The 144,179-nt window shown below is 45.3% G+C and overlaps 1 protein-coding gene across 1 annotated transcript; it reads left to right on the top strand.

Annotated features, from left to right (window-relative positions):
* The first annotated feature begins 65,430 nt into the window (after window positions 1-65,430).
* Window positions 65,431-66,366, top strand: LOC146796905 (olfactory receptor 5V1-like). The gene has a single exon (XM_085631436.1). It carries the CDS (start codon window positions 65,431-65,433, stop codon window positions 66,364-66,366), a length of 936 nt encoding a protein of 311 aa, XP_085487562.1.
* The last annotated feature ends 77,813 nt before the right edge of the window (window positions 66,367-144,179 follow it).

Here is a 144,179-nt window from a genome sequence, read left to right as displayed (position 1 = left end):
CAGTGTGCGCAGCAGTGTGCGCAGCAGTGTGTGGCGTGCGGTAGTGTGCGGCGTGCAGCAGTGTGCGGCGTGTAGCAGTGTATGGCATGCAGCAGTGTGTGGCGTGCAGCAGTGTGAGGCATGCAGCAGTGTGTGGCGTGGTTTGTAAACAACAAGAAAAGCGGACATCAAAGGAAGGGTGGGAGAGAACGAGCATATGGGGTGTGAGTTATAATGAAAGTTAATTGTTGTAAGAGGGGATGCAGGAAGTGAGGCCGAGTGCGCGCTAGCGAAAGCAGTCTGCTGCTTTCAAGTCCGATGTCAGATGCCAGCTTCGCGCTTGAATGCCTCACATGCACTGGCCATAAACTGCATTCCTAAGGTCTTGTGCCCCTTACTAAATCTCTCTGAATGCGTGAGGCGGCGCACGTGCAGGAAGTAGTTGGTGGCAAATGGAATGCGTGTGGTTGAGCACGTAACCGCCACCCGATCCGCCTGGGAAGCCTTTGGGAGCATTTTCTGAAGCCCCTACATAAGTCTCGCTGGGCGATCGCTTACGCGATAGCCAGGCGAGACCTAAAAATGGATGAATCACATAGACAAGATGGACGTCGAGTAGGAGCCTCCCGGAGAGCTCCCGGTTTGGGGATTACCTCATCAGTAGTTATCCTCGTTAAAACCTCGCCATCAGCCCTCCACCCTCCTGCCCTAGGACCCGACTGCTCACCCTCACTGAAGCATACTTCTGAAGCATAATTCTGACCTCCGACTTTCCCGTTGGATCAACTGCCGCTGCTGCCCCGGACGGTGCATGCACTATTCAGATCTGGTGCTGCTCGGCTGGTCTCCTGCTCCGTTGCCGGCCTGCTGCTGGAAGGTCGACATCCCCTGGACCAACGATGAGCCCTAGGTTCCGGCGCCATTTGTTGGATCCTCGGATCCTCTGCCTGCCTGCCTGGCTGCATCCGGATGATCGACGTCTCCTGGTGCCAACGGGGAGTCCTGGATCCGGTGCCATTTGCAGCCTCAACTCTGCCCGTGACCAGCGTCATTGGCCGACGAGTCCGTGCCTACCGCTGATGATCTGCATCGCCTGGGACCTGCCTGGAGTCCGGCTGCCAGCGTTGGACGGTGAGTCCTCCCCCCCGCTCGCCCTGCCCGGTCACGTACTTTGGGGACCGTGGCCTGGCCGGCTCTGAGCGGGGTCCCCTGGACCGACTGTTGGCTGCCCGAATCTGCTGGGTCCCCTATCGTGACAACAGTCTGGGGCCTGAGACACTGACTGCTGGGTCCGGCTCGGCTTGGCCCGCTACAGCCTGACCCCGTGCCCTCCTTCCTCTGCAATCTCCAGCCTGCCGGTGGGGCAGCCCGAAGCCCTACGGTGCCAGCTGTGTTGTTCTTGCCTCCGAGGCGATCCCCATCCGACCTGGTTCACGTCGCCCTGGGGTGGTTGCAGCACTGGCCTAGTCTGGCCACTCTAATCTGCCACATCAGCCCGCTTTGAGTGTGGCCGTGCCCTGGCGGCTTCTTCTCTCCCCCGCAACCTAGGCCCGACTGTTCCACTCCGGATCTGTATTGCTGAGAGCCCACAACATTGTTCTCAGGGACACTCCGCGTCCTCGGCTGGTGGCAGGGCGGCCCTGAGCCACAGCCGGCTGCGAGGACGGCCCTGGGGGAGGCACTGACTGTTCTTTCCAGTGCGGCCCGGTCCCTGCACATTCACCCCCGCAGCCCAGATCTCCTCTCTGCAGCGTCAGATTGCAGCAGAGGCGGCCGCTAACGTGTGGACTGATCGGCCACAGATGATTAAGGCCAGTGTGACTCTGCACTGTAGCTTCTCTTCCGCAATCAGGATCCTGACCACTCTTCTCCGCTTATTGAATCCGGCCACGATAGCAGCCTCCGTTACCAGAAGCGTGCAGTACTGTGTGTGGAGTGCGCACACACACAGTACATCAAAGAAGAACATTCGCGCCGCTGCTTTTAAAAAGCGAGCGGCGCGAAAACCGGGTGTTTCTTCCATGTAGAGCCCGGCTGCGGTGCATACTGTGTGCTTTTGTTTAAGTATGTATGTTAATTGCAGCGCCGTCACGAGCTGCAATTAACATGAATACTTTAACAAAAGCACACAATCTGCCCATCACCCTGCAGCTGCGCTCTTTTATGAAAAGAAATTCAGCAAGTCTACAAACACGGTGTGAAAAGCACACGTCGTGTTTGTAGACTTGCTCAATTTCTCTTCTTAACAGAGCTGGGCTATGGGGTGATTGTCTGACTTTGTTAAAGTTTTCAGGTTAATTGCAGCTCCAGACGGGGCGCTGTGATTAACCTGAAATCTTTAACAAAGGCCCGCAATCACCCCGCAGCCCAGCTCTGTTACGAAAAGAAATGCAGCAACTCTACAAACACGGCGTGAAAAGCACACGTCGTGTTGGTAGACGTGCTGAATTTCTCTTAATCGAGCGCAGCTGTGGGGTGATTAACACTTTTCTGTGCATCGCATAGTGTGCCACCCTACTTGTATTTTCTTGTTTCTGTCATTGCATCCAGCTATATGATACAATAAGTAACATCTTGGCTGAGGGTGCACTGAAAGTAATGAAGTTGTCTAAAAAAGCAAAGTATATGTGATTAATATTTAATGAATCATTGGTACCATATGTGTATTCTGCATGCTTTAAATTTTAAATATTCACACATATTTTACAAGGAATATATACATTTATTTGGTTAAAAATGTGTTTATTGTGATTTAGTATTTCATGTTGCATGTTAACACATAATATCGGCATAGTATATTGACATGCGGTTGCAGATAGATAAAAAATGACTGTACAGGATAGAATGTGATAATGCTCGTCAGCCTGCCCAGCAGCACAGTACGAAGCACAGAGATACCCCTTTGGGGGTGATTCAGGCGCTATATAAAAAACATAAATAAATCACACCCAGGGCTTTAAGTGGGATGAAAAAACTAGGGGGTCTCGCAAAGGGGTATGGCGGTGTAATTAAGGCCCTGGCTTAAGACATAAGCTAAAAATCTGTACTTAGCATAGTGTACCGCCCGACTTGTATTTCGCTGTTTCTGTCATTGCATCCAGATATATGATACAACAAGTAACATCATACCTACAAGTCAAGACTATTGGCTTTGTCAATGGTTGTTAGTTACATAAGATAAATAAGCAGCAACTATGGCTTGTATGTAATATTGAAAAGGCTTCAACTTAAAGCCCTGGTGACACCACGACAATGCTGCTGCTCCTTAGTTTCAAAAAGAGAAGGGAAATTGACTCTCTTTAAAGGATTTTCCAATCCCCTACAAGTAGGGTGACTAGAGCGTGCGACCCAAAAACCGGGACATTTAGCAAAAATAGAGGAAGGACCACAAATTTACATCAATAAAGTGGCAAATAATGACAGTCCTTATCCTCATAGACACACAGAACAGGCACTAAGAAAATAAATAAAATGTAATTTTAAAACCAGCATCATGCCTCTTAATTAAACTGCTTACTTATAACAGCTGCTTACTAGCCCTGCTTTGGAACACCTAAAAAACATGCCTCTCACTGTTTTTAGTTCACCCTCTCAAAAAACTGGGACATGAGCCACTTTTCCTGAAATCGTCCGGGATAACTGTTGAAAAACCAGGACAGTCCAGACAAGTCCAGGACTCCTGGTCACCCTACCTACAAGGCTCACCAGGCATGATGTCATGCCCTACACCGTGTTTGTAGACTTGCTGTATTTCTCTTCTTAATAGAGCTGGGCTGCGGGGTGATTGTGTGACTTTTTAAACTTTTCTGTGCTTGGCATAGTGTGCCCCCCAACTTGTATTTTCCTGTTTCTGTCATTGCATCCAGATATATGATACAACAAGTAACATCATACCTACAATAAGTCGGACTATTGGATTTGTCAGTTGCATGAGATAAATAAGCAGCAACTATGGCTTTCATATAATATTGAAAAAGCTTCCACTTAAAGCCCTGGTTACACCACAACAATGTTGCTGCCCCTGAGTTTCAAAAAGAGAAGGGAAGCAAGTGTTAGTGAAGAGAATACTCCCGGCAAATGGATCTGTCATTAACACACTTGCAGCTGCCATCTGCTCAGACCTGCATCATGGCTAGATTAAAAATCTTGGCAAGGTCTAACCAGCCTTCCACCCTTCTTAGTTTGTTCAGGTGAGCACGGTTACATAGAGCAAGCGTTTAGAAATGACAAGATGGCGAAAAAGGCTCTTTATAGAACCCCCCAATGTCGATATGCAGAGACGCTACTTCTGAAGCATTGTCATACCACACTCACTGTCTTCTCTGATATATCTCTTGTCCTTTTTTCTTCCTCTCCCCAGCTGCTCTCGCCGTCTCCTTCTCTTCTTTTTCTTCTTCCTCATATCAGTCCCGCTCCACGTTTACCCACTTTCCCCTTCTCCCCATCCCATTCTTGTCTCCTTTTCCCTTTCACTGCCTGTTCTTTTCTTTCTCTCTTACCGGTTTGCCATTCTCCTTTCTCCCTCCCATTTCTCCAAAGCCTCTGGCTGCCTTTCTCTTTCTGTCCCTCTCTTATCAGCGTGTTGGCACAGTATGTTGCAACAGCGTCCAAGAAGAAGTCATTGTTATCGTCAGTAAAGGATTCAGCCATCCAATTTAATAAAGTAAATGAACATACATGTCCGTCGATAGCCGGAGCCTCTAACAACTTGCTTGTTCTTCAAGACAACTTTGTGGCAGGAACTCATGGGCCTCTGCAAATATATCCCAATTCCCTAGGACTCCATGCGCAGACGCGCAGGCCATAATCCCGACACTAGAACAGTCCAACTCATGAGCCACTAAGGGACTCATTAGTCGATCATAATCCGGGGCAGGAGACAACATGTTGGAGCGGCACAAATCCAGGGCCCATTCAAATGAACAATCAGGCAATGGAAAACAGGTTGCACGCAAGTAAAGTATGAGAACCGGAAGGACAATCCATAGGCTACACTTAAAGTGGCCAGAGGTAGCGTTCCATAGTATTCAAGCATCTGGTTGCGAAGCTGGAGTAGCCGCAGCAGGCCGTTCTGCAACACAGATTGTGCAGCCATTGCAGAGCAAACAAATCAACAACAGCTCACTGGCAGCCAAGACGTGAATCAGAGCGCCGAAATGAAGTGGGAGATCAGTATTCAAAAGCGCATGCACCTCGGTGCGGGTGTTAGCTACGTGAAGGACAAATGTTTCACGAGAGGAAGTTAGGGCGACTTCTTTTTGGGACAATAGAGCCCTTATTCTGCTCATCTTGTTGAACTCTGCTTTCAGGGTTGGTATGGAAGGCCAGATGGTATGTCAAGTCTCCCATGCGGGGGCGGGAAAAGCACATTTTGACAACAAACTACTTGTTGGGAGACAGTTACAATGTACGGAATCCCTGCTAGCATTCCGCAACACGCTTCATTATTTAAAAGCAAATAACTACTGTTAGCTAGTAATGTAAAAGTAGGTGTAATAGCTGGCACAGGATTTCCCTTTAAAATTCAAGCTAAATTCAGAGCCTGAATGTTACACACACTGTGCAATTGTATATTTTTACAAACTAATGAGTGATCAGGTGTAGAAGTGCACTCCTCTCCATTTAAATAAACCTCTTTACCCTCTCTCATGCACCTGTATGTGAATGGGAGTGGTCAAACTTCATGGAGAAAAGCGCTACCCAATGGTTCATATCGGCCTAAGGCATAGTGTTTCATACATGAACTTAACTTGAACAAAGGAAAAGGTAATGTGGTTAACCCATAAATAAGCCATACAGCCGAGTTTGATTCGGCCACAGAATTTGGTAAAGGTTCCAACTTTTCAATATGCAATAGTGAATATGTAGCATCCTTCATGGACATGAACTGTTGTTTATCAGTCAAATTAAATGGTAAATATAAAGATGAGGTATTCATGTAGTCCCAGGGAACTTTCCCAGACGTCAATGTTTGTAAAGTCCATGCAAACTGCGTTATAGAACGCAATTGATTTTAACCATGGTATAAAACAGACACAGATGAAACAATATTATCTAATGTGTAAATTCTAGAAGAAAGGGTGTTAATGCTATTATCGATGACTGCTAGCACTTTTTCCAAATTAGCTTGATCAATAGCCCTCAATCTAGAAGCAGCTTCAATTTGAGATAATTTCCAAAGTTCGTTGTAAATAGCATATACCCATCTTTTGGACCTGCCTCCTACAGGACCTTTAACAAAATCATTCAAATCAACATTGTCAGTCAATTGGGACAAATTAAGTTTAACTGATGCTAAGGTGGAATGTTTATGCCAGTTTTGACATAATTTGCCAACTGAATAGGTAGTAACAGAATGGGAGGTTTCAAAACGGGGGTCCACCCTAACCTGTGTATAGCCTGGGGCCAGACCCAGAAAACGATTTTGGCATGAATCCAAACTTTTTTGCCATGATAACCATCTTTGGGGATCTAAGTTTTAAATATTGAAGGAGGTATTAGTAATTAGTGACTGCAATTCATCAAGGGACATACTGTGTGATTGTCCCAGGTAGGATAATCACCCAGATCAGGAATGGTAGCGGCATTCACTTTTTTTTAGAAGTAGCCAATCCAAGGCGAGTGGTTTGAATAATAGTAGAATTCAAAAACGATATGTGGTTTGGGATGAGGCATGCACGATGTAAAGCCTCGGTGCCCTGCACCTGTCAGTCTCAAGAACCCCAAACAGATTTAAGATCAATGGTATCCTTCCACAGCTCATAGCCCCCTATAGCTAATTCATCAATAAAGGACTTTGAATACAGTAATTTAGTGTGCGTAAGTCTAACTTTGGAAGTTGATTTAGCAGATATTTTCAAATAAAAGGCTTCAGGATTGGATTGACTAAAATCTGTAAAATATGTAAATTTTTTCAATTGAGTTTTCGAACTACCTTCAATGGGAGCTGGGCAATGTTCCCATTGTGTATAATTAACAACATTCCTAAATGTAGTGCTGGTAACAAAACAACTCTACATAATTCGCTGAGTCTAAGTACAAATCTTCAGCATCAAATGCAGCATAATATTTCAAATCAGAAAAAAGAGCCTCAACGGCTTGGACATCCCAATCATCAGAGTGTATGTTTTGTTTCACAACATCCCCCATAGAGACACGAAGTACATTGGGGCCATTAATCACCTCTGTAGGGCCATGAGTTTGACATTTTACAGTATCCCATACAATCCCATCTAACACAGGACAGGCAGTAATAGTGACAAAAGTCTGGTCCCTCTTCATGATGTGTGATGAGGAGTGGGGTGACAAAGTTCCATAAATTAATATGATTGCAGATCTTTTGGTAAGATAATGTCCATTCACTAGACGAAAAAAGACAACCACAAATCCAATCGACATGAACAAAAAGATAGACATGAGCACCAGCCAAATGTAAGTCCAAGGGGGAATTAAAAAATGTCTTTTAATCCAAACAGCAAAAATAGAAATTTTCAATGGGGCACTCAATGTTGTAGAGTTAGTTTCAAATGAAAAACGTGACTGGGCCACAGCACATGTCTGCACACCGGGCAACAACACATCTGTGGGATAGGTATACTCAGTATCTTCATGGGGACTACCAGCTGGTGTAGTCAATAAAGGATTAGTAACTGTATGCATCTTGATGGCAATGTCAGGCCTGTTCATATTTGACAGAATTTCTCAGCATTGCTGGACAAGAGACTGCTGGAGTCATACTAAGAAGAATCGGCCACTCGTTGTCGTTTGACATTGTCAATAGAGATGTACCTGTTATCCTTGCGACCAGGAAGTGGAGGTAAAATGACTGTTCTTGTACCCTGCACGCCAAGCACTGGAACAGGTGCACAATAAGAGGGGCCGAACTCCTTCTTGTTCTCCACTTTCTCACAGACCAGGTCACCGACTCGAGGTAGCCAGCCAACTACCGGAATCTGAAGTGCAGCATCAGTTGTGGAGGGCAAGTGTTCCTTTGCAAGACTATCTCGAACCTCTTGCAGGTTCTGTAACACAGCAGAATGATCATCTACGTCAAAGGGTGCGGCCGCTGCCATGTCTAGACCATCAAGGTCCGGGAGAAACATTTTTATGCCAAAGAGCATTTCGTATGGGGTCCACCCACCCAGAGACCTTCTAGGGAGATTATTGAGTGCATGTTGTACGTTATACCAGTGGGCCAACCAGTTTCTGCCAGTACCTAAAACCCTAGCTGTCAAGGATTGCTTTAAGTCACGGTTCATTTGTTCCACAACAGAATTGCCCTCATGCCGGTATGGAGACGAAAATTTGACTTGGACCCCCAAAGACCTCATGGCTTCTTTGTACGCCTTGGAGGCGAACGCTGGACTCTGGTCCGAATGGAGAGTACCACCTGCAAAAATTCCCACAAAGACATGCAAATCCCTGATGACAGTTCGAGCATCAGCACTCCTTTGTGGCCAAACCCATAGAAAGCGTGTGCACAAATCCACTGCAACTAAGATGAACTTATACGCAGTATCAGAGGAGAAAGGACCACAATGATCTAAATAAACACACTCAAGGGGTTTATTAGATATGTACAACTGTGTTTGAGGTGGACACGCAGCAGTCGAAGGCTTAATCTGCTGGCAAATGTCACAAGTAAGGACATAATCGCGAGTCTGTTTATACAATCTGCGCCACTAGTAACGTTGTTGCAAGATAGTGACAGTCGCTGAGATGCCGGCATGAGCCGAGGCCATACCTTCATGAGCGGCTGTTATCAAGGACAGCCTGCGATCCGCGTTGGGAATCAATCTGTCACTAACGTCGTTAATTCTCACATTGGGAACTTTATCAGGACTTAAATGATAAGAGTATTTAGAAGGGAAACCTCTAGGGTAATTATCCCCCTTCTTGGTCGCAGCACTAGCTGCCAAGATTTCATCATCAATCTTACTTTTGGATCTTGTAACTGCTGCTACTAGATTTGACGCCACTGCTGTTTTCGCTGCTTCCTCGGTTAAACTGTTACCAACAGCGTGTACTCCTACACGCTGGTGACCAAGAGTATGAATTACATTCACGAGAGGCAGACGTTCATTAAGTTCTGCGACTCGAACCCAAAGCATTTTATGTTTGATTGTGCCACCTTTGGGATCTCGATATTCATTCTGAGTCCAAAAGAATAAATTGTCGTTGAAAGACTGTACACAGTAGTAAGAGTCACTTACAATAAGAGTAGTCTCAGGGGATCAGCAAACTCTAGTGCAAGCACTAGAGCACGTAGCTCTGCCAACTGGGCAGTACAGTCCCCTAATGTCTGCGTGCGCACGACATCGGACTTGAATTCGCCATTCACTACGGAACCCACCACTATTGCGCAGGCCGCTTAATAAGCATGCTTCGATTCCGTCACCAGTTGCGCCAAACCGTCAGTGTAAATGATACAATTGTAATCCTCTAGCAGGCGCATGGACAGAGGAGCAGGATGAACAAATTCATACTGTAGGTACTCCTGAGCTTGCAATGAGGAATCAAAGATAAACGTGACATCCGGAGACATCAAGGATGTGGCCCATTGTATCCAACGTGGATGCAAAGCTTTAGAATTCGGTACACTGGCTCTCATTACTGCCTCAAGGGCAGGATACGGTGTGACAACCAACATGCGTTTCCCCTGCGACAGCGATCTCTCTTTTAGAATCGCCATCTGCACAGCAGTCAATACTTTCTCGACAGTAGAAAAGCGCATTTCAGCCGAAGTGTGACTTGTAAGCAATAGGGACTGTGTCTCCCTCATTAAATGTCAAGTACGTGATACCCACTGCGTCAGGAACAATTCTTATTATCACGTGTCAATAAGTATTTAGATGCAAGAAGAGAAGCCTGCAAAGATTGCAGAATAGCTGAATGTTCTGGAAGCCAGCAAGATTTGTAAAAGTAGGTTGTACCAAGGCGTATAGCGGCTTGATACGCTGGGCATAATCGGGAATGTAAGGACGCCCGAAATTCAAAAAACCCAGCAAAGAATGTAGTTTTTTCAGAGTTGTCGGAGCATGCAAACATGCACATTTCTCCAGGAAGTGAGGTGCTAAACCTCGTCCTTCGTTGTTGAGCTCATAGCCCAAAAACAACACTGTGTACTCTGTAAATTTGTAACCGAAGTCTGCAAACATGCCAATGATGCGGTCAACGCGACACAGATGCGGCCATAATTCGTCGTCTGTGAGATAAATATAATCAACATATGATTATGCATCAGGGTCAATGCTCTCCAACAGAGAGAGGACACGTGCGGCAAAGACGCCTGGGCTGTTTTTATAGCCCATGGCCAATCTTTTAAACTGTTTTTGTTTGCCGCCAGAAGCAAAGGCTGTCCATTGACTACTAATAGAGGACAGGTTATGACTATAAAAGACATTTGAAATGAACGTGTCAGTTGCTGTCGCCTTCAGATACGGACGCATTGCTTGCTGCACTATTGCAACCTGCGCCATGCTGTCTAGCAGTGTTAGCGCCCATGTCATGTTCTGAAGCTGTGTTCTCACTATCTGTGGCATACCTTACGGTTAATTAAACATTTTTCTTTTTCTGAAACGGAGGGCGTTGACGTGGAAAGTTGTCCTGCTTGCCTAACCATCCACTAGGCGGGGCTGCTCACGTCCTTGCGGGGCACCCAAACTCTGCCGCGTTCTCCTCCACCGGCTTGTGAGAACGATGTTTCCTGTGAAGAACGAGGAGAACGTTGATCAGGAACCTGAAATCTATCAGGAGACCTAATTCTCGCACAATCGCGCAACTCATATGTGCGTTCAGTAGACACTGGTATTGGTGATGCTGGATGTGACCCTTGTTTCTGTTGCCGCTTCCCATTTTTTTTTATTTTTCCAATTTTGTTTAGGAAAAACAGGACGGCCGTCCTTGGCAGACTTAACCGTCTGAGTTTGCGGTTGTGCTGCTATCTTAGCAAACGCCTTAACACCTAAACTATTGCGGCCAATGGTCTTATAAGCCTCCGCAATAATCTTCGATAACTGCCGTGGTTTATCGGCGTCGGCAACTACGTCAAACACGCCAATAAGCCTCTTTCCCAACTCGACCGCTGCCTCCGGACCGTGCTCATCCTGAACACGCTTAATCACGGAGGGCAGTACAGTCATAGACGGTGTGACGAAGCACTTCGTGTAGACTGCTGCAAATACTTTACCCCCGTTCTCACAATCTGTCACCTCAGGTACAAAGTCTTTCTGCAAACTAATCTGTGAGAATCCTGTGTTCCTACACAGGAGTGGTATTAGGAAATACTGCTTCCAGCTGGTCAAGTTTCTCAGCAAGCCAATAAGGCATATCTTCCTTATTCTGGGGGCGCTTGCCAATTACCGAATTAACCATTACAGAACTAATAGAAATCCAGGCCGGTCCAACTGGTTGCGTCGCAACCCCAGGTGTCCTCACCTGGAGGTTGCGTGAGATGTACTGCACTAAAGCCTTGTGTACCACTATCAAGGCGGTATGTAGCTGACGTATGTCATCCACTGGGGCTTGCAAATAACGTGGATGTGGTGTGAACCCAGACAAGACTGGCCAAGTGGCCCCAGGAATAGACAAGGGACCTAACCGAACCGGAGTTACGGCGTGGGGGAGGGTACCATTAAACCAAATACGATGCTGCCATGCCAAATTCGGAATTTCCTGTGTCCTATATGGTGTGTAATTCGCAGGTACTGCAGTGGGAGTGTAAGAATGAAATGTTTCATCATCCACATTCACTGCAGGAAACGAAACCCAAGAGTAGAAAAGCTCATAAGGGGAACGCTGCATCGGCACTCACCACAAAGATTACTGATATACCATCATCGGGCACCCCAAACTGCGTCAGATGACGCCGGAGCGTAGCGCGACTATGTGGTGCTATAGTAATACCGCCCATAAGGACACAGAGAAGAAAACAATCTATATAAAAACGCAGCACAAGAAGGGGCATTAATTCAAAATGAAACCTTTTTAATTGTCAAGCTTGAATGAACCTAAAATTAATCCATATAGGTAGGTTAATCCATCACTTCTGTCAACCGGAAACAGGAGTGAGGGAGTTGTGGACAAATATAAGCACTACTACTAAAGCGTCTCCAATACAAGACCAAACATTAGGTGCGCCATGTTGCGGGAATTCTGCTCATGCACAGAAATATGCATAGGAAACCAGGACCTCACTGAATTGTGGTGTACCAAAAAACTCACCGCAGTACCCAGAGCCCCTATCCGACAAACATCAGTGTCTCATTTGTTCTCCGTTCTACAGCAAAGCTACCAATGATTAGACAACCCAGAACAAGCGACTTAGGGTGTTCATTTTTATTCTCATATCAGTCCACAACGTGAGTAATCAGAGACATGGAACTTTAACTGCTTGCTATATTTTCAGCTGTGTGCTTGTTGTGTCTAGAACGTGGGCCGATCAACCAGAATTAACAGCATACATTGTTATTTGACCTTGACGGCTTCTGCACACAGTGTTCAGACTAAGGTCGCAGTGTAAGTCTAGGAATGTGAAAAACAGACCGTTCTCATGTGAAGAAAAGCAAGCAAGCACTTTTACTTACAATAACAGTTACCTGTAGTGTTGTGTGCAAAGCGGAAAAGTGGCAAGATGGCGTTTAAACTTCTAAAACGCTTATGCTAACATAGCAATGTGTGCAAGCAGAACCCTGTCTTCACTACAATGCCTGGTGTCCCCTTTGCTCTAACCTTGGGGTGCTCTCTGTTGCCTCACTCTAGGGATGGCCTCCCTCCCCTGCAGCCAACGTGGCAGTACCTCCGGTGGCACATCTTCTATCCCTCTACTACCACCAACGAGAGCCATCTGGAGTGTGGCCATCCTCCCCAGCCACAACCTATTCACACGCCTTCTGTCTGACCACATGGTCTTATACTCGCTCCCTGTACTCCGGATGCCCTGCTTTTCTGCAGACCTCTTGTTTGGGCCCCAGAGCATTAACTTTCACTGATAGAGCCCTGCATATCTGCTGACCTCCTTGTTTGTACCCCGGAGTAGTGATCCTCACTGCTAGAGCCACTCCCACAACCTCCCTTAGCACTTCCCTGGTCCTAACGATCCCCTCGCTTTCCAGTATAGCAGGGCCTTACCTGAATTCAACAGGGCACAACTCCTAAACTGTTGTTTATCCTCCTAATCTCTCCAAGACTGCAGCTAAAATCTTCAAACACTCCATTCTGAAAAGACACCCTGAGACCCTGATCTCTGACCTGCGCAATAGCGCTGACAAGGGCACAATCATTAATGACCTCATCTTCTACTCCAGAAAACATCCTTATGGCGTGCAACCATTTCGAACCTCCTTAACGTACACAAATCCAGGAACATTCCGTATGGCACCAAGCTCACGATCGCGTCCTCCTTAAATTTGCGAGCTGACCTCACCATCACATTATACATAAACAGCATTGTCCTGATCCAGGCACCAAACGAAGACCTCAACAAATTAGTGGACCTGTTCACCTCCCTCAAAATACACGTGCATGACCCTTATCCCTCCCCGCTCCCCCTGCACCACCTTTCGTCACCCGATACCCTCCTTCGCTCCGATCAACGCAGCCCAAAGGGTAAGGGTAGAAGCCACCCATTAAGCCCCACCAAAGACCCAACCTCTCCCCTCACCCCCTCCCACCCCTTCCTATGGTAAAGACTAAACCAACCCAACCCTTGCCGTTCCCCACTCTAAACGGCTGTCTAGGCAGTGTCACCCATACTTCTGATAGGGAATATCCTTCCACTCCCACACAACCTCCGCCATCCCTCAAGGAGATCATGCCGCCGCCCCCCTCCTCCAACCAGAGCTCCTCCCCTACATCCATAGTGACACCTACACTAGACACCTGCGGGGCAGCGAACACCCGCCCCAATGATCCCTTGACCAGTCAGCCAAGAACACCTAGCCACTCACAAACCCCTCCTCTCAGGATCTATGACATTGGTCGGTCTAGCCCCACTACCATGCTACCCAATCATGCCAACAGAACCAATCCCAAACCATTGACCTCCTTCCCGCAAGCACTTCCCTTAATTATGGATATTGAAACTCTGCATCTCAGAGCAGCCAACCTAACTCAGAGCATCCACAACTCCATTCTGGAACTGAAAAACATCCTTCATCTCACCGAACTCCCCTTCTTGAACTTCAAGCTCCCACAGAACACAACCCCCCCTTTCACTGAGCCCCTCCGTCACCCGTTACCGTTATCCCTGAGACACCTTCGCCCTCGCAAGCAGCCCAGCTACCTCTTGGAGGAGGAAATTCTAGCCCTTCTCCTTACCTACAAGTCTGCTCCTGAAACCCCAAGTCCACTGGACCTGATTGACGAACATGTTATCTATACGGTTGCAATCAACTCCAGTAGATCAATTACTCTCCGCAGCATAGAAGTTATTAACAACAACCTAGTGCATGTACTCATTTCCGCCCTAACTCACGACATATACCCTGACCCCCCTCTTTCCGGCCTCTTAATTAACTGCCGCTCAGCAGTAAAGCATGCCTCTGATGTCGACGATCTCATCTTGAGCCAAACATCTGACATAGCAATCCTGACCGAATCTTAGCTCAAAGAATCCTCATCGCCTTGCCTAGATCTATTAGTCCCTCCTAATTATAATATCTCAAGGCTGGACAGGCAATCAAAAAAAGGGGGAGGCATTGCTTGCATCTACCGTTATAACCTCCTCGTAACTGAACTGCATGCAGATCCCACAGACTCCTGCGAATACCTTGCTCTCCCCATATGCAACAACGCCACTCGATTGTGCAGACTGCACATCTTCTACCACCCCCAGGTATGAATGACACCTTCACTGACCACCTCATGGAAATCATCACAGCCAAGGTTTCCTCCAATTCTAAAGACATATTCCTAGGTGACTTCAAACTGCACTGGAACGACCTCAAGGATCCTCAGGTCAATGCCATCAAATAATTCCTGTCCGACCAAGCCCTTGCCCAAGCCTGCACACTCCCAACACACACCAAAGGTGCCACCTTAGATTGCATCATTGCTAAGGAACCAGCGGTCAAGCTTAACTCTATAGACCCAATCGACTGGTCTGATCACCACGCTATTACCTTCCATTTACCTGGCACCCACAAGACAAGGCCACAGCAACCTTTGAATCCAAACCGTTGGGTTAGAGACACAAAGATCCTAGATTTCGTGAAACTGGCTGCACGATGCGAGATTGACCTTATCCCCCCCATGTATCACAACGGTCAACAACCTCACAGAACACTATACCTCGACTTTGTTGAACATTCTTGATGATCTTTCCCCGCTAAAGCTAAAAAGAACCCAAATCAAAGACAGAAACCCCTGGTTCAATGGATCCCTCAACAATGAAAGGAGAACCCTCCTGCAGACAGAAAGAAACTGGAGACAGCACCCCTCAGCCTCCCACTTAAAACTTCTCCGTCAGACCAGAAATGCCTATAATAGGGACGTCATCAATTCAAAAAAAGAATTCTTCAGATCAGAACTGGAGAACGCCAAGAACAGACCTAGCAAGCTCTACGAAATGGTGAAACACCAATCTAATAAACTGGCTAAAACCTCCAAAGAAACCCCTAAATCTCTAATACCTTCTGAGGAATTCTCCTCCTTCTTCTCTGACAAATTTACTGCCCTAGGGAACAAACTTAGATACACTACCTACTCCCAACCCCCTAAGCACCTGCCTCATCTCTCTGCGCTGCCCCCCCCCCCGATATCACCCAAAAACCAAGCACACCGGTCCAACTTCAAAGTTTATGACGACCATTCCATCTCAGAAATTCTATCATCCTTAAACCCTAACAACCACTTTAATGATCCACTCCCCTCCAACTGTTTGGCCGCTGCCTCCCAATCTATTATTCCTATTTGGACTGCAATAATCAACACCTCCCTTCTTCAGGGGTTGATACCTGACGCTCTAAAAGCCGGTCAAGTCATCCCCATCTTGAAAAAACCTACGCTGAATCCTGCCTCTCTAGACAACTTTAGACCTGTATCCAATGTCCCACTCCTAGCTAAAGTTCTGGAAAAATGTGTGCGACTACAAATGAGCCAACACATCACCAACTTCAACCTACTAGACGATTTTCAATCCGGGTTTAGGCCTGGGCACAGCACTGAAACCACCATTCTCCACATCGTGGATGATGCCCTCCAAGCCCTTGACTAAGGCAAAACCTGTCTCCTAATCCTTTTAGATCTATCCTCGGCTTTTGATACGGACAACCACGAAAAACTCCTCGAATGCCTCAAATTCAGGATGGGATTGGATGGCTCCGTGCTTGAATGGTTTAGGTCCTTCCTTCAGAACCGCTCCCATAGATTCTTAATCAACGGGGACCTGTCCACTCCCTCGTCGATTATGGTCGGAGTCCCCTAAGGATCAACCCTGTCCCCCACCCTCTTCAATCTTTATCTCGAACCGCTAGCAGAAGTACTACGCACCGCCAATATCTCCTACCATATGTATGCCGATGACACCCAGATCTACATCAAAATTTCTTCTCCTGACGAGATTTTTTCCCTGAATGAGGCCTTGAAGTTGACAGTCCAATGTCTCACCTCTAACCAGCTCAAACTAAACGCACCAAAAATTTAATTTCTTCAAATCTCCCCACCCAAAACCAACCCTGATATTCGGGAATGGACTAAGTCGATCACAGCCTTAAACTGCCCACCGACCATAGTGGACTCTGCCAAATCCCTTGGAAGAACCCTAGACTGCAGCTTGAATATGCGTGACCACATCAACTCGATGGCCAAAACCACCAGGTTTCACCTGAGCTATCTAAGAAAACCATGGGGCATATTATCAAGCACGGCATAAAAATTATCGCCGCTTTAACCGCAGAAAACTGCCGCGAAAGCGGCGTTAATGGGTTTGATAATATGCCGCAGAGAATTCCAATAGAAGCCCATGTTGACACCAGAACATGGGCTTCTATGGGAATTCTCACAGGCATATTATCAAGCCCATCATCGCCGCTTTAGCTGCAGTTTTACGCCGCTAAAGCGGCGATAATTTTAACGCCGTGTCTTGATAATATGCCCCTAAAACCTTTCCTTGACACTCCAGAGCTAACAATGGCAGTCCAGGCACTAGTTATCTCCAGACTTGAATATAGATGCTCTACCCTCTCTGGTCTACCCAAGATCTCCCTGGCCCCCTTAAAAGCCTGCCTCAACGCTGCCGCCAGACTCCTAACAGGTTCAAAATAATTTGACCACATCTGAAAGCTCTGAACTGGCTCCCTCTTGAGGCCAGAATCCAACTTAAACTGGCATGTACCACTCAGAAGGCTCTATACACTAAATCCCCTGCATTTCTTGCCCAGAAACTCCCGGTCCGCCAGAGACCTCTCACTCCAGCCTCTGCGCTTTCGAAAGGAAAAAACTTACAATTGTGCATTCTCTGGGGCCGCACCAAGAATATGGAACTCACTCCCGCCCGCATTAGAAGAATTCCGTCTCTGGCATGCTTTAAAACGGAAGCCAAAACCTTCTTAATGGACAAATTCCTCTCCTAATTCTTGCATTGCACTCACCTCAGCGACCTTGTATCTATTCTGTAACTACCACACCTTGGACTGACAGGATGCTATCCACCGGCACCTCTGGGCACCCAACCCTTTGACTCTTGGACCTTCATTCTTGTAAAATGTATGAACTTGGTTTTATCCCAAATGTTTCACCCCCTTACCTAAGTCTTTTGTATACAACCTGTTAACCCTGTAAAGTACTCAAATACAGTAACGGGTTAAGTCTGCGCTCTATAAAACACAAATAAATAAATAAAATTAAAAAATACTAAAAACAAATAACACATTTCAAATAAATATTCCAAACCCATTTTTAGGCTCACGTTCTGTTATAGTATGACTTTATTTAGACACAAAAAACTACCCTTGTGACTAACATTGTAGTGCAATAATGTAAACTTGTTCTAAAAGAGCGCAACCAAACAGTGGCTCTACTAAGCTCATAGAAGACAGTTACAAATCAAAGTGATTAATAATGAGCACACTGGTGCTGCATTTGTACAACACTTGTTTAGTGATGAAAAAAACTGTCAACGCATTTTGAACCCATCTATGTCTCTTTTCGGGTTCTCCTCAGGGCTCAGAACACAAATGAGCTCAATTCTTCAAAAACGTTAAGTTTTGATCCAAATTCAATTTTGGGGTCAATGAGTTTGGATCAAAAAAATTAATTTGGATAAATGTAATATAGATGCACCAACATCCCTGCATCTGGGACATCTTGCAGATTTGGAATGATGGATTTTTTGGTGCAGTATTTGGTGGGAGGTATGTTCAGTATAGAAAAATAAAGTGAATCAGTTTGAAGTGGCCATTACCCGAGACCTTTTGCACCAGCTCAAAAGCCATTGCCCAATTCTTATCTGTAAACTGTTCATCTGCAGCACGGGTTAAGTCTAATCCGATTTCAGGGTTTTCTAAAATAAAGTGTTGACCCACTCTGAATGATTCCTTTTGTTTTTTATTGAAAATCCACAGTATCAAACATTATATGCATAATCAATAAGTCATAGTTACAAAGCCAAAATTAAATACATACAGATAAGTTAATTCCATACCATACATTTCACACAAAGAATCAAAGAGTCAAATGATCACAGATAGGACCCCATATGTGCATACCCAATGCACGCTTCCGTGAGCCTTTAAGCAAGTACAAGCTGAATTCTAAATTAAAGATGTTATAAAACCGAGCGCGCCACATTTCAAAAGAAGGTGCCTCTGGTTGAAGCCAAGTAGATGCTATACATAACCTCGCTATCCCCATAGCTACAAAAATAAGATACCTATATTTAAACATCAGTGTCCCTTGACGCAGATCATCCCCAGTAACTAGTAGCATGGTTGATGCAGAAATATTTATAACCACACCCGTAACCTGTGACAGAAACCTCTCAATATGCTGTATATATAAGTCTAATTTAGTGCAAGAAAAACAAATATGCAAAATATCAGCATCATCAATGCCACAACGAAAGCATTTCCCATCATATAGGCACCCCCATTTTTTCATCTTTGTGGGGGTATAATAAAGATTAAATATTGTTTTTTAGTGCTGGGTTTTCAAATTTGCCGCCATAAAAATGTTACCTGCTAGATCAATCGAGTCCTCTACACACACATCTTGTAACCCCAAGACGCTCCCCCATTTAAGATTATGTTTCTCAAGATCATCAGTTTTGGCAGCTTGTAATATGTTATAAAGAACCCCAATGCGTCCCTGAGTCCTAATAGCTTCAACTATCTTATATGGCTTTAAAATAGTGGCATGTTTGTTTAGAAAATCACGTATCTGAAGATATTTAAAAAAATGACATTTAGGAAGCTTATATTTAAACGACAGATCAGAAAAAGAAGTAAGTTGCCCTTCTACATCCATGAGATGTCCCAATTGTGTAATTCCAGAGAGTCTCAGTTTCCCTTCCACACTGTCTTGAAAAATTGATGGAAGAATTCCTGCAGCTGACAGGGGTGTATAAAATGAAAGTCTGTTAATCTGGAGATTCCTCCAGCCTTTATATACAGCCCCCAAGATCTTAAAGCGAGTTCTCTTATAGAAACTACCATCGACCCTTAAGAAGAGAATTTTTTTTGCCTGAGATCCAAGCACCATCTGATAGATTGCTGGAGCTTCAGCAAGATTAGCCACTGCCTCCCCCGTTAACAAAAGTCGAATATTGGCTAAAATACAGGCATAATAATATAGTGCAAAATCAGGAACAGACCACCCCCCTCTGTCTTGGGGTAAAGTCATATATCGTGCTGCCCTGCGTGGTTTCCCTGGGGCCCACAAAAATCTGGAACAAAGAGATTGTATTTGTTGTAATTGCATGTGCGAGATTTCCAGAGGTACTGATCTAAAAAAGTATAACACTTTCGGCAAAACATTCATTTTAAGCACATTAGCTCTCCCCACAAGAGATAGATGAAGACATTGCCACCTGTCAAGAGCTTGTTTAATGCTTCCCATCAAAGTCCCCCAGATAATTTCAACCAGTTCTCTTAAACATGCCCTTATCTTGATACCTAGATATGTAACCTCCTTAACGACTCTTGCATCATTGTTAATATTCTGATTAGTGCAAAGAACCTGGGTTTTAGATGTGTTGAGCTTATAACCGGCCATACAGCCAAATTTATACGCAAGGTGTTCAATTTCGGATAGCGCCATCGTTGGGTTCGATGTTCTAATTGCAATGTCATCCACATATGCACAGACTCGATACTGATCCTGCCCCACTATAAAGGGACTTATCCTAGTGCTCCGCTCAAGCATGCCTAAAAAAGGATTGATATAAAGTGCAAATAAGAGCGGAGAACATGGAGAGCCCTGACGAGTACCTCTCGTGATCTGGACTACCTTAGATGTTAAGCCCATAGAACAAATCCATGCCACGTGGGAGTGGTACAGGATGTGTAAAGCCTGGATATAACCCTGAGGAAAACCCATCGCAGATAACACTTTCCACAGAAAGTTCCATGAGACCCGGTCAAACGCCTTCTCAGCGTCAATAAGCACTATTCCAACGTCTCTGGCCTCAACTTGGGCAATGTCCAATAAGGTGATAACTCTCGCTATATGATTCATCGTCCCCCTGCCAGGGATAAACCTATGTTGTCTAAGGGAAACTAAGGGGGGTATAACCTTGGCCAGTCTATTCGCTAGGATTTTCACATAGATCTTCCCGTCACAATTTGTCAATGAAATTGGACGGTACGACCCCGGGATATCAGAAGGCTTGTCCTTCTTTTTAAATACAATAATAGTAGCCTCGCTCCAAGATTTAGGTGACACACTGCCAGAAAATAGGTTTTGAGGTCTTGAAAGAAAATCTGATTCAGTTCTGATGGAAGCTTATCTGGCCCTACAGCTTTGCCCCGAGTCATAGAGTTAATGGTCTGCTCTAATTCATCCATTGTAATAGGACTATCTAATGCTCTAACCTCCTCCTGCGCTAACCGCTGGTATTGGACGTCCAAAGATTCAAAACCCAAGCAGTCGATTTCTCCATCCTTTTCAGTGTAGAGTTTTTGATAAAAACTATGAAAAATGTCTAAGATCTCCTGGGGATCATGTGTAAGTCTGCCCAAAGCATCCTTCATACCGTCTACTCTTTGTGATGCTTCTTTGGAGCGTAACCTTTGAGCTAAGCAGCGCCCTGTGCCCTGCCCATATTCATAGCGCTCTTTCTTAAAGAGCTGATATTTTATGGAAATCTGATTGTTCCATGTCAGATTAATGTTGGCTTTACATCTGGCCACTTCAGTTTGTACCTCAATAAGATTAGTTCCGGACTGAATCCCGTGTATTAGGTTTCCCTCTGCTAGTTTCAATCTATCATATAGCTCCTGAATCATACGTTTGGCCTCTTTCTGTTTGTACAGTTTGAAACTCTACACCTCCCCTCTAAAGCAAGCTTTAAAAGCATCCCAAACGTTCCCACAATTTGTAGAATAACAGTTTACTGAAAAAAAATCTCTGATCCATGTACTCGTATGCTCGATAAAACCTTTGTCCAAAAGAAGTTTCTATCAAACGTAAATACCATCAGTGCCACGGACTCCGAATGATTCCTATGCCTTCTGAAATGTAATAGACTTAATTACTGGCTATAAGTCCCCTATGACTTGGCAGTTCTAGTCCTTCCAGTGCCCAACCAATATGTCCCTAGAGATACAGCTGTCCCAAATGTTTAGACCCTTCGCAGAGGGTTGGCATTTCAGGACCCTGACAACTGCCCGGTCCCAGAATTTGGCAGTCTGTCACACTGTGTGTGGGAGAGTGGCTGCCAGTCTGTTTCCCCTCATGAGCAGTACCAACAAAGATGTCTCTCAAAAAGACTCCTTTAGTAGCCCCTTCTCCCTAGCATTACTCTTCACAAACTACTTTGCAGCATGTGGAATATGAGCCACATAAAAATAAAGCTCCATGTTGGGTAGACATAGGCACCCCTTCTTCTTGGTCCAGTTTCAGTACATCTAGGGAGACCCCATGACATTTGTCTGCCCAGACTAGGGACACCAACAGGCTGTTTAGTAGTTGTCAAAACAGTTCAAGCCTCAAGGGACACAGAGCATTCTGCATATGAGAAAAACAGCTTTGCAGGAAGACAATTTTGCACAATTGCTACCCTGCCCATGATTTATCGAGGCAGCATATTCCAGAACCATATAGCAAATTTCGGCCAGCCCAGAACTCTTCATATATTATAACCAAATTGTTCTCTTCCGCCAATGCGACTTAAATGCCTAAATATCGGAACCGGACAGTTTCTCACTGCAGCCCCAAATCAGGTAGCCAGCCAACCCTTGCTGGCCTTAGCAGCAGGGAAAGAATAGCCTTTAATTTATTGACTCGGAAGCCCACCACCTCGACAAACTGGTCATGGGGATGCATCAGTTAAGGGACTGATATCAGAGGTGAGAGAAGATAGAATAGGGCATCATCTGCGTAAAATGAGATCTGATGGACTGTGTCTTTGATCCTAATTCCAGTCACCTAGGACCACCTAAAGTTACACGGCCAAGGGCTTCAGGGCCAATGCAAACATCAGGGGTGAAAGTGGGCATCCATGTCGCGTGCCGGGTCTCACACTCAAGCAGTGTGAGACAGTCCCACCCACCTTAACTCTGGCCCATGAGTCGTTTTAGAGCAAGCAAATTCAGCCAAAGAAAACTGGCTCTAACTACATTGCTTGAAGATTAAGAACCTCAAACATGTAGCTCCAGCTGATGGTATCAAAAGCCTTCTCAAAGTCAGATGCCACAAGGGAGAGTTCCTCATCGCTGTCTTCCATAGCAGGTAGTACATGGGTTATTCTGAGAATATTCATGGCTGAACTGTGCCCAGAAATAAATCACGACTGCTCATCATGCACCAGCCCTTCCATCGAATATCTCAACCGGTTGGCAAGGACCTTACATAAGATATTGGCATCAGAATTTATCATGGTAAGCAGTCTATATCCTGCATGATCCCTGGAGTCACTGTCCAGATATGGCATTACACAAATTATGCCTTCTCACACAGCAGCTCATAACCCAGTCAATCTGCAACCCAATCTCCAACATTGTTGGCAGTGGTTGGATAGGACTTGTGTTTGTGCTGTGCCATATAGTAACTTGGCGTTCACTACCGTTCCACATCCAAGACCAATTTGAATAGGGCATTGGAGGAGAAAACGTTGTTGGTTCATGAGAGGATCCTGAAAGTGATGGACGTCAAGGTTAGACAGGCAGATTCCTGCAGTGATGGTGGCAGCATACATGCAGTACTCGAAGGAGAGAAAAGGATGTGCATACCCAAGTATTTGGTGCCCAGTTGTTAGAAATGGGGGTCTCTAGTTGGCAGGTTGTTACCCTGTCCAAGTAGGTACCCTTCTTCCTAGTCAGGATAAGGGGGATACACTTCTAAAATAACCCCTGCTCACGCCCATGGTAGCTTGGCACGAGCAGTCAGGCATATCTCAGAGGCATTTGCACATAATCAACAGTAATACAGTGAAAACACTACAAAAGGACACCACACCAGTTTTAGTAACAAATCCAATATTTTCTCTGTGTAAAACAAGAACAAAAACAATAAAAGTCCACTATGCAGTTCTTAGAATTATCAATAAGCAAACTTAGGCTTAAAATACAGTTCCTTGACATCGATAGCTCCGTTCGGGGCTATCACGGCATCGTGAACAACAAATCCAAACAGTTCTGGCTGACTGTGGCATCAGGGCAAGCTACGGTTTGGGAAGACGCGCAAAACATTCATTTTAGAAATGCAGAGCATCAGCAACCTCTCTTTGAGCTCTGAAGAGCTGGTGTCAGTTTCGGAGGACAGTGCCGGAGTCGATGGGCACTTGAAGTCACACGAGTTACAGGTCAAACTCCTCCTGGTTGAAGTTGGGAGTGCTGGCAGGTGTCAGGCTGAGGTGCGAAGTGCAGCGGTGTGGCGTGCAGTGCCTTCGGTACATAGTGCAGGCAGCGGCTCAGTGACGGTCGTCCAGTGGCGTCAGTGAGACCAGGGCTGTGGTGCAAAGTGATGCGGTGCTCATCGAGGTGCTGGCAGGTCACTGTGCAAGTAGCGGCGTTGTCGTTGCTGAAGCACTGTTCTCGGCTGACGTACTGGAGTCGATGGAGCTGGCGTAGGTAGGCCAAGGCCGCGGTGCGGAATGAGGGCGGTGTGTCGTGTAACTTACTAGCGGTGCCCTCGGACCACAGTGCAAGCAGCGATGTCGATGTCGGTGTGGAGCGATGGGGACAACATGGCAGCAGCATGAAGTGAGGCGGTGTGAAGTGCGGTGCCCTCAGGTCACAGTGGAAGCAGCGGCTCGGTGGCAGCGTCGGGTGCCGTTGTTGGTGAGACCAGGGTTGCGGTGAGAAGTGCGGTGGTGCCCTCTGCAGTGCCTTCAGGACACTGAGCTGGCAGCAGGAACGTTGACAATGTCCTGTCGCTTTTTCTTCTGTTGCAGCACAAAACAAACAAGGGCACATGCATCAAACTTAGGAATTGCGATTCCTAAATTACGATATTTAAGAAATCGCAATTTAGGAATCGCAATTCCTTATGCATGTAGGAATCGTAAAAAAATTTGCAATTCCTACACATTCCTAATTTGCGACTTGCAAATTGTGAATCGCAAATAAGGAATGGCATCCCATTCATTCCTATGGGCCTAGAGGCCCATAAAAATCAATGGGAATTGCATGCACAATTTGCAAGTACCAAATAAGTACTCCCAAATTGCGCATACAATTTTAAGGGTGGAAGAGTGCCAAAAGGACACCCTAATGCTCCCCTGAAAGTGCAATTAAAAAACATGTTGCACACACACATGCCCCAAGGGCATGTGTGTGTGCAACATAGAACTTTTCAAAGTTTTCGCAAATTACCATCACCTTTAAGTTGATGGCAATTTGCGTTTCTTAAAAGTGAAATAGCTATAAAAAAAATTGTTGCATTACACTTAGGGAATCGCAATTTGTGGTTCCCTAAATGCAATCGCAATTTAAGTTTTGCAATTACTTAAATAGCGATTTTTGCATTCGGGATGATGCATCCCAAATGCAAAAATTGCAGTCGCAGAGGGGCAGATTCTGCGAATTTGCCCCTTTGCGACCGCAAAAAACAATGATGCATGTGCCCCACAGTTCCCAGTACTGATAGCAGATGAACTTAAAGTCTTTACTGTTCCAGAGACTTCTTGAACAGTGGGCAAGCTCTACCTCAAGCCCTTGGAGAAACTCCAACAAAGAAGTTGCAGAAACTTCAGTCCAGTCCTTTCTCTGCCTAAGACGGAAGCAGCCACTGAAAGCCAACACAGGAAAGCACACAGCACAGTGGTAGTTCCTCTTCACAACTTCTACAGCTCTTCTTCGTGGCAGCTTCCTTTATCCAAAAGAGTTCTAAAATTCTGGGGCCTGGATCCCAATATTTATACCACAGTTCCTTTGTTCTCTTGTGGCAGAGAGTCTCTGTGCTTAGTCCAACCAGTTCTATCCTCTCTGGCCCAGCTTCAATATGGACGTATAAATTCATTTGTCTAAAGAAACTATTGGAAGCCCATATTAGATACCTTTGGACCCTTTATATGTTCCATGTACTAAGAGCACTTTCTGTGAATGTAATTCTCTGGTCTTTTAAAATCTTGGATTGGTAAAGATGCAATTTTAGCCTAGTTCATGTATACATTTTGCATTATTACAATGTATATTCGATTTATCTTTCCATATTTCACATTTTTTTCAGATATTTTGAACTGTATATCCATCAGGTTGAATGTGGATTGTCCTTTCTTTAATCGCACCAAATGTGAAAGTTTAAAAAACGTTTGTGTTCAATCATTACCTAACATTTGAACTGTTTTAGCCATGTCATCAATACTTTAGTTTTGTCACTTGAACAAATTGCAGCAGCTCATGGGCTTGCCTTAAACTGAACAAATCCAACTTTGTCCTCACCAGACAGAGCCATCTTTTTGATAGACCCAATCTCATGAAGAATATTTTACCTAACTTCATCAAATGCTTCACTTAGTTTAGGAACTTGCTCTCATTGCAAGATGCTTGTCATTAACAAATTGGACACCTTTAACAAACTGAGAGAGGTGTATCAGGTGGAAACAGGCCCCCTTGAGAAACTATGATACCCACTTAACACAATTTAAGAAGCTATATTGAATCCACTTAACCCGCGACAAGACTAGGGTGCATGCTCCGTAGTCCTGATCTGTCGTGCCTAAGATGTCAAACTGAGGAAGACTTCCTTCACATGATCTGGACATGCAGGATGATCTGTCTCTTCTGAGAGGCCTTGGTGAATACACTGCAGGAACATCTAAGCCACACATTAGAACTACATTCAAACATAGCCTCACAAAATATCATAGAGGATGAATGGCTCACACAAGTGAAAATTCCTTTGTGTGGTTAGGGTTGGTTCTATATAATATAACTATTGCATAGAATTGGAGAGGGCCAACTTCCCCAAATGTAGAGGAGTGGTAAGCAAGCTTGGACACATTCCATCTTAAAACGCCCAACAAATTAGGCTCACCAAGAAACACCAGATCTCCTCCACCTGCATCCTCACTCATTGCATGCTCCAAAAGATCTTCCGATGGCTCCCAGTCACCACCAGATGCATCATCACTCAAGTCCTCGTCACCTTCACTTGGACTATGGCAACGCACTCTAAGTGGGAATCACCACACACCTCGTGAAGAGACTGCAGATCATACTGAACTCAGCATCCAGACTCATCCTCAGCCTCTCCAAATGCCCCCCCACCCCTCATCTAAACAAACTCTACTGGATTCCCATTCACAAGGGATGCCAATTCAAGAAGCTAACCATCATGTACAAAGCCTGCACAATCAAGGACCAGCATACATCAAGAACCGCCGGATTCCATCAACCCTCAAGATACCTGCGTGCTGCCTCCTTCTCTCTCGCTCACACACCCCGCGTCTGCAGAAGCAACAGTGGAGGACGCTCCTTTTACTATCCTGCCGCAAAGTCCTGGAATAGCCTCCCCGTACACCTCCAGACCTCACCTTGTCTTCAGGAATTTAGAGGGAAATGCAAGACCTCATTGTTCAACTGATTCTGCTTGAGCAGCTTGGCTCTCAGTGCCTGGATTCCCTTGTGGGTGATTAGCAGCCCTCCTAAATCCTGTTTGAATGATTGATTGAGAGTAGACCCTCAGAAACAATGAAAACCCAGCGGAAAAGGGTTTCATTGTTGTGGTGACAAATGGGAAGTGAATTAAAAACTGATCAATGAACAGTTGCAGCTATGGCAAAAGAAATATTTGATGTTTTTGAAAGGAAATTTAGAGAAGACGCATGTAGAAAAAATAAATAAAACTATGTGGTAGTGGGATACACCAACTGGCGCCTACTATTGTCATATGTTGATAATATTATTTTTCTTATACAATGTAAGAAATAAAATAATACAAATATATTTTTTTAATTCTTGTACTGATCCATTATAATCATGGAAGAGCTGCTTAGATGTGCTGGTACTAATTTGGTGGTGAAATAATGGGTCTCAGAAGTAAATTTCACCTCAGCAATTTATCTGCTGCCTGACACCTTGAAGTCTCAGGTCACACGGCACATATTTACCAATTCCAGTACTGACCAAATCCTTGTTCTTTCTGCGAGATAAAGGCAACTTTGATCAAACCCAACGGGTTTGTGTCTGCTCAGGCAAAATGTTGAAGCTATCTGTTGTGGCTTCACCATGTGATGGGCCACAAATTGGGACTACTGCATAAAGTGGCTAAGAGAGACTTCTTTTTTGCTGGGTGGTTGCAATTGTGTAGCATACCACCAGCCCATCCAAGGATGAAGTGACACACTAGGAACCCTTAGAGACAAAGAGAGCCCAGCACAGAGAGGTGGTTAAAACACTTTCTGTGTCATTGCCACTCAGGCCAGAGGCTTGGGGCTCTGTAACAAGCACCTGGCTGCACTGTGGCCGCTCTTACTAACAGGAGAGATTGAGGTGGCGCCAGTACAGCAAATCTCCCTGCACTGCTCTTGCTCTTACAGCACCCTAGTCCCACGGTATGTATCTGCCCTTCTGCTAGCTCTCCTACCAGGTTCTACTATGCATGAACCAAGATTAGTGGTTACAGCGCAGGATAAATGTGAGCATGAGATGGCATGGGTATGTCTATATGCCCACAGCTGTGTGCCCACTGCGCCTCTGCACTTCTGTGGCTACAGCTACCACCAAAATAAATCCACTTTTGAATGATATATATTTTTTTAATTGTCTTTGTAAATGCACCATGTTTCACACATTTCCCAAACATTCTGATAGATGTCCTCTAGCACTGCTATAAAATGACTGACTTATACGAATTTAATTCAACAGGCATACCAACACTTATTACGTCAGCGGATACCTGACCATGTTATGTTCTTGTACTCCTATCCTCTGTCCCTTCCTCTCTAGCTTCTCCTGTTCTTTTATTCTCCCTTTCTATCTTTCTGTTTGTTGGTATGGGCATTCTTCATTCTTGGACACTTACTTTACCAGGCTCAAGTATGCATAGCGATAATTTCATAACTAATACTGCATTCAGAAATGCAGTAAAGATGCCCTACCCATTCAGCGACCGTGCCCTAGTTGGTCATCATCCTACATGAACAACCCTCAACTTGGGACCACAAGGACTTATTGGCTTTGCAAAGCGGAACTCTATGTACAAAGGACTCTGCACTCATTCACAATTATATATACTAAACACTCCCAAACTTTGTTATTCAGATTGATCATGTGCAATTCAGGGTATGATGTCACAACATCCACTAAATGGTGTAATATTTATAATATTGCCATAAAAATCAATAGAAACTATTGGAATATAATATTGGGTTCTCTTTTGAACAATGTTTCTGGCTCAACTTTCTTTTAAAATACACCATTTCCCATATAGTTCATACATTCCTATAGTTAGATCCCTCAATGTCTACTTTAGTTGTTTTTACATTCCATCCAGTACTCACCAAGGGTACCAGCCTGGGTTGCTTTAAAGGCCCCGCCTTTGCCACAATTTCCCAGAATTCCAATGGGGAGAAGTCCCCTTTAGTTTTCCTCTCTCTCACGTCCCATAATATGCTCCCCCATTTTGACCAATGTTCCTGGCCTATTACACTTTAGAATTCATGTTTTCATACTAATTTTCCTAAATGTATGTTACAATAATGCTAATAATTTAAAACATATACCAACGTTGCACTGTGCCTGTGTAAGTCAGTGCTAGTGCACTCTACAAACCTGCATAACACAATGTGAAGTGGTAGAATTGTTTTTGTGACCCTTGCAAGATACACTGCTGGTGTGCTCAGGTGAAAAATGACGGTACACCGTGCAGAGACTGAAAAAGTATTAGTGGTTACAGGTCAGTATTTAGTCGCGCAAGCACGCTTAAGTACAGGCGCATTGTGAGCCTAGAGTGGGGGGCATCTGCAGAGTGTGGGACCCAAGACTGAATTGCTAGGGGTGATTTACATTTACATCTTATCTCAGCTTCTGCCTGATTAACAGCTGCCTCCTGGGTCCATGGGTCAAACCACTTAGAGAAGAACAGGAATTGGGAATAAATAAATATGGAAACAGTGAGAGAGCAGTGACACACCCAGGTGTGGAGATAAGAAAAGAAGGAAGCTAGTAACAGGCATCCTGCGCCTTGATTGCATCTCAGGGAATACAGCAGCATATGCTCTCCCTTGGGGAAAACTCCCCTCCTGGGGGCACTGCAGAGACTTATCACTCATTATATATCCTGCTCAGTTCAGAGGATTCACAGTTGTGCTGCCACAGCTACACCAGGGTTCACCTTTATCGTGCAGGCAACCAAAAACCCCAAGCTTAAAAGCACTATGTCCAAGCCCATCAACATGAAATGATGGCGAGTCTCTGCTCCAACGACCACCACGGCACACTCAGATCTGGTGAGTCCACCCTCTCCACCGCGCGCCCCATGTTGGTGACCAGAAAAATAATAGCAGCACTCAAAACAAAAAAGAGATTTATAGGATGTAACTGCTGCCAACCTTTAATTTGGTATGCGCCCTGAATATCCAAGCCAGAATATCAAGGTGTGCAAATATAGCGGGAAAATGATCGAGAATTTCGAAAAGTAAGTATGGATTTTCTATGCCTAACACCGATCAAAAGTACCATGGCGATATACAGATATAGATATAGGTATAAATAGCTTTGCCTTGATTTTCAGATATTCAGTGTGGGAGAAGATACTACATAGGATGTTCTTCCTAGTGGTGTTTTTTAAATATTTTGTGTCTACCGCTGCTAAAGTGTGCCTCTTAAACCTGTACAGGTAGTACAAATGAAAGTTATCGGGAGATCTTACTGGTGGATGTTGTTATTTACAAATGTAATTGTCCTTCTTAGACATTTTTAAAAAGTTACAAACAAAGAAGCCCATATTAATCGAAGACCCTGCTACGCTGAAGAAGAATTTTGCGTTTGAAAAAGTTTATTTTTGGAAAAGTGACATCTAACCAACAGTAGGTAGTGAGTTGAACAAAATTACAAATCTCCTAGAAAAAGAGAGTATACAAGTCTTCAAAGCCGCAGGTTTCACAATGAGTGCCGAAAGGAATCTCATAAAATATTCCGATATTTCGGTGTCTAGAATTGTAGCCAGAAGAAAAAGAACTGTTTAGGTGCCCGCCATAAAAGGTTACACCGGATGCAGTCTCAGGTTCAAGCATTGCATAGGTAATAGTACCATCATGGCAAAAGGTCCCCCCCCTTAGCATGAATGCCCACACCACACAAGTTTAGACTTGGGAAAAACTGCTGCAGGTTTTATTACATACAACGTTATGTAATCTGGTGGGTTAGTTTACGGGCGATCCAAGGGCAGGCAGCATTCTCGCCACCTCCCCGCCTGATGAGCTTAGGAGCACCGTGGCGAACCACCTTTGTACTGCACCTTCTGGTGATCCCCTTCCCGGATCACCTGACCATTAGTCCCTTATACTCACGCCCCTTTCAGGGCAGAGCGTAGCTAGGCAAGCCTCCGGTTGCTCAGACCCACAACCGCCCGAAGGACTAACGGGGTGCAGACACAGATTCCATGAACCTCCCATGAGGCTCCTGGGGTTAGGCTCTGGCACCCCTATGTGCCGCGCAGAGGTACCCTTCTGTACCCATTTGCTTCCAGATTGCCCTGTAACTCCGCCTGCAACGAAAAAGTACAACATTACAAAGTTCTTGCAATGCCTCCTTCCGCCAACACGCCGGGTAAGCGGTAGGGTGGGAGACAGCGTGTCCAGCTCTCTAGCATCCATGGCGTGTCCGGTGCAGCAAGAGGCAGAAAATATGGTGAGGGGGACTTATGTACCCCTCACCCTGCCTGGCGCACCAGACATGAAGCGGCACGCCCGCGACCCTGGAGGGGACTCCTCCCCAGGCCAACCCCCACCCGGAGAGGGGGAGAAGAGAGGGGGGGAAAGCCCAATGTCACTAGAGGGCCGCCCTCCTGAGTGGCCCCCTGCGGTGGCCTCGGGCAGCCGCAGAATGCCAGTACCTAACAAAAAAGTAAATTGGAATTGAACATACTACGCCAGGAGAGACTGCACAAGTTTCATTCACTGTACACATCTTTGTTCCTGTGCAGTCAGTCACCCATCAACGCTCGTGTGCCAGTAAGTCATGGAAAGTAAAATAACGTCAGAATTGCTCCTGTCACATCACGTCACGATAATCCAATGTATACCAGATTATTCCTATATGTCATTGCGCTTTAAATGTGTCAGTGTTCTGCCAAATATGTCCCACTGTTACTCGAACATTTCAGTGTGCGACATACTGGGATGCTGATTGCGTCAGCCGGAAAGGCTCGCGCCTGATACACACGGGAGCTGAGTCCCGTGACGCACCCTGACTTATTGAATACAATTCTTAAATTACTTTTCAGATTGTTAGGCAGGGAGAGTCACAGTGCCGGTGTGTGTGGGTGTGTGTAGATAGATAGATAGATAGATAGATAGATAGATAGATAGATAGATAGATAGATAGATAGATAGATAGATAGATAGATAGATAGATAGATAGATAGATAGATAGATAGATAGATAGATAGATGTGGAGTTAATTATGGTATATTTCTACCTATAAACTTTTACTTTCACTAAGTTTGGTTACATTTTGGTAGTCCATGTTTCAGTCTTCAATGGTCTATTCTTTTGGAAAACTTACATTCCTCGCAGACAAGTCTGATGACAAAGGAGACAGAAGAACTGTTGTTCTTGTTTCTCTATAGATGGCAGCAGGACATTTGCAGACAAATGTTAAAATTATATCAAAATTCACAAAACTGTCCAAATTTCAGGAGTGAATTAATCATGTAAATGTAGAAGTAGATGTTTTTTACAATAAATGCTGTAGCATTTTCAAACCTTCGAATGACAGTCACATTGTGAGCAAGACTAGTGGGTATTTCAGAATTGAGCATTATGGGAATTGTCGGTCAGTCTGCAGTTTGTAAATATTCAGGCCAGTCTGGCCATTAATGAACATGTGTTGGACATTAGCATTATCAATAAAATTATATAGGCATTTTTCCTTCTGAAGTTATAAAATGTTCCTTCAAGGATCAGAGCTCTGAGTGACCCCTCTCACGTGACAAGATCTGTTCCACACAGTAAGGCACCCAAGCAACCAAAGCTGGACACATAAAGGAAACACTGGAGAAGTCTCCATAGACAACCAAACTATTCTGACCTTCGATGGGCACCACACACATGATGCAAGGGTTGACTGATCAGCCATATTCTTTAACTGTGTGCTCACACAAACCCTCTAAACAAGGGCACGCACAGCAGCAGTATCACATTTGCCTAACACGACCAGACTATGGGGCATATTTACTTGAAAATGTCGAAGCACAGATCTCCAATTTCAAAACGCAGTGATGCACTGTATTTTCTACAATATGGTGCACCACTCTGTTTTCCCTAGTGCCGGTGCTAAATTTCGCTGCCTGGCGCCAACACAGGCAACCTTGCACCTTAGTGCTAGGGTGCCTGCAGTGCCCCTTCTTGTACAAAAATAATCCATAATGGCTATTTGTTACATCTATGTGTACCGCAGCACACTGACAAGTAGCAACGCGTCATTATTTAATGAGTGTTTATGTGCAGGAAGGGACACCTTAAACAATCATTAATGGCACACATAGAATGAGCAAAAACGAGGAGAACTAAAAGTATTTCTCCATGTGCGCCATTATAACGCCTGCTCTAGTATGGCTTTACTTTTTGGCACTGATTTACACCTACTTGTAAATCTGTGGCAGTATCAAAAAGCAACACCCATTGCACGCCCCTTTGCCACAGAGGACTGCAGCAGAAAGAGGCATATTTACAAGCTGGCGTTAAGCCATGCTAAGTGGCTTAGTGCCACCCTGTAAATATGAAAAATGGCGCTATGTCACCGGAGCGTCAAAAAAAGTGATGGTCCAGTGGTGATAGGGGCTTGTAAATATGGCCCAATATGTCTTGGCCTCATGCACCATGCCCAACTCTTCTACATAAGTGTTAGATGACACCCTAAACATACTGCTAACATGGGGTACTAATCATTTTAGAATTACAAACATGTAGAGGGCGATCAGATGGTTGTGTACAACAGAATTGTCAGCCCTTAGAGCCAAATATCAATAATATATTGATGTGGCGCTCTGATAGTGACGGGGTCTGGCTCACGGTTGTCCACCATACAGCTAAGGTTTCCAGGAATGAATGCATCAGATTATTACAATTTAACTAGATGCATCGTACATACCTCACGTTTGCCAGACTACACTTGTTATTTGCTTATGTGCCTCACAGTTACTCTTGATGCGGTGTGGATGAGGCAGCTTTTTACCACATGAACTGGGGTGTAATGCTATCCAGACCTTCTAGAGTGGTGTCTGAGATCTGGTCATGAAGCTGACAGGTATATAGCGCATTTTAACACCCAAGATGTCATATTCCTATTATACCCCTGTTGCTGGACTTGCCTGCCCAGTGGTGCAAATCTCCACCAACAGTGTGGACAACTCTGGTTGGAAAGGAATAGATTACCAACATACACAGGATGCAAATCATAAATGCTTGGCACATATTATCACTCTAAACACATAGATACAGCCTGCCCAACCTACAGGATGCAACACAATACTCACAGATTGTAAGATGTGGGCAGCCACACAAGAAGAACAGGAACCTCACTGATGAGAGACAGACCATGTGGCCTGCTGTGTTTATACACTCTCATTGGAGCGTAGAAGGTTCCATATGGCAGGAGCAGAAAGATGCCTATTAGAAGTGGAGGGATGCCCTATGGGAATCTAGAAAAAAGTGTCCGGATGTGAGGAGGTGGATGAAGGAGAACTCCTCTAGGGTAAAAGGCCTAAATATAATGCCCAAATGCTCTTCCTGGACACAGACCTAGATCCTGTCTCTATCTCATTCTTTTCAAGAAATGGGAGATGATATGGTGTAATGGCCAGAGCTGCCAACTTTGGAGCTGGTGAACCAGGTTCGAGACTCGCCATTGGCTCAACATCTTCTGATTGTGGCAAAATCACTTAATCTCCCCTTGTCTTCAAAAAAACATTGTGTCCTTGTTTAATGTGACTGGTGCTCATGTAAAGCGCTCCAATACCTTTAGAGGGAATTTGCATTATATGAAACTGCAACAAAAAACAAAATTACCTCACCCCAATTATGCAATTGTTTAATCAGCTGAAGATTTGTACTTGGATTGATGAGACGTGACCACAGAGTTACTTTATTGCTGTCAAAGTTGCGCAGTCATTTGTTGATCTTTGGCATAACCACACTATGATTGGTTGTTGTTTGTTAATTGGTTTTGTCTTTTTTAAAAATTTTATTATTTTGAGTGCAAAGAATGGGTGCTGTGTTGAAAAATCCTAAAAACCCTACCATACCTGCTATGGAAGGACAAGAGATACCTACAGAGGGTTTGTCTGTGTACATGTTGTTAACTAATGTTAAGCTTTTTACGTGTTCCTGGATTCACAATTGTCATCGATATACCTCTATTGACAAGACCTTCCAATTTCCTTTAGAGGGTTCCATTTACATTAGAAAGATAGATTTCCTAAAGCAGACATTGAATGATAGGAAGCCACAATCTACACAGTATCAGGTATTGAATAAAGGAGATCGAAAGGCCATGGAGAAGGAGAGGAGGAAAATAAAAAAGCAGGTAAAGAGTTCACTTTGACAATGGTTAGAAAGCAAGTGAGACAATCAGGAGAGATGCTGGGGAGAGGATATGGTAGAAGGAGTGAGGGTTTTCCCTACAATAGTTAAAGAAATTAATGACAAAAAGATTTTTGATGAGAAAGACAGAGAGAAGCTGAGCCAAGTTCAAGTTTATGATAAGGTGGATACATGTTTCAAAACCTTTTGACTTCTAGCTCCTCTCCGTGAATGGAAGATATATAGAGACAGATGCAGCTTCTCAAAGTACATGGGTGTGGCAGAACAGGGTATAAGTGCACAGGCAAAGGGATGGACAACACTTACCATGGTGGGTGTTTCAGCTTGTGTCTCACTTGAGAATACATTGATAACTTTGTCAAGTACTAGCAGAGATACTAGGTCTATCTCTTCAATTTCTGATGAAATGTTTGCTACTCTCCTATTAAGCCCCTTAAAGAGACAGATATTAATATTGGGCTTTTGAATATTGAATTTGAAGACATTTTACAAGGGGCAGTGGATCTAAATAGATGTCCTATAATTCTGATGCAATGAGAGGGGAACAGCCATTACATTGCGGCTGTTACCCGCATGCCATTACAACACATGCCATTACAAAGCATGCATTGTAACAACGCAAACTCTTTCCTACATATTTTTTTACAACGCATGGGCTTTTACCACGCATGCCTTTATAACGAATTTTGTATGTATGATAAAAGCACATATGTTGTAAACAAATATAGGCGATCTACATCGTTGTGAAGAAAACAGAAGCTCTTCCTTTCCCTCACAAAGAAGTGCACCGCCCCCAGACCCAACGTGCAGCAGGAACCAGGAGGAGAAAAAGGAACCATGAGGAGAGAGGGGTGAGGGGGATTGGGTCTGGGGTGGTGTTTACTATTTTAGGGTAAAAGGGGGTCGGGTCATTCAGGGAAGTGTGTTAGAGTTTAGGATAGGGTTGGAGGGTCATGTAGGTTAGTGTTGTATGGTAGGGAGAGGACTGGGGGAAGGGGGGAGGGTCGTGCACGGTTAGTGTTTTAGGGTTTAGGGTAGGGTTCAGGGTCGTGCAAGGTAGTGTTTTAGGGTAGGGAGAGGACTGGGGGTTGGGGGAGGGTCATGCAGGGGTAGTGTTTTAGGGTTTAGGGTAGGGTGCGGGCATAATGCAGGGTAGTCTTTTAGGGTAGGGAGGGTACTGGGGGTCAGGGCGAGGGTCATGCAGGGGTAGTGTTTTAGGGTTTAGGTTAGGGTCAGGGGGTCATGCAGGGTAGTGTTTTAGGGTATGGAGAGGACTGGGGGTTGGGGGAGAGTCATGCCAAGGTAGTGTTTTAGGTTTTGGGTTAGGTTCGGGGAGTTGTGCAAGGTAGTGTTTTAGGGTAGGGAGAGGACTCGGGGTCGGGGGTGGGTGGTGCAGGGGTAGTGTTTTAGGGTAGGGAGAGGACTGGGGGTCTGATGGAGGGTTGTGCAGGGGTATTATTTTAGGGTTTAGGGTAGGGTCAGGTGGATCATGCAGGGTAGTGTTTTAGGGTAGGGAGAGGACTGGTGCGGAGGGTCGTGCAGGGGTAGTGTTTGAGAGTAGGTTCAGGGAGTGTAACTTACTGTAGACACATTTACCAAGTCTATGCCTTCACCACGCATGTCTTTGTGTTGTAATGGCATGCATGGTAAAGGCATATTCGTGGTAAAAGTTTGCGTTGTGATGGTAGGTCATTGTAAATGTATTTGTATAATAATACCAGCGTTGTAATGGCACACGTGGTATTAGTACACGTTGTAACGTGTCCTATTCGCAATGAGGTACTTGATCCGAGAAATATCAAGGTGTTAGATTGACGAAGTAGTTGAAGAATGCAAGGTTGACAGTAACAGAATGAGTAATGTACAGAGAAATGATTAAATGGATGGACTAAAGAGGAAATAAAATAATTGTGTTGAAAACGTTAAAGACTAGAAAGATTTGGTGTCATATTATCAAGAACGGCGTTAAAATTATCGCCGCTTTAGCGGCAGGAAACTGCCGCTAAAGTGGCGATAATGGGCTTGATAATATGCCCTTGAGAACTCCAATAGAAGCCCATGTTCTGGTGTGAACATGGGCTTCTATTGGGATTCTCAAGGGCATATTATCAAGCCCATTATCGCCGATTTAGCTGCAATTTCCTGCTGCTAAAGCGGCGACAATTTTAACGCCGTTCTTGATAATATGCCCCTTGAAGAAGTACTGAAACAAGAGGAAAAAAAAATTTCTACTAAAAAAAGATACAGAGACAGGAAAGAGAGCAAAGGGAGCTATTATTGAATCAGAACCAGAGTCAGTGTCAGAATTTTCTCTGAGAGAAGTACATGGAGGGAATTACGTGCATGTACCTAGGACTAGAGGTGATGTAATGTACTTACGACAACTTTTCTTAAATTATGAGGGGTACCTGACAAATGTTACAAGGAAGTTCATAGATTAGTTACAGTTTTGAAAATGCTTTGGACTGATTTCAATACATTATGTGAGTTTACTGTTCCTAGTGAACTATGGACTGAATTTAAGGCTGATGTTGTGTGGCCATCCGAGTAGCCAGTCAGAGTTGCACCTAATACTGCTCTATCAGATATTGTTGCTAACAAGTATAGAGCAATGATAGAATATTTGAAAAAGAAGGTGCTGGAGATGGAAGTGAAGTGGGCAAGGATCCTGATAGCTACAAAGTCACCAAAAGAGTTGTTGCATGCCTACTATTAGAGGCTTATGCGGATTTAGAGCAAGCACAGTGAATTTGAACATCCCACGAAAGATGTTAGTGGTGTCATATCGGTTTTTGTTGTAGGTTTGCGCCCTGAACTTAGTTTGCATTTTATGTAGAGAATGATTTGTTGGCAGACTAAGGGTATCACTGACATCTTGAAGTATACCACGTGTTATAGTGATTGGGTTGCAACATGTGAAAATGGGAAATGAGATGGTGCAGATGAAAGGTTGTGGAAGAGGGTTTGTGAATAATTGTGGAATGAATGCAATTAAAAATGAGCTGGAGAGCATTTCTATGGTAAAATGAGTTACTGGAAGCACAACAGTATGGAGAGCTAGATCGAATCCTGAATGATTTTGTTATCCAGATGCAGATAAATGCAAAACAGATGCAGACACAGTCGATGACCCTATCCGAATCAGCTCCTATACCGAATGTGCTAAATCATGTGCATTTCTGTATGAATATTCCTGCATCTCCAGTGATGCAGCAAACCATGAGAAATGAAATGTCTTACAGTTCAGGGTACAGAATAACCTAAATAATGATTTTCCTCAGTTTTCCTCAGTGACTAATTCCAGTGATGGTGCCTGAGGGGGGGAGGAGGAATGCATGTTTGATGCAGCCCTGGAGTTAGATCAGAGTGGTCCATATGTAGATGATGAGGTAAATGGCACTTCCATATCATTTCTAATTGATACTGACGTTAGCCCCTCTACAGTTCATTCTGTGGTGGTTCTAAACCTACTCCTCGCTGAAAGAGAAGTACAAGTTGCAGGCATTAATAAAAAACAGATTGTTAACCAGGTTACAGCAGATGTTCCAATTAAAACAGAATCAATGGAAAACAATCATTAGTTCATATTATGTGATTCAAGTCCTGTTAATCCGTGGGGCAGAGACTTGCTTTGCAAGATGAACTGCATGATTTATTACAAATCAGAGGGTGTTGCAATTTAAACCATAGTTGGAGAGTCAGTGTTTAAAATCAAATCATAGGATTTTCGAAGTCAGTTGTTTCCAGATCTTACAAAACATGACCTGGCTCAGGACTTAAGACATAGGGGCCGATTACAATGCAGCACATAAAGGCTCCGACCTGAGGTCGGAGCCTTGAGGGCCGCATCATAATGGGCTGTTCGGTTTTGTTTCCGCCCACTTCATTATGATGGAGGCAGTCGGAAAGGAAACTGGCAGGTCAATCCAGCTGCTTCCGACGAGCTCAGAGAGCCCGTCTGCTAGTCGGGAGCCGGCTAGTAATCTCAAGGGTGGGCCTTTCCACCCTTGAGATTACAATGCACGTTTCCGACATGGTTTCCATGCCAGCCTGTCCGACATGAAACCATGTTAGAAATTTTTTTACAGCACAAATAACATAAATAAATATCAATTAAATATATAACATTAAATAAAAAATAATCATTAATGTATTATAATTAAGTTACTTCCCATCCTATAACCCTAAATACTCACAGCCTGCTACGGCACAAAAAATTGCACAAAACCTTTACATCATATAAATTTAAAATATATACTAAAATACACAACTATAAATTGAAAAACGATATTTTAAACAACTATATTTTTGCAAAGGATATTAATGACTTCAATATTTTAAAAATCGATATTACTTACCTTAAAGTCTAGGGGCCCGATTACGAGTTTTGCGGTGTCACACCAGTTCTCTGCCAACACATCACCACCAAACGCATGCAAGGACTGCCTCACTTATCACAAGTTGAACTTGTGTAAGGTGGTCAGTCCTTTGCCTTTCCCATGGCTGTGCCTAGAAAATAGGCACAGCAATGGGAACTGCAAAAAAAGTTCCGTCACTGCATGGACGGTGACGTCCATGCCGTGCTGGAACCTAGGGGGAATACAGACAGGGGGTGCACATGTTGTTCCCCCCTGAATGTATCCCCATGGCTGGAGGCATGGGGACCCTGTAGGGCCCCCTTTGTTCCTGCACCACCAGCCTTTTCATGGTGAGGCTACCGCCATGAAATGGCTGGCGGTGGCAGAACTCGTAATATGCTAAGCGGGACTGCACCAGTCCCGCTCAAAATATTGTATTGTGGCACAGCTCCCCCACCTCCAGGGAATGGAGATTCCCAGGTGCAGCCAGTGGTCCTCCACCACTTCGACTACATGTAGTCGTAATACGGCAGACGGACAACCGGCACCGTGAGTGCGGCAGTCTTACGGCTGCCGCAATTGTAATCAGGTCCTATATTCATGACAACGCTATACTTGCTGATGATATTTTCATATCACGATATTTTCAACATGGTATTTTGGTATGGCAATATTTTTACTTCAATATTTTGTCTGAACACCATACATAATATGTAAGTGTGGGCGGTAAAGTCTGCTCCGCTGGCAGAGTTGATGGAGTTTTTGTCACTCCGCACTCTGCTTGGATGGCAGAGTTTGCCAAAAACTCCACCTACTCTGCGTAGGGGAGTTTACCAGCAGGCACCCACCACCACTTGTCACCTATACGTTCCTTTTTTGGGGGGCTGGTTTTGGTAGCTCTTGATTTGGGCTCCTTTTCACAAGGAGTTGAGCTTGATTCCCTGGTTTGGTCCAACGTTTTCCACCAGTGGGCGAACTCCAGCAAGATGCTGACTCAGTCTTTGCAGAGTGACTGAGTGCTCTATGAGGCCCCACAGTCAACGGACACTGCAGCCCCAGCCCCTCCATGTGCAGTGATGGCTGCAAAGAGCAGGAGTGGCTGCCGCGTGAAGAGCATGAGAAGCGAGAGCGCCGGGCTGCCTGCAGCTCAACAGTAGAAGATGAGGGGTGAGGGGGCCTGCCGTGGAGCACTGTGCTCCCCTTCTTGTGGTTACTACCCTGATTTTGTCAGTGTCTTCTTTACTTCTGCCACCATGCTATCTACTGCATTTAAACCGCTGCCTGTTTTTCTAACCACAGCACAAGTACCATCTGCCTCAGAGTTGTGGTTCTATGTGTGCAGTACATCTGGTTATTGCCCTGGCTGCTTCTGCCTGTCTCTTCCCCACCCCTGCTCTACCTGCCACTTGCTACTGCACTTAGCTATCTGCAACATGCTACAGCACAGGTGCAGCCTTTGACAGACTTCTGTACTTGCGCCAAGGTCTGTGCCCCTGTCTGCTGGATGCAGGACACTCGGTCCCGATTTGCAATTTTGCATATGTATGCTGTTGCAACAGTCTGTATGCTCTGGTGCTCTCTGCAGTGTTGCAGGTGTTGCACCCGATGTTCGAGCATCCCAAAGATATTTAGAACTGTAGGTACACACTTAATGGGTCCAAGGTATGCATGCAGGCTTCTTGGCACGTTTATGTTGCTGCTCAAAAAGCCAGGAGTGGGCGAGTGGAGTAACTCTGCCCCGCTTGCGGAACTCTGTGGAATTCCACAGTTTTTATGGAACTCCATGTAATTCTGCGCAGAACAACTGCACTTGCTCCACCCACCCTTAATATTATGTCAGAAAAATAATCAAGTAAAGAGGACTGTAGGCTTATGATTCACACTGGCAAATCAGAGGGCCAATTTGCAATGATCCAAGCAGACTTCATTGGGATGCCAGTTACAATGGCCTTCAATACATTCTTGTGATTGTCTGTCTGCTTCTTAACCCCTTCCATGCTGCGCAGATTCCGCCGCTGTGCTGACGGAATCTTGCGCGGGCGTGGTCATGACGGAACGGTTCCGTCATGAGCACAGCTCAACCGTGGCTCATGACGGAACCGTTCCGTCATGAGCACCGAAGGGGTTAAATATATTATGGCCTATCCTTCGTAGAGATATGACAGCTGCCACATTTTTTTGTTGAGAGAATTGATATCACGATTTGGCTTGCCAATCTCAATTGAGACAGATCATGGAAATCATTTTAAAAATTATGTTCTAAAATTGATTTGTACAGTTCTCCAGATTGTTCAAAGGTCTCATTGTAGTTACGGTCCCCAATCATCTAACATAGTGGAGAAGATGAATGGGAAAATCAAAAACTAGCTGGATAAAGTTTGTACATCCACCCATCTTAAATGGCCAGATGCTCTTCTGATGAGCATAGAAGTACCCTAGACAAAAGACTGGTCTCTTGCCTCATTAAAGGCCCAGTCAGTCGTTATCACTTGTGTCCATGGGGAGAAGGACAAAATGTTCCACAGCCCAAGTGCAGGTGCCATGTGGTTGAGAGCCAGATAGCATACAATTGGGGGTTATCCCTAATCTGGTGGAAGACATGATCATAGGGACCGGCCACCCTTGGTTTCAAAACATTTTAGTAGCGAAAAATAGGGAGACAAAAGAAACAAGTTAGGAGATAGAAGGGCTATGCTAAAACACTAGAAACCCAGACCCGAAAAACAGCAACATAAAAAAATATTGAGAAGTATTTGTTACGGTAATGATTCTTCTGCATCTTCTTCCACAGACAACCAGTGGCGACCCCAATGTAGCTTCAGGGCAACACATGGAAAGGACCCCAGAGGAACAGGACCAGGTATGCCCCTATTTTTGTGTCAGTAAAGGTTTGTTATATCACATTGTGAATGCATTTAATTGAACCCTTACCATTCCTGCAACAGGCGCTGTGGCTTGCCCATAGTCAGTTGAAAGGGGACTCGATTCGGAAGAGAAAAATGGAAGAGTATTTCCTGAGGAAAATGTAGTGGCCTGGGGTATATGGAGATAGCAGGTGTTTTTCTGCTTCTTATAGCAATTGTGAACTGGTAAACTCTCCTGAGAAATGGAAAGTCGCACTGCGATCACTTTCTATTATTGATATCCTATTTACTAGGGTTGGAAATGATAGAGTAGGACCATTACTACCAACTTCAAAAGGGCATAGGTGCATCTTGGTTCTTGTAGACTAAGCAACTAGGTATTCTGAGGTGGTAATGCTAACCAGTATGAACACTTCAGTAGTAGCACAAGCAATTGTTGAGTGTTTTTGCTAGGTTGGGTTTCCTAGGGAAGTGCTGAATGGCCAGGGGTCCCGTTCTGGATTATCCTGGATAAAGAACTCTTGGACCCCTCTCAAAGCGGGTTCAGGGGGAATCACAGTGGCCACTGACTCCATTCGCAGGCAAGTTGACAAGGGTGGTGCGGCTATCTTGGTGCTGCTAGACCTGTCCCCAGCCTTTGACATCATATCTCTGTTGGTGCAAAGGCTGCGTCAGACTCGGCTGAAGGACATGGGACTCAATTTGCTTGAGTCCATCCGGTTGGACAGGACCCTCACAGTCAGCTGTGAGGAATTCAGAGCTCCTCCCTTCCAGCTACCCTGTGGGGTCCCTGAAGGGTCTTCCTTAAGCCCAACCCCATTTAATTTATATGTGACCCTCTTGGCGAAGCTGGTGTGCTCTTTTGGCTTTCTGGAACCATCTTATGTGGATGACACTCAGATCATCATTCACATCTCTGATGAATGGGAAGAGATGGCTGACAGGTTCAGGGCTTGCATGATGGAGATCAGCAGGTGGATGAGGGATAACTGTCTCAAAATGAATGGTGAGAAAACCGAGATCTTGGTCTTTGGAAGAGATAGTTGCATTTGGAATGACCACTGGTGGCCAGAAATGTGTAGTAACATAGCTACCCCCGCGGCCGTGGCCAAATATCTTAGTGTGACTTTTGATAACTCCTCTGACACCCAGTTGAATAGAACTGTGAGCTCCTGCTTCTGGATCATCAAGCTCTTAAAGACAATTCTACAGCTTCTCCCTAAAGAGCTTAGGGTGTCAGTGGTCATTGTGCTTACAAACTCTCGTTTAGACTACTGCAATGCCCTATATTTAAATGTTTACCAGTTCTCCCTAAATAAGCTTCAAACCATTCAAAATGTGGGTGCTCACCTGGTCCTGAGAGTGCTTAAACATTGTTCAGTCAGGGAGGGATTGAGGTCCCTACACTTGCTACCACTTCAGAAATGGGTGTTTTTTAAAGCCCTCTGCTTGGTCTATAAGGCTGTCCACTTTCAGGGGCAATATTACCTCATGAAGGCCTTTAATTGGTATGCCCCTATGAGGTCCCTGAGATCTATGAGTCGATGGAAGGTGGTTTTTCCTAGGTGCAGGAAAGCAAGGTTGGGAGAACGGGCTGCTACAGTGGCAGCCGCCAGGCTGCAATATTCCCTCCCTGTGTAGAAGCCTAGATTGAATCATAGACAGAAACCATCAAATGATGCAAAGACATAAAGGTTTATTTACCGTGACACGGGGACAGCTGTCTGTCAACCATACTCCAACTAAGTGTCCAAAAAGAGAAGTTAATCACAATTTATTTATACTTAAAACAAAAACCTTGCAGGCATAGAGTGACGCATATATTATGCAAAAAAGAAGGAGAGAACTCTGGGTAGTTCCCAAGTTTAGGTGGAAGGCATTTCCTGTACAGAGCTCCCTCAACACCAGCGACACTCTAAATTTGCTCACCTCAAATGTCTGCTTTTCTATCAAAGTTTTTGAGCATAGGATTAGCACAGTGCTATCCATGCTGAGATAGAAAGGGACAAAGCCTTTTGCCATTTCTACAGCAAAGTCTTTAAGCATAGGATTAGCATAGTGCTATCCATGCAGAGCTGTAAAATGACAAAAGCCATTTACCACTCCAGGCACAGTATTACAGATTTGGATTGGTAAAATACCATCCAAGCCAACCTGAAATGAATAAAAGCAACCCCTGACACAGGTTTCACTGTCATTACAGCTCTTCAGAGAGGTTTAGCTTTGTCCAGAGACAAGGGAGCACCAAGTATAAGTCAAAACAATAACCTTGAAGGCATAGAGTGACACGTAAATTTTGCAAAAAAAGGAGAGAACTCTGGGTAGTTCCCAAGTTTAGGTGGAAGGCAGCTCCTGTATAGTGCACCCTCAACAACAGCGACACTCTAAATTTGCTCACCTCAAATGTCTGCTTTTCTATCAAAGTTTTTAAGCATAGTATTAGCACAGTGCTATCCATGCAGAGATAGAAAGGGACAACTTCTGTTGCAATTTCTACAGCAAAGTATTTAATCATAGGATTAGCACAGCGCTATCAATGCTGAGCTGTAAAATGAAAAAAAACATGTACCACTCCAGGCACAGTATTACAGTATTAAACTTATACACGTACACAACACAATCAGAAAAGATTACTAGTGCATGATAAGCAAATATACAATGAGGGGTTCCACATGCCTTTATTTGTGACAGTTGGGTATTTCCAAGATTGAGAATTACAGTAAGTTCCCTCCATCAATAGTATATTATTGCTGATTTAGCATGCTAAAATAAATCACAAGTGCTGTCTCTTGAGCAAGCCTTGCATCATGTTGCGTTCTAAGCTTGTCGATTGCAACAAGAAAATAGTTAATCAAAGGTCATGCATTTCATTGTACAGGCCTTGGTCAACAAGACAAAATGGATTCCAGGCATGATATTAAAACACAAGTTCACATCCCTCTCTGTGATACCCAATTACACCTTATACAAGTTGCTTCATTGGAAAAGATTTCATTCTCACCCCTGCCTTGTGACTTTCACTCCTCATGCACTGGTTCTTTATTTCCCTGAGTCTTTTGGGACGCAAAGAGGAAGGTGCGCTACTGCAGCAGCTAGTGAGGAGTATGTTTATGCATGTAGGACACACCTGTATGAACACACACAAGGCCACCAATGCTACCACCCCCAGTTGCTAAGTCATGCTCCCACGGCTCCCCATATGCTAGCCATATGTATTCCCTTTGCCTCCTTCACAACCTTTCGGATGTGTACAATGGCCTTGCTGATATCATTGCTATTGTCTGGGATATAGGAACAGCAGGTATGGTGTACTATGTGGCATACCTCGCCCTCTTAGGCTAAAAGAATGTCTAGTACAATGCAATTTTGAATCTCTACTGCCCTCATAGCAGTAAGTTCTTCCGGTATGTTTCCCAGGGCTGCTGCTATGGAGTCTGCCAATTTCTCAATCTGTTCCGCCCGCTGGTCTACCCTATAGGTGGAGTAGACCATCAACACAGGTGGTGCTATGAAGCTCATACCTGTTATTATGTCATCTATCCAAGTGGGTATCATTTACTTGGGGACCCTTGGGCTTGTCTGGTGGCCTATCAGTCACATATTAGTGACAAGTGAAATTTGTGGTAATACCAATGAAGGGCAGCACCTGCCATACCAACCAGCAGGCAGCTGGATGTATGCTGATCTTCCACATACAAAGAACAACCCCTTGAGTCCCACTAACTTCTAGGTTGGCATAATGTTGACACTTGCTGTTACCGACATATATGCTTGGTTTTTCTACTTTTGGATCTCCCATGCAACCCATCGGTCCCTCCATACTAATTAACCTTGTTATGATGCATGGTGTCTCCCCCTGAGCCGCCCCAACTGAGCCGTCATTCTTGGCGTACCTTATGCACCAGGGTGAGGTCACTATGTTGTGGATCTTTAATTGTGGTACCCCTAGGACCTCTGCCTTCTTGTCTCTTGGGGAATTCCAAGCTTCTGGTTTTCTTCCTTGGAGCCCTCAGGGTGGCCATGCGCTATATAAATACAATTTCATTCATTCATTCATTCTTCCTTTGCCCATCCCTTGTTGCTTGTTTTTTTTCTAAATTGGTCCAGCAGCAGCTGCTCTCCCTGTTTTGACTGCATGTGTGTGCACGGTAATCTTCCACATGGCCCTGCAGGAGGCGTTGTGATGCCTTTATATGGATGCCCTACCCATGCAGGCTTTGGAGACATGCTATGCTGTGTGAGTAATATCTCCCTCACCACGTTGCACCCTACATACGTTTCTACTGGAATGGCTAAATAGCTCATTGTCTCTTGTGCATATATTAGCAGACGTGTGCAGACATATCATCCTTATACAAACTGATTCCACATACATTTTCAACATTTGTACACATTTATTTTCATTATATGCTTCTTTATATTCGTTCCATATTGTCCTCTCCTCATTTCACATCCCCTTTAGCTTTCCTATTTCGTTTAACATTGATGAATCTGATAGAGGTACTTGGTACAGCATTTCAGTTTTGTTCATGAGTGTCTCTGGTCCATCTAGGAAGGGAATGTTGTGATAATGATGCCAGGAATGTGGGTGCATACTGCAACCAGCACCCAAGGCAACTTTGCCTCTGTCTTTTGCATTCTGTGCAGCATTGTTCCAGGCATTGGTACGTGTGGTATATAGAAAGGAGCAACAGTGCTAACTGGTGGTATCTTTTTTCCTTGTGGCTCGAGAGGCTACCAGCACTTCTACCACTAAGATACTGTGAACAATGGGGCCCACTTGCACTTCTTGGCTTCTGTATATGTGTAGCATGAGCAGTCCCTCAGTGTCGAGTGTGATATTCCAGTTGTCAGGTCAGGTTGACCCCAACAATGAACAGGACCCGCTTGCACCCTCTGTTTCCCGGTGGTGTGCAACACAAACAGCCCTTCACAAAGAAGACACACAGTGGTACCTTTCCATTAGGCACATTCAGTAGAACAAAATTTGTAATGGTGTCCATCTGGTGCTACCACTGGCAGTGAGGTTGGGGCAGGAGGATCCTGCTTTTGTTCCAATGCTTTCATGGCGTGAGAGCAGTGGGTCCAAGAGGTCAGCCCCTTGGACTTGACGGCCTTTGCAGTGATGAGGAGAATTTGGTAGGGCCCCTTTCATCGGGGCTGGAAGCAGTGTTGTCTGGTGTGAGCCTTCACCCAGACCCAGTCGCCTGTTAGGGCCTGTGAGCTGGTGGTTGTCTGCTTTAGGAAGAGCCTGCAGCACCTGGCGACAAAGATAATGAAATATCTCTGTTAGTCTTTTAGAGTACTGCTAGAGTAAATCATCTGATACTGACAGAGGAACAACAGACATGCGGCCTGGAATGTGCATTGGACAGCCAAAGAGAGTGCCATGTGAGCTCAGTTTTGTGACTGTTAGGAGTGCTCCTTATAGACAACAAAGTTCAAGGTAGTGCATCAAACCAAGACAGTTCAGTGGATGCACAGATCTTCCCTAGTTTGTTCTTCAACAGACCATTTTTTCTCTCTACAGCCCCTGTTGCTGGTGGGTGATATGCGCAATGCAATTTTCGTGTGGCCCCCAGCCCTCTGTATATTCCCCCTATCACATGGGTGATGAACACTGGTCCGTTGTCAGAACTCAAATGCACAGGGACCCCAAAATGTGGGATATGTCCCTTCAAGAGGCAGTTAGCAACCGTTTGTGCATCAGAGTTCTTTGCTGGGTAGGCCTCAATACATTTGCTAAACATGCACACATTGACCAACACATACTTATAATTCTAGACTGTAGGCATATCGATGAAATCCACCTGCATACTTTTGAATGGTCTGTGTTGAGGCGGAAAAGGGCCAGGAGCAGTCTGTGTACCCTGTGTTTCCTGTATTGAATTGTTCACAAACAGTACATTATCTACACAAACGTTCAGCATGCTGGTGGAAATTGGTGCTGTACCAACACTTAGAAAAAAATTGAATCATTCCATTATGCCCCAATGTGAAGAGCCATGAAAGAGACAGGCCATAGAGGAGAGCGTCATCATTGGCAAACATATCTTACCATTAGGATCTGTCCACACTCTCTCTTCTGTCTGCACACATCCTCCCTTCTTCCACTCTTCCTGCTCCTCCACCCCAGCCTGCCCTTGAATATACTTAGGATCAAAATACATAGAATCATCATTTATGTGTCACCTGTGGAGTGGAGGTGATCTGACCAAATGCATGTTCACATCCTGTCAACGTTATTCTCTAAGCCTCCCCGTCTATGAATGCATTTCCCCTTGAAACATAGTCTTTGGAAGAGGTGTGAGCTGCACATTTTATGACTGCTACTTTCGTTGGTAAGAGCAAGGCCTGCAGAAGGTGCGTGGTCAGTGGTGCATGCTGTATTTTTTGACCTGCTAAGATGCAAAATCGTCTCATTGCCCACAGCTGCCCAAAATCATGTGCCACCCCAAATGCATACTGGTTGTCTGTATATATATGCACTTGTGGGACACCCCCGCGCCGCACGGCCACCAGCTGCTGCGTGTGCCCCTTGCCTGCCCTGCTGCCTCGTTGAGCCTCGTTTACCGGCTGCCGCCGCTGCGAGTGCTGTTGCCGCTTTTTTCCTGGTTTTGTCAAGCATTTGTGCTTGTCTTGCCGATCTGTGTTTTTCTCTGTTTTGCCCGTTTTTTGTCATTTATTTTTGCCTGTTTGTATTTTAAAGTGTGCGCTCTCCTTCCTTGTTGCCCGCCTACCGCGCCACCCCCCGCCCTCCCTTCCCGCCACCGCCGCTTGTCCCCGCCCCTTTTTCTTCTGTATCCCTCCCCGCTCCCGCCTCCCAGCTGCCCCGCCCACCCGCGCACTTGGCCTTAAATGGCGACCGTGCGACGCAGGTGAGTGTGACCCACTTGTGGGACACCCCCGCGCCGCACGGCCACCAGCTGCTGCGTGTGCCCCTTGCCTGCCCTGCTGCCTCGTTGAGCCTCGTTTACCGGCTGCCGCCGCTGCGAGTGCTGTTGCCGCTTTTTTCCTGGTTTTGTCAAGCATTTGTGCTTGTCTTGCCGATCTGTGTTTTCTCTGTTTTGCCCGTTTTTTGTCATTTATTTTTGCCTGTTTGTATTTTAAAGTGTGCGCTCTCCTTCCTTGTTGCCCGCCTACCGCGCCACCCCCCGCCCTCCCTTCCCGCCACCGCCGCTTGTCCCCGCCCCTTTTTCTTCTGTATCCCTCCCCGCTCCCGCCTCCCAGCTGCCCCGCCCACCCGCGCACTTGGCCTTAAATGGCGACCGTGCGACGCAGGTGAGTGTGACCCACTTGTGGGACACCCCCGCGCCGCACGGCCACCAGCTGCTGCGTGTGCCCCTTGCCTGCCCTGCTGCCTCGTTGAGCCTCGTTTACCGGCTGCCGCCGCTGCGAGTGCTGTTGCCGCTTTTTTCCTGGTTTTGTCAAGCATTTGTGCTTGTCTTGCCGATCTGTGTTTTTCTCTGTTTTGCCCGTTTTTTGTCATTTATTTTTGCCTGTTTGTATTTTAAAGTGTGCGCTCTCCTTCCTTGTTGCCCGCCTACCGCGCCACCCCCCGCCCTCCCTTCCCGCCACCGCCGCTTGTCCCCGCCCCTTTTTCTTCTGTATCCCTCCCCGCTCCCGCCTCCCAGCTGCCCCGCCCACCCGCGCACTTCGCCTTAAATGGCGACCGTGCGAACGCGCAGCGGTCACGCGCAGCGGGCGCGCCGTTTGTGCGCCGAAGGCGCGCCAAAGGTAAGCCCGTCTGCGCCCGTCCGCGACCGGATCGCGACCAGCGCCAGGACCCCTGGCCCCCGAAGAGCCCGACCGACCCGCCTGACGTACTCCGCCGCCACCCTCATCGCACTCAACACCGGCCGACTCCCAGAATGCCATCAAGCCACACCACGACACACCCACGGACCTTTCAGCTGCCACGCCTGCAAGTTCTCCTGCATCCGGACTAGCCCCGCACCAGCACCCGCCAAGCCGAACACCAGCAGCACCCACCTCAAGTGCATCCTGCTCAACACCCGCTCCGTCCACAGACACGCCATCGAACTCTGGAACCTCCTAGACGCCACAGCCCCTGACGTTGCCTTCCTCACGGAGACCTGGATGAACGCCTCTTCAGCTCCCGACATCGCCATCGCCATCCCAGAGAGCTACATGATCATCCGGAGGGACCGCAACGCCAACCAGATGGGAGGAGGCATCGCCATCATCCACAGGAACACCATCCGTCTCACGACCAGCACCGACAACACCCTGACCAGCGCCGAACACCTGCACTTCCAGATCCACACCAACCCGAACACCACCCTCAGAGGCACCCTGATCTACCGACCCCCTGGACCACGCACGCAATTCAGCGAGGACATCGCCGACTTCGTCAGCCCGCATGCCCTCCCCTCCGCCGACTACATCCTCCTGGGGGACCTGAACTTCCACCTGGAGAACAACAACGACCACAACACCAGCACCCTGCTCGACAACCTCGCCAACCTGGGACTCAAGCAACTGGTGTCCACCCCCACCCACCTCGCCGGACACACACTCGACGCCGTCTTCTCATCCAGCACAGACATCAACTTCAGCCACGCCACAGAGCTTCAATGGACGGACCACAGCTGCGTCCACTTCACCTTCAAGAGAACGACGACCCACCAACACCAGCAACACACCGCCCGCAGAAGCTGGAACAAGATCACAGCAGACCAGCTCGCCACCTCCCTGAGCCAACACCCTCCTGCCAGCTCAGCGAACCCCAGCCAGGCCGCCGACAACCTCACGAAGTGGATCACCACCTGCGCGGACGAGCTCGCCCCGCTGAGGACCCCGCCCAGCAGACCCGCCAGCAAGAAGGCCCCATGGTTCACCGACGAACTCAAGAGCTCCAAGAAGAACTGCCGAGCCCTCGAGAAAGCCTGGAAAAAGGACCCGACACCGGACAACAGGACCTCCTACAAACTGGCCACCCGGAAACACCACCAGCTGATCCGCGCCGCCAAGAGAACAGCATTCAAGGACCGGCTGGACAACAACGCACACAACAGCAAGGAACTCTTCAACATCGTGAAAGAGCTTTCCAACCCCAGAGCAGGAAACAACGACATCACCCCATCACAAGACCTCTGCAACTCCCTCGCCTCATACTTCCACAACAAGATCACGGACATACACAGCAGTTTCAACAACCAACCAACGCACACCACGACCGACCTGCCACCCCCCCCCACCACCACCCTCCACGCCTGGACCCCGATCAGCACAGAAGACACCATCCGCACGATGAACTCCATCCACTCCGGATCACCAACCGACCCCTGCCCTCACCACGTCTTCAACAAGGCCGACGCTGTCATCGCACCCCACCTGCGAGACATCATCAACACATCCTTCGACACCGCCATCTTCCCCGAAAGCTGGAAACACGCCGAACTCAGCGCTCTACTCAAAAAACCAACAGCGGACCCCACCGACCTCAAGAATTACCGCCCCATCTCGCTTCTACCGTTTCCAGCCAAAGTCATCGAGAAGACCGTCAACAAGCAGATGGCCGCCTTCCTCGAGACGAACGGATCCCTCGACCCCTCACAGTCCGGCTTCCGAGCCAAACACAGCACCGAGACCGCCCTCATCGCCGCCACCGATGACATCCGAGCCCTGATGGACAAGGGAGAAACAGCGGCCCTCATCCTCCTAGACCTCTCCGCGGCATTCGACACGGTCTGCCACCGCACCCTAACACGGCGCCTCAGCAACATCGGTATCCAGGACAAGGCGCTGGAATGGATCATCTCCTTCCTCGACGGAAGAACACAGCGAGTCCGCCTACCACCGTACAAGTCAGAGGCCTCCGAAGTCATCTGCGGCGTCCCCCAAGGATCATCACTGAGCCCCACCCTCTTCAACGCCTACATGAGCCCCCTCGCGGCCATCGTACGCAAACACCACCTCAGCATCATCTCCTACGCCGACGACACCCAGCTGATCCTCTCCCTGACCAACAACCCCGCCGCCGCCAGAGCCAACCTGCACGAAGGGATGAAAGAGGTAGCCGAGTGGATGACGACCAGCCGCCTGAAACTGAACTCGGACAAGACGGAGGTCCTCATCCTGGGCTCTTCACCCTCCGCCTGGGACGACTCCTGGTGGCCTCCCGCCCTGGGCACCGCGCCCAAACCGACAGACCATGCACGAAACCTGGGCTTCATCCTGGACTCCTCCCTCTCCATGACCAGGCAAGTCAACAGCGTCTCCTCGGCGTGCTTCAACATCCTACGCATGCTACGAAAGATCTTTTGGTGGATCCCCTCAGAGACCAGGAAGACCGTCACCCAGGCCCTCGTCACCAGCCGACTGGACTACGGCAACGCCCTCTACGCCGGGACCACCGCCAAGCTCCAGAAGAGACTCCAGCGGATCCAAAACGCCTCAGCCAGACTCACCCTCGACATCCCACGATCCAGCCACATCTCCGGTCATCTGAGAGACCTTCACTGGCTCCCCATCAACAAGAGAATCACCTTCCGCCTCCTCACCCACGCACACAAAGCCCTACACGACCAAGGCCCGAGCTACCTCAACAGCCGAGTCAACTTCTACGCTCCCAAACGCCACCTCCGATCAGCCAACCACGCCCTCGCCGCCGTCCCCCGCATCCGAAGAGCGACTACAGGAGGAAGGTCCTTCTCCTACCTGGCCGCCAAGACCTGGAACTCCCTCCCGTCCGACCTGCGCCTGACCCAAGACCACCTCTCCTTCAGGAAGAAGCTGAAGACCTGGCTGTTCGAGCAGTAGCGGCACCCCACCTCCCCAGCGCCTTGAGACCCAACGGGTACGTAGCGCGCTTTATAAGTGTCACTGATTGATTGATTTTTCCTTCAGCTAGTATGTATGCCCTTTTTAGCGCCACAAGCTCTGCAGCTTTGGTGCTCTTAGTTGCTGGCAGTCTTGCCCCCTTCAGCAAATTTGCAGCTGTGACTTCTGCATCGGAAGCCTGCATTGTTTCTTTGCCATCTTTGCTACATGATCCATCAACAAACAGGTCCCCTTCACCATCTGGGAATGGTGTGTTCCTAAGATCACCTTGGTGTGCCTCTCAATTGCAAGCACACAATCATAAAAAGCGTCATCACTTGAGGGATCATCATTATCACATTCATTGGGTAGCAGACAGGTGAGATTCAGGGTGGTTTACCTTTTTGTAATAATGTATGGTGCTAGCAGTGTCAATTCATACTTTGTGAAATGCGCATTGGTCAGGTGCTGTGTCTTGTTAGTTGTTAACAATGTTTCCACTGTGTGTGGAACATGTAGGACCAAAAGGTGTGCCAGCACTACAGTTTCAGATTGTTCTACCACCAGAGCTGCTGATGCTACTGCCCACAAGCACGATATGAGGGCTGTGGGGATAGGGTGTAAAGTGTTAGAGTATAAAGCTACTTGTCGGTATAAGGATCTATGTTTTTTTGCCAGCACCTCCAGTGAGCACACTCCCTTCTCATGACAAAACAGGTGACATTCCTTTTTGTAATCTGGGAGGCCCAGTGTGGGAGCCACACTCAGCTCGTGTTTCAGTGAAATTAAGGCTCTTTCACAGTCCAGGGACCATGTCATTTGGTCGGGCACTTCCTTGTGCTTGAGAGCCTGAAGTGGGCACACAATTAAGGAAAAGGTATCCATTGCCTGCAATAGCCGCCACCCCAAAGAAGGCCTGCACTTCTTTCTGTGTGTGTGGGCGTAGAAAATATGTGGTGGTGGAAACCCTGTCAGGTAGTAATTTTCGGGTCCGCGTGGACAATTCATTGCCAAAGTACTGTACTGTTGGTAAGCAGAACTGCAGTTTCTTTGAGGAATCCTTGTAGCCCTTCCATGCTAGATGGCACATGAGGGCCACAGTGTCCTCCTTGCAGGCTGCCTGTGAGGGTGAGGCCAACAGTAGGTCATCAATGTACTGGATTAAGGTGGATCCCCCTGGCAGTTCTATGGAATCTAAATCAGTTTTTAGCACATTAGAAAAAAATAGATGGTGAGTCAGTATACCCTTGTGCCAACCTTTCCCAGGTGTACCTTTTCCTCTGGAATGAGAATGCAAAAAGATAGTGGCTATTGGGATGAAGTAGGATGGTGAAGAAGGCAGAGCTAAGATCCAATACCGTGAACTGGGTAGCTGATTCTGGACAGGATGGTGAACCACAGGAAATGATGGGATCACTATTTTGTTCAACTAGTAGAGATCTTGGGTAATTCTGTACACAGGGGCACCATCCTGTTCTTTGGAGGCCTTCTTTACAGGCAGTATCATGGGAGTTGCAGGGACTCTATCATATTTCTGTTATTATGCCCTGATTTGCTGCTGGAGGTCTTTTATCACTCGAGCTATACCTTCTTCTTCCTCCTTCTTAGATATCTTGCATTGGGGTACCCATGGTAGTTGCACCCCTGGTATTATCCTTATCTGTACTGGCGGATAATCCAACACCCTCCCCTCCCCAAATCATTAGCTCTCCATGCTCAAACACCACTTGGGACAGAGTCCCATAGCTTCGGTGGTACCACTGGTTCTGCGCCTTCAACTTCAGTCAATTCTTCATCATTTCCTGAAAATCTCCCAATGGTGAACAGTAGATGGTGCACTGTAAATAGCACAGCCAGTCTCTGTCCATCAAATTTTCAGGGCAACATCTGCTAAGGACGCATTGGTGCTGAACAGTGATGGGGTGCACCAATAGTTTCAAAGGTTGCGTCAAATACTCATCTACTGGTTGTCCTGTCATACCGACTGCCTTTATTTGTGCACCCAAGAGTGGTGCCTCTGGCATTTCAGATGCCCTCAGCATTGAGCGTGTAGCTGCGGTGTTGAACAGGGAGGGAACCTTCTTGTAGTATAGTCCCCTCCACATATCGACCCTCCTGGTCCACTGTGATTGTTGGAGATATTAGGCAGTTCTGCAATCTTGGGCACCCCTAGTATGTCTTTTGTGGTTGTGGAGGATATGAAAGGTAGCCACCGGCCAGGTCATCGTCTGGATACCACTGATCCCTGTTTACCCTTGGAGGTGGTGGTGGTGCGTTTATCAGGCCATAACGTGGTTGTGTTGTTTCTGGTCCTCCCTGCCATTTGTGGTCTGTGTCAAATGTATTCTGAGTGTAGGGTGGTGGTGGTGCATTTCGCCAATATGCATGCTGCCTCTGGGGCCTTAGGCCCTGAGACCTGGTGTTCAACAGGGGACAATCAGCTTTCCAATGCCCAGGATCATTGCAGTGCAAGGAATGGAATGCTCTATCATTTCTTCCCAGACCCAGACCCTTGTTGCTTCCATTCCTCTAACCCTGTTCTGTTCCCCTCTAGAAAACTTTTCCTGTGTCACCATCAACTTTACTTTTTCTTTTTTATAGCCTGATTACAATTTTTGTTGTCCTACATCGGTGGTGCCAACGCACCGTCTGCTGTAAGACCGTCAAAGCCATGGTGTGGCTGCCTGCCAGATTACAAGTTCAATCCTGGTCTGGTGGGTGGTGCTGCAGCAGTCTGACAGCCATGGTCTGTTAGGCTCATAGAAGAGAATATCATAGAGACTGCCGCTGTCAGAGTGTTGATTACACCTTCCTGCATGGTGTACCATACATGACACACCATTCAGGAACTCGGGGTACAAAATCCAGGGGGGCATTACGTGTGCCCCCGCATGTGCCCCCAGGTGTGCCAAGGGGCCCAATTAGGGCCCCCTTTGTTGCCTCTCCACCAACCTTCTTATGGCATGCTAACTGCCATGAAAAGGGTGGTGGAGAGGCATCAACTTTTAAGAGAGGAGAGTGCATTAGCGTTACAGATTATGTTCTTGTTGATGTAAGATTATGGTCTCTTCTGACCGACATGAAAGTGGTAACAAGATCTGATAGTGACCATAACTCCATGGAAGCAACATTTATGGGAAAATCTTTGAGGCAAGAAAATAATATTTGCACAACTATAGCACCACCCCCTCATGTAACCAATAATTGCTGCTTTGTCACTTGGCCAAACGTTATGTCTAAATTCCTATTTTAAACATACAAAACTGGCTGTTTGGAGAGTTGCAAAAGGTTTTTTATAAAGATGTATTTCATGCGAAATTCAACTCTCCTAAGGAGACAAAGTGGTTTGATGAAGTATGTAAATCAACTAAGATCTCGCTGAGACTGGCTATCTTAGATGGTGATCAGACCAAAATTAGCAAAGCAAGACACACTTATAAGTCACTTTTGAACAAGGCAAAAATGATTCTACCCCTTATGCCGCAGGACTGTAATGACCTAGGGAGTAGTAGCAGCCTAGACATCTGTGCAAAACCAGATAATACAACTTCTACTGTAGTTATTGCTCCTGTTGTTTTTAGCCTTGATGATACTAATTTAGCCATTGATACCCTAAAGTCTGCTAAGTCTCCAGGCCTTGATTAAATTCCCGGAGATCTATATAACATACTGCTATTGTGCTGGTAAACCTGCAAGAGGTGGTAAAATAGGAATTTACACTCTCACTCTTCTCTTGCCTAGTGGGTATTATTTTGGACCAATCCACCCTGTCTACTGGCACTTTATCCTAAAAGAGTTATACAACAGCCTTATATTTCTACTGTACCTCATCAACTGGCAGCCCCCCTTCTCCCCTCGGTGGCTCACACACTGGCCATTTAGTTGCCTTTTTACAGTCTTCCTATAAATATTTTGGAACTATGGCATTAAATAAAAATATCCAGCTCTTTCCACAATAACCCCCCATCACTGCCACTCTGTTCAAATCTGTGCACTATTTGCAAGGCTCTTCATGCAGCTTTAGGAAATCCTTTGTAAATGACATGAGATCTGACCTAGATCAGAAGACATGAATATATGTGGGGGCGCCTAGGTCACCCCCATTCTTGGATTGTGCTGAGGGAACCTCCTGTATGGGCAATATTAAGGCAGGTTTGGTAATTACTGGAAATGTGGAAACATTCCCCTGTGAGCTTACCACCTCTGTTGTTGTTGAGGAGCTCATCAATTGTTTCCACTGATGCAGTTTGTCAATTGCATACTGCAGAGTATCTACAATCTTGGTGTCCTCCCAGGCTGGTAGATCTGAGTCCTGGAAGCTAAACATAGAAATGTTCCAGTTGTATGGCTGTGGTAGGGGAGTGAGTGTTACCATATCCTCCGTGCTCCTGCCCTCATTGTGATGGGCATAAGCTTGGAGGGCCTGAGGGCCCCTTTTTATTAACTTATCCCACACCAGACACAACATAGGTTCATGTCATTGCCTGATATACAGTGATAGAAATTGGGTTATTTCTAACTTTCTCTCAATTAGTTCATCTAAAAGTGCTGGACATTTTGTTTTGCCACTATTTAAAAATCTTCTCTGTGTGACTGGGGAGGGTGGTGCGGTAACAGCTGTAGCTCGCTCTATAATTTGTGATAATGGGCTGCCCTTCCTGCCCTGTGTTTGTGTGCCGTATGCCTCTTCTATGTTTGGTATGTCGCGTGCTGTCTGTCCAGTATTAGTGTGAGCCATTTGGCACAGTTTAGCATATATTCTGTGCTTTCATCCTCATATACTTTGTGCCACTTGGCAATAATCAATGGTGGCTGTGTTATGTTCCTTGCTTCATATAGCTGCAGGAGTCTAGCATGCCTTGCATTCAATGTTTCTACAGCCTTACCAATTTCCTTCCATATTATTGCCAGTGAATGGCTGTCTGAGATGTAATCAAGATGTATTATGCTTCTACTAGTTTCAGAGCCCAGTGCAGCTCTGAGCTTTTTCTGCATCAGTTAGCTCAGTCTGTTCTACTACTGACGAGGAGTGTGAGGCCATCCTTTGTTGGCCTCTCATCCTACCCATTATTATGCCCTCCAGCACAGGGTCTACTTCCTCTACCTTGTCCTGTGGCTGTGCACTTACCACAGGAATAGATGGAAAGAACCCAACAACATCTAGTTGGTGCTCCCTCAAATTCTCAATAATCTTCCAGTCCTGCACACTCTGCAAAAATCCTTTTTTCAATGCCAACAATTCATTGTGCACTTTGTCCTACACGTCACTAGTTGCTCTCAACTCATGCAACGTCATGTCCCACAACCAGAAGGACTCCCCATTCTAATGGCCTAATTATCTTCCCTCTCAAAATCAGTATGTGTCGCAAATATGACTGTACAGCCATATCATACGTGCCTGCCAATGGGAACTGCAATCTGTTAGTGCGTGTCATTTTTCAAGATGAATGCCTGCACTAAGGCCTTGGTGGGTGGCCACTTGGAAGGCAGGGGAGTCTTTAGGTGGGGCAGGGTGACTGCTATTGAGGGCATTGCAGCGTCGGCCCAACGAGGAGCTGCTCTATGATGAAGCATGACATCTTCGGGGTCTGTGAGTGCCCTTGCTCCTTATTGGATATCTGCCCTTTCTGATCCTTCTCGCACCTGGGTTCCCCCATCTTCCCTCCTCTCCTCGACCTTCTTTTTTCTTTTGTCCCTCCTTTTCACTTTAGGAACTGCATACCACTTTGTGATCCACTTGTCCTTGAGCATGTCTGCTGGACCTGTCTCTTGAAAGCCCCTGTTCCTCTATTTTTGTTCATGACTGCTATTGAGGTCACCTTTGCTCAGAGCGTTACCCATTATGGGGAGTGGAAGCAGCTAACCCTATGGTGTCTACAAACAGGTCAGTTATACTGAGCATAATAAAACCAAGGAATTCGGCAAGCTATTTTACAATGCATACCCCAGGTAACAGAAGGGTAATGAACATCACACTCAGAAGTATGTCAAACATTCAATCAGCCAGCAACCTGCTTTGCTAATTAAAGCACGTTGTGCAGTGCAGCATTCAAAGAACATTTAATTTGCTACCACCTCACCATAAGCGTTCACAAGTAAGAGATAAGAAAATAACTTGTAGATGCTGGATAACGGTGTGACCGGCGTCCTTTCAGCTGAAGATATAAGAGGACAGTACAGTGAGAATGACAATAAGTACAGTATTTACACCCCCTTGTGATCCTCCCCCACAGGGAAGTTTGAGGCTGAATGCAACTGAAACTGACTGAATCCACAGGCAGCATCATACAGAATGTGCAGATAATGTGAACCCTGGGTGCACTCACAGATGCATACACATAAAGTGCAAATAGGCGCAGAGACTTTCCCTAAGCAGTACCGGTGTTTTACTCTTACCCATACTTAGGGTTCTATTCCAAGGAAAGGAAGAATGGTAGGATGAGGAGCAGAATGGAGATGTCAGTCAGAATAAGGAGCAGAAAACAAGTTGCGGGTAACGTGCAATATAACAAAAATACGAAGAAGTTTCCTAACCAGGCAGGCAACATATGCAAATAACACATCATTGATTACAGAAATAGCAAATGAAACCACAACAGTACGTACAATGTCATTGTAATAATAGAAGCATAATGTTGTCAGTTCGACAAGAATGCTATTCTCAGGTATGAAAGCCTCCTCCAAAGTGTTGCATATTCTGCTCTCAGAAAGCACTATTCTTCCAAAATCAAAAATGGAGAAACTTTCTCCTGGAGGTTAACATCTGGCTAAGCCATACCACTGGTGTGACTAAATTTCCCTTAGACTCCCATTGCAGACCCCAGCTAAACTAATTACAGGGGCTCCTGTTTGGCGGGGAGTGCAGGATGTGGGGGGGGGGGGGCTGTGCTGCCGTAAACTGTCATTCCCTCTTTGAAGACCAATTTGGCTACTCCACCCCCCTTTTGGCTTTGCAGTAATCCTTTGTCTCTAGTCAGGCCACTTTACACCGTACTAAGGCTGCTAGGATTAGCCTGGCAAAGGCGGACCAAGCAGGGCTGCTGGAAGGCTGGATTTTGGCTTACAGAAAATAAAGTTCTATGATTTCTTTTATGTGATAGTTATAATAAATCTAACATTGGCAAGTTGTTGGATTTATCTTATCATTTTGATAGTCTCTAGCTCCTTTGTTTCAGTAGTTACACTTTAATAAAGTATTCCCATGTTAGTCTATGGAGCCATTGTACTACAATGGGAAAAAACAAAATTGGCGGTTTTTCCCTCACCTGGGCATATACAACATATTTTATAATGTCCCTTCTAATAGTTACAAGGCAGGGCACCCTTCCCCTGGGGCACTTAGAGGAGGCTTTAGGGGTGAGACTTTGGAAGTACCTTTAATTGCAAAGTCCAATTTTTCACATAATTTAAGTTTAAAAGCATCCTGTAAGGTAGCGGTGGCTTTTAAAATAACATCAGATACCACAGTAGTGTGCCCTTAAGTACATTACATCTACTGGGCTTCTAGACCTACATGCCCTACATACTAGGGATTTACAGGTAGGTCATAAGTACCAATTGAAATTACACCTAATTACTCTGTGCTTTTAATCAGAGCACAAGCCCTGGGTCAGGTTTTCCCACAGTCGGCCTAAAACAAACTCTGTCCCTGTCCAGCACGACCGCATAGTTGCAATTGGCGCTTAAAGATTTTTGGTTCTAAAATGCAATTCTTTTTATTTAATTTTTAAATATTCCTATCTCCGGTTCCCTACATTTAAAGATAAAATTATTTTCAATTTTTATGAATTAGTGTTGTGTTTGTATTGTGCTGTTTCTTTAACGTATTGACTGTTTTGGTGATGGTGGTGGTTTCAGAAACCTGGGTCGAACGTAAACACAAGGAGGCTGTTTTGTTTATACATTCATGAGAAAAGTCCTTTCCTAGGTGACTCAGTTTCTTCCAATCTTCCTTTCAAGTCTCTCCATGCCGGTGGCTGTCCCCGGAGTATCAGAAGAAGCAACAAGAAGAAAAACAAGGTATGTGAGTGATGAGTACTTATTTGCTTTATTCTTCTTTTTTCCCCACACCAGAAGTAATGACACCAGGTGTATCTGTTCTTTGCTCAAATTATTGTGCCCATCTCTGTCTGTCCTGGTAAGGTATACCCTTTTCACTCCTCTATGTGGTCTCCCTTCTTGTGGAATCAAAAAGGGAAAAGAATGGAAAAGGGAAAATAAATATTGTGCCCACAGGAAAGAAGTATTAAGGGAATATGTGGATGGAAAGAGAAGGTGAAAAAACCTGTCCTTTAACTTTCCTCCTTTTTTGGGGGGCAAGTCTCCTGACTTATTATTGTAGGTAGCTTGTAGGCAAACCATGCAGGTTGCTGATTTTCTTGATGTGCCCGGTAGTTTGAAAACCCTTTGCCATCATCAGACACCACATGTAAGTTTCCCGTGGGATTGCCCCTTCTCCCTCCCTCTCAGTTCCCTTTTGTCACTCAGCCAGATGGACTGCAACGCTCCCGGGTGCTCTCCTGGGCTAGCCACCACTTCTCGGTTCCCGCCTCCACATCCTCTTGCTTGTCTTCAGGCTGGGAGTCATCATCTGCCTTGTCGGAGACTTTGGTGGTCTCTGGCAATCTTGGGTCTACTTCCCACATCTCTAACAGCATTCTCATTCCCGAAACTTCTGCCTTAGATCCTCCTTCTACACTACTTCCCGCAGCGCTGACCATCTTCTCCTTGTTGTCGGCATCCTTCTCCTTGCTGCCTTCTGGCCTTTTATCTTCCTTCTTCCATCCCTCTGGGGCTCTAATTGGATAGAGTTTCCCTTTGTACCCGTCTGTTTAAAGAGACAAGGTTTTCTTAAATTAGTGTTCCGTACATAAATAGTATGATTGCCTCCTTTTCCTTTCACTGGTTGCCGAGAATTCCTGGCAAGAAGACATCCTGACCCCTCACATCGATATTAATTGGTTTACAAATACCTGTCTTCTAAGTTATGCCTGTCTTCTCATTTGCTAAGCTACCAAGGGTTGAACAAATATTAGTTTATTGAGACTTGACTGGACCTAATATTGATTGTTATACCATTACTAGCTGAAGGGGAATGCCCCCACCTACTAATAATCCACTTTCCTACAAACACAAAGATTTTGCACTTTTACAAGGCTCTTCACCTAGCCCACTGTGCTGTATTCATTAAAAAATAATAATTTACTGTTGTAGATGACATTGGCATAGAAATGGCAGAACAATATTTATGTATTGGGATAATGCTTAGACGCTAAGGCAGTATGACTTTTTATGATAATGTGCTCAGATTTGCTGAGAATGTAATCCTATTGCTCACTGTTAGAAAAACTGGATTCTGGTTGACTGGCGTCAGGACTTGGTTAAGCAGTAATCACAATCCTAGTCAGTGTAAGTCACTCTCTGGTAGCTTGGCACAGAGCAGTCAGGCTTAACTTAAGAGGCAATATGTAAAGTATTTGTGCAGCTCATCAAACAGTAGAACAGTGAAAACACTACACAAAGAAGATTCCACACCAAGTTCAAAAAATGGCTCTTAATTTAATAAAAAAAACAAGACCAAAATGTCAACAATCCAATAAGTAGAACATTTTTGAAGAATAAACTGTATCATAGCGCTTAGAAGCAATAAGCTGGTCCCAACGGACCAGAACAAAGTCAAACAGGGACCTCATAAGGCCTGTTGAACAAAAGTACTTTGATCCTGGTTGAGTCAATGATGTTGCAGGGTATACCCGAGCGATGGGTTAATGTTGATCCCACAGTCAAGGTGATGTGACAATTTCCTCCAGGCTACAATGGCGATGCGTTGGTTCCGATCAAAATGCGTGGGTTCTGAGATGCGATAGTTCCAAAGCCAATGCGCCACACACAGTCAAGGAAATGCATCAAACGTCTCCCTGCAGAGATGGCGATGCAGTGGTTCCGATGCGCGGGTTCCAATGGCTATGCACTAGTTCCGAGTGCGATGTTCCTGCAACAACGGCAATGCATTGATTCTGCTCTCGCAGCAGAGAATCCATTGGTTCTTCTGAAGCAAGCACCTTAAGCTCACTTCCAATAATCAAGGAGCAGGGGTGGAAGTCTTTTATGTCCCTGAGACTTCAAATCAGGAGGCTAGCCAGCTAGCCCTTGGAGTCACTCTGGGTTCAAGTGATGGAGGTCCAGTCTTTACCCAGTCAGAGAGAGCAGCAGGGCAACACAGCAAGGCAGCAGTCTTCCAGTAGCAGTCCAGCGAGTGGCAATCCTTTAGCACAGCAGTTCTTTGTCCTGTCAGAGTAGTTTAAGGTCCAGAAGTGTAGTGCCTTGATGATGTCAGAGGTTCAGTACTTATATACAGTTGTGCCTTTGAGGTGGTGGTGACTTTGAAGTGCACATAGGTCCTCCTTTTCTGCCCTGGCTCCAGAGTAACTGCAGGGGGGTATGTAGCCCTTTGTGTGTAGACAGGACACAACCTTTTTAGGTGTAAATGTGAGACTGCAGCCAGCTCCTCCCTCCCATCCTCCTAGGAAGATCAATTACGTCACATCCAAGATCCCTTTGAGTGTGGCTGTCTAGAGGGAATACACAAAGTCCAGCTGTCACCCAACCCAGTTAGTGATCAGAGACAGACAGCAGGCACCAAACTGCTAAGAGCAGGAAAATGCCTCCCTGAAAAAGTGGCCTCTTCAAAATAGTAACAATCAATCTGATTTTGCCATTGAAGAGGATTTATCATTACTATTCCATAGGTTCTAAACATAAAAGATCTAGCTTCTCTGTATTAAGAATGACAGCTTATTAAATGTAATACAACATTCCCAATATTATCCTATGAGAGGAGTAGGCCTCACAGTAGTGAAAAGTGAGTTGAGGGTTTTTCACTACTAGGACATGTTAAATTTAGAAGCACATGTCCTACCTTTTAATTATATTGCATCCTGCCATATGGGCTACCTAGGGCCTAACTTAGGGCTGACTTACATGTAGGAAAAAGGGATTTTATTGCTTGGCAAGTGGTTTTAAAAGCCAAGTTGACTTGGCAGTGTAAACTGCACACACAGGCTCTGCAATGACAGCCCTGAGACATGTTTAAGGGCTAGTTGAGTGGTGGCACAATTAGTGCTGAACTCCCACTAGTAGCATTTAGTTTACAGGCCCTCTGCACATGTAATGTACTTTAATAGGGACATATAAATAAATTAAATATGCCAATTGTAGATGTACCAATCAAACCATGTTTGGGTAAGAGAGCACATGCACTAAAGCCAACAATAATGAATCAGCGAAATATGAGGCAAGCAGGCAAAATGTTTGGGGGAAGACTTCTTTCGGGTCTGTCAGGTCTCACACTCACCCCATGATGATGTTTCTGAAGTTGATTGTTTCCTATGCATGAAAAATGTATATATAAATCCTTGATTTTGGGGATGAGCTAGAGCTTTCCTCAAGATATTCTGATGCTTCTAGGGATGTTGCCTATATTCTGAATATTCAACTCTCTGAGAGCATTCATGGCATTGATTTTTTAATCTTTATGTAAAAAGAAGTCAGTTAATTAGTCTATCTATAATCTATAACTAATTGAGTGCATTGTGATGTGTAAAATTGACTGTATTTTGATATGCCTTATACAGTGGACACATTGTCTCATAAAATGGAAGTTTTCCACCATCTCTGATTCATCAACCTATGGACGTGCTCTTGAGGTAATATTCTGGGGTGTCAGGCAAGGACAAAATGGAGGCAATGGCATTGAGTGGCCCTTCCAATGCATGCAAGCCTCTGACACCATTGGCAGCAGTGGTCTTCCAGGACCATAGTGCTTCCTAACTCAGAGCAAGGTGTGGCTTGTCAATCTGCAATACAATGCTCTCCCCACCTTTAAGTGAGGAGGGGGAGCTGAGTGAGCTGAGTGTTGAGCTGGCAATAAATCTTCTAACTTTTGTTAGTTCCTCATTTTATCAGACTCTAAATAATACACTACTTTTCTGATGCTCTTGCCTACAATCAATTTCTAATTTCTAATGCTATTATTTTTGTTTTACAGCATCAATCTCTCTGCAGGACAACCTTAAAAAAAGCTATGGAAAATGCTTCCACAGTGACAAAGTTTTTCATGGTTGGTTTCTCCAATGATTCTCAGCTGAGGCATTTACTATTCAGCGCATTCACTCTCATCTACATCACAACGCTGCTGGGCAACTTCACCATCATGTTCCTCATCATAATAGATGCCCAGCTTCACACTCCTATGTATTTCTTCTTGGCAAACCTCTCTTTCCTTGATATTTTATGCGTGTCAACAACTGTCCTAAAGCTGTTGGACAACTTGCTTGCAGAGAGGAGGCCCATTTCATTCCATGCCTGCATCACACAGATGAGTTTGTTTCAGATTTTCATCATCACTGAATGCTTCCTTCTTGCTGCTATGTCGTACGATCGGTACTTAGCTATTTGCCACCCATTGAATTACACTGTTCTCATGAGCCAGAAGGTTCAACTTAACCTTTTGACTGGGTGCTGGATAGCTGGTGGGCTTAATTCTGTATTACACACAGTCCTAGTTTCCACCTTAAACTTCTGTGGGCCAAATCTCATTGACCACTTTTTCTGTGAGAGTCCAGCACTCCTTAAGTTATCCTGCTCCAGCACATCTGTCCATAAACTTGTCATTTTTGTAGAGGGGTTCTTTGTTGGAGTGCTCCCTTTCCTGATTGTCTTTGTCTCCTATATCCCTATAGTCTCTGCTATTTTTAATATTCACTCCACCAACGGCAGGCAAAAGACATTTGCTACCTGCGCCTCTCACTTGGTGGTGGTGACCCTCTTTTATGGCACTGGCATGTTGACGTATATCATTCAACCTACTATACCTCACTTACTTAATGACAGCAAAATATTGACTATGGTATACACCATTTTAACTCCCATGTTTAACCCTTTTATTTACAGCCTGAGGAACAACCAGGTAAAGAATGCTCTCTGGAGAGTGATGGGCAAGAACATACTATCTGCATAACCCATCCTACTTTGATTGAATAAGTCACATTCTTCATGATCACTCTTCCTTGCAGGTGTTTTGTTTCAGAGGATGGGTAAAATGCTGAGATACCAATGGAAGTAAATCAGATACTAGAGCTCTGTAAAAGACATCAATAAGATAACTCAGTGTGTTTCCTCATGGCACTTCACTTGTATTTCAATGTGTATGTCATATACCATGTATGTTCCTTTACTACCCTTTGATTTCTCAAATAAATTGGCAGGCATTGTATCACAAGTCCTGAAGCTCTATGGCATCAAAGAAGATGAACATAAATTTGTGAAGGAAATTAATTAGCTCCAGTGGTCAGAGTGTTTTGGGATTAAAAAGTAAGTTGTTGTCATTAAGAGAGGTTTTGCTATAATTTTCCTGTAGCATGACTCTAAATTCACAACTGCAAATGTGGCCCTGGTTTACATGATCGTCATGATCATATCCCGCTCTGTGGCATAGGGGGTGATCAGGGTTGTTGTATTATGGGGAAAAACCATGGAAATGTATTTGATTTTTCTTAGTGAAAACTTAGCCAAGCCATGGTGTGAACTGAAAACAACAGTGAAACCATCATGACGGACAAGAAGAAATGTGGTACATATAAGCAAATTAACATACAATACTGTTGTAAATTGGGTTACTTGTTAACTGGGGCATGTGCATCCTAGTCAGGGTAAGGCACAAGCAAATCCCAAATTAACCTGTGCTCACCCCCTGGTAGATTGGTACAGAGCAGTCAGGTTTAATTTAGAGGTAATGTGTAAAGTATTTGTGCAACACGTCAAACAGTGAAAACACCACACAAAAATGATCCAACATCAGGCTAGAAAAATAGTGCTTAATTTAATAAATATAAAAAATGCTCAAAATGACAAATATACAATCAGTAGAATCAGAGTTATGTAATTTTGAAGAATAACCTGTAAAATAGCACTTAAAAGCAGAAAGTGCCAACCATGGCTATCTGGTCACACTAGACTGGGTCAAAGTCAAAAGTTGAGGATGACTGTGATTGAGCGCGGGCTGGATTAGTCCTGCTGAAGTCCCTTCTCAAATTTTGTTCCAAGAGTCCAGTTTGTGCTGGAGAGTGTCGCGGGATCAAGGAAATCATTGCAGGCTGTAGCCAACATGTGTGAAGAGCTGACTGGGCTGGGCCTTCATGTTGGCTGTCCCCCGTGGGTTATCCATGCTGCTGTGTGAACACACGGGTTAGCTGTGACTTGCTTCAGAAGCGTACTGAAGAGTTGGTGGATGAGGTCCTTCTTTTAAACATGTTTGTGCCTTTGAAGTGGGGAGAAGCTTCCAGAGGTATGCCTTTGAAGTGCACAGATGCCCTGCCGTCCTGGCCTTGGTTCAAGAGTCACTAAGGGTGGTATGCAGGCCTTTGTGTAGAGACAGGTGCACGTGGGGCTGTGCCCAGCTCCTCCTTCCCATCCTACCAGTGATGGCCCAACCAGTTACACCTAAGCTGAAATTGTGTGTGGTTGTCTTGAAGGAATACACAAAGCCCAACTGCCAACTACACTCAGTCATGTGACCAGAGACAGACTGCAGGCACTAAATGGCCAATGCAAGTAAATGCCAACTTTCTAAAAGTAAAAACAACAGATGATGGACAGAATGCAGAACAATGTCATACATTCACCCCAGTACAGAGATCTGGGCCTAAATCCATCATTTTTTGCTCACCATGCCATTCCAGTATGAACCCAGCCATATGCAAATCAGTCTTGACACTGTGCCTCATGGGAACGCTAGCCCGAACTTCCAAGCCAGGTCCTCCCTGGACTGGAAACAAGCATCCTGAGACCGGTTTCAGGGTTTCACCCCTCTTCAGCCAGGATATCTTGATTCCAGTGGCATGGAGAGCACGGGACTTACGTCTGAGCATACCCATCCCACTCTGGGTGACAAATGGAAAAACAACAGATGATGGACAGAATGCAGAACAATGTCATACATTCACCCCAGTACAGAGATCTGGGCCCAAATCCATCATTTCTTTGTTCACCATGCCATTCCAGTATGAACCCAACGATATGCAAATCAGTCTTGACCCTGTGCCTCATGGGAACAGTCCAGCCCGAACTGCCAAGCCAGGTCCTCCATGGACTGGAAACAAGCATTCTGAGACCGGCAGTTGGCAGGGTATGCCCAGACGTTGGTCCCTTGCTCACTTTGCCACTGGATTCAAGCTAGCCTGGCTGATGACGGCTGATTAGCCAGAAACCGGTCCCAGGATGCTTGCTTCCGGTCCAGGGAAGACATGGCTTGGCAGTTCGGGCTGGACTGTCCCCATCAGACTGACTTGCATATCTGAACTGGGGTGGCGGAGTGAACTAAAGAATGATGATGGATTAAACCCAGATCAGTTGACTGGGGGTGAGTGTTTGCAATGTTCAACACTCCGTCCATCATCCCCTTTGTTTTTGCTTTGTTCCCCCCAACTTTCTAAAAGGGGCATTTTAGAATTTAAAATCTGAGTTCACTAACAGTTGGGATTTTAAATTATGATTCCAGAGACACCAAACATTAACTACTTAACTCTTCCCACTTGGAAATTACACTTATAAAATATAATAAGGTAACTCTAATGTTATGCCTTCCGGTAGTGAAAAATGAATTTAAGAGTTTGTCACTACCAGGACATGTGAAACGTAAAAGTATATGTCCAGCTTTTCAAATGCTGTACACCTTGCCCTTTGGGCTGTCCAGGCCCTAACTGAGGTGCAACCTTTATGTATTACAAAGGAAGGTTTGGGCCTGGCAAGAGGATTACTTTGCCAGGTCAAAATGGCAGTTAAAAACTGCACACACAGACTGTGCAATGGCAGGCCAGAGGCATGTTTGAGGCGCTACTTAAGTGAGTGTCACAATCAGTGCTGCAGGCCGATTGGTTGCATTTAATTTACAGGCCCTGGGTATATATATTACCACTTTAGTAGGGACTTATAAGTTGGCTAAATATGCCAGTTCGGTATTAGCCAATATTATCATGTTTAGAGGAGAGAGCACAGCACTGTAGCACTGGTTAGCAGTGGTAAAGTGCACAGAGTCCTAAAGCCAACAAAACTATTTCAGCGGAGTGGAGGGCAAAGGTAAAACGTTTGGGGATGATCCTGTGGAAAGGGCCAAGTCCAACAAATATATTTTAATTTTAAAAATGTAATTGGGCACATTTTCAGTATCTACATCTGGGCTGCCCAGGGTAACTGAACAATATTTTGGTGGCTCTATGTGTGCAGACAGATAGAACATCTGTATACGGTATTACAGTGTAAACATCTAATTTACATATAACTATATATCTTCGGGCATAAATCTGTACATCTTTGTCTCAAATGTAATTAAAGTAACATGATTTAAGACGTGGGACTTGCTGTGCGAAAACCAATGTGGAAGCCAAGATGTGCAATTTATGTGCCGACTGGTCTGCACATGGCTATGCAATTCATGATACAACATATATAACAAAAGGTTGTAATGCAAATTGTACATTCACTGGCAGTTGCAAAAGAACTGGCCAAATGAGTAATAATTAAGAAAGTTAAAAACTGTGTCTGGCTGCGTTTAGCTGTGAATGGAGGATGGTGGTCAGCAGTTGGAGGTCCTTGCATTAGCTTTTGTATTATTGTTGAGTGCAGCACCTGTCCCTTTAATGAACACTGTCAGCTTTTTAAAAAAATGGGTTTACAAAATATACTTTCTTTTCAAATCAATGTACACCTAATTTGTGATTTTTAATAGATAGCAAACCCCCTTTTAGGAGCCACAAAGACTTTTCTGAATTCTAAAATGATCATTATATATTTCAAAACACTCATTTGAGAACAGTGTAAATTTGAGAATTACAGTATTTGCAATAACAACACTGTTTTATGCATCAGCACTATATTACATTAACCTAAGCCTCTGATAATTACTGGGAGCTGCTTTCCAGTCTATCTTTTTTTTACTACAATACCACCTCAGACAGGAATCAGATGTATGCAAGTCATTCTTGGTCTTGCTGCAATAGGAAGAGACTAGCATGAACTGTCAAACAATGGGCCAGATGTACAAAGCATTTTTCCAGTTGAAAAAAGGTCCAATTCGCAGAAAAATGCTTTTTTTGAATGTACAAAATGTGATTTAGTAACATGTTACAAAATTGCTGTTTGCATTTACCATTTGGTCTTTGGAAGGGGCGTGTTTTGAGCTTCCCTTGTAAATACTCTATCCGTTTGGAATGTATTACTGTTTAGCGACCGAATTCCAGGCGCAAAACAGTAATACTTTATCACCATTTAAAAAGGGTTGGTAGTTCCATTTGAAAGTGGGAAGGGATCTCCTTGGTAATGTTGAGAATGTTGAAATAATATTTTCCCAAGGACCACTGCCTACACTTAAAAAGTGAAACTTCAAAGTTTCAGTGTTTTCTTTTTAACACATCCTGTTTTAATTTAAGGATAATGGGCTACATTTAAAAAAAAAAATTGCGTTTTTATAAAGCAATTACAGACATGGTAGTCTGCTATACTCAGCAAGTCATCATGCCTGTGATGGCTGTGATTCTAAATTAGTCGCAGATTGTGATTGATGCGATAGGTTGATTTGTGACCTACTGGGAATCGCTTTATGGGAATACAATATTTCATACATTAGGACTGCCGATTTCAATTAAGAAATCGGTAGGCCTCATGTTTGTACATCTGGCCCAATATCCCCTATAAATGAAAACTCATGGAACCCAAACCAGTTTGGGCCTCACCAAAATTTCCTACAGGACAACATCAGCAGAACAGAACATAAAGTATTTGACAAAAGGAAAGAAATATGTATGTTAAGTTGGTCGACATTCCCTGCATAATTTCAAAATTTGAAGTATCAATTGCGCCAGCTGGTAGTGTTCGATTTTAATGCCAGGTTATTTGATGTTAGAATAAAATTACGTAAGTTATGTACCGGCGCCATTTTGTATTATGATCAAAACTAATTCTCTGTCAATTCTCGGAAATGGCCTTCTCTAGGTTATGTGTCTTTGGAGCTGAGTTCTGCCACACTAACAAATGCATTGTTCTTATTAGCGCATACTTTTCCTTTAGATGTAAGGTTTCTCCCACTTGTCTAGTGGCGGGCACGGGCGGAATGGCCTTGACTGATAGATAATGTGTGCCCAGCTTCAGAACTAAAACTTACTCCTTTGTAATTTACTGTCCAGCTGCATTTCTCTGGGAAATTACCTGGTAGGCGTGTTTTCATTGACTCTGAAATGTACATAATGTATCGTTATGCTTGCTGAAGTCAGACTCTCTCTGCAGCACTCTTAGCGGCTGGGCAGACAGGGCTCTGCTCTGAGCGAACTTTGAATAAACTGTTATTGGTTTGTATTCTCTACTGTCTGACCGACTCTTCATTTCGTGGAAGGCAGAGAGGTGATACGAGTGACCCGAATCGGGCCACTTCCTTCATTGAAATGATATTATTTTGGTTCAACATGGTAGTGTTGTTCACTTGGAAACACTGGAGCTTTGGCATGCACTTAAATGAAATAATCAGCCTTCCTTTAAGTACATCGTAGAAATGGACAAGGGTACAGTTTATGCTAACCCCAAGAAAAGTAATGGTAACATATTTGTGATTGAAGGGCCAATGTAAACCACCATCTAAAGGTTTGTATTCTAAAAAATGCCTGTATTTTTAGAACCAGTTCAAGTTCCCATGATTTGCTTTTCTGTACAGCAACACAACTCTGTTCCAGGATGTGAAATGGATGCATTTTGAAACAGATCAAACAGTGTTTACTTCAAGCGTTGTTCCAATGTACAAATATTACTGATTTTAGAACTTGTAACAAAAGGCTTGAGACACTATTCAATCTGAACTGGAAATCAGAATTACATTTTTAGTAGATTTAATACATCAGAAATGCCATATACATGAGTTCTCCAATGCTACAGAAGACTGTTGTAAACAAATAGCCATCTCTCTGCCCACCTTCTAGTTATATATATAACACATAAATATGAATTAATTTGCCTGTATTTAAAATCTACTATGTTCCCTGGAATGTGTATGGTGTTGTCATTTTTATCAGAATGTCTGTGCCAAAGTATATACTCAAAACATTTGATGTGAGTGAGATCCTGGGTTGGTGTAGAGCAAGACAGCAACTCCCTCAAAGGTAATTAATCAGTGTGATATTAGGTAAAATGCAGCTTCACTGTGGAATTCCTGAATTACTTTTTGTTGCTGTTGCAAAATGTAATAGGCTTTTTTCCTGCACATAAAGTAAATAAGCAGCATGAAATCAATAGTAAATCCATAAAATCAATCAATAAAATGTTCAAACCAAATTCGGTTAAAGAAGAAATATTGGATAAGTAAGAGAAATTGCACATAAAGGTGCCGATTCCGATCCGTTAAAAAAAATTTGCGTACGACTCGTATCCGTATATTTTTACGTACGAATCGTACAAGTGCCCTACAAACGGCGAAGTACGATTCGTATGTTAAAAATACATACGAATAGCGTCGGGAAAAGTGTACGAGAGGGAGCCGGACATTTTTACGTGCAAATCGTAAAACAGAAGTCCGAGCGCGCAAGTACGATCCGTACAGCCCGTCCGAATACACAACCGCATGTAAAAGGCCCCGTACGGAGCGAACGCAGTAGCACACATGTACACGGGTAAACTTGTGCCTGGATACGAGTCGTACAGCCCCCCTCCCCCCGCATATGTCAGCACGGTACCCCCGTATGTCAGCACAGTACCCCCCCTCCGCACCGTACCCCAGGACTGTACCCCAGCCCCGCACCTGTACATGCCGTACCCCAGGCCCGTACCCCAGCCCCCCACCTGTACGCACCACACCCCAGGCGCGTACCCCAGCCCCGTACATGTACGCACCGTACACCAGGACCGTACCCCAGTCCCGCAACTGTTCGCGCCGCACCCCAGGCCCATCTCCCAACCCCATACCTGTACGCACCGTACCCCAGGCCCGTACCCCAGCACCCCACCTGTACGCGCCGCACCCCAGGCGCGTACCCCAGTCCCGTACCTGCACGCACCGTACCCCAGGACCGTACCCCAGCCCCACACCTGTACGCGCCACAGCCCAGGCCCGTCTCCCAGCCCCGTACCTGTACGCACCATACCCCAGGCCCGTACCCCAGCCCTGCACCTGTACGCGCCGCACCCCAGGCGCGTACCCCAGCCCCGTACCTGTACGCACCGTACCCCAGGACCATACCCCAGCCCCGCACCTGTACGCGCCGCAGCCCAGGCCCGTCTCCCAGCCCCGTACCTGTATGCACCGTATCCCAGGCCCATACCCCAGTCCCGCACCTGTACGCGCCGCACCCCAGGCGCATACACCAGCCCTGTACCTGTACGCACCATACCCCAGGACCGTACCCCAGCCCCGCACCTGTACGCGCCGCACCCCAGGCCCGTCTCCCAGCCCGTACCTGTATGCACCGTACCCCAGGCCTGTACCCCAGCCCCCCACCTGTATGCACCGTACCCCAGGACCGTACCCCAGCCCCGCACCTGTATGTGCCGCACCCCAGGCCCGTCTCCCAGCCCCGTACCTGTACGCACCGTACCCCAGGCCCGTACCCCAGCCCCCCACCTGTACGCGCCGCACCCCAGGCCCGTATCCCAGCCCCGTACCTGTACGCACCGTACCCCAGGACCGTAGTGCCTGTACGTGCTGCACCCCAGGCCAGTACCCCAGCCCCGTACCTGTACGCACCGTACCCCAACACCGTACCCCAGCACCCTCACCCAGCATCTCGTATGTACGGAACTTACCTACGTGAAAAAGACTCGTACAGAACCAGGACACTGTAAAACAGCACAAGGAGGGTCAATTCGATTCGCACAACACCACAAAACACGTTTACATGACAAAATACATATCAAAGTCTGACCTGGCACATCCAAACAGGCAAACAGAGGCCCAAAAGCACAACCACCTCTTATAACACACCCACCAAAAATTCAAACCCAGCCACACCCACAAATGGACCAATAAAAAGGGCCCACACACACAACCCATGAGCCTTTGCAACAGACCCACTGCTGCCAGACCCCACAGACAAACAACTGCACCTTACTTACACCTTAACTACACCTTAACTTACACACCTTCACACAACCTCCTTCACAAACACCCCCTCTTCACATTCACACACACACCGTCACATTCACACCCACACACCCACAACCATCCACACCCACACCCCACACCATGCCCACAGACAAGAATCCAAAGTTCACAAGGGTGGAGCTGGACATCCTTGTCAACGAAGTCATCAGAGTCGAGCCACAGCTGTTTGGAACATTGGTCAGACAGACCAGCATAGCCCAAAAAACTAGCCCTTTGGCAGAGGATCGTCGATAAGGTGAATGCTGTTGCGCCCATCCGAAGGACCAGGCATGAATGCCAAGCCAGGTGGTACGATCTGCGGAAGGCAGTCAAGCGCAAAATGAACGAGGACTACGCCCAGAGCAACAATACTGGAGGTGGGCTGCCCCGCAGACCCGTACATTACCATCCCTGGGAGGAGAAGGTGATGGCCCTGCTTCCGCCGGTGGGAGTACACGGAGTCGAAGGAGTTGCAGAGCCTGGTGAGTACACAAACTACATACGTAACATGGGGGCAATGGCATCCACACCCCAAATACACCAAATGCACGCAACGACCCCCAAGCCCTCACCGGACACAACCACACTCAAAAAGCATGCTCATGCCACTAACATGTCCATGCCCCATTCACAAAGCAAGGCCATGCCATGTCCCAGGCTACACGAACCACAAACCCAAGACTGGATGTCCGGGATGCTGGGAGGGTGGGCCTCACAAAACACATTGTGACACTGAGAAGCAGACACCAAGGCCCTCAGCCCATATGGCCTAGGTACATACCCCTGCACCATGCCCAAGGCACAGGTAGCTGACACTTGGCCCTGCTTTATGCAGCACAAGGCCCTCCTGTGACCACTGTACACTCAAACACCAAATCCACTAGCTCAGATATCTAGCAAAGGAACTCACACTCACTGTCATGCCAGTATGCACCATGAGGGGACAGACACATCACCTGGGAGACCCAATGACAAATCACATTACACACAACAGCAGGCCTGGTCACAACCCCCCCCTTACACAAGCACACACCCCTGGGGCAGGCAACGGATTCATCCACTCTCACAATGGACATGTGACACAACAAGATCAATCCATAGCCAAATAAGCATCCTAGCCACAATTCTACAGGTCAAACACTCAGGAGAACATATCAATGTGTCCCCCGCAACATACCCATCTACAAGTGGACATTGAGAGGAATGCTAGGCACATCCAACTACCTGGAGGAACTGTGCCAACTTGAATATGTCTGAAACATGGATGTCGCATGAAACAGCATTGACATTGTCTCTCTCTCACACACAGGGCAAAGTCATGGATCTCCCCCCAACAATGGGGGGGAACAATCACAATCCCAGGCTCGGCGTGAAGATGATCCCACCGGCAGCGATGACTCTCAACACTCCGTGGATGACCCGACCAACCTGGACCCTCTGGTGCCCAAGCCCCTGCAGCACCTGCTTCAGGTACATCTGTGCCAACCACCACCCCCATTCCTGCCACATCCCAGGAGACACCCAGGAGCCCTGCTCGCACTGAACAACAGAGCCAGTCTGACCAGGAGGGACAAGGTTCCCCGGGCACCCAGGAGGCAACCCCGCAAATGCCATCCCTTAGGTGTCCCGTAGACCCGATGTGCCCACAACGGCAGGCCAGGCTCGTGTGGGCAGGGGTGGTGGGAGTGGAGGAAGGTGGAGGCGCGAACCTGACCAGCCAGCTGAGGGAACTGGTATGTCACACATACGCCACATCCTGGACACATACCGGCGTGACACCAGGGGCATCAGCCAGGTAGTGGGGAGCCTCACAGAGATGAATGGGACCCTCGATGAGATGAAGAACCTGCAGGCCGAACAACATGCCAGTCAACAACAACACCAAGGGCGGATGGAGGCAAGACTGGGTGAGCTCCTGGCGGTGCAAAGGGACATAAGCCATTCACTCTGTCGGATCGCCGACAACATGGGCAACCCTCCCTGTGACACCAGGCGCAGACCAGCACCAGCCACAGGGAGCGAGGAGGAGGAGGAGGATTCATCCGACGGAGCGTCCCAAACATCGCCAAGGTCTGCATCTGAGGGTCCCCGGAGGAAGGTGGGACGTCCACGGAAAAGACCGTGAGAGGCAGCGGACCATCCACATCTCCCAGGTAACCTGGCCTGGCACCTGGCCCTCTGGCGCAACAGCAGCACCACATCCAATGACATTCTCTGCCACATGGACTTGCTGGTCACAGTCTGACCAATGATGACCAACACTGTGGTCTGGACTCTGATGACTTCAAATGCCAAGGATACCATCTCTCCCTGTGAACTTTGGATTCCATGCACCCGATAGAGCACCTTATTTTATCTACCAAAACACGTACCCCACCGCAAATAAAAAGATTTATTTGTATTATGAGATGTTGCAGTCATTTTGCATTAGTCCACAACATATGTGTGTGTAAATGTCAAACTATGCCTGAGTGTTGAACTAACTCCACCCATCCATACCTTTGGATCTGAGTTTGGTACAGGACACACATGGGTCACAATTAGGCTGTCCGGTTTTAGGTTTAAACCTATAATAACTGATAAAACCCCACTGAAAGAGAAATAGCTTTCACCGGTGAAAACATATAAACACTGAAAAAACACCTGCACAACCACAAACTAAATGCAATTCGAAGAAAGGAAAAAGAGAGTGAAAGAGTAATTTTCTTTCTTCCTGAAGGGGCCAATACATTGTAACTTTGTTATACAAGCTAGCAGTAAGAAAGTCTGGGCTAGCATTAGTCTGCTTGAGGTTTGTTGTTTAGGGATGCCACTAAAATATTGTTTCTTCTTTCTTTTATTTTTTTGTCAGTTTTGTGGTCTTTGGTCTAAAGATGCAGGTTTTAGAAGCATGTTTTAGGTCTTGTTTAATTATTTTATAAACTGTAAAGAAGCAGGAAATATCTAAATCATATTTGATATTTTGGCTCTTTCACTGATAGGTAAAATGGCTAGTTTCACAAGAATATCTCCTAATATGTGTCATCACATTTACACAAAGAGAATGGGTAAAAACCCTTAATACATCAGCTCCCACTTTCTAGTGAGTCAGTATTGATAGCAGGCGAATTGCCAACACCTCAGTCTTTAATGCAAGGTATAGTGACAAGTATAAGTTAAAAGAGTGCTATCACCAAGCATCTGGGATAGTGGTTAAAACATGACACCAGACTTTTAGAAAACATGGAACACAGTGTCACTTGGAATGCTCTGCAAAAAAGGATCTTTCCAAGTTCAACAAAGATTGGAGTGATATTGTTTATGTTTGCAGTCATTCAGCTATGTGTATGAAAAAGTTTTGTGATGACCTGTCAAAATTGATACCTGAGCTGAAGTGCCTCCCTGTAAGAGATCCTTGCCACTTGTTAGATGGTATGCTGAAAGCATCCTTACAGTCTTCAGAGTTAATGAGTAATGCTATTAACTTTTTAGTCCATTCCGGTGCACTGTTTTCTTATGCACAAGAAGTAAAATTTAAATATTTATCATTTTGTGCTTTGTGTGGCATCAAAGAAAGAGCCATCCCAACTGTGTCCCTTAGCTGAGGGTTCTCAGTCCAAGGGGCTATGAATGCTATATTATCCATCTGGCAACTGTTTTCAGATTTTGTGCTGAGTGAGGATGCCAAAGGCAAGAAATGTGAGGATCTTGTGTCACATATTGATAGTGATGTGAAAAAGTACACTATACTGCATTCTTAGATTTTTACAGGAAAACATAACTGCTGTAGTGAACATAATAAAAAAAACGAGAGTCGGAAAACACTCTTGTCTGCCAAGTGTTCAGCATAATTGGTGTAGATGTGAAACATCTCCTTGAGAGTAGGCTGGGCGACACCTTTAGTGACTTTGCACTGCAACATGTTCCATGTTAGAGTGCTAACCGCTTGGCAAGCAAAGCAATAGTGAAGAGCAATTCAGGAACTTTTATTTTACAATGTAAGAGAAATTACATGCAATGATGCATAGAAATGTCCCTTCACCACCAATGGCATTTGAAGTCAATGAAACATCACTGGTACCGCTTCGACAACTGAGGGCATAAGCGCCCAGATCAGCGCAAATGTTGCAGAACTTGCCCCGAGAATCGCAAACTTCAAGTGAACCAGTATTGGCATGGAAAGCTATGTCAGTGGCCAGAGTTAAAAAATTGTGTACTGGCTGTTTTGGCGTTGCCCATCTCAAGTGCCAATGTTGAGAGGGCCTTTTTACAGAAGTTTACATGGGAAGGAAAGATCGCGCATACATGACCAAAGACTCCCTGAAGAAGTATTGTATGGTGTACTACAATACGTTTAATTTTCAAAAATCTATTTGGACCTCATATTCACTATACTTACACTGTCTATATACGATGCTCTATCAGTGCAGAAAGCAAGCAATAATAAAAGCAAAACATTCCATAAACACCAGAAAAACACTGTTTCTGTAGTTTTTAATGGCGCGACAATGTGAAACCACTGATAACCACTGTTTTTTTAAGGTATTGAAATCACTTGAAAACACTGAAAAAACCCCACCAGAATTTACCAAAAATAGAAACTGAAAACAGGAAAGCCTAGTCACAATGTATCATTCAGTGCAGACATGGAGCACAATACTCACCTGTGATGGCCTCAAGCTGCTGAGGGTGGGCTTGCAATACTGTGCGGGCAGACCTATTTGGAAGAGTATCATTAAGGCGTAGAGGTCATGGCTCATGTGGAGGTTCCTGGGGAGGGAGTCCCAGGTATGTTTTCCCAGGTGGGAGAACTATGTCCTGCATGCTGGAGTATGGTGGATGTGAAGAATGGGGGCCAGGGCAAGGTTGGATGCACGGAGATGGCCCAACGGGGTCTCGGATGACAGTGGTACAAGGTTGGTTTTGGGTCCGGGTTGTGGCCTGCCTCCTGAGTGTGGGTGGGGAGTCTGAAGGTCATCCTGCAGCACACAGTGATCCATTGCAGCTATCTCTGCTGGACGGTGATGTGCTGGGGCGCGGGATGTTGAAGCTGAGGTGTTCAGATGCACCCTGGATGTGTACTAGTTTCCCGGGAGTTTGGATGTACTTGCTCTGTAGAGGGCAGGGCAGTATTTGACATGGATGTTGTCTTGGACCTGGGGGATGGTCTGTCTTTCCTTGGAGTGGATCTATCTGTGGATCATGTACATAATGCAGAGGGTGTTGCAGCCTGAGGTACAGATGCTGGTGATTACCATAGCAAATGTGAGCGAGCAATACATGATGCACACCATCTTGTGTGCGTGCCCACTGGGTGCTTGTGCAGGGCTCTTGCGGGTGGGACACAAGCAGTTGACCCAGCTGTAAGGGGACAATCTGCAGATGATTACCTCAGTCCTGTACAAGTCCAGCCTCAGGTGGCTGATGTTCAGCCATTCATCAATGGATCTCATGCATTCTTGATTATTGGAACTGGCAATGTCGGCGTCTTTGGTGAGGAGCCCCTGGCTGTCAATGGCATACGAGCTGATGATGAGGTGCTGTGCGCATGTGATGGTGGTGAGGGGGGTCCTGGACACATTGTAGATTGACACGCTGAGAGATGATACCTGTGCCATGTGCCAGATGACGACACCATACTACATGTAGAAGCCTTGAGTCCCACGCACATGGCCTTGCTGGGGTACAGAGCCGGTGGGGAGTAGGAGGGACATGACCTGGTGGGTGTGACAGGGCCTGGAAGGTGTGGCAGCGCTGTGTAGGCAGTCGGAGTTGCACACTCATCATGCAAAGGTGTTATGTGTGCGCTTAGTGTATGCCTGAGAGCAGGCGGTAGATATGCGGATGGACATTGCATGGAGGGTGGCTGCAACATCAGACTGTAGTGTGATGTGGGTCATGGAAGGACATGAGGGTCGTGCAATGTGCACGTTGCATGTGCAGACGGTCCAGCCTTTGGCACCGCGTGGCCGCAACAGTGGCACAGACAAGCTGATGACAGCCAATTGAATGGGTGGAGGGAGGAAGGGAGGAGCATCTTTGAGGCGTGTGTGTTGCCAAATCGGAAACTCTGTGTGCCCTTGCTGCAGGGGCTGCAGCAGCAGGCGGCATGTCCTGGAAAATATGCCACAAGTTGCACACAAAGACAAGGATGTCAGAAAGGCCAACTGCAACAGGCGTATGTAAAGGAAGGAGTGTCCAGTTTTCCATGGCACACCCAGAGACAATGGATGCACAACCACCAAAGATGACTGACACCGGATCAGGAAACTGGAGGCCGAGCTGCGCACAGGAAACAAACCCTCAGCAGGTGTTGAGGGCCCGTTGTGGGGACCAACATGCCCAAATACATACACAACCATGGACTTCATGCACAATAGAGATTCTAATCCATGAAGAACAGCATGCATGTTGCTAATCTACACATAGACTCATATGCACAATCTTTGACAACTATACCAGAGATGCCACATGCACAGTGGCAAGAGACCTGCATTGACAGAGATGAGGCACCTTGGAGGGTGAGGAACACCTTTATTACTCAGGTTCACACCTAGGGAAATGGATCAATATGAACAGACTCACATGGCTGAACATGTGGGACCAACACTGGACACCCCCTTCACACCACAGATACTGTAAATCCATTGAACTGGCACACAAGTGAAGGGGGTGAGCCAAACAACCCATGCTGCACACGGAGAGGCTGCAATTCCCCATTGAGCCTCTTATGGGGATGTCCCACACTATGTCCCGTAGCCTCCCGTATGTTTCAGAGGGAAGTTTCACACACATTGATGCCTTCCTCACAATCCACAATCCCATTACAGATGACTGTCACGTCGGGTGACTATCAATTCATGGGAGTCATGCTACATGTCAGGTGCCCCATGGTGAGTTGACATGTATACATAGTAACAAAACATGCACAGGAGCAGTGCCCACACATTCCAAACAACTACCACACCCAAAATGCCTTGCTGCAATCCTACCCAAAGGAGACTTTTCACCATGTCCGTGCATGTAACGCTGATTCAGCACACATTGCAATACTCATGAGGAATAGCAGGAGCCCAACGATGCCACGAGCAGACAGCATGCGCAACTACCTGGGGATGACAGACACACAAGAAGTCACCGAAAAGATAGTCAACCGCATACATGGTCATTGACTCAACAGGAATAAGGTTGTCACCATGCTAGTTTTAAATTTACTGTCTCAGCTACAATGTGTGGAATGACATCATCACTCGAGTGACACATCAGAACACACCTGTAAGTCACTTAGCATATAGTCAGCTGGACACACACATCGCAACACATGCCACACAAGACTCAAAGCGTGCACACTCAGACCCAGGGACTCACCATTATGAGAAGAAGTTGCGTATGAGCTGACTCCAGATGTCATCGTCCTCCTCCTCACTTGCCTCGTGACCAAGCCCTTCATCCTCCAAGGGTGAATGTTCCTGCTCATCCGGATCCAGGATGAGTGGCACAGCTTTCTCCACTGCCATGTTGTGCAGCATGCAGCACACAATGAAGATTTTGCAGACCTTCACCGGTGCATATGGGAGGGATCCGCCGGTCTTGTGAAGGCACCGGAATCGGCTCTTCAGGAGGCCAAACGTCCTCTCAATCACTCGCCTGGTCTGCCCATGGGTGTTGTTGTAACGGTGATCTGCAGCTGTTCTGGGGTTGCGGAGAGGTGTCATCAGCCATGGCATGTTGGGATAGCCAGAGTCCCCTACATGGAAACATCATGTAAAGAAGTGGGTCAGGACATGCAGTAAGATACAAAGATACCGCTAAATACAGGAAAAACAGAGTATACCCACCAACAAGACATGCTCGTTCGTTGTGCAGCCGCAGCATCATTTCTGGCACCCTGCTACGCCTCATGATGTAGGCATCGTGTGCTGACCCTGGAAAACGTGCACAGACATGGGAAATCAGCATGTTAGGTAGACACACCACAAGGGCATTAATGGAGTGATAATGTTTTCGGTTTTGATAGGCTACCTCCTGTGCCTGTGGTGGTACCAAAGCCACATGTGTCCCATCAATGGACCCAATTACATGGGGCATCCCTCCCAGGGCATAGAACTCACCCTTGACACCTGTCAACTGCTCACGAGTCGGAAAATGGATGAATTCATCCAGGTGCTCCAACATGGCTTCTAAAACATCATGCAGGACACGGCTGAACATGGTCTGGGACATGCCACCCACATCAGCTATGGTGAATTGAAACGTACCGGTGGCAAAAAAATGTAGGGCTGCCATCACCTTCATCTTGGGGGTCAGCGCAGTAGGATACCTGTGTAGCGGTTGGAGGTGTGGTTCCAGCCGGGCGGTCAAGTGCTCAATCAACTCTTGCGAGAAGCAGTAGCGTCTTATGCAGTCACGTTCCCTCATGGCACCCAAGTCTGACATTGGTTGGGGGAAAGGCGGTGCCCTGCAGAAATTTGGAAGGAATAACGAAGAGTGAGTACATCACAACACCAATGTCAATAAACTGAGCACATGTTCAACAGCTAATACACATCTGCGAAATACAGAGTCTGGTCTGTGCAATACATCCAGGACACGTATGCCAGCCAGATGAGACTCCTACGAAGAGCCAGCTACAACCGTTGATTGTCAAGTTCTACATTACATGCCCTGAAACAAGCTGTGGGCCAGTGTAAGTGAACAGCCAGAGACATCACAGGAGTGACATACATCCACATATTTGCATTTGAAGGATGTCATCTCATACAGACATCTGGCGGCAAGCTAGACGCACAGGGTACATGTCATTAAAAATTAGCAGCTCACACACATTGCGATGAAGGGGTACACGTGAAAAAAGAAAACACAGACATGGAGACGATGCAGATATGTCCTCATGTCAAAAGAACATGTTCGAAGCATCCAGACACACGTAACGTGTGAATCCACATGTGGCATGGTGTGTGTAGATGTGTGCCATGGCCATCTACGCACAGACACATGTTGGATGCAGCAACAGCAGATGTGCGTGTCATGTGTTCATGGGAACACATAACACACACGAAATAGTCACATCGGGCCACGCTGGTAGTGAGATGTCAGGTGTCAGTGTCCCTGTCCCTGGCATCAGGGGACAGTTGCGGGTGTTGGTGACTGTGCCATACCAGTGATGCAGTGCTTGAGACGTTTGTACTACATGCACACATGTGCAAAATGTGAAGGGGAAGTGTGCCACATAGTGCCCCATCACACATGCCATCTGTACACAGGTCATCACACATCTATTGTGCAAAAACATGAGGAGACATGTGCCATATCACTGCCTGACACACATAGGCCCTGCACAAGAAGGACTGCACTGACAATGACTTGATGTACAGTCTTGTGCAAGTCTGAGACCTCCATTCCTGTCCTGTGCGCCTCCTATCACCAGTGGAAGATGTGAAACGCACCGTACACACGCTCTGAGGGCGTGTGTACGGTACGTATCACTATATTGGTGTTGGTGTAGGAGTACGCGCGTGTGTAAGGACCGTACACACGTACGTGTACGACCAGTGTGTACACAGATGTGTACTACGGTAGTACACGGACATGCACACACTGGTCGTACGTGTCAAACGCACTGTGCAACTGGTGCCGTAGGGGTACGAGTGAAACGCACCGTACCTGTGTGTGGATTGTAAAATTACATAGGGGACATATGAGGGACAAGTATTATGGCCTAAATGCATGCTGGTTGTCATGGCGACCGAGTTTCCAGTTCAAATTTTTTCTTCAGGTGGCCAGCAAAAGTCGGTTTTAGACAATATACAATGTTGCAAAGTGGTTGTTGACTTGACATGATGCTCAAATTTTGAACCATGCAAAGGCACTCACTGGTGTATGTTTAAAGGGATTGGAGGAAACATAGGATGCAAATGAGTCTGACCAATCACTCTGTACTCCTGTAAATGAAACAGCCCAGCAAGGCAGATATAAGGCAGCCAGAACCCATGAGAGGGCACTTGCCTGCACAACACGCCATTGGACACCACTGCTGCTGTCATCGCTTCCTCTGTCACCATGTCCAGGTCTGTGGAGAGGGCCCAGCCATTCACCCAGGAGGAGAATGAGGCATTGCTGGACATCATCCTCCCACAGTACCCCAGCCTGTATGGGAGACCAGGGGAGCAGGTGAGTGCTGACTCCACTAGCTTTGACAATGCACCTTTTTTGTGACTGTCACTTCTGGCATTGTGTCCAGGTGTGACAGACATGCAATGTTGTTTAGAGTGGGTCCCGGGGGGGGGGGGGGATGCCTTATGTCTCTCATGCAGAGCATAATGTACTTCATGTCTGCACTCCTCACTTGCATTGTGCTTACTGTGACAATCACTGCATGGTGCATGGCACATTCAGCCTGGCTAATCCTCTTGGGCATTTTTGTTCTATAGTCCTGATGTGATTCAGTGGTCCCCCCGGTGTGACAGGTGACTGTACCCACAGATGTGTGTGAGTTGAGTGGAGCTGTGGTGAGAGTGTCCAAATGATGTGTACGCCCCCTGGACATTGATGTGTGTGAATGTTCCTTGTCATGTGGGTGAGTGTCTATGTGGAGTGTTGCACCACACCTGCATGGAGGAGGCAAATGCTCTACCCATCTGATGTGAGAAGGAAGCTGTGCTGTGTGTCTGACATGCTGAGCTAGCCCCACACCTGTGACACCCCCCAGGCAAGTGGCACATGTGCAGACTGAGGTTTGTATCCGCTGTTGCCAATGGCAGGTGATTGATCTGTGCCTGTGTGTGTCTGTCTACTCTGCTGAGGTTGCGTCAGTGGCCTGGGGCATGTGACTGCTTTGAGGTGCTGTCCATCAGCCTTGTGTTGCTTGTGATGCACAGTGTGAGCCATGATCAGGGAGTGTGTCGCACCCCTCATGCCACCTGTGTACTTTCAATGCCATGTAGTGCATTGGGGCTTCCCCAGAGGTTAATGTCCCTATGACAAAGGTGCTATTAGTTGGCAGCAAACTATGCCCTGTTCAAAAAAGCAAAGATGTTCAAATGTGTGTCTCTGTGACATGGAGCAGGTGTAGTGATGTTGTCTCACTTTGTCATCCTCACAGATAACCGCCTACGAGAAGGGGAGAATTTGGAAGCGGGCCGTTAGGGCTGTGATGTCGGTGGAGGGTCGCTGTCGGCGCCTACCCCAAGTGAGGAAACGCTGGCAGGACATCCGGTGCTGGACCAGGAGGATCGCCTGGGTCCTGCTGGGGGACTCACCTCCACACCCCCACAGCGGGCGTCGACGACTGACCCACCAGATGAAGCGTGTCCTGGCGGTGGTCTTCCCTGACATGGATAGGCGGTTACAGGAGGGACAGCAGCAAGGAGGGGGTAGGTACATGTGTGTTTGTTGTGTGTCACCAGCTTTAGGAAGTGCTCAGTCGCATGGATACACTGCCAGGGTTTATATGTGCAGTGCATAACCTGTTGCCCCAAGTCAACCGGGGCTGTCCTTCCTCCCTTCCCCTGACATGTGTTCCCTGGTCTGTGTGTAATCACTCTTGCACATGGTCATCTAGGCTGCCAGTTAATCCAAGTGCACAATGCTTGCTGCATCATGTGTGGGGGTGGTCTGTGACTTGTGTTAGTACCTTGCCTGTGCCCTGTCCTGTTCAGTAATTTGGGGGTCCATAATTGTTGGCACTGATGCTGAGTCTCAACATAGGAGTGTGAGGCTTAAAATGAACAGACTTGCAGCATGCATGACCGGTGTTGTGGCCTCAGACATGATGTGCATGAGTGGGAGATATGCATAGTGCCGGGACGGTTGCTCCTGTTACAGTCAGATGATTCCAGGACCATGGAGCAGTGTGCCCACTTTAGTCCCCTGAGACACCTTTTCCTAGGAATCATGTGTGTCATCCAACCATGTGGACATTCTCGGTGTGTTCAGCATAGGTTGACCTCTGTGGCATTGTTCCCTGGCCTCATTTGTATTTACGTAAAGTGTGCTACATGTGTCCTCTGTACAGGGTGACCCCATTTGGCTTGTGCATAATCACACTGGCCAGTGCCTGTGTGTCTATGTACAACTATCTGATGATGGTTGTTTGTCACTAATATGTGTGGTCAGCCTCACGAGGTGATGTTGAGTACATTTAGGAGTTCTTGATGCACATTTTAGTAAACCCAGATTAAGAGGTGTAAGTACTTGCTCTGTCTCAATCATATTGTCTCAGGTAGGGGGGGTTTGAGCGGGCAAGGCCTACATGTCCAAAACTTATGTCTCCTTGCCAGGTCTGACCCGTGTGTGATAATTGTCTGGACAGACACTCAACATGCAGTGACCCAGTCATGTTGTGCAGGGTTTAATGTTTGTGCTTTGCAGCATGTGTCAAAAGTCAAAAGACATGGTTCCTGCTCATCCATTTTTGGCAATGGTGTGTGGTCCAGATGCTACGTAGTTTGGTCTGTGTGTGCTGACATCTGTGTGGACAATCTTGGTTCCCATGAGGGTGTCTCCTCAGTGCAGGTGCTCCTTATTCCAACACAATTGCAGGGCCATTAGCTAATGCATTGTCCTGTGTTTGGACATGTGTGCCACTCCACATGACAGGTAGTGGGTCAGATGTGTTGCCAAATGTGTCATGATGGTACGGATGGCCATGTGACAGGTGGCATGATTCAAGTTGTTAGTCAAGAAGTCTTGTACGTTGGGACTCACTACACTTGTCAACATGTGTCAATAGTTGATATGCATGACTTTGATGTTTTGTGGTGAATGACAATAATGTGCCTGCATGACAGATGTCGCCCAAGGAAGTGCACAAGACACCACCTTTACACTTTTCTGGGACACGCTGGCACATTAAAAACAAAGGAACAGTTTTGAAAAATATTTGTTTAGAGATTATACATATACATGTTCCCACTGTGTGGTTGCATTTGGGTAAGTCCTTGGTTGTTGATGATACCAATTTACGAGTGTCATGTCATCCAGACCACCATGGTGCCATGTATATGTACTTACTGATACCCCATTTCTTCTTTACAGTGGCTTATTTGATTTAGGCTGCCAGCTCATACAATGACTGTGTAAATGTAGTTTTGTGTGCACCTCCTTGTGTGACTTCTGTTATACAGGCACATGTGTGTTTTGTTCACAAAGTGGCACATTCACACATTCCAAACACATCGATTGTGTAAAGTGTTGTGATTCCCAAGGGTTCACAATGTATTTCTTTTGGCTTTCCAAATTACTCACAGGTCTCTGAGTGTGGGGACACCTTCAGCATTGGCGTCTGTTATTTGCCCTTGGGTGCACCAATACTGTTTCTTTCACAGTGAACAAGAGGTGGCATGCATTCATAGTCTGGCTGTGCTCAACAATTCCCAGACACCATATCCTCTGTCTAATTGGATATCGAGTTATTTGCTGTTGTGTCCTGATTTTCGTTGTTTCCAAGTGGCATGATGGGTCAACCAACTGGGGAGTGCAGGGCTTACATATGTGCGGAGTATTCTAGATGTTACTCATGATGCATTTCATGATATGCACTGTGACCTATTTTGTTTGGACTCATGTGTCATATGTATACAGGTGTCTGATTATTTTCTGTCTCTTCACCTTGCCCACAGCATCATCGGGGGACATGGAGGAGGGATCCAGCACAGGTGCCACCAGTGCTTTCGAGTCTGGTGCAGCAAGTGGCACGGAGGGCGAGGGGAGTCAGGCGGAGGACCTGTCTAGTACCAACACCGACTACGACGCTGACGGGTCCGAGGCTGAACTCCCAGAGGGGGCGGAGGCTGCTCCAACAGCTAGCAGCAGCACTACATCTGTCACCGCCCCCTCCATTCCCATCACCGCCCTCCCAGTTGCTCCGGTCCCTTCTGTCCGTGTAGGGCAACAACATGTCTCCTTCATGCCAGGCACCGCACCACCTGCCCCTGTCTCCCCTGCTGCCCTAACTGAGGAGTCTGTGGACATTCAGCGGCAGTTGCAGGTTCGCCAGACATCGCTGCTGAGTGTCCTCCATTGCCACACCAGACTGCTGACACAGATGGTGTCGTACATGGAGGGCATGTCATCAGCGATGTCTGACCAACGTATGTTGCTGAGGTCCATGGACTCGTCACTGATGGCAGCAGTGAGTCTCCTGCAGCGCTTCGTCCCCCCCACCCCTGTACCATCCACACTTCCCACTCCCATGCCTGTCCCAAGCATACCCAGACATTCCCAGGCACGCACCCCACCAGACACAGGCAGCACACCAACACGGAAGGGCAAGCATACACCTCCTGTCACGCACACTCAGGGGGAAGAAGGCACACCCATTGGGTCTGGGGCACACAAGCAGACAAGCAGCCACAGTCGGAGTCCGCATTCTTTACTCCCCAGTCCCTCCAATGTCACTCCCCTCGGCTCCCCTGCCCCACAATCTGAGAAGGAGACCTACTTGGCTGTGCAGGCCTCAGCCCCACTGGTTCACCAGCCCGCAAACGGGCAAGGCACTCCACGTGTAGGGGAGTTGAGTCCCCCCCCCCGTCCACCACCTCCCCCAGTAGCGCTGCAACTCATCCCTCTGACACCCCCCCTCCATTGGGCCTGTGGTTTCTTCGGGTGCAGGGGAGACGCTGGACGAGCTTGCTTAAGTGTGCAATGCCCTGCTAACCACCACCTTCGTCGCTGCCCCACCCCCTGTGGTGGAGTCGTCCGTCCCTGCACCCACAACACCTACCCTCCCCCCTCCTGTCCCTGCGGTGCCTGGTCCTTCCCCACATGATGCCCCCCCCCCAGTGGATGAACATGAAGTGTCTAATGTGCAGGCAAGCTAGGGGAGACGCGTGGCCATGTGTCCCCCCCAGGACTTCGCATCTGGACTGGCCTATGGCCTTTGTAAATAGTATCCTTTTATACGTTTTAATATAATGCTGAATGAAGCATTTTGTTTTTCCTTTGAACACTATTGATTTTCTGGTATTGATGTTGGTGCTGATGCTCCATGAGTTGGGGTGGTGATAATGTGTTAGGTGTCTGGGAAATGTTGTAGTCTGCTGCTCATGGGGTGGACCCTGGTATCTGCGTGCCATCACAAGGTCTCTGCAAAGATTCTTTGGTCATGTATGCTCTTTGTGTTTGGAGACATTGTCCCAAGGAGTGTTCCTTCCTCTGTGGCACCTGACATCTTCCCTGCAGGGATCCGATTGGCCGCACTCTGCTCGTCCTACCAGCGTGTTACCCCAAAGCATTGTGGTTCATGAAGTAGCGTCGGCGGGTACGCCTATGCCAAAAGTTTAAAATGAAAATGAGTGTCGCGTTAGCCATCCCTGGACACGTGTTTCGAGGTAGTTGCCTCTCGTCAGCAGGGAGTAGGTATGTGTGTGGGGTTGCTGCGTAGGCTGCCGAAAAATATTCTCAGGTAAAGTACCACTCAAGGCGCGCAGGTGCGTAGCCATGGGCTCGTCAGCCCCACCGGCTCAAGGGAGCCTGAATATAAACAAAAATCCGATTGGCCGCACTCTGCTCGTCCTACCAGCGTGTTACCCCAAAGCATTGTGGTTCATGAAGTAGCGTCGGCGGGTACGCCTATGCCAAAAGTTTAAAATGAAAATGAGTGTCGCGTTAGCCATCCCTGGACACGTGTTTCGAGGTAGTTGCCTCTCGTCAGCAGGGAGTAGGTATGTGTGTGGGGTTGCTGCGTAGGCTGCCGAAAAATATTCTCAGGTAAAGTACCACTCAAGGCGCGCAGGTGCGTAGCCATGGGCTCGTCAGCCCCACCGGCTCAAGGGAGCCTGAATATAAACAAAAATCCGATTGGCCGCACTCTGCTCGTCCTACCAGCGTGTTACCCCAAAGCATTGCACAATTGTTGTGCTGACCTGTGTCTACATTTCCTTGGTGGGTGATGCATCCCTTCAACTATGGCCATGCCTGCTGAGCAATGTCTCCGTCTGCATCGTCTGTGCCATCCTTGGTAGTCACTGTACTTGTGTATAGAGTATGTTGCCATGGCTTCATGTAGAAATGGTCCCTTTTACGCACTATGCATGTGTGTACTCCCAGCCTAGCACACATATGTTACTTGTTCTGCAGGGTATTTGGGCACCTGACTCACAATTGTGGGCATTGTATCTGTGGGAACTCCACCCTATTCCTTCCATGGGAGACAACAGCTTGGTGGCTGTCCCAGCACCTGTACATTCCTATCAGTCCTGGAATGTGCGTGACAGTGTGTGTTCCCTTTGGCTCTCTTAGTTTAATAGGCTTTAACATGACTATACAGCCTTGTGGCATGATCTCAGTGTGTGTATTGTGCTGCATACGCCAGGGGTGGGTATGCATGTGTCATTTGTCATTACACACACGTGGTGTGTCATGCAGTGGGGGTAGGACATCCATCCTCATGGGAGTGGGACACTGCTGTCAGTGATGTGTTGTTATGGCACTCTCAACATAGTCGCACATTGGGGATGCGTTCAAACACCCATGGAGTTGTGGTCATCTGAGGATGATGTACACACCCCCATGTCTCTGTCCACTGCTGGTATTCCTCTGCACCCACCCCCATGTCTCTGTCCACTGGTGGGAGTCCTCTGCACCCACCCCCATGTCTCTGTCCACTGCTGGGAGTGATGGGCACCCACCCCCATGTCTCTGTCCACTGCTGGGAGTGATGGGCACCCACCCCCATGTCTCTGTCCACTGCTGGGAGTCCTCTACACCCACCCCCATGTCTCTGTCCACTGCCGGGAGTGATAGGCACCCACCCCTCATATGTTTGGGCACTACTGGGAGTGATATGCACCCACCCCTCATATGTATGGGCACTGCTGGGAGTGATATGCAGCCACCCCTCATTTTCTGGGCACTGCTGGGAGTGATAGGCACACACCCCTCATATGTCTGGGCACTGTTGGGAGTCCTCTGCACCCACCCCTCACATGTCTCTGTCCACTGCTGGTATTCCTCTGCACCCACCCCCATGTCTCTGTCCACTGCTGAGAGTGATATGCACCCACCCCTCATATGTCTGGGCACTGCTGGGAGTCATCTGCACCCACCCCCATGTCTCTGTCCACTGCTGGGGGTGATAGGCGCCCACCCCTCATTTGTCTGGGCACTGCTGGGAGTGATATGCACCCACCCCTCATATGTCTGGGCACTGCTGGGAGTCCTCTGCACCCACCCCCATGTCTCAGTCCACTGCTGGGAGTCCTCTGCACCCACCCCCATGTCTCTGTCCACTGCTGGGAGTGATAGGCACCCACCCCTCACATGTTTATGTCCACTGCTGGGGGTGATAGGCACCCACCCCTCACATGTCTCTGTCCACTGATGTGAATCCTAGGCAGACACCCACCCACCCGCCTGCACCCTTGGTGCAGTACACTGCTCTCCTGGGCATACACCCCCCCAATATACTGGTTAGATGCTGCACCAGGCCCTATGACAACATTCGTGGCGTGTGTATGCCTTGTATCACTAATGTACTGGTGCCCTAGGGGTACGCGTGATGCGGTCCGTACCCCTACGTCACCCCAACAATGGTGGTACGGCCCGTACACACGCTCTGAGGGCGTGGGTACGGGCCGTACCACCATTGTTGGGGTGACGTGGGGGTACGGCCCATACCCACGCTCTGAGGGCGTGGGTACGGGCCATACCACCATTGTTGGGGTGACGTAGGGGTACGCGTGGTACGACCCATATCCACGCCCTCAGAGCATGCGTACGGGCCATACCCCTACGTCACCCCAACAATGGTGGTACGGCCCGTACCCACGCCCCCAGAGTGTGTGTATAGAGAAATGTTAGATTTAGAACATCTTTTTGATAGGACTATTAGACCCATTGAACATGATGTTGAATGATCAATATCTATAAGTTATTCATCTTACAAATCAACTGGAGTTGCCATGTTCAGGAGGTGACACCACTTACATATCATCTGGAGCGGCCTAAGGCTAAAAGTGCCTCAACTTACACATCTTGTGCATGTATGCTCTGAATTCTGATTGTGACAATTCAGTCCAGAGGAAATCTGCAAACTCAAGAGTCTGGGACTGAGTGTGCCTGCACAGGCGGTGGAACAGACTTGTCTGAGATTGACACTGTGGCTACTGAATGCAGCATCCTAATATAGTGATAAACTCGTACTTAAGATTCGTTCTGGAGTACTCTCAAACTCAGAACCACAGTATGATAATGGCATCCATCTACATGATGTGGACTCGTATACTTGAATGCTCTGACTGTTAGACCAAATACTTTGAGTTGGCTTGCACATGAGATGGATGGGCTGTCACTTCTAAAGGCGTGTAAGCCTGCATCATGTTATTGCTGGCAATCCATTATCCATCAATTGAACTGTAAATGCAGCATGTTAGTAAAATCAGCTGCTCTAAGAATTTGGGTTGCTGGTTGAATGGGGTGTGACCCTGATTCAAGCAACAGCCACAATTTATGTCATAAACCAGAGAAGTCACTAAATCAACCTGTGCTTATCCCTGTGGTAGCATTCAGGTTTAACTTAGAGGCAATGTATAAAATATTTATGCAGTTCAAAACAGTAATAAAGGGGGAACACAACACAAGAAAAATCTCACACCAATTCAGAAAAATAGAGTAAAAATTAATAACTCATTTGAAACCAAAACGACAAAATGTCAGTAGAACTTGAGTCTGAATTTTTATAGTTTAAGATAAAAAGGTAATGAATGAATGTTTTCGTAACAACACGGCTACTCTGAGGAGTGTCCTGGCACAAAATGGAAGGCAAGAGTCAGAGATTAGGAAAAAACTCATTAGAGAGTGAAGAGCTAAATCTTAAATTTGCTTTCTAAATAATTGTTCGTTGTTCACTTGGTGTAGTTCAACAGGCAACCGCTTCCAAGCATGAGGGTACAAAATAGAAAAAAGAACTGCCTCCTGATGTGTCTTGGTTTAACCTCAGAACTGTGGCCAAATGGCAAAGAACTGGAGGGAGAGTAGAATTGGATTCTGGAGGACAGATAATCTAAACCAGATTGGTGCAGAGCCCTGTGCAAAGGGTCAAGGTTTAAACAAGGTCCTATTTCTGACAGGAAGCTTTTGCAGATTCTTAAAATGAGAAGTAATAGAGGTTTGCTAGGGTAAGTGTTAAGCCAAGCAAGCAGTTGCATTTTGAACAGTTTGTAATTTCTGCAGCAGATACTGTGGAAGTTCTAGTTAAAGGGCATTGGCATAGTCCAGTTGGCCACCGCAGCTAGAAGAACAGAGATCCTAACAGGCAAGGAGACGATTCGCTGAATTGTTTGGGCCGTGCACAACAGTCCGAAGCATGTGCCAACTAACGAGTTTATTTGAGTTTGTAGATTTAGTAGTTTATCAATCTTGACAGCCAGGTTTTTCACTAGTGCAGTTTGGGCGTTTGGAGAAGGAGCCACTTCTGGCCAGTGAGATTGCAGGTCGAAGGAAAGATTGTGTTAGAAGCTGAGAATCAGTGTTGCACTTGAGTTGATTAAAACCCAACCATTAGAAGACTGCAGATAAGCAAGGTTTGATGGTGGAAGAGGTGTGGCGCAGTGGCCAGGGCGACTGACTCCGGAATCTGGCGATCGCGGTTCGATCCTCAGCGCCGGCGGCAGATTAGCCCAGCACCATGTGACTCTGGGCAATAGCTTGCTTAATCTTCCCGACGGCCCCCAGCGCCTAGAGACCCTTACGGGTGATTGTTCGCGCTTTACAAATGTGGATTATTATTATATGGTGTCTTGATTAATTAGCTCTTCTTTCTTAAAGGCAAGGAGTAACTGGGTATCATCAGATTAAGATACTATCTTGACCCCAAAGGACTCGACCAGCGTAGCCAGAGGTGTTAGATGTTAAACATGGTTGGGCTGAGCCCTGTGGCCCTCCTACTGAGACTTTACTCTTGCTAGAGGAAAAAAGTGGCAACAAAACCTTTTGGTTGCTGTACTTAAGAAAGGAAGCCAGCCATCTTAACCCCTGGCCCCTAATGCCAATGCCAAACAGCCAGGCGAGTAGGCTGGAGTGCGGGACCGTTTTGAAAGTGGCCAAGAGGTCTTATAAGACCAGGCTTGCTTTGTTGCCAGCATATAAAGTGAAATTAATCTTTTCAGACACTTCTGGAAGGGCAGTCTCTGTGCTGAATGTGGGTCACTCTGAACCCTGACTGATTGGGGTGGAGGAGAGTATTTGAGTCAACGTAGATTGAAAGCCTCTGATTGACAAACCTCTCCACAATTTCTGATGAAGCAGGCAACAGAGGGATGGGCCTATAGGTACTTGGAACATTTGGATCTGTATTACTGTTTTTTAGGTGTAGCAGAATCTTATGCTGCTTCCATGTGGAGGGAACAATCCCAGATGCTAGGGATCTTTCAAAAAGGGAGTTCAGCACTGGGTTGATGACATGCACTCACTTTACAAAAACAGATGAGGCACAGGGGTCAGATGGAAAACCAGATCTGAGATTTGAGATGGCCATTCTTGAGTCCTCTAGCATAATTGTGTCAAAGGAGGAAAGCTCGAAGTGAATAGCATCTGGAGGAGGTAGGCAGAAATCGGGAGGATTCATTGCCGTAAGACTACTTTGGATTTCTGAAATTTTATTCTTAAAGAAGAAGTAGGTTGTTTGCACATTTTGGCCAAGGGTGCTGTGCTATGGTGACATGGTACAGGATTGAGGAATTATTTTACAATCTTGACAAATAGCCCCTAAAAGATCAAAGTGCCAACCGTGGACATCAAGTCACTCTACATCGGTTCTAATATGTGGCCAACCACGATGGGCCACAAGTCAGATACAAAAAGTGGATTGGGCCTGGTCAGGGCTTATCTTGGGACTTAGAAAAATTGTAATTAAAATGTTATGAGAAGGTAAAGTTCGAGGGGTGAAAGGCTGCAAATGGTGTCTGAAGATGGAACATCATTGTTGGGTAGCTGCTAGACAAAGTTGCAGTGAAGTTTCCACTGTTTATACTTTGTCACTTTTTTTAAAGTTGAATGTCTCCAGCAGGATGAGGCAGGAGGCTGTAGCCTACAAAAGTTTCATGAGGCTGAATACCCCTTGGGCCAAGGACCACTGAACAGGATTTGCTGCTGCAAAGATAAATGTAGCGGGATCTACCGCAAAATTAGGCCAACTGGTGATGCACATTGGGCAGATAGATGAGCAGGTTGGTCCTGGTCTTTCCTTGGTTCTCTAAACAGTTTTTAGTCAAACTTTTTCCAAGTCTGAAGTTTTGGCTTTTGGCTATTTCAGGAGATTTAGTACCACAGAGGGTCCAGGACTGGAGGGGTACTACTTGGGTGACTGGGACTTATGCAGGCTGAGTCAAAGTGTGGGTTCAAGATGGTTGGAGCATTTTCTGTCCCTGAGGTTCTGATGAGGAGGCCAGCAACTAGCCATTGCAGTCATTCTGGTAGGCCTGGGTTCAAGTGATGTAACAGGGCTCAAACAGCAGAGCTGGCCTCTGAGGGATCAAGGCAGACAACATGCATCAAAACATTCCTTCCAGGTGCAAAAAAAACAGAATTGTGGAGTACACACAAGCCACAGCAGCATATAGTCCTCTGAGAGCCCTTCTGCGGATGCAGACACTGAACTGAAGAGTGTGTCCTATTTTTATACCTGGTGCCTTCTTTGAAGTAGGAGAATTCCCTTTGAAGTGCATGAAGTTTCCTGCTTCCCCTGTCCTGGCTCCAAACTGGCTGCAAGAACAATGCAGGGGTGACAAGTCCTTTGTGTGAAGGCAGAGGGCAGCCTATTCAGTTGCAAGTCTGGCTGTGTACAGCTCCACCCCCCATCATACCAGACACACCTAATGACTCTATTATGTGACAGTCTGGGAGGAATAAACTAAGTCCAGCTGCCAATTACACACAGTCTTGTGACTTAGGACAGGCTCCAGGAAAAACAGAGATAGGGCAGGAAAATACCAACTTTCTAACAGTGGCATTATCAAAATCGTAACTTAAAATCCGACTTTATCATTAAAGAGGATTTTAACTACAATTTCTCAAGCACAAAACATGAAATGTTCGCCTGCTCCTAAGCAACATATTACACTTATTAAATTAACCCCTTCAGTGCCCATGACGAGATAGTCTCGTCATGGAGCGCGGTTGCGCTGTGCCCATGACGAGACTATCTCGTCATGAGCCCCGCCCGCTAATGAAACGCCCGGCACAGGGCGTGGAAAGGGCGGGGCATAGAAGGGGTTAATAAGTCAATCCAATGTTATCCTATGGGAGTGGTAGGCCTCACAGTAGTAAAAAACAAATTTAAGACTTTTTCACTACCAGCACATTAAAATCTTAAAACGTACATGTCTAACCTTTTAATTACAATGTGCCCTGCCCTTTGGGCTACCTAGCGCATAGATGTAGATTAAAACAGGGATAGTGATGGTAACAGGGATTGGGAGGGTGACAGTGAAAGGGAAGGTGTCAGGGATTAGGAAGATCACATGGGTTAGATTGTGATGGGAGTTGGAATCGTTACAGTGATTTCTGATGGTAATATCACATGGTAAAGTGACAGAAAATTGGAGGGCACACTGCACCATCACATTCCAACCACTGTAGTGAAGACTGCTATTTATAGACGTACAATGCTAAGTTAGCACAACCGTGTTAGATGTTAGAAAGCCATCTTGCCACTTTTGCTGCTTTTGCACACGACACAGTAGTTACATGTTATTAATTAAGAAATGCTTGCTCGCCTCTGCTTCACATGAGAACTGTCTGTTGTTCACATCCCTAACAGTGAGCTGCGACCTTGGTCTGAACATTGTGTAAAGAAACAGTCTGGGTCGCTAGATGGTGCATGTTGTTGGGTTCAGGTTGATCGGCCCACTATTTAGCCATAACAAGCACGCAGCTGCAAATACCTGAAAGTCGAGTGCTTTTAATATTGCAGGCTGCATGCATTAGACACATTCGAAAGAAGAGCTTTCCCAGGAGCAGAGTATAGCTGATCCTGTGATGTGATTCCACTAAGCTGATCTTTACGGTATGGGGTTCCCCATTCAAGCCTTGAGACCTTCTATTAGTCTAATCATAATAATAATATTAGTTTACTAGCGAGAGGAAGGTGGCTGTTATCCACTGTCATTTTATTATGATTTCTCCTTTCATTTTCGATGGTATTGTAACTATGCTGATGGTTTTGATCTTAATCATTTGTCTGCTTATGTTAGCCAAAGTACTGCATCTTAGGACACGAGGTTTATAAAATAAATTCTTTAAACTTTACTGTGTCTCTGTTTACTCTTGTTGTGGACTGATATGAGAATAATTACGAACAGGTATTTCTGATTCCCACCATTCCTGAGAATACACTAAGTCGCTTGTTCAGGGTTGTCTATACATTGGGACCGCCGAGATAAAACTCGGATAACGAATGGGACACTGATGCTGGTCGGATAAGGGGTACTGGGTTCTGAGGTGAATTTTTGGTACACCACAATTCACTGAGGTCCTGGTTTCCTGTGCATAGTTCTGTGCATAAGCAGAATCCCTGCAACATGGCGCACCTAACGTTTGGTCGATTCATTTGAAACGCCTTAGTAGTGCTTATATTAGTCCACAACACCCTCACTCTTGTTTCCGGTTAACGGGAGTGATGGGTTTAACCTACCTGTGTCTCGACTAATAGGTTCTTTCAAGCTTGATCATTATAAAGGGTCTTTTCTGAACCCCAGTGCTACTGTTGATATCGTTGTTACTCTTTGGTGTGTCCTTATGGCGGTTGACATTGCCGCACATATTTGTGCACCTCTGCGCCGTCATTTGACGACGTATGGGGTGCCGGATGATGGGATGGCTGTTATTTTTGTGGTGAGCGCTGATGCGTCTTAACCGTATGAGTTGTTTTACTCTTGGGTGACTTTTCCGGCAGTGGATGCAGACGATGATACGTTTCATTCCTTTACTCCCACGCAGCTACCTGCAGTCTATACGCCGTATAGGACACAAGAAATTCCTATTTCTGCCTGGCAGCATACCATTTGGTTTAATGGCACCCTTACCCATGCGGTTGCACCGGCTAGAATGGGCCCGTTGTCTATTGCAGGAGCCACATGGCCGGTGCTGGCCAGATTTACGCCTCATCCCCGCTATCTCACGGTGGCGGTGGCGGAGTTGCGGGTACTACACACAGCCCTGATTACAGTACATAGGGCTTTGGTGCAGTACATGTCACGCAACATGCAGGTGGGGCCACCTGCTGTTGCGGGACAACCAATGAACCACCACGCGGTAGTTATTAGTCCTGTTATGGTTAATTCGGTGATAGGCAAGCACCCCCAGAATAAGGATGATTTGCCTTATTGGCTTGCTGAGAAATTTGACCAACTGGAAGCGGTTTTTCCGCATACCACTCCTGTGGAGAAACACAGGATTCTCACCATTAGTTTGCCGAAAGACATGGTCCCAGATATGGCCGATTGTGCAAACTGGGGCAAGGTCTTTGCCGCGACCTACTCGAAGTGCTTCGGCACTCCGTCTATGTCTGTACTACCCTCCGTCATTAAACGTGTTCAAGAGAATCATGGAGCGGAGGCTGCTGTTGAATTGGGAATGAGGCTTGTCGGGGTGTTCGATGTGGTTGCTTCCATGGTAATGGGCAACCTCAAAGGCGATGCCATGCAGTTCCAAGTGGCTAATAAGCTGGACCACGTGGATGAACTCGACAGGCCTAAGGAGTTCGCTAAAATAATCGCGGAAGCCTATAGGACCATAGGCCGCAGTGCCTTAGGTGTTAAACCAACTGTAATAATTCCTGATATAGTACAGCAAACTAAGGTGAGCTCGTCTGGTAAAGACGAACGCCCAAATTTTCCTAAACAAAATTGGCGGGCAAAGAAACCGGGGAAGCAGCAACAGAAACAGGGGTCTCGTCCTGACTCACCCGTACAGTCGTCTAGTGAACGCACATATGATTTGCGCGATCGATCTAGTATTAAGTCACCTGATAGGTTTCAGGTTTCTGAACAACGTTCTCCTCGTTCTTCACAGGAAACATCGGCTTCACAGTCCGGTGGCGGAGACCGTGGGAAAGGACGGGGTGCCCAAGGTCGTGAGCAACCCCGTCAGACTGACGGCAAAGGCAAGCAGGACGAGTCTGCACGTCAATGACCCCCGTTTCAGAAGAAGAAAGTTGCTGCGCTAACAGCGAGGTATGCCACAGATAGTGCGGACGCAGCTTCAGAACCTGACATGGGCACTAACGCTGCTCGACAGCGCGGCGCAAGTTACAGTAGTGTGACAAGCACTGCGTCCATATCTGGTGGCGACAGCAACTGATACGTTCATAACTGTAGAAACTGCTGACACTAGAGTGGCTCCCCCTGACAGACTTTATAATATAGTCCTTTTAATTGAAGGTGACATACAACGCACGATTCAAGGGATTTTTTGGGATAATCTGACCTCTTCGTACGATATTTTATTGTCGGAGGCAGACTGGCCCCCGGCTTTTGTTTTGGATGCTCCTAGAGGGGAGGAGGTAATCCTCCCGTCCTTTGCGCACACAATGCCGAAGGACCAAGCTAAGAAGTTCGCCAAGCAGTGGGCTCTGGTACTTGCACCTGCTTTGTATCGTAATCAGGTAGGCTGGGATAAATTGTCACCCAGCCATGAGATTCCGTTGCAGTCCACGCCCCAGCCACAACCCCAATATCCCATGCGTCGCGAAGCAAGACCTCACGTCGCGGCTATCCTTGAACAATTGGAATATCAAGGTGTAATTGAAACATGTGTGTCACCAATGAATAATCCTTTATTCACTGTGACGAAGCCTGATCGGTCATACACCCTGGTTTTGGATTACCGGCATTTAAACTCTCATTGCCGGACATGCGCAGTATAAAATACCCACAGTTCGGCTCTCGTGGATAGTCTCTTGAGAAAACGGTTTAAAACCACACTTGACATTTCCAATGGCTTTTATAGCCATAACCTGTCCTCTCTTAGTAGTGAGTGGACAGCATTTACCTCGGGCGGCAAACAAAAACATTTCAAAAGATTTCCGATGGGCTATAAGAACAGCCCTGGTGTCTTTGCCGCTCGTGTGGTCTCTCTGTTAGAGAGCATTGACCCTGATGCGTACTCATATGTGGATGATATTTATCTCACAGATGACGAGTTGTGGCCACATCTGTGTCGCGTTGATCACATTATTGTTTTGTTTGCAGACTTCGGATACAAATTCAACTTTGCGCAGTCTCACATTGCGGAATATGCAGTGTTGTTTTTGGGATACGAACTCAACAATGAAGGTCGAGGATTGGCTCCGCACTTCCTAGAGAAATGCGCATGCCTTCGTGCTCCTACGACACTGAAGAAATTACAATCTTTGCTGGGCTTTCTGAATTTCGGTCGCACGTACATTCCTGATTATGCAAGGCGTATCAAGTCGCTTTATGCCTTGGTACAACCTACTTTTTCCAAATCATGCTGGCTGCCGGAGCATTCAGCTATATTGCAATCTTTGCAAGCTGACCTTCTTGCTTCAAAATACTTACTGATGCGTGATAACCACACTAACCTGGTCATAAGAATTGTGCCAGGCGCAGTGGGTTTCACGTACTTAACGTTCAATGAGGGCGACACCGTCCCCATTGCCTGCAAATCGCACCTGTACACTTCGGCTGAACTGCGATTTTCCGCTGTCGAAAAAGTTTTGATGGCAGTGCAGATGGCGATTCTGAAAGAACGAGCGCTATCGCAAGGAAAACGCATGTTGGTGGTCACACCATATCCTGCCCTTGAGGCGGTGACGAAAGCGAGTGTACCAAATTCTAAAGCTTTGCATCCACGGTGGATACAATGGGCCACTTTCTTGACATCGCCCGACGTCACATATATCTTTGATGCAGCTCTGCAGAGTCAGGAGATCTTACAGTATCAATTCGTTCATCCAGCTCCTCTGTCTTTGCGCCCGCTCGAGGATTACCATTGTGTCATTTACACTGACGGTTCTGCGTAACCGGCGACTGGATCGAAGCATGCCTATTCAGCGGCCTGCGCAATTGTAGTCGGTACTTTTGTGAATGGTGAATTCCAATCTGATGTTGTGAATACGCAGTCATTGGGTGATTGTACCGCACAGTTGGCGGAGCTTCGTGCTCTAGTGCTTACACTGGAGTTTTCTGATCCTCGAGTCACTACTCTTATAGTAAGTGACTCGTTTTATTGTGTTCAATCTTACAACGACAATCTACATTTTTGGTCTCGAAATGAATATCGTTATTCCAAAGGTAGCACAGTTAAGCATAAAACGCTTTGGGTTCGAGTGGCAGAACTTAAAGAACATCTGCCTCTCGTGAATGTTATTCACACTCTTGGTCATCAACGAGTTGGTGTCCATGCTGTCGGCAACAGCCTAGCTGATGAGGCAGCAAAAACAGCAGTGGCGACATACTTAGTAGCAGCATTTACAAGATCACAAAGTAAGATTGATGATGACATCTTGGCAGCTATTGCTGCTACAGAGAAGGGAACAAATTACCCGAGAGGTCTCCCTTCTCGTTACCATTATCGCTTAAGTCCTGATAACGTCCCGTTAGTGAGGATTAACGACGTTGGTGACAGATTGATTCCCAATGCGGACTGCAGACCATCTTTGCTATTAGCGGCTCACGAGGGCATGGCGTCTGCCCATGCCGGCGTTGCAGCTACTGTATCTCTGTTACAACAACGTTACTGGTGGTGCGGTTTATATAAACAAGCTCGCGCTTATGTTCTTAATTGTGACATTTTCCAGCAGATAAACCTTCAACTGCGGCGCGCCCACCACAGACTCAGTTGTACATATCTAATAAACCACTGGGGTGTGTTTATTTAGATCATTGCGGTCCATTCACCTCTGATACTGCGTACAAGTACATCTTGGTTGCAGTGGATTCGTGCACACGTTTCTGTGGGTAAGGCCACAAAGGAGTTCTGATGCCCGTACTGTCATCAGGGATTTGCGTGTCTTTGTTGGAACTTTTGCATGTGGTACCTTTCATTCTGATCAGGGCCCTGCGTTCGCCTCTAAGGCATACAAAGAAGCCATGAGAAATTTGGGGGTCCAAGTCAAATTTTCGTCCTTCTACCGACCTGAGGGTAATAGTGTGGTGGAGCGAATGAACTGTGACTTAAAGCAATCTTTGACAGCTAGGGTTTTAGGTACTGGCCAAAACTGGCTAGCCCACTTGTATGATGTACAACGTGCACTTAACAATCTCCCTAGAAGGTCTCTGGGTGGGCGGACACCATACATGATGCTCTTTGGCATACGAATGTTTGTCCCGGACCTTGATGGTCTAGACATTGCGGCGTCTGCCGCACCCTTTGACGTAGATGATCACTGTGCTGTATTGCAGAATCTACAAGAAGCCAGAGACAGTCTAGCGAAGGAACACGTGCTCTCCACATCTGATGCTGCGCTTCAGATTCCGGTAGTCGGCTGGCTACCTCGTGTTGGTGATCTGGTCCATGAGAAGGTAGAGAACAAGAAGGAGTTCGGCCCCTCTTATCGTGCACCAGTTCCGGTGCTTGGAGTACAGGGTACACGTACAGTCATTTTACCTCCACTTCCTGGTCGAAAGGATAACAGGTACATCTCTATTGACAATGCCAAGCTACAGCGAGTGGCCAATTCTTCTTAGTATGATGCCAGCGGTTTCTTGCCCTGCAATGCTGAGAAATTCTGTTGTGGCCCCAGCTTCTACCACCTTGCCTGATGTTGTCGTCGAGATGCATACAGTTACTGGTCCTTTATTGCCACCGACAGCTGGTGGTCTACCTGAAGATATTGAGTATGCTTATCCTGCGGATGTCCCGTTGCCTGTTTTACACTCCACCACAGTTAACCATGTCGCGCTACTCCTTTGACACTAATTCAATGACTTCCATTGCCCCATCAAAAGTTTAAATTTTTGCTGTCTGGTTTAAAAGAAATTTTTTAATTCCCCCTTGGACTTACATTTGGCTGGTGCTCATATGTATTTTTCTGTTTATGTCCATTGGCTTTGTGGTAGTGTTTTTTAGACTTGTAAATGGACACTACCTGAAAGAAAGATCTACAATTAGACTAATTGATGGAACTTTGGCCCCCCACTCCTCATCACATATCATGAAAAGGGACCAGACTTTTGTGAACATTACTGCCTGGCCTGTACTGGATGGGATCACGTGGGATGCTGTTAAATTTCAAATTCATGGTCCCACTAAAGTAATCAATGTGCAAAATGTATTTCGTGTTTCTATGGGTGATGTAGTTAAGCAAAACATCCGCTCGGATGATTGGGATGTAAAAGCCATAGAAGCACTGTTTTCAGATTTGAAATATTATGCTGCATTTGATGCTGAGGATTTGTATTTAGACACTGCTAATTATGATGAGCAATTCTGCTATCAACATTATGGCACACATTTCCTACACAAAGCAATTACATTTAGAAATTTTGTAAATTATACGCAGTGGGAACACTGTCCAGCCCCTAGGCTGGGCAGCTCCTCCACGTTAGTGGACAAGTTCACATATTTTTCTCACTTAAGTGTGTCGAATCCGGCCTCCTTTTATTTTAAGGTTGCGGCTGAGTCTGCTTCTAAAGTTAGACTGACACACACTAAATTGTTGTATTCCAAGTCCTTTATGGACGAGTTGGCAATCGGAGGTTATGATCTGTGGAAAGCTTCTATCGATCTTAAATCGGTTTGGGGTTCTAAACCGTGGCAGGTACAGGGAACAGAAGCTTTGCATCGTGCCTGCCTCATCCCGAACCACATGTTATTTTTGAATTCGTCAATTTTTCAGACCACCTGGTTTGGATTGGCTACTTCTAAAAAATTTAATTCTCCCTCCACCCCGGGTCTGGGTGCTTATCCTAATTGGGATAATCATACGGATCTGTCCCTTGCAACGTTGCAGACATACATTTCCAACACATCCTTCAATATTTCCAAATTAAATCCGGAAGGGTGGTTAATATGGCATACGAGCTCAGATTCCTGTCAACATCGGTTTCTGGATTTGGCTCCGGGGTATACACAAGTTCGTGTAGACCCCCGTTTTGAATCCTCTCACACTGTAACTACCTACTCAGTAGGGAAGTTATGCCAATCTTGGCTGCAACATTCCACCTTAGCATCTGTTAAACTTCATTTATCACAATTGAACGACAAAATAGATTTGAATGATTTTGTTAAAGGTCCTGCGGTTGGCAGGTCCAAAAGATGGGTAAATGCAGTTTACAACGAAGTCTGGAAGCTATCACAGATTGAAGCTGCATCCAGATTACAAGCTATTGATCAAGCCAATATGGAGAAAGTATTGGCTGTTATAGATAATAGCATTAACACCCTGTCTTCCAGAATTTATACGTTAGATAATATTGTTTCATCTGTGGTTGACAATGTGCAGGATGATTTGTCTGTTTTGTATCATGGTCAAAATCAATTGCGTTCTATTATGCAGTTTGCATGGACATTGCAAATGTTAAAGGCTGGGAAAGTCCCTTGGGATTACATGAATACTTCATCTTTGTTCCTTCCTTTTAATTTAACAGCGAAACAACAGTTCATGTCCATGAAAGATGCAACATACTCATTGCTGCACATTGAAAAGTTAGAACCTTTACCTTTCTCTGTTGCCGAATTAAACTGCGCTGTGTGGTTTATCCACGGGTTGATCACATTACCGTTCCCCCTGTTTAAGTTCAGTTCGTGCATGAAACATTATGCCCTTGGCAGATATGAAAAACTGGGTACTGCCTTCCTGCACGAAGTTTGGTCACTCCCATTCACGTACAGATGCGTGAGGGACGGAAAAGAGGTTTACTTAAAAGGTGAAGAGTGCACTTCCACTCCAGATCACTCTGTGATGTGTCGACACATTCAATTGCATGATGCATGTAATGTGCACGCTCCTAATTTAGCTTGCGTCCTCAAAGGGATCCCGGTGCCAGTTATAACACCTTCTTTTACGCTGCTTGCTAACGGTAGTTATTTGCTATTAAATAATGAATCTTGCTGTGGGATGTTAGTGGGAATTCCCTACATAGTGACTATATCACAGAGAGTAGTCTGCTGTAATAACGTCCTTTTCCCACCCCCGCATGGACGGCTCGATGTATCCATCTGGCCTTCCATTCCAACCTTGAAAGCAGAGTTCAACAAGATGAGCAGAATAAGGGCTCTATTGTCTCAAAAAGAAGTCGCGTTGACTTCATCCCGGGAAACATTTGTCCTTCACGTAGCAAACACGTGCACAGAGGTGCAGGCGCTTTTGAATACTGATCTACCACTTCATTTTGGGGCACTAATTCAGACTATCTTTAACGCCTCGTCAACAAGTGGCCTGGCACATTTTTTCACAATTGTGGGCTCTGGCCTCGTGACCTCCTTTCAAACTATTTTTGGTGTGATCCCGGCATTTTTTCATTCTATTTTTTCCAGCGTCTTCGGAGGTCTCCCTTTGTTTCTCGCCCTCGTAGCTGGGGTACTTTTGTTGATCTACGTACTACGTTATGGATGCACAACTTGCGTCACACGACAGCATGTCCAGGCTGCTCCGTCTTCGTAACCGGATGCTTGAATACTATGGAACATTACCACTGGCGACCTTGAGCATAGCCTATGGGTTGTCCTTCCGGTTTCCCTACTTTACTTGCGTACAGCCTGCCTTTCATTGCCTAGAGTGTCCGTTCCAATGGGCTCTGGATTTGTGCTTGTTGAACTCGGTGTCTCCCGCCCCGGATTATGATCGACTAATGAGCCCCTTAGTGGCTCATGAGTTGGACTGTTCTGGTGTCAGGATTATGGCCTGTGGAGCAGCACATGGAGTCCTAGGGAATTGGGACATCGGAACGGCTGCAGCTGAATTCTTGGCAAGAAGTTATCTTGAAGTACACGCCAGTTGTCCTCTGATGGTACTAGAGGCTCCGGTTGTCGAGGAACATGTGTGTTCATTCCCCTTGCTGAATTGGATGGCAGATAATTTTGCAGAACGTTCCAATGATTTCCTCTTGGAAGCCGTTGCAACTTATTGTGCTTATACCTTGATGGATTAACTTGAAAGGCATCCGAAATTCCTGTGGGAGCCTTTTTGTTTTTTTTTCTTCTCGTTGACAATCCATCGATGATATTTTTTTTTCCCTTTAAATGGTTTTTTTTCTCCCCTTTTTTTTTTTTCTTCAAACTTTTCACTTACCTTATATGGATTCGCAATTTGTGCCCTTGGTTCCGTTCTATCAAACTTGAACTCTGCATTCTTGAAATTGCGCCCCTACTGGTTAGTGGTCCGATCATGGGGGGGTGTAGTGAAGACTGCTATTTATATACGTACAATGCTAAGTTAGCACAACCACGTAAGATGTTAGAAAGCCATCTTGCCACTTTTGCTGCTTTTGCACACGACACTGTAGTTACATGTTATTAATTATGAAATGCTTGCTCGCCTCTGCTTCACATGAGAACTGTCTGTTGTTCACATCCCTAACAGTGAGCTGCGACCTTGGTCTGAACATTGTGTAAAGAAACAGTCTGGGTCGCTAGACGGTGCATGATGTTGGGTTCAGGTTGATCGGCCCACTATTTAGCCATAACACGCACGCAGCTGCAAATACCTGAAAGTCGAGTGCTTTTAATATTGCAGGCTGCATGCTTTAGACACATTCGGAAGAAGAGCTTTCCCAGGAGCAGAGTATAGCTGATCCTGTGATGTGATTTCACTAAGCTGATCTTTACGGTATGGGGTTCCCCATTCAAGCCTAGAGACATTCTATTAGTCTAATAATAATAATATTAGATTACTAGCGAGAGGAAGGTGGCTGTTATCCACTGTCATTTTATTATGATTTCTCCTTTCATTTTCTATGGTATTGTAACTATGCTGATGGTTTTGATCTTAATAATTTGTCTGCTTATGTTAGCCAAATTACTGCATCTTAGCACACGAGGTTTTCTAAAATAAACTCTTTAAACTTTACCGTGTCTCTGTTTACTCTTGTTGTGGACTGATATGAGAATAATTACGAACAGGTATTTCTGATTCCCACCATTCCTGAGAATACACTAAGTCGTTTGTTCTGGGTTGTCTATACATTGGGACCGCCGAGATAAAACTCGGATAACGAATGGGACACTGATGCTGGTCGGATAAGGGGTTCTGGGTTCTGAGGTGAGTTTTTGGTACACCACAATTCACTGAGGTCCTGGTTTCCTGTGCATAGTTCTGTGCATAAGCAGAATCCCTGCAACACCACCCAATGGTTTGTCGCATTTGCTTACTCTATGGGTAAAAGATAAATGCAAGTGCTCCCTCTGGAGAGAGGAACAGGTGCAGAAACTGTTGGGCCCCCGGGATGGCACATACTCGTTTCGCCGTTGCTAGGTGCCATTCCTGCATCTGTGCCTCTGCCTCATTCACTGCCCTTCTGCCTCCACACCACTGCCCATTCTCCAGCCACTACCCACACCTACTATTGCCACTTCGTTTGTTACCCACTCTTTCCCTATTCCGACACATTTACCCCACCGCCGGCACTACTCACCTGCCCCTATAAATTGTCTTTTCACTCCTATCACTACCAACTTGACAGCTGCCACTGTTTATACCCCAGACAATAATGCCTGCACCATATTCTGCCCCATCTTATGCTTTACCTCCGTTCTCTACAACTCTATTCCCGCATTAGACTCGACTTGGCTGTTTCACATGTCACAATCACATCTCTTACCATCCATTAGCCTCAAATTGTTACTATCCACCTGACTGCTATAAGCTTGCCTCACCTCAGCCACTATACTGCTACCCCACCTCTGCTAACAACTACTTGTCCCCACAACACTGGTGAAACAGAATTAAAAGAATCAGCACAAACCCTGCCAGTGCTGGAAACACAGGAGCTTATTTACATGCCCTTGAGCCACCAGTAAATCATCTTTTATGACACTGCGGTGGCGCAGAATACAGACCCATATCCACGAGACCACGTAATGCCACTTGCCGATATAGTGCAAAGCAACACAGGGCAAGTCACCGCATTACCTTACACTTCCTCAGGGAGGCATTCCATGGGTTTGTGGTGGGTGTTCCCAAACAACACCCATGGAGTTTTGATGCATTTTCAGATTTACAAGGATCTGTAAAACCTGGGAATGTGTCAAAACTGTACGCCTCCCCAGGGCAGGCATAACAAGGAGAAATGTGTTTATTTCTCTTCATTTTTTTCTCTTTCTATGTGTGCTGCATTGTGCAGCACACAAAGAAAGAGGAACACATCTCAATGGGTTGTTTTTGTGCAGGACAGTGTCCCTTCGTGCACAAAAACAATCCTGCCAACAACACAGACACCCTTGCCGCATGGTGCAAGGGTGCCTGCTTTGGCGCTGTGCACCATATTGAGCACCGGCACTGGATGACAGGTCAGGAATGCACTGTATTTCATAAATACAGTGCATTCCTTCTCTTTCAATTTGGCGTAGTACAGTGCAGCAATAACACTTGCAGTGCTGCCCTATGCCAAATTATTGTAGTAGGCTGCATGCTTTTTCCTGACTGTGCTGACTGGCTGTGAGAGTCACCAGGCACACTTCTGCTACAGACCCCTACTCTCAAAGGTGCTCTGAAGGCCCCCAGTTGTCTACCCCTGCTGCCATTCTGACCACCGAGGTTCGCAGATCTTCAGAAATGCAATGATGCCCCCAGCTGCCTACGCTGAGCATAATATATCTTGGAAAATGTTTATCTATCTGACTCCTGTCCTGAAGGTCTATCTTCCCTATCAATACCAAACCAGACCCTAACACAACCCCGCCACCTTCTACACTCTAGCCTTCTTCCTGATTTTGCCACCCAGTCCCTGACTGGATCATTGCCTTGCCTTGCCTTGCACCAAGTGAAGTAAACTACAACTTGTGACACGTTTACATTAAAATTCACGCAATTACATTTTATTTGAATTGTCACCTGCACACAGTCTGGGCTCTAAAGGTGCAGTAAGAAACTGAGGAATTTAAAACTAAGCTAGAGGGGCCATTGCCCCTTTTGTTCACATACTAGACCTGCCATTGTGACTGAAGGATAGTGTAGTCAAAATCCTGTCTTTGGTGTGCTGGGTCTTTGTGGCTATCTGTGTGTTTACCTGGGCTGACAAGGCTTTTTGGGCTGCTTGTTTTTATGTATGTATTTATGTACATATGAATTTATGTATGTATGTATGTATTTATGTATATAGTGGTATTTGTATTGTTTATGTGAAGAAAACTAGAGGGCAACAGAGCACTCAAAAGGGAGAAGGACCTCTGACTTGATAATCAGGGTTGTTTAGAATGAAGAAGAATATTCAATGGGAGGCCGGATCCTTTTTTGCAGTGAGGGAGGTGCAAGAGTCCAGGTTTGAGACTGGACCAGGGTTGAAAGGTGGATTTACATAACCTTCTTTTGATGCATTCACCTGTGGTGCAGTGGCACTCACCCGTGGCAGCCACTGAACACAAAAGCACATCTACCAAATTCCTATGTATTTCCCCAAGGAATATTACACACTTAAGGCTTTTAGAAGTGTTAGACAGTAGGCTGAAACAGGCACGTATTTTTCTGATCATCATCTAGACATTTACATTCCCTGGTTGCACAGTGATTGATATCCATTAAGCTTCTTGTATTTCTGATAGTTTCATTACTAAGCCTTATTACTGCGATGGATGTTTAATCAACTGCTCTATAGATTTATAGTTAATGCCGATGAGCCTTTCTCCCCTTTAGATGTAATGCCACCATAAGACTATGACAAACAGTGGACACATTTTTAAAGCATCTGCCCACAGTCTAAGGGCTTGATTTTAATTTGGGAAAGAAAGCTGTCAAATGGCTGGGCAGCAGACTAGCCAAATTTAGAATTCACCCCCTGTTCAGTGTAGAGTTGTTGCATACGCGCTCCTAACAGCAAGGTTGGAGCTCTTCTGGCAAATCTTCACAATAGCAGTTAGCATGCCCAGACATATAGTCAATAGGGACTGGCCATATGTTTTTTTTTCATTCATCAAAGTCAAACCTATAAATACCCACGATGCACTGGAATTTATCATCCAGTAGCACTTCTTAACTCGGGGTGGCGTGGTGGGATCCTCCGCACTGGAGGTCTGACCGCTGCATTTTGAGTGCGGCTGCTCCACTTCCACCAGACCGCCGCAACCACCAGGGATCTGTGATCCCTGGCAGTGGTGCGACGGTAAGAGGCTCCAAAATGCTTGCCTGTGCTGCTGCGGCACCACCAAACATATTTGGAGTTTCCTTACCACCACGGTATTCATGGCAGTAATGGTGCCATGTAAACTGTGGCAGTGAGGAAACTTAGGGGGGCCTTACAGTTTCCTCTGGTGCATCGGTGCATGCATGGTGGTACATGGTGTGCCCCTTGTCTTTCTGCACCCCCAGTTCCAACACGGTATGGAATTTATATTCCATGCCATGCTGGAATGCACCGTGACTGTTCCATGTCGCTGCCTTTCAAAGGTTCTCCTATGAGCCTTTGAAAGGCAGTGTGGTGGGCCAGCCACCATAGGACCGCCCACCCAGATTACAATTTGTAATCCAGCGGGCCGCCTGAGGTGAGGTTTGGCATGGCGGTGGTGTGCCACCCCGCACCTGCACTGGCCCCATCTCTTTTTTTCCAACTGAGGCTGTCAGGAATGTCTAATGTAAGTAAAATAAAATACTGGAAATGGCTTTGATTTGGGTGGACTTTTTGGTATCTTTGACAGCAGTGGTCCTGCAACAATCATGATGGCTTGAGGTTGCATGCATGTACCAGAGCATCGTGTTCTAGAAATGTTGGGGGATTTCAGGGATGACAGTTAGTAAGCTGATGAGAGGAGCTGGTACAGAGAGGAGCTATTGGTTTTATGTGAGCATCTACAATAAATTCTTCAACCATCATCATCACTGCTGTATTGTGGCGCTTCCAGCTTAACACTGGAGATGAGGAGAACCTGGAAGTGAACCGATTTCAACGCCCCCAATTCCCCTACAATGTATTATGTGGACATTGAAGAGTATTGAACCCCCTGCATGCAAATACGCTCAGGAGCAGTGTGTATGTGCAACATTGCTACGGAAACGCAAGGAGTCCCGAGCGCATAGGTGTTATGCACCTACCGCCATATGGGAGCAGGTTAACACTGTGAACTGTGACGTCGGGAGCTGTGCCCACATTATCAACGTGCATCAACATCATGTCAGAGGCCATTTTCAACCTCATATGGAGATGCTGCGAACCATGCTTGTGTTGCATAGTTTTTTTCCATGTGACTTCCTGTAATCAAAGTTTTACTGTATAATACTTCACACGGTGATGCCAGGAGCTCTGCTCATGTCATGTTATGTCAGTACCATCTCCATAAGTATTTTACAAGATTTTAACAGGGTTCAGAAGAATTGTAGGTACATTTTTAGTTTTCTTTACTTTAATTACTAAGAGGGAACAGATCTCTTTTAATAATGACGGTTAATATGTCGAAACCCCCTGCATTTGTTTTAAAAAAGGGAGTACAATTTGCCATGGAAATATTGGAAGAAATTATTTGATTCTTACTAAGTTGTTAGTGGAAGTGAAAGGTTTTCTTCTGCAAGGAAACATGCTATTTTACTGTACAACTTGGGGATTGAAGGCAGAAACATATCTGTGGGCAATGGAGAGGGAGAACCTGCTGACATCTATGAAATGTCACTGTGTATGCTTGAATAATAAGTTCTTCACGAGAGTGCAAGGAGAGTCAGAAAGAGTTGGTATTTATATTGCGTCTCCTCAAACTCTTGCTCGCACTTGTGATTTTGGGTATCTCTCTGAGATGTGCAGAACTGTAAAGGGGTGCAAGAGACATTGTTGGCCAAACATTCTAAGCTCAAGCATGCGATCAAAATTGTGGAGAGTATGGCGAATGCATTTGGGTGGGTGAAGGAAAAGAGAAGTCAGAAGTCTAATAGGAGTTGTGTAGAAGCAGTATGCATGTTGTCTTCCACGATAGTGGGGAACTGGAGTGTGACACTAATGTTCAAAGAGTATTGGCGAATAATGTCAAATCCAAGTAAAGCTGAGAAAGTTAAGACTGTTGACAATAGTATTAATGATGTGAAAACAGTAATCCTCAATGTTAAGGGTGATTATTCTGCTGTGGATGTAGGAATTTTGGTGATGCATTAGTGTGAAGTGGAGATCAGGGGAAAGATGTTTGTGGATTTGTTTGAAACAAGGTCACTGTACACCATGATTGGTGATACAAACCAAGCAAATATATTGGGGATGATGCGCTTGGTTATGTGATCATGAAAATTTCCTTCAAAGACAGAGACACTATGGGGTTGGTGAATATTGCCAAAAGAGGTGATAATTTGTTAAGTGGTACAACCAAAGGTATGTGGGTGTTATTCATAATCTCAATGTGCATGAGCAAGTGATGCTGGCGGATCTGGGTGGTGACATGGGACCGTTTGCATAGAATGTCCGCAAGTGTTCACTGGTGAACTGGGCTTACTAAAGACTTTTATGCACAGGATTGTCCTGAAGGATGATGCTAAGCCCATTGTTCCTAAAGTAAGTTCCCAATCGGATGATAGAACCATAAAGGGTGGAGTTGAGTAGATTGATTAGGGCATGCGCCATCAAAGTGACTGAGTCCTCAGAATGGTTGGCGTCTGTAGTATTTGCCCTCAAGGATGATAGGAAGGCCATACACATGTGAACTGAGTTCAGAGCAACTAATAGGTGTAATTGGGTTGATCGCCAGCCATTGCCTAACATTTCTGAGACTCTTACCATGCTGTCTGGGGCCAATGTTTTTAGTGCCCTGGATCAGTCTTCCGCTTACTACCAGGTGATGTTGCATGAGGAATCAAGACATTTGACTTTGTTTCCTCACCTTTGGTTGCCTAAAGATTCAGAAGGATGCTGCTTGGGCTAGCTTCTGTGACTGCTTGGTTGCAGAGAATTATGAAGATTATACTGGAAGGGGTTCCATGTGTCTCAGCCTTCCAAGATAATATCTTGGTTTACTGCAAGAATGAATGAGAGCATAATGAATATCTGTGACTTGTGGGGAGTGAATTGACTGTGAAAAAGGAGAAATGAAAACTCAAAGTTCCATCTGTTACTTACCTGGGCATGTGATTTTGGCTGAAGGAGTAAGACCAAATGTTGGCAAGTGGTTTACTATTAGTGATAAGTAGGTACCTACTACTAGTAATAAGGCCACAGACACAATAAAAGGTTCAGTAAAGGTGTCAATAAATTATACCCTTGCTCCACCCTTGGTAGCTGGCTTTGTGCAGGCAGGCTTAACTTAAGAGACAGGTGTGTAAAGCATTTAAAAACACCAATACATTAAATAAGTAGGACACAGCTTTCAATAAAGGTCGAACACCAATTTATAAGAATGGATTATAGTTTTATGAACAAATAGCCACCAAAACAACAAACATTCAATGTAGGGAACCAGAGATATGAATTTTCAAAGAGTAATAGTAAAAGTAGCGCTTAGAAGCAAATAATAGTCAAAGGTTTTTAAAAGGTCGTGCTGGACCAGGACAAAGAGTTCTTTACACTTACTTCCAGAAGGGTTTCTTGATGCAGGAAAGTGGTCGACAATACCAGCCAAGTTTTCATATGCTCTAGGTTGCCTCTTGGGCAGGGCCGGACTGGGAACTGAAAGCAGCCCTTGCGAATTTTTTCTGACCGGCCCCTGTATGGTGCGCAGCGAGAATACCTGACCACTGCTACGGGGGTTTGGGGCAGTTCTCCCTCCAAGAAAATTTGGGAAAAAGAAAGATCAAAACAGTGCATTTTACTGCACATTTTTTATTACACATTTAATTGTATTAACTTTCAAAGCACAGTAAATAGTAGATGATGACCTTAAAGAACACCTGGTTACCCAGTCCTATGTACCCATAGACCTTCTTACGGAGAACATCAAAAATAGACACAAAAGTAGTGAATCAGAGAGCAGAAACTATGGAAATGTCATACTTAAGCACAGGCCCAGGCTAGAAAGTATGGAAACGTCTTACATAAGCACCCAGGCCAGTATGCATGTTAATGTCTCACACATGAGCACCTAGCCACTGAGGACAGAAACTGTGGAGATGTCACACATGAACACGCAGGCCACTAATAGAAGTAAGGTCCTGTCCACATGTATTGGAATAATGGTATAGGTGTACCCGATAGGTAATGAAACAGATATCAAAATGTCTTGTTTTTGAAATTATGGAGGTCGACATCAGGTGTATCATATGCAAGGATCTTTTTATATATGTTAATCCAGATCAATACAGAGTGAAAAACAAACCAGCTGACATGCCGGTTCTGTAGCCAATGAGCAGGTGTTCATTCGGTCCGGGTCGTGGTACGGGTATTTATACAAGACAAAGGGCGGAATGTAGGAGGGAATCCTCCCAGGTGTCCCCCAGGAAAACGGGGAACCAGAAAAGACGGGTGCGTCTTTATGCTTGAAATAGGTCTCAATGCGAGGATCTCATGTGAGGGATCGGCGGATTCTTCAGTAGTAGTAGTACTAGCCCTTTTTCTTGTATAAATACCCGTACCATGACCCGGACCAAATGAACACCGGCTCATCGGCTACAGAACCGGCATGTTTTGACATACAGCCCACAAGTGTAATACGTTGTGACGAAACACGTGTCGGCTGGTTTGTTTTACACTCTGTATTGATCTGGATTAACATATATATAAAAGATCCTTCATATGATACACCTGATGTCGACCTCCAATTTTAAAAACAAGACATTTTGATATCTGTTCCATTACCTATCGGGTACACCTATACCATTATTCCGATACGTGTGCACAGGGCCTTACTTCTTTTTGATGGTGCGGGTTTCGACCGACACACTTGCAGGGGTTGTTTCTTTTGGGTTTGTTTCCCCTGACCTGTTAGCACCGTTCTTGCCCAGTTTTAGTGACACCCACGACGCACACGCTTGAGCGCCATTTCTTCCTCTACTCTAGCGAAACCCTCCATTATTGTTACCCAGGCCACTAAGGCCAGAAACAATAGAAACGTCACATATAAGCACAAGCCCAGGCCAGAAAGTATGGAAATCTGACACAAAAGCACCCAGGCCAGTAAGCATGGAAATGTCACACATGAGCACCAAGGCCCCTGACGCCAGAAACTGTGGAAATGTCACACATAAGCACCCAGGCCACTGAGGCCAGAAACTGTGGAAACGTTACAGATAAGCACAGGCCCAGGCCAGAAGGCATGGAAATGTCGCACATAAACACCCAGGCCAGTAAGCATGGAAATGTGACACATGAGCACCCAGGCCACTGAGGCCACTAACTGTGGAAATGCCACACATAAGCTCTCAGGCCAATGAGGCCCGAAACTGTGGAAATGTCATACATAAGCACACAGGCCACTGAGGCCAGAAACCAAGGAAACATCACACATAAGCACCCATGCCAGTAAACATGGAAACGTCACACATAAGCACCCAGGCCAGTAAGCGTGGGAAGGTCACACATCAACACCCAGGACACCAAGGCCAAAAACTGTGGAAATGTCACACACAAGCAAGCACCCAGGCAAGAAAGCATGACAATTTCACACAAAGGCACCCAGGCCAGTGGCGCTGGAACACTTTTCAGAGTGTGGGTGCTGCCATCAATGTTCCATCACTGAAGTCATTGGACTGCGAAAAATGTAATAATCACACAAAAACACAAGGGTAGCAAATGAGCCTTGCCTTTTCCAGTGGAGGTGGGGAGGGTGTGGTTCAGAGTTTGAAAGGTCAACATTTCACCTCAGTACATAACACCCCTTCAGAACAGATCAGATACTGTGACAGATTCACCATCTGTGGTGGTTTAATGGAAGCTGAAGACCCTTCTTTAGCAGATCTGAGCATTCCCACACACACCCATTCAACACCACTAAAAGAGTTATCACCGGATTTATCAAATGACTCTATAGATTGACTGGGCATTTACATCCTGCATGCCACTCTACCTTGTGTATATATTTTAGACTTCATATTCATACAGCAGGCACAGCACATGCAGTCTTAGCATTGTCATACTAAGAACCAGAAACTGCAAGAACGAGAATCAGAAGACAGGCCTTCCACATCATGCATTTCATTTAAAACAGCACCCTTTCGAAAACCTGACAACAGGGTTTTAAGTGAGCCAGGTCCTGCCGGTGCCCGGCAGCTCTAAAAAGCAGCTGCTGAGGTGGATCCCTATCATGCTCTCCATTTGTGCCCTCGGCCACAGGCCAGGTGCAAAATAATCTACGGGCAGTAATCGTAGTATTTGTGAAAGTGACAGATCAGCCTTGCGCATCATAAGAACAAACATTTTTGAGTTCCTCTCTGTATTACAATCATGTTTACTCTTCCCTTTGTAAAGCGTGCTGTCGCCCTTCCTGGTTCCAGTCCGTGCGGTGTAAAAATTGCAAAATAAATGGATATTTAGATGCCAAGTCGCTAACCTTAGTAAATCCACGCACTGCACGCCTTCAGTATAGGGAGATGTGAGGTCATAGGGTCTGTCCAGAATCTTCATGCGCCCCTCACAAGGGAAGTGCGTCATGCTATGAGCGACAGTGTGTCCACCAGTTGTAGATAGTAAAGCAATTTGGGGTTTTAAATAATTTATCTGCTGGAAACAGTTTTTGTAGGCTATCCCTGTGGAAGAGGGTCCTCTCTTGAAGCACTTGCACAGGGCTTGTGTCTGGAGCAGTTGTGCGTAATTTCTAGGGTGACCAACTGGCATTGGTGCAAATTCAGGACGGTGAGTGTAAAAATTCAGGACATAGGGTCAAAATTCAGGACACAAATTCAGGACAGGAGGTCAAAATTCAGGCCAAAACTTCAGGACAATAGGTACGTTTTACAGACACATCAGAGGAGGTCGCGCAATAGTATATAAGTAAGCCCAGCCATATCCAAACATATTCAGCCATTTGCAAACGTATCCATCATGCATCTTTCCATCTATCATTTCACTCATCCATCCATTATCCATCCATCCACCCTTTCACCCTATCCATCTGTACACTCACCCATCCACTCTTCTACCCATCCATTCATTCATCCATCCAGCCATTTACCCTTTCACCCATCCAGCCATCCTTTCACTTACTCATCCATCCACCCAGTCACTCATCCTTCCACCCATCCACCCTTTCAGTCATCCATCCATCCATCCTCCCTTTCTCTCTCCATTGACCCTTTCACTTAGCCATCCTTCCTTCCATCCATCCACCCACCCATCCATCTACTCATCCACTCATGAATCCATCCATTGACCCTATCACTCGTCCATACTTTCTCTCATCCATCTATCATTTCACTCCTTCACTCATCTAGTCATCCTTTTGTCCATCTACCCTTCCTTTCACTCACTCATCCATCCTTACATCCACCCTTTCACTCATCCCTCCATCCACCCTTGCACTTATCAATTCATCAATCCATCCATCATTTCACTCATCCATCCACCCACTCACTCATCATCCACCTTTTCACTCATCCATCCTTTCACTCATCCATCCACCCTTTTACCCATCCAGCTACCCTTCCACCCATACATCCAGCTATTTACCTTTTCTCTCATCCATCCTTCCACACACTCATCAATCCATCCATACTCTCTCATTATCCATCTATTCAATCTCTCATTCATCCATTCACCCTTTCACTCATTCATCCAGCCATCCACCCATCCCTTCACTTAATCACTTGCCCACCTTTTCATATTAATTTTGAGCTGAGCCTTTTTGAGAAGAGGCCCATCAAGAGCTTCACCCTCGCTGCAGGAGCCATTCCAGGACTGGAACAGGATCCACCACAGGGGGGGGGGGGGTCAGGAGCTATCAGCTATCACAGGCGGGGGGACAGGAGCCATCATTGGGGGGGGGGGGGGGGGCTGGAGCCATCACAGGAGGGGGAACAGGATCCACCAGGGTGGGCATGCAGTATTCTAGTATCATCTTGGTCTCTTCCAGGGTGGGGTAGGGCTCCTCACCCCCTCCTGTGCAAGACAACGAGAAGACAGGCGCTCTTTCCAAAATGTTAGTTTTGCCATCCCCCACTGTGATGTACAGTACTTAAAGGAGATACTCCAAGAGAACTGATTTAACTGATTGTCCTCCATACTTTGGTAATCAGTGTGGGTGCATTTGTGCCATTTCTTTATTTTATTACATTATAGACTGCATGTTTGAAGAACCGAGGTTTGCTTACAATTTAGTGACAGTAATTAAGCTCTGTGAAGAGAACCACGTGCTGCCTCGGTGTAATCAGGGCCGGTTCTATGATGTTTGGGGCCCTGGGCAGAAAGGGAATGTGTGAGGCCCCTCTAAATTGCAGAGACATGACGCATTCAAGGCTGTTTGCATCTGAATAGATGCCCCTGCTCCTGAAACTGCAGCCCCACCCTCTCAGTCATTTTCAAGCACCACTTAACAGCTCATCAAGGGCTGAAGGTGTGAGGGTTGCCATCCCGCTGTGCCTCTCCAATGCTGCTGGGTGTCTGAGCTTTGCTACTGCATCGGAGTCTGTTACACCCGACCTCAACAGCATCGGAGTCAAGAAGGGAGGTGGTTGGAAGCTGTGCCGGCTTTAGGGTGGTGCGACCGGTGCCCGGTTAAAATTACGGACAAATGGCGTCCGTACAACGGACAGATGGTCGAAATTACGGACTGTCCGTGAAATTTACGAATGGTTGGTCACCCTAGGATTTCTGTTCTACAATCACAGCAGTCAATGCCCCTTGCAAACTACGGGCCTGATCCACATGACATTAATGCGAGTAGGTGTGGCAGAGATGAGAGCATGTCTTTACGTGGGCCGGGTTCTGCCGGTGCTCAGCACCGGAGCACCGCCAGTTCTTAAAAGCATCGGCTCTCCATTATTGCCCCCACCCTCAGGGTGAAAAATAAATCTTAGCTCTGCAGCGGTACCACTCTTCACTGCCTTTGATGTAACTTCAAAGAGACTCGTATAGTTCTTTCACAGTCTCATCATTTCAGAGATGAAGCATTTTCAATTTTATATACATTGAAGCAGTAGTTGCTGATTTTTTTCTAATGCAAATAACAACCATTGACAAAGCCAATAGCTTCTTGTAGGTATAATGTTACTTGTTGCACTATACCGCAAAATACCAGTTGGACGGCACACTGTGCTCAGCACAGATTTTTAGGTTTCATGATTTTGAACTATGCCCTTATTACATTGTCCATGCCCTTTTGAAACCTGTTTTTTCATCCCACTTAAGGCCCTGCCTGACAAGCATCATGATATGATGACGTTTGTCCCTGAACCAGAGAGTGAAAAGAGCAAGGTCAGGGCCACTCATTACTTGCTGGCTGGTGAGGAGATGTGCAGCCAGGTCATGAGTTAGATCCAATTCCAAGGCCTAACAGGCCTGAAGGTCTTTATATTCACTGGCAGGGCAGCACCCACTTCTGTGCCTTTAACGCATTTTTGCCCTAATATGTGTAATGTTTTTAAGGACACTTACTTACTTTAGTTAACTGCTGTGTGGTGACCGGACTTGGGGGCCTGCTCAGGCCCTTGATTCTACTGTGTGGAGCCTGAAGGATGTGCGCACTACCTACTTTGCTGTGGTGCCAGCAGGCGAACTTGGGGAAGGGGCTTAGATCATTGGTCCGACTACCGTGTTGCAGTGCGCGATACGCGATTCAGACCAATGATCTGCACCCTCTCCCCAAGTTTGCCCTATACTCGTGCTGTCATTGGCAGGCACTCCAATCCTCGATGGTTGGTGTAGCTGGCACTGCACCTGCCTACACAAGGCGGCGGCGAAAGTGTACGTGGCGCGCACTGCACATGCACTTCTAAATTCAAACAACAGTTCGCTCTGACTCAGAGTGCACTGTTTCTTGAATTTAGTAGTGCGGGTGTGTTCTGACCTCTGTGCGGTGGGAGAAAAAATGCTTTTTCTCCTCACAGAGGCCAGAGTGCAGAGCCTGAGACTGTCACGGTGACCGGTGGCCTTCTGATTTTGACACGGAGGGCCGATTTTGCAAACAAAATCATGCCACAGTAACAAAACCGGCCCCCTGTGAGAAAACCGCCCCCCCACCCTTCCGGATTATCGGGGGATTGCCGGGTGCCCGGCATCACAGGTCTGGCCCTGCTCTTGGGGTCTGGGACTACAACTCCCACAATGCACCAGGTGACATGATGAAGCTTTTTACAAACGTTGCTCAAACATCTCCAAACTTCTAGAACATCTACCTCAAGTTCTTATTGTGGATTCAAAGTGTCCAAAACACCAAGTCAAGGATCTAGAAGCTCTGAGATGGTCCTTGTGATGTGGGGACTTCAATTCCCACAATGCATTTGGCCAAATCCTTAAATGTCCACTAGACGTACTCCAGGCTAGGGACATATTGGGGGAGATGGTGTAGGTGAGCTCTGTTAACCTGCTGCTGTCATGGAGTCTACTCCTTACTCCTTGTGAAGTAAGGGCCTTAGGGCTGTAGTCCCAGATTGTGCAGCAGGTGTAGTTTTTCAGAGTGCAATCCTTTGGGTGCAGATCAGGGTTACAGCAGGGCAGTCCTTCATCTTGTTGTTTCAGGTAGCAGATCTGAGTTGCCATGCAGCTCTCCCATATTTATTTAGTGTTCCTGGGAGTCAAGCAGGGGTGCACCCCTGACCAATGGGATGCAGGGTGGCACCCTCAGGTATGGCTGCTTCCTCCAAACCATGGCAGATTCTTGTCCCAGAAGCACTATTCATCAAAAATTGAGAAATCTTCCCTTCCAGCCCCTTCACTAATCTAATTACTGGAGCTACTGTCTGGCTGAGGGTGCAGGATGTGGGGGGAACCTGTGCTGTCCCAAACTGTCTGTCTCCCTTTGAAGACCATTTTGGCAACTCCACCCCCATCCTGCCTTTTGCTTCTGCAGTTTCAGTTCTCCTCCCACATGGAATCCTTTGTCTCTCTTGCAGGCCACTTCACACCCCATTAAAACAGCTTGGCTCAGCCTGACAGAAGCTGGCCAGTCAAGGGAAGGCAGCTGGATAGCTGGATTTTGGCGTGCAGAAAAGAAAGTTTTCTGATAGTTATAATAAATCTAGTTGTTGGATTTATTCTAACTATCATTTTGATATCTTGAAGTATCCTTTTTTGCTCCTTTCATTCAATAGTTATACTTTAATAAAGTAGTTAGCGTTTGGAGCCATTCACTATAATTGGGAAAAACGGGTTCAGCAGTTTTTTCCTCACCAGGGCATATAAAACATATTTTATAATATCCTAGCTTATACTTACAAGCACCCTACCCTTGGGGCACTTAGGGAGACCTTACGGGTGACCTATATGTACAAATAAGGTAGTTTGATACTTTGTAAGTTTCTTTCATTCCAAAATCGAACTTGTATATAATGTCCTTTTAAACGCAGCCTGCAAGGCACGGCAGTCTTTTAAATTACAGCAGTCACCACAGTAGTGCACACCTAAGTGCATTAAATCTACTGGGCCTTTAAACCTGCATACCCTATCATATACCAGGGACTTACAGGTAGGTTGTCAGTACCAATTGTAATTATACCTAATCACAATGTACTTTTAATCAGAGGATAGGCCCTGAGTCTTGTTATCAGCGCCCAGGGCACAATCAGTCAGAAAACCAGCATCTAGTAGGGAAAGTGAGTGGAAAAAATTGGAGGGACACTGCAAACAGGTCCTGATTTCTCATATCAGAGTTTGATTTGGCCGAGAACCAAGTGAAAGCTCCTTCACCAGTATATAAGGTTCTTTGGACTTACCAAATATTATTCCAAGGTTATCAACAACTTTGCAAGTGTGTTGAAGCCAATCAGGTTATTGCTGAAGAAAGGTGCTACTTTTTATTGATCAACAGAGTGTGAAGATGGTTTAGAGGAGATTAATCAGATGCCTAGTCTAAGGCACTTTGATGCGAAAAGGAAGACTGCTTTGACTACAGATGTGAGGCTGAAGGGCTTCGGTTGATTTTATCACAAGTGGTAGATGGTGAAGAGAGGGCAGTAGCTTTTGGTTAAAGAGCAGTGAAAGTGGCAAAGAGTCACTTCTCAGTGATTGAGAAAGAAGCATTGGCAGTTGTGTGGGCTGTGCATCATTTTAAATTCTATCTGTGGGGTTTGCTTTATTATATCAAAATGGATCACCGTCCTCTTTTTCTCCTTCAAGGGAAGTGAGAGGCTAACACCTCGTCTAAAGGGATGGAGTAAAAATTTGAAGAAATTAATTTCCAAGTACAATGCATACCGGGCTTGAGAATAAGTCTGATCATCGTTTGTTATGTCTACCAGTGGAGAGATATAATTATGTGGGAGGAATTGAGACTCCAACAGTGTGTTGGGTCTAGGAGGGTTCCTTGTCTCAAAAGGAATGGGAAGCAAGCAAGATGAGTGATGTTACTTGGTTGGGCATAAAATACGATGTTGTTCAACGTTGACCTGATCATAGGTCATTGGATTAGGCAGCGTGCTCCTTTTAGAATATGAGGGATTCATTGATGGTTGAAAGTGGAGAGTTGTGTAGGAGAAAGAGACAGGTTTCTCCTGCGGGTATGAGATCTGAAGCGATTATTGGCATGTATTACGAAGACAGGTTCAGGAAGATTTTTAAGCTTTATTCTGTCATGAGGCATTGACCACGAACTCCTGCTGCCAGCCTGCTGTTACTCCAGGAGTAAACTGTCTCAAAAGAATGCTGCCATGGAGATGGAATAGCAAGTGCATGCAGCAAAACTCAAAAGATCACAACACATCCCCCTTACAGAGGAAACAATAAGAAAAAAAAGAACAAATTAACAAAAACAATAATGTAAGTAAATATTGTACAATATCAAAAACAAAATAAATTCAAATACAATTTCCTGCAAAAATAAGTAAAATGGAGAAATTAGGACATTTCATAATCCTCACACCTTAACGGAAGTCGATGAGTTCTAGAAGGGTGAGAAGGAGAGTCTCTATTGGAAATTGCTTCAAAAGTTGGTGAAACATCTGGGCATGATGGAAACATAGATTTATCACCATGGTAATTTGCCAACTGAGACATACTCCACTTACCACCATTATGTACCGTGACCACATTTCTGTAAACAGCAGTAATAACAAAAGGTCCCATGTAATCAGTGACACCTTTTTTGTGCCAGCGTCGTCTCTTGACCCACACCCATTCGCCAACCACCCATTTTACAGTTTTGGTGGATTTTTTCTCATCAAATCTTTGTTTATACGAGTCTTGATACATTTTGATTTTACCACTCACCTCTTCCTCACTTAAAATAGGACCTTCGATTGGAGGTAACCAATTTGGATTGAGTTTAGAAGAAGCAACCCTGCAATGTAATATCTGAAAAGGGGACCTCTGCAAAACACAGTTAACAGCAGTGCGATGAGCCCACCATGTGCCTCTTAAAATTCCTTTCAGAGGAAGTCTCGATACCACAGCTCTTTGCACACACGCTTTGATTACCCTGTTCATGCGTTCTGCCAATCCATTGGCTTGAGGCGAATACAAAGCAGTTCTCTGATGCACTATGCCATACTCATTCAAAAATTCATGCATTTCCTGCGACTCAAACTGGAGCCCATTGTCAGTGACAATGTACTTTGGAACTCCTTCAGTAGCAAATTCATCTTTAACGTACTTACTGAACTGACACACCTGGTAGAGACCCATTTAGATGAATAATCCACTAAAAGAATCACAAACCTATCTCCAGGGCTTAATAGCTCAAAAGGACCCATCAGATCTAAACCCGGTTTCACACATGGCTCCTTCGGAATATCAAGAGCAAGATATGGATAAGCGCACAACACAGAATTGGAACAGTTTGTAAGGTTGTGGCGTGCTGCTGGGGTATCACTCTCTGATCCAGAGTGTCAAAGCAAATGATCAACAAAAAGCGTATCCTGAGGGTAGGAGACGTCCCCCTGCGCACAGCTCGAAGCCCCTAGAACAGGGGTTGATGAGATTTCAACAATCAGTGTTCATAATTTTGAAAGAAAAAGATACAACAAATTTTGATTGGATGTTTAAGTCGATATTTAGTGAATCATATCAATAAACAATCATCCATTTGTATCCAAATGTTAATCACTGAGGAGATTGGCCCAATGCATTTCGGTCCCGAACGGACCTTCGTCAGGGGACGTATCTATAAAGTATAATAAAGCGCAAGAGTCAGGAAGTCAACTGACAAGAATATTACTATCTATGCATCAATAGACTGAAAATGATGATGTGCTCAGAAGAATAGCTTTGTTGTATTAGTCCAACATGCAAGGTGAGAAATAACAAAGCGTCTACTAGTCAAAACTGCAAAGTCCGGTTAATCCATGAATGTAACGGTGTGAGAGGTAAACCGAAATTAACAACGTGACCGGAAAAAATCATCATAATGGTGAGTTCGTTAGTGATAATAGATAAAAACGTGACCCGAAAAAATCATCATAATAGTGAGTTCGTTAGTGATAATGGGTAAAAACAATGTTCTAAGCAAAAAGAGAATCATGCGCAAACGGTTGTGCCGGTTCAAATATCTTAATGTTGAAAATGTGGTGCTCGAGAACAGAATGTTCAGTGCAGTGATGCATTAAAAATAACGTGAATTTGAACACCAAAGCGTGTGATAAATATGGCCGAAAATGAAAAACAGAATATAACGGCTGAAATGAGTAAGTGAAAAGAAACTTACGAAACGCGATGTGCTTCCATAGTACTCCGACTGTCTCGTGGTTAACGTTAAAACGAACGCAGAAACTCGCTTCCGGGGTGGTTTTAGTAAAGTGACAAGTAAACATAAAAAGAGGGCTGATGTCGACAAATAGATACGGGCGCCATCTTGAAATGACAAAAGTAGCAAAAAGAGTGACGAGAAAGGTATGGTTGAAATGGTGATGAATATAATTAAATGAAAATGATGAGAGAAGAGTAAAACAGATGTAGAAAATAGAAGGAATAAGTTGATGAATAACAGTAAAAGTAAAGTGAAAGTAAGTGAGCCAAGAGTGAAACGTGACTGTGAGCAAAAAGGCATCAAACAATGTAGTGACATAAGAAGCTAAGAGTGAAAGAATCACAAATAACACAACAATTCCATGCGATCATTGAGTCCGTTCGGCTTCATGGAGTTCAACAGTTTGATCCAGTGGTTTTCCCTTTGGAAAAGCAGATTGTGGATGTCTCTTCCTTCTTTGGGTTCCACGGTTTCAAGTACCATGAATTTGAGTTGACTGATGTTGTGATGGAATTCAGTAAAATGTGTGGCTATGGTAGATTTTGTGTTGTTGGTTCGGATGTTGCTCTTGTGTTCTAGAATTCTAGTCTTCACTTTTCTTTCCGTTTTACCAAAATAAACAAATCCACAAGGACATTTGAGAAGGTAGATGACATTAATGGTGTTGCATGTGGCATTAACTTTGAGGTTGATTTTATGACCCTTCATAGGATGGTTAATGGAGGGACCGGTAATCACATTGTTGCAGTTGCTACAATTGTAGCAAGGTCTGGTTCCTTTGTATGTCGTAGATGAGGGTATGTCAATGGGTTGAGTGAGGATTTCCTTGAGATTTTTTCCTCTTCTGAAAGCGAAAATGGGTTTGTCTTTGAATAACCCTCTGAAGTCCGGTTCTATGGCCAATATTGGCCAATGCCTTAGGATTGATCTTTTGTAATGATTACTCATGGTGGAAAATTTTGATACCACAACTGCTCGTTGGCTGATGGGTTTGACCGATTTGGTTAAGAGTTGAGTTCGGGAGATTGTGGAGCAACGTTGTATGGCTTGTGTTAAAACCTGCTGTGGATAACCTCTTTGAGAGAACTTATTGAGCATCTTTTCCATTTCTTGAGTGCAAATGTCAGGCTGTGATACAATCCGTTTCACGCGGAGTAGTTGTGAGTATGGTAGATGGTTTTTGAGTGCTGATTGGTGAAAGCTGTTAAAGTGTAACAGGTTGTTACGGTCAGTTTTTTTGCGGTATATGGTGGTTTCTAGTTTATTTTTGATGCAACTGATTTTGACGTCAAGAAATGTAGCTGTATACTCTTGCATTTCAAAGGTGAATTGAATTCTTTCATTGATGGTGTTCAAGGTATTGAGTGCTGACATGAGTTCAGAGTGTGATCCTTTCCAAATGAAAAAAATATCGTCAATATACCTGAGAAAAATGATGGTGTGTTCTTTCCATGTGTTGTTGTTCAGTATGTTTTCAGTTTCAAATTTTTCCATGAAGATATTGGCATATGCCGGTGCGGCACAATTGCCCATTGATGTACCGGTGAGCTGTAAGTACCATTGGTCTTGCCATTTGAAATAGCTGTGATAGAGAGTATAGTATAGTAGTTCCAAAAGAAACAATTGAAGTTGAGGGTCAAAATCTGAATGTAAGAGCGTGTGTTCAATGGCTGAGATGCCTACATCGTGTGGAATGGATGTGTACAAGGATGTCACGTCAACAGTGCATAGCCAATATTCGTTGCTGTCATCCAAGGTGATGGCGTTGATTTTGTTGATGAAGTCTGTGGTATCTTTGACATAGCTACTCATGTTTAATACAAAAGGTTGTAGATATCTATCCAACAATTTGCCGATAGGTTCGTGAAGGCTACCTCTGGTGGAAACGATGGGTCGAAAAGGAGGTTTGTCAATGTTCTTGTGTATCTTTGGTAGCATGTATAACGAAGGTGACCGGGGGTGACTTTTCAACAAAAATTTGTATGCTTTCTCAGGGATCACACCATCGTTGAGAGCTTTCAGTAGAATTTCTTGGAGAGTAGATGAGAATTGTTCAGTAGGGTTGTGGGTTAACTTCATGTATGTATCAGTGTCAGATACATGATTTAGTACTTGTTGTGTGTAGAACTCCGTATCCATGATAACTAGTGCTCCTCCCTTGTCAGCGTTCTGACATGTTATATTGGGGTTGTTGGCTGGTTTGAGAAGGATGTTGTACTCTTTGACCGAAAGATTTCGATGTTTGGATTTCTTAGTGAAAGGCAGCGATTGTAAATCCTTTCTCACCAATGTCTCAAAGGTATCCAAGCTTTTGTGGCTGACAGGAGCCATGTAAGTACTGGGTTACGCATCAGTTTGAAAAAACTGATTTCCAGTTCCAAGGTGTAGGTATCTTTTGTACCTACTTGCCACACCAACACCTTGGAACTGGAAATCAGTTTTTTCAAACTGATGCGTAACCTACGACTTCGGAATTTCTTTGAAAATGTCACTCAAACTGATGAACCTCAAAAAAGTGATTTCCTAAAAGGACTCAAATCACCCAGTACTTACATGGCTCCTGTCAGCCACAAAAGCTTGGATACCTTTGAGACATTGGTGAAAAAGGATTTACAATCGCTGCCTTTCACTAAGAAATCCAAACATCGAAATCTTTCGGTCAAAGAGTACAACATCCTTCTCAAACTAGACAACAACCCCAATATAACATGTCAGAACGCTGACAAGGGAGGAGCACTAGTTATCATGGATACGGAGTTCTACACACAACAAGTACTAAATCATGTATCTGACACTGATACATACATGAAGTTAACCCACAACCCTACTGAACAATTCTCATCTACTCTCCAAGAAATTCTACTGAAAGCTCTCAACGATGGTGTGATCCCTGAGAAAGCATACAAATTTTTGTTGAAAAGTCACCCCCGGTCACCTTCGTTATACATGCTACCAAAGATACACAAGAACATTGACAAACCTCCTTTTCGACCCATCGTTTCCACCAGAGGTAGCCTTCACGAACCTATCGGCAAATTGTTGGATAGATATCTACAACCTTTTGTATTAAACATGAGTAGCTATGTCAAAGATACCACAGACTTCATCAACAAAATCAACGCCATCACCTTGGATGACAGCAACGAATATTGGCTATGCACTGTTGACGTGACATCCTTGTACACATCCATTCCACACGATGTAGGCATCTCAGCCATTGAACACACGCTCTTACATTCAGATTTGGACCCTCAACTACAATTGTTTCTTTTGGAACTACTATACTATACTCTCTATCACAGCTATTTCAAATGGCAAGACCAATTGTACTTACAGCTCACCGGTACATCAATGGGCAATTGTGCCGCACCGGCATATGCCAATATCTTCATGGAAAAATTTGAAACTGAAAACATACTGAACAACAACACATGGAAAGAACACACCATCATTTTTCTCAGGTATATTGACGATATTTTTTTCATTTGGAAAGGATCACACTCTGAACTCATGTCAGCACTCAATACCTTGAACACCATCAATGAAAGAATTCAATTCACCTTTGAAATGCAAGAGTATACAGCTACATTTCTTGACGTCAAAATCAGTTGCATCAAAAATAAACTAGAAACCACCATATACCGCAAAAAAACTGACCGTAACAACCTGTTACACTTTAACAGCTTTCACCAATCAGCACTCAAAAACCATCTACCATACTCACAACTACTCCGCGTGAAATGGATTGTATCACAGCCTGACATTTGCACTCAAGAAATGGAAAAGATGCTCAATAAGTTCTCTCAAAGAGGTTATCCACAGCAGGTTTTAACACAAGCCATACAACGTTGCTCCACAATCTCCCGAACTCAACTCTTAACCAAATCGGTGAAACCCATCAGCCAACGAGCAGTTGTGGTATCAAAATTTTCCACCATGAGTAATCATTACAAAAGATCAATCCTAAGGCATTGGCCAATATTGGCCATAGAACCGGACTTCAGAGGGTTATTCAAAGACAAACCCATTTTCGCTTTCAGATCTCAAGGAAATCCTCACTCAACCCATTGACATACCCTCATCTACGACATACAAAGGAACCAGACCTTGCTACAATTGTAGCAACTGCAACAATGTGATTACCGGTCCCTCCATTAACCATCCTATGAAGGGTCATAAAATCAACCTCAAAGTTAATGCCACATACAACACCATTAATGTCATCTACCTTCTCAAATGTCCTTGTGGATTTGTTTACGTTGGTAAAACTGAAAGAAAAGTGAAGACTAGAATTCTAGAACACAAGAGCAACATCTTAACCAACAACACAAAATCTACCATAGCCACACATTTTACTGAATTCCATCACAACATCAGTCAACTCAAATTCATGGTACTTGAAACCGTGGAACCCAAAGAAGGAAGAGACATCCACAATCTGCTTTTCCAAAGGGAAAACCACTGGATCAAACTGTTGAACTCCATGAAGCCGAACGGACTCAATGATCGCATGGAATTGTTGTGTTATTTGTGATTCTTTCACTCTTAGCTTCTTATGTCACTACATTGTTTGATGCCTTTTTGCTCACAGTCACGTTTCACTCTTGGCTCACTTACTTTCACTTTACTTTTACTGTTATTCATCAACTTATTCCTTCTATGTTCTACATCTGTTTTACTCTTCTCTCATCATTTTCATTTAATTATATTCATCACCATTTCAACCATACCTTTCTCGTCACTCTTTTTGCTACTTTCTTAATTTCAATATGGCGCCCGTATCTATTTGTCGACATAAGCCCTCTTTTTATGTTTACTTGTCACGTTACTAAAACCACCCTGGAAGCGCGTTTCTGCGTTCGTTTTAACGTTAACCACGAGATAGTCGGAGTACTATGGAAGCACATCGCGTTTCGTAAGTTTTTTTTCACTTACTCATTTCAGCCGTTATATTCTGTTTTTCACTTTCGACCATATTTATCACACGCTTTGGTGTTCAAATTCACGTTATTTTTAATGTATCACTGCACTGAACATTCTGTTCTCGAGCACCACATTTTCAACATTAAGATATTTGAACCGGCACAACCGTTTGCGCAGGATTCTCTTTTTGCTTAGAACATTGTTTTTACCCATTATCACTAACGAACTCACTATTATGATGATTTTTTTGGGTCACGTTTTTACCTATTATCACTAACAAACTCACCATTATGATGATTTTTTCCGGTCACGTTGTTAATTTCGGTTTACCTCTCACACCGTTACATTCATGGATTAACCGGACTTTGCAGTTTTGACTAGTAGACGCTTTGTTATTTCTCACCTTGCACGTTGGACTAATACAACAAAGCTATTCTTCTGAGCACATCAACATTTTCAGTCTATTGATGCATAGATAGTAATATTCTTGTCAGTTGACTTCCTGACTCTTGCGCTTTACTATACTTTATAGATACGTCCCCTGACGAAGGTCCGTTAGGGACCGAAATGCATTGGGCCAATCTCCTCAGTGATTATCATTTGGATACAAATGGATGATCGTTTATTGATATGATTCACTAAATATCGACTTAAACATCCAATCAAAGTTTGTTGTATCTTTTTCTTTCAAAATTATGAACACTGATTGTTGAAATCTCATCAATCCCTGTTCTAGGGGTTTCGAGCTGTGCGCAGGGGGACGTCTCCTACCCTCAGGATACGCTTTTTGTTGATCCTTGGGAATGTCAACAGGAGAAAGTGGAGTATTGTTGACAATCCGGGACTTATCACAAGAACTACACTCATTGCATTCCTTAACTACTTTCTCAACTTGTCCATCCATTTTCGGCCACCAATACCTTTCATGCAAACAAGACTTAGTAAGACGTCTTCCCAGGTGTCCTTCATGGGCTAAATTAATTAGCTTAGATCTAAGTCCATCAGGAGGAATTACTCTTTCACCGCGCATGAGTTGTCCATGACAAAGAGTGAGTTCACACCTGACTGCCCAAAAGGGAAGTAAAGCAGAATCCACCCTTTTGCTATTAGGTCAACCTTCCACAACAAAACGTATTAATGTTGGAAACAAAGGATCCTCTAGTCTGGAACTCTCCCATTGACTCTCAGGAATGGTGGACTCCTTAATCCAAGCAACACTGAAGGTATCATTGTCAAGGGAATCCCCAGTGTACTCAACAGGTAATCTTGACAAACAATCTGCCACCTTGTTAGCCTTGCCCGGAAGATATTCCACAGAAAAGTTGTACTCTTCAAGACCTTCACTCCAACGCTTTAGTCTCGGAGTGAGTCTTTCACTTTCTGTAGAGGAGAACACTTGCACTAAGGGCCGATGATCAGATCTGACTACAAAGGGAATGCCCCATAAATAAAATGTAAAGTGTTTGATCCCCCACACTATGGCTAAAGCTTCCCTTTCAATGCAAGAGTATTGTTGTTCCGGTTTCTTTAATGCCCTGGAGGCAAATGCCACAACCCTTTCCTCTCCACACTCCACTTGTGAAAGTACAGCCCCTAGACCACTCAAACTTGCGTCAGTAGTGAGAATAGTTTTCTTCTTGGAGTCAAAATGACCCCAAGTAGGCATTTTACCAAAAGTTTGTTTGACAAGACTGAAAGCAGAAGCACACTCAGGGGACCAAGCAAAATGTACTCCCTTTTTTAGTAAAACTCTGATAGGCTCCACAATGGAGGCAAAACCTTGAATGAATTTAGAATAAAATTCTGCAAATCCCAGAAAGGACCTAATGTGCTCTTTGTCAGTTGGGGCAGGAGCATCAACAATACTTTTTGCTAGGTCTAACTTTGGTTGAATGCCCTCCCCCGATATCACATGGCCCAAATATGTTACAGAAGACACGCCAATTTTGTATTTCATGCGATTGACAGTTAAACCACTGTCGGCCAGTCTATGAAGAGTGCTTCTCAGAGTTGTATCGTGTTCAAGGTCATCTTTGCCATAAATTAAAATGTCATCCTGAAAAAACATGACATTGGGAACTCCTTTCAAAACCAATTTCATTATTCGTTGAAAACAAGCAGCCGCAGAGGCTAATCCAAATGGCATTCTGATAAATCGGAAGGCCCCGAGTGGTGTGATGAACGATGTGAGGTGTCTGGAATCCGGATGGAGGGGAACTTGATGGTACGCTGAAGATAAATCTTAAACGCTAAAAACTTTTGCACCATCAAGTATGGTAATCGATTCAGAGATATTGGGAAGTGGTTGGCGATATACCCATATCCATTTATTTAGGATTCTCAAGTCAACACACATCCGAATACTCTTCCCTCCATCCTTAGGGGCCAAAACCACTGGGGCCAACCATTCTGAGGATTCAATTTCCTCAATTATATTGTGGAAAACTAGTCTTTTGAGTTCACACTCAAGAGGTATCAACATCATATTGGGAAACTTTCTAACTTTATGTACTACTGGTAAGGCTCTTTCCTTGAGTATAATTTGGTGCTCAACATTTTTAAGTACACCTAAATTATCAGAGAATACCTGGGGAAATTCATCAAAGAACTTACTAGATGATAAATTGTGGTCCACTAACATGACTTGTTCGGAAGGACATCTAGCATTAGCGTTCAAAATTATGCCCAAGCCTCTTTGGTGCCTCCATCCTAGGAGGTTGTCACCACGTTTGGCCACATACCTTTTCCCAATTGTGTCTCTACTTTTAAAATGGATTTTCAAAATGACATAACCTGTTACATCTATATGCTAACCTCCATAACTCAAAGGATTTATATCAGGGAGAAACAGTTCAAGATCAGGAAACCCGAGTCAGCTAAAACAACAAACAATTTATCCCCAATCATCACGTCACAATCTGGCATGTGAATATGTTCAGCATCTACTGCACCATCATTTCTTACATTTAACATTGTGGTTTTAGTTGAGACATTTGAGCCAACAATCTCATGCGTGACATCGATAGTGCGTACTCTTCCTCCAGACTTACATACTCTTGCATAATGACCTTTGATTCCACATTTAAGGCAAGTAGTATTCCTAGCATAACATTGGGGATAATTGGAAGAATGATTGTTACTACCACATCTGTAACATTTCATTCTCGAACAGTCTGAAAATGTCTTTGGTTTAGGACCTCAGACAATTTTGGACACATTATCAACAAATTCATGAGGATGACTAGGAGAAGGACAAGATTCTTTTTGGGTTACTTTGTGAATACTACTCGGTGTCGGAGTGTCATCAGGAGTAGATTTTTGGGCTTTCATTTCTTTGACCCAACCAGACGTATTTTCCATTCCTTCGACAATGGCTACAGCTTTTTTGAGTGAAGGATTTTTTTAAAGAAGTTTTTCTTGAACTCTGGAGCTGTTAGTGCATCTAACAAGTTGGTCACAAATTAGTGAATCCGTTAAATCACCAAATTCGCAAGTGTGAGCAAGGGTTTTGAGTGATGCTACATAGTTGCCCTCTTTTTCATTGTGTTCTTGGACTCTCCTGAAGAATTTATGTCTTTCTAAGACGACGTTAATGTGAGGTCCGAAATATTTTTCCAACATTTTCATGGACATATCAAAAACATCTGAAGCATCACCACTCCCTTCACCAATGGAATTGCGTCAATGCTCTCATAAATATTGCGTCCTTCAATCCCTACCTTATGGAGAAGAATTGCCTGTTTTCTGTTAGCTGAGAATTTTTCACCACCAATCGCAACTAGGTTAGAGTCAAATAATAACTTCCGTCGCTTCCAGGCTAAAAGCAGTTCACCTTTTTCGCAGAAAAACCGAGGTGGTTGACTCATGCTAGTTGCAGACAAGGTGAAGTTCAAATGGATTGTAAGGTGAAAGAAATAAATTCCAAAATAAATTCTGCACCGTCAAATAATGTGTAGTTAAAAATTGGACTACCACCAGCATAGAAAAACAGATTGTAGAATTGTCATTTTGTTAAAGTTGAAAAATAAACAGATAATACATACTTCAAAATGTCAGTAGATGGCAGTCTTGTCAAAGAGATAATTGTGTGGTAATTCAAAAGATTTCAGAATAATAAAAGTGCTGGCAGAAAAGGTAAAAAGTTTAATGGTAGAACCTTGTGAAACGATATAAAATAGTTCCAATGTTTTCAAATAGAAAGGAAAGTGCAGGCATAAGCAGCTTTATTGTTTAAGCGGCAGAATCATACTTGAAATTGTTCACTCCTTCAGTGTATGATCGTAAATCCAGACGCGGTTAATTCAGACTCGGTGAGGCTCCGTGTGAGTTGCTAAGGTAACAGCTCAAACAAGATGGTTGCACGCACGCACGTAGTTTAATGTGCGCAACGTGCGCGATGACGTGTGTGATGACGGGCAGATGGTGGGGAAGTCTCGAGCTCTGTCTCGAGTTACTCAGCTCAAAACAGAGAAAACCTTGAAAAATGTTCGAAATTGACAGAAAGCGTCGGACAGAAACTGGAATCACAGGAGGAAGTTCCTTGAAGATGGCAGAACAACACTGCTTCACGGGTTTCACAGCAACTTGCTCTGAAGAGAAGACATCCGTGGGTTCACCAAAGATGGGGAGAGATGGTGGTAACTTGTCCCCTGCAAGTTTTCCCTCGTCGCCAGTATTACGAAGTCACGTTCAGGTAGATTTTTAAGCTTTATTCTATCATGAGGCATAGACCACCAACTCCTGCTGCCAGCCTGCTGTTACTCCAGGAGTAAACTGTCTCAACAGAATGCTGCCATGGAGATGGAATAGCAAGCGCATGCAGCACAACTCAAAAGATCACAACAGTATGCAGACATAATATCGAGTTTTAAATATCAATATGCCATAATACCGATGTTTAAATTTCGATGTGACAGAATATCGACCTGCAAGAATATCTTAAACAATTATATTGACATGCAGGTAAGAAATATCATTTTACTTAATATCGAAGTTAGTAATATCGTAAATAAAAATATTGTTGTTTATAACATCACATTTTTTGGGGTGTTCTATATGTTAGTATGTGTTAAACATAAAGCTTAATTTTCAAAGTATGTGTGAATTTTTTACAAGTAATACATTTTATGTTAATTTTTTTGCGTATTTTAGTTCTGTAGCAGGTTGTGAGTTTATAGGGGAATAGGGTAGGAAGTAATGTAATTATAATATATTAATTAATAATTTTTTAGAAGTTATTAATTAAAAGAATATATGTATTGTAATTTAGTTCCATAGCAGGTTGTGGGTTTATAGGGGAATAGGGTGAGAAGTAATTTAATTGAAATGTATTAATATTTTTGCATTTAATAATTTATTTTGTTAATTGTGTTAATTCATTTGTTATTAATTAATTTTTAATTGGTTATTAATAATTAATAATTAATAGGTAAATATGTTAATTGTGTATTTTTTAAGGAGCGGGTTGTGGTTGTATAGGGGAGTAGGGTGGGAAGTTATTTAATTATAATTATTTAATTAAGAATTGTATTAATTAATATTTACATAGTTAATATTTTAAATTGTTAATTGGATATTAATTATTAATAATTCATCGGCAAATATGTTCATTGTGTAATTTATTTAGGAGTGGGATGTGGGTTGATATGGGAGTAGGGTGGGAAGTAATTTAATTTTAATACATGTATTTTTTATTTTTTATATAATAGTTATTTAAAGTTATTTTATAGTGTTAATTGTGTGATATAATTTATTTTTGATGGTTTTTACATTGCTTTTTAATTGTTATTAATTAATTATTAATTAATTTTGTTAATTGTGTATTATTTTTCAATATTGGTAGTGTTGTATATAGAGGATTATGGTGGGAGGTAAATTAGTTTTGACTAATAATTATTTCTTAATTAATGTTAATTATTTTGCAGTAGTGGAAATACTAAATTATTCCCCTCCGCTATCCAACACTTTCCCTACTGGTGCATTTTCTGGAGTAGGAATAGTAAATTATTCCCCTACGCTATCCAACACTTTCACCACTGTTACACTTGGTGGAGTGGGAATAGTAAATTATTCTCATCCAACACTTTCACCACTGTTACACTTGGTGGAGTGGGAATAGTAAATTATTCTCATCCGCTATCCAAAACTTTCCCTACTGTTGCACTCACTGGAGTGGGAATAGTAAATTTTACCCCTCCACTATCCAACACTTTTCCTGCTGTTACATTTGCTGGAGTGGGAATAGTAAGTCTTACCCACCTGCTATATAACACTTTCCCTACTGTTGCACTCACTGGAGTAGGAATAATAAATGCTACCCCTCCGATATCGAACACTTTTCCTACTGTTACATTTGCTGGAGTGGGAGTATTAATTTATACCTCTCCGCTATCCAACACTTTCCCTACTGTTGCACTCACTGGAGTGGCAATAGTCATTTTTACCCACCCGCTATCCAATACTTTCCCTACTGTTGCATTTGCTGGAGTGGGAATAGTAATTTTTACCCACCTGCTATCCAACACTTTCCCTACTGGTGCATTCACTGGACTGGGAATAGTCATTTTTACCCTCCCGCTATCCAACACTATCCCTACTGTTGCAATTACTGCAGTGGGAATAGTACTTTTAACCCCTCTGCTATCCAAAACTTTCCCTACTGTTGCACTTGCTAGAGTGGGAATAGTAAATTATTCCCCTTTGCTATCCAAAACTTTCTCTACTGTTGCACTCTCCGGAGTGGGAATAGTAATTTTATCCCCTACGCTAGCCAACTTTTTCCCTACTGTTATAATGTAGTGTAAAATACTTGTTTGCAAATGAATATTAATTTTTATATTTTAATTTAATATATATATATTTTATTTTTAGATTTATATTACAGGTTTATGTATATATATATATATATATTGCCACAATGTAGCCCAAGTTTAGACGCCGGCGCTCTATGGTGGGGCGGTGCGTTTGATCCGGCAGGGCCACGCCGGTAAACAATGAAACTGGGTTTTGCCTCACGGCAAAGAAGAAAAACGCACTCTCTTGTAGATAGAAGTTATTGCGGTTTTATTTTATGATCTTGCCACGCCCAATGCGTTTCGCCTTCACATAAGGCTTGATCACGGGATTTCTTCTTTGCCGTGAGGCAAAACCCAGTTTCATATATATGTATTTAAATTTTGTATTATGTTTCTAACATTTTATAATTAAATAAAACTATAATGTCTTAATATTATTAAGTTAATAAATATATTTTTTTAATATGTATGTTTAAATATTTTTTATGACATTTATTATTTATCCTTTTTAACTTTGTAAAATAACTATGTTTTTATTAATTATATTTTATATTATTTTTAAGACATTTAAAAAAAACGATATTTTAAACAATGATATTTTAAACAACGATATTTTGGTTTCGATATTTTTGTACTTACCTTTGTAGAGATAGGATATCGATATTCTATTCATCGATATTCTGTACTCGATATTCTTGTACGTCGATATTCGGTCCGTCGATATTCTGTCCTTGATCCGCGATTATTATAGCGCCTGAGGGGTATTTGGGAAGGAATTTGACCAAATCAAAAGTGAAAGAAAGATATTGGTGGCCTGGTGTGGACCACAAAGTGGAGCATGTAGTCCAAAAGTGCTACATGTGGGCTACCAATGACAAGTCATGAGTGACTCGTAAAGTTTCCTTATCTCCAGTTGAGACACTTGACAAACCATGGGAAAAGTTGGGCATTGATATTATGGGCCCATTTGAGCTGCTTCAATCAGTTGATTGGTATGTGTTCCTCCTTGTTGATTGCATGTCGAAATGGGTCTCTACTACGTGAAAAGTGAGTACATAAGCACAGCTATAGTTTTTTTGGAGCATGAATTTGCTCATGAAGAAGTCCTGAAACAGTTGGTGACAGACAATAGAGCACAATTGGTGTCTCTAGAGATGTGGTCCTTTTTGAAGGATTTAGGTATCAGTCATTTCAAGCCATTCTTGTTTTTGCCACAAGCAAATGGCTTGGATGAGAGAATGAATCTAGTAGTGAAATTGTGTGCTCAGAAGGCAGTTGAGAAAAGAATACCTCTAAAAGATGTTCTCAGGGAGAGTTTGTAGGCACAGCTAACCACTCTCAATAGGGTGATGTTGAAGTCTCCTTTCAAGCTTCTGATAGACAAGGTGGCTTGTTCGAAGCTCAATCCTGCATGGATTTCCTCTGGAAGGAGGGAGAATGTTGAGGAGAGAAGATAAACAACTTCACACCCTTGTATACTTTTTCTTGGGAAATCTCTTCTTTCAATATAATGCATGTGTGTCCATGACAGTCCTTAGGATGATGGCCAACTTGCCTGCAGGGAGGAAGCCCATTTCTCTAGACGCCTCCATTACCTCTATGAGTTGTGTCAAGATGTTCATGATCTCTGAATGCTTTTCCCTCGCTGCTATGTCATATGATAGATACTTAGGGCCCCTTTAGGATGGTGGGCCGACTTTTGTCTGCCCGCCACCCTAGCGGTGCTGGGACCATCTGCCAGACATATGGCAGTCCCGTACCACTGATTAGTATGCGACCGGCATCCTGGCGGTCGCATTCCGCTATCTTGACATTGTGGCAGGTGAGGCTGTAAGCAGCACCCGCCACAATGCCAAAATGGCATGTTGTGCATTGCCATGCACAACGTCGCAGGCACCGCGCTGTGCCTGCCACCTTGTGCATGACAATGTAGAGGGGTATCATAGGTACCGCCCAAGTGCAGCCCCCCACCCCTCTGGGGGCCCACAATGGGCACCAAAAGCAATTCCCGCCAGCCTTTCCATGGTGGCATTGCCGCCTTGGAAAGGCCTTTGAGAACACCCATCCTGGTGGAAAACCGGCGGACGCACTTTGCGTCTGCCGCGATACACCCACCATGATAATATGGCAGGGAGTAAATAAGGTTTTGATGGCGGGCGGACCGCCACCGCCGGCCGGCCTGTGGCAATCCACCCGCCATCATAATGACCCCCTTAGCTATTTGCCACTGACTGAATTACATCATCCTCATGATCCAGAAGATTCATCATCACCTTGTATGTGGGTGTTGGATCATTGGTGGACTTGATAAAAATCCTAATCTCCTCCATAACATTCTGTGGGCATCATTGACCACTTTTTGTGTGGCAGCCCACCACTCCTGTTCTAAAACCACTGTCCTCAAACTGGTAATTTCTGTGGAGGGATTCTTTGTTGGACTGCCCAATTCCTGATTGTTTTTGTCTCCTATGTCCGAAAACTCTCTACTATTTTTAAGATATACTCCAAATAGGATAGGCAAAAAACACCTGCTATGTATGTCCTCACTTGGTGGTGGTGACCCTCTTTTATAGCGCTGGCAATTTCACCTATATTGTTCAATACACTGTGCCACACTTATGGGATTCAAGCAAAATAGTGACTGTGGTGTACATTATTTCCACACCCATGTTGAACCCTTCCATTTGAGGAACAAACAGGTGAAGGGCACTCATTGGAGAGACATGGGTAGGAACACAGAATGCATTAAACTTGGAAGAAAGAAGCCATGCTCTTCTGAATCCCTTTTTCATGCAAGGGTTGGGTTATATCGAAGGGATAGGATGCTGTGATGCTAATGGTGGAAATCTGTAAAAGATTCTCAAACTTAAAGTGTTTCTTGATGCCACATCAATATTATTTCAATATACTCCTCCTCACTTTTTCATCAAAATGTGTATCACATATTTTGTTGATACATTTTGTTAATTCAACTGCTATTTTTGTCCCTGACCTAATTTAGATTTTGAGACTGTGTATCCCATCCACCTAATCCTAAATAAGGCCCTGACTTCTCCAATAAATGATCACAATGTGTGTCTGTCCCACTGAGTCCTAAACTGAATGCCCCCTGAAAAATCACTAATGTTTTTGACATGCTCCCCAACATCATAAAAGATAAACATGGCAATGTGAAGGAAATTGGAGAGTTCATGTTTTCAGGCAGTAAAAAGAGCTTATAAGAATATATTTGAATGAAAGTAAAAATAAGAAGTACAGAAAAATATATTGCATAATTGGCAGTAATGACTTTGGCAGTTATGTTGTTTTATAGCCTCTTCTTCAATACTTCAATACTAAATTAGTAATTATATGCTAGGAATATATGTATTAGCAAATTCCTTGGCCAATCCTGTTTGAATGTAATGTAATGTAAATAGAGCACAAGACGCAGTTGGTGCATGAATTTGAATAGTAGGCAGTTTGGAGCAATATTATGCTGGCTCGGCAATTTGAAGATGGTTCACTAGAGTAAACCTCATCTCAAGTCATTCACTTACAGTGTTTTAAAACAATTGCATATAACCACAACAGCAAACAAACAAGAGTTACAACCATAGTCACACATGTCCCTAACCTTCCCTTTCAATATCTACGTATGCAATCTTTGTCATGGCTGTGCCCTGCATCATGGATGCACTTTATTGTTATGCCATTGGACTTTGCTCTCCGCACGGGTCCAATGTATGACACACACACATGATGAGACTGCCTCTTACTAGGGCCCCTTGTTCCCCTCTTCAGGAGGGGGCAATGCCTCGGAGAGTCTTGATACCACAGCCGCCCATGTCTTTAAATCCTATGAAACCATGTCATCCCTTATAATTCATTTAATGTGAAGCTGTCTCCACCGCCATCATGTCCCTGACCCAGAGGTGCATATTAGGGTCTCTCCTTACCATCCATTTCATAGCCACCCACCCACCTTCTAGCCAGCAGAAAGGCCAACTGTGGAAATTTGTATTGCATCTTCTTGTGTTGCAGTAAGGGGATTATACCCAGTTTGCACTGTTGTAGGGTGCGGGAAATCTGAATTCCTGTTGGCTCTTGCAGGGTAGTAGAGACCTACAACCACTAACCAACCACCATCAGGCAGATCCAGGATGAATGTAAGAAATATGCACCCACATCCCGGTATCTGGGACATCTTGCAGATTTGGAATGATGGATTTTTTGGTGCATTATTTGGTTGGAGGTATGTTCATTGTAGAAAAATAAAGTGAATCAGTTTGAAGTGGGCATTACCTGAGACCTTCTGCATCAGCTCACAAGCTATAGCCCAATCCTCATCTGTTAACTGTTCATCTGCAGCACAGGATTAGGCTAATCCAATTTCAAGGTTTTCTAAAACAAAGTGTTGATATGTCACCCTAACCCCAGTTCCAGAATGCTATCCACGTGCTAGATACCTAAGGAGTATCTGAAAATTGTGTCCAGATCCCTCTAGCCAAGATAGTAAGCTTAGCGTACTATTGAAAGTGACCAGGAACCCCTCCAAATGCTTCCTATGTCTTCTGAAATGCAATAAACGTCTGAAATGTAATAAACTTCTCTCCTGTATATTAATCCACTAAGACCTGGCAGTCCCGGTCCTTCCAGTTCCCAACCGACATGTCTCTAGAGATACAGTGGTCCCAAATGTTTAGATCCCTCGCAGAGGGTGGTAATTTCAGGACCCTGACAACTACCCTGACGTTGGCAGTCTGTTGCACTGTGTATGAGAGAGTGGCTGCCCTTCTGCTGCCCCACATGAGCAGTATCGCCAGAGATGTCTCTCAACACGGCTCCTTTAGTAGCCACCTCTCCCTAATATCATCCTTCGCAAACCACTTTGCAGCATGTGGAATATGAGCCACATAAGAATAAAGCTCTATGTTGGGTATGCACAGGCACCCTTTCCTCTCGGTCAAGTTTCAGCACAACTAGCGAGGCCCTACGACATTTGTCTGCCCAGACTAGGGACACTAATCTGCCGTTTAGTTGTCAAAACATTTCGGACCTCAGGGGACACAGAGCATTCTGCATATGATAAAAACATCTCAGCAGGAAGACAATTTTGCACAATTGCTACACTGCTCATGATTTAGCGAGGCAGTATATTCCAGGACAGTATAGCGGATTTCGGCCTGCCAGAACTCTTCACATGTTATAATCATATTTTTTCTCCTCCGCCAAGGCGACTTGAATGCCTATATATCAGAACCCATCAGGTTCTCATTGAAGCCCCAAATCAGGGAGCTAGCCACCCCTTTCTAGCCTTCGCGGTAGGAAAAGAATAGCCTTTAATTTATTTACTTGAAAGCCCACCACCTTGATAAACTGGTCAATGGGATGCATCAGTTAGGAGACCAATATCAGAGAGAGAAGATAGAATAGGGCATCATCTGTGTAAAGTGAGATCTGATGGACTGTGTCTTCTATAGTAATTCCACAGTCACCTAGGACCACCTAAAGTTTATTGGCCAAGGAGTTCAGAGCCAATGCACACATCAGGGGCAAAAGTGGGCATCCATGCCGCGCACCCTGGCTCACACTCCAGCAGTGTGAGACAGTCCCACCCACCTTAACTCTGGCCCAGGAGTCGTTATAGAGCAAGCAAACCCAGCCAAAGAAAACTAGGGCAAACTGCATTGCTTGAAGAGTAATAACCTCAACCATGTAGCTCCAGCTGATGGTATCAAAAGCCTTCTCGAAGTCAGATGCCACCAGGGAGAGTTCCTCCTTGCTGTCTTCCATAGCATGTAGTACATGGGTAATTCTGAGAATATTCATGGATGTGCTGTGACCAGGAACAAGTCTTGACTGCTCATCATTCACAAGCCCTTCCATCACATATCTCCACTGGTTGGCCAGGACCTTACAAAAGATCTTGGCATCAGAATTTATCATGGTAAGTTGTACTGTAGGATCCTTTGAGTCACCGCCCAGATTTGGCATCATACAAATGATGCCTTCTCACACAGCAGTCATACCCCAGTCAACCTACAACCCAGTTTCCAACATTGGTGGCAGAGGTTGGATAGGACTTGTGATTGTGCTGTTTCATAAAGTAACTTGGTGTTCACTACCATTCCACACCCAAGACCAATTTGAATATGGCCTTGGAGGAGAAAACGTAGCTGTTGGCTCTTGAGATGAGCCTGAAAGCGATAGACATCAAGGCCAGACAGGCAGAGTACAGCAGTGATGGTGGCAGCATACCTGTAGCACTGAAAGGAGAGACAAGGAAGTGTGTACCCAAGGATTTGGTGCCCAGTTGTTTCTAAACGGGGTTCTCTAGTTGACAGGGTGTTACCCTGTCCAAGTAGGGACCTGTCTTCCTGGTCAGGATAAGGGGGATGAACTTCTAAAATAACCCCTGCTCACCCACTTGATAGCGTGGCACAAGCAGTCAGGCTTATCTCAGAGGCAGTTTTGCACATAACCAACAGTAATACAGTGAAATCACTACAAAATGACAACACACCAGTTTTAGGAAAATATCAAATATTTAATCTGTGTAAAACGAGACCAAAAATGATAAAAATCCACTATGCACTAATTAGAATTATCAATAAGCAAAATTAGTCTTAAAAATCAGTTCCTTGAAATCATTAGCTCCGTTTGGGGCTATCACGGTATTGTGAACAACAAATTCAAACAGTTCTGGCTGACCGCGGCATCACAGGCCAGCTATGGTGTCGGAAAGACCCGCAAAACAGTACTTTTAGAAATGCAGGGCATCGGTGACCTCTCTATGAGCTCTGAACAGCTGGCGTCGACAGGTGTCGGTTCCGGAGTCATTGGGCTCTTGCAGTCACACACTTTGCAGATCGAACTCCTCATGGTTGAAGTTGGGAGTGCCAACATCAGTAATCATCGGTGTTTCAGTGCGAAGTGTAGAGGTGTGGCGTGCGGTGCCCTCAGTACGCGCTGCAGGTAGCAGCTCGTTGATGGCCATCCAGCAATGCCAGTAAGACCAGGGCTGTAGTGCGAAGTAATGCGGTTTTCGTCGTGGTGCTGGCAGGTCATGGTGCAAGCGGCGGCATCATCGTTGCTGAAGCGCTGTTGTCGGCTGACGAACTGGAGTCGATGGCGCCAGTGTCGGTTGGCCAAGGCTGCAGTGGGGGATGAGTGTGGTATGTCAGGCAACTTATGAGCGGTGCC

This window comes from Triturus cristatus, chromosome 10, assembly GCF_964204655.1.
Source record: "Triturus cristatus chromosome 10, aTriCri1.1, whole genome shotgun sequence".
Taxonomy (NCBI): domain Eukaryota; kingdom Metazoa; phylum Chordata; class Amphibia; order Caudata; family Salamandridae; genus Triturus; species Triturus cristatus.
The sequence above is the reverse complement of the archived record's forward strand: the minus strand, read 5'-3'. Positions and strand labels throughout refer to the sequence as shown.

Bases quoted from the DNA above. Each gene is read 5' to 3' on its own strand.
- LOC146796905 (XM_085631436.1), top strand. From the start codon at position 65,431: ATGGAAAATGCTTCCACAGTGACAAAGTTTTTCATGGTTGGTTTCTCC.